Raw genomic sequence first — 114,787 nt, forward strand, 5'->3', positions numbered from 1 at the left:
GAAAAAAGGATTACACAAAATATGATACCTAAAGATTCAAACGCAAGGAACTTGTTATCCTAATTATATAAGGCTTCGGAAACTTTTTATGGGAATGTTCTTTAGAATTCATACCTTAGATTTCTTTTTTGTGAAATATATGTTGAAAATTATTATATTAGAAAATTATTACGACAATCAGTTTCCAAATTAACTTCAGTAAAAAAAAAAAAAAAAGTTTCCAAATTAACTAAAACCTAATCCTATACAAAGACAGCTAGAATTTTGAGTGTTAAGACTCCTTTGTATATACAGAAACTTCTAATACGCAACAAATATTTAGGTAAAAAATTCATTATTAGTCCTGCAATCTTTCTGAAAAGCTTTCGCTGCTTACTTATATTGGAAATTAATATATTAACAGAAAATAGATTAGTGCATTTTCTCGAGCTTTCTATAATTATATTACAATACTAGTGAATTTACTAGCGCTTCGTGCGATCCAAGAAAACGTTAATTTATGCATGATTCTTTTAATACCTATATATAAAAAATATTATAAAAATTACTTTTAATCTACAAATCCATGTAGATTAGACTTTAAATCATAATTAGCTTTATTATTAACACTTCTCGTTGTACTTTTTTTTTTCATTGTTCATCATCTAAGAGTTTTTTGTGTTAAAAAGACACTTGAGTTTTGTATAAACCATATATAACTATAATATATATATTTTATTTTATTTTGCGTGCAAAGAATTTTTCTTAAAACTAATTAGTCTCTTTATGTGTATATGTGCAATAAAATTTTAAATATGATTTTCCTTTATCCTTCTAATATATGTATATAAGTATTCATTTTTTTTAATTTTTTTTTTAAACAAAACTAAGGCGTGTTAGCACATAAGGTAGAGAATAGCACTTTCTTCTTTCCTTTGACAACTTGGGAGGATAATTTTTCCTTTCATTACTTTGTTAATTAATGGTGTAAACCAAAACCTTCATTTTTTCTTCTTCTTTTTTAATTTGTAATAATCACTCTCAATTAAAGTAGATGAATAAGAATTTATGAAGTTGAAAATTGTAATAAAATTGGAGAGGAAATTTAAGAGAAACAAATTAAGAGGATCCTAAATGATTGAAAAAAGACATTGGGAGCAAATTTAAGAACTGCTTTCGCAATTCTCTCCTCGGAAATTTAAAAATGAATCAAGCAATTACTCCCTCCATCTCATAATAAGTGTCACCTTAGTTAAAAACACGCAAATTAAGAAATCAATGATGAAGTGTGAAGTTTACCAAATTACCCTTATGCAAAAAAAAATCACTTTTTCCTCTTGATGATTATAACATGCACAAGTAATCCATTGAGAATCTAACCATCATCATTTAGAGTACTATTTCAAGGGAAAAGTTGGAAAAACTTGTCAATATATGCATTGATTTCCTAAGGTGACACTTATTATGGGACAAAAATATTTGGCTAAGGTGACACTTATTATGAGACGGAGGAAGTAGTTCTTTTCCAACTGCATGGTCACAAGGTTGTCTTAATTTTTAAGGTGCAGAAATGAAAGTAAAAATGAAAAAACTCATTTCAGTAGCACAAACTATTCTCATCTCCTTTCATTTCTTTCATTTCGGAACCTTTTATAGATGTCAATTTCTTAAGAATTTGTAGTCTTCATTGTCAAGAAGTCATGTAAATTTCAGCGCCAAATATATTAACAAAAACATGTACCAAAAAGGGCCAAAAATACCCCTAACCTATTGGATTTGGCTAAAAAAATACCCTCCTTGAATTACCAAATCCAATAGGTTAGGGGCATTTTTGGCCTTTTTCCGAAGCATGTATAATAAAAGAAAGTGTGTAGTTTTCAATTCAGGTCAATTCTTTCCCAACTAATCTTGTCATTCATTTCTAATATTAAGCATGACTCTGTTATCATTTATAAAAAATTTGCATTTCCTAAATTCTGCCAGGTAAACTTCAGTCACACCTTTATGATCAATCAAAAAGTAAAAACCAACAAATCAGATTATACTAAATAATATTTCCCAAACTCCATGAAAAATAATCCAAATTTATCGCAAGAACCGAATTAATATAACAGAAAAGATCAAAAATTAATAGTAGATAAAAACACACGGTACTGTAATATTTCTTTATTCATTTTGTTACTCTAATATTAACTTCATCAATATAACCCTCACAAGTAATAAACCAACACATACACAGAGACAAAGGGCAAAAGCTTCAATAAATGTAATATTCAAACAATTCAGAACCAAGTTAGTAAGTAGTAATTCATAAGAAAAATTAACTTAATTCTAAAGAATGATCGGACCAAAAAAAAAAAATTAGGAGAGTAAGGTAAAGAATATCCTCACCATATATGAATGAAGATGCTTGTTGGGTTAAAAGATTAAGATCTCTAACCTCCTTCCGTTGAGGTTTAATCTATATAATAAGTAGCCATTTGTGAAAATTATAACCAAGTTAGTAAGTAATTGGTAAGAAAAATTAACTCAATTCTAAAGACTAATGACACAAAAGAATTAGGAGAGAAAGATAAAGATAATTCTCACCTTACATGGATGAAGATGCTTGTGGGGAAAAAATATTATGATCTCAAACCACCATGGTAAGGTTTAATCTATATAACAATTAGTACCATTTAAGTGGAATTATTTGGACAATTAATGATGGGCTTTTAGGCTTCCTAAACTGAAAAATAAATGAGAATAAATAAGAGTAAAGAGGGAGGTGTAATTAAGAGGATTAAAGAAGTAATTTTCAGTTTTTTAAATATAACATATTTAACATAATTAAGAGAGTTATAGGAGTTTTTTTTAGCCTTTTAACACGGCACATAAATGAGAAAAAAATAGGAAAAAAAAGGAGAAAAAAGATAAATAATCCTTGGCCATAGAGAGGTGTCACATCACCTTGTTTATGCCTAGCTTTATTATATATATAGATACCTTGTTAATTAATTATCGATTTAGTAAAATAACACATAGAGCCCATTTGAATTAGCTGATTAGCATTACATGTTGAAATCTTATATATATAAAAGCAGGAATCCTATTTTTCTAATTTCTCAGAATTTCCAGATTTTTACACTAGTTTCCGTCTATTTATTTTCCGTAATTCTCGCCTAATATGTCTATTGGGATACCATTTATATATCCTTTCCGAAAATGCTCCATTTACCCCAGCAACGACGCCCCATTTCCTTTTTAAGGCTGCCTACAAAAATTACAGTATGTGGAAAAATAAAAATTTAATACTTATCAGGGTGGGCTTGGGAGACTCAACCGCCAAATCTTAGCACCATAATTATGATATGAATTGACAAAACGCCCCTGTTATTGGTCAAGAAGTAAATTCTTTTTCATTTGGTCCGATATTTATATGGAATGGTGTAGTGTGCGGATTTATTAGGAAGAGAAAATAAAAAGAAGAGTTTATCTTTGTGGAATGTAAATAAGCTAAAATTGATAAAAAGTAAAGATAAATATTTTTATTATTAGAATTATAACAATAATTATTTAATTATAATTTAATTTCTTATCACTAGTCAAAAATAAAGCAACAAAGAATAATGGAAAAAGGATGTAAATTTTAAAAGTGAAAAAAGTAAATTAAGGCACGAATCCAAAAGTTTCAGATTAGGACAAAAAGGAGAAGAAATGTACGTACTTTTTTCTTTTCTCTTGTTTTTTCTCTTCCCCGGCCCCAATCGTGGAGTACTATTCACGGTTTATTGATATAATAGTATTCTCAAGGATGAATGTTTCTTTCTTATATTCTTCAACCTCATTTAACTATTGAGGTCGGTACCTTGTTGTGTTATTTGTCAGATTGGATGATATCATATCTTTGACCGCCAAATGATATTATCACGATTAAACATTCAATTCGTTAGAAAAATGAACTATAAAGTAAACATTATATTTCATTTAAGACACGCAATTACAAATAAAAAACAACGTATAATTTCTTTTGCGTATTATTGTAATAAATATTGTTGTATCTTATGATATAATATTAGTTTCATGAATAACAAAATATATAAAAAATCAACACAAAGTTTAGTTTCAATTTTTATAATCTTTGTATCATCCTTCTTTTTCTCTTTTGTTTTATGGGTTTATAGGATTGAATTTCCAAAATAAGGCATAAGATGAAAGGGAAAATGAGATGAATATAACTTCTAAAATACTAAATAAAATTTGAGAAAATATCAATTTTGAAACTATGAAAACAAAAGTTCAACCCAAAATTTAGTTCTCTATGTACGTAATTATATTTTACCTTAAAATCTTAATTTCTAGAATATAAAATATAATCAATAACAAAAAATCAAGAAAGAAAATCAGAGAATGATGAAATAAACAATGGATATACCTATAATTTTTCGATCTTTGTGAATGTCTCATGTTCTCGAAAACAATTCATGTAATAACATCCTCAAATTAGACACCTGAATAAGCTTATATATCCAGTTATTGCTCTTCAACAGAAATATGGCATTCAATATTAGAAGGCCGAAATACACCTAATTTAAATTTTCAAGAAAACACAGTGTCATATCAAACATATCTATGTGACAGAGAAAATCATATTACATGTTGCAACTTCAAAATACAGAAAAAAAATTGAAAAAGAAAATTTACAGCAGTATCCTACCCTATGTTTAGGATTAAGAGAAGGTATGTTTAGGATTAAGAGAAGGATAGAATGTGTAAAAATGTGCCTTTATCTTCGTGAGGAAGAGGAGCCCTCACTATCCTCATTTCTATAATCCCTTTTACAAATTTTCATTATCCTCAATGATATTAATTTTATAGTTATAGGTGTATATTAAATTCTATTGTAACCCTATGAAAGCGTAATGCAATTTTAAAATCTCCTTCTCTTCCCTTATTTAAGATTCATAATTATAATTATGTATAGCAGAAAGTATTTTGATAATTGAGTAATTGTATTAAAATGAGGATTAAAATTTTAAAAAATGGAAAAAAGATAAATATAGACTTGCTTTAGATGCCACATTACCATTCTCATTTCAGAAATTATTTTCATTATTGATTATTGATTTTTTATTAAGAAAACATAAAACAAAAAACATTTGGAAAATTGACCTGCCATTTGAAAGGGACGAAGCATGAAAGAAGTTGAATACTGATTTGAGAACTTTTCCTTCCCTTTCATTGAAGACTCTGTACATGTCTTTATACAATTTTATTCTAGGGACTAAGGATCGAAAATGTAAATAAAATAAATGTGTAGCTAATTACAGCTATGTGTAACTGATTTTGTAACTTTGTATACCTATACATTCTAGAAGGAATTTACATAGGATCCTTTATTTCTATATCTGTATTTTCTATTTCTGCATTTGGCCTGCATATTCCATCATTGTATTTGGGCCACTTAAATATATCTCTGTGTATGCGGCTGGCCCATTCTCTTTTATTGCAGCTGGCCCATTCTTTACTCTTGATGTACTTAGTTGAAGCATATTCTTGTCCGACAAAACCAACGCTCCTAAATTCATGTCAGTCGTCTTTTTCAACTTTCCTTCTTCACTTGTGTCCATTAGATCTCCATTGTTGCTGTGTGAAGAAGAAACCCAAGAGAGGTTTCGAACATCCCCTCTCAAATTGGAGAGTGATGAAGAAAGCCCCAATTTGTCCATCAAACTTCGATGAGGTACCCCAGAAAGTGATTTTGTGAAGAGATCCGCTAGCTGGAGTTTAGATGAGAGATAAGAGAGTGAAATTAAACCCGATTATAGCTGCTGTCGAACGAAGTGACAGTCAAGCTCCACATGCTTGGTTCGTTCATGAAAAACGGGATTGCGAGCTATATGGATAGCTGCTTGGATGTCGGGATAAATAGGAACAGGTAGTGGTGAAGAAATTGAGAGATCATGAAGAAGTCGAATCAGCCAAGTGAGTTCTGCGGTAACACGCCTCATGGATCTATATTCTGCTTCGGCTGATGAAAGAGAGATGGAAGCTTGTTTTTTCGACTTCCATGAGATAGGGGCTTCGCCAAAAGTGATGAAAAACCCAGATACTAACTTGCGAGAGTCTGGGCAAGAAGCCCAATCGGCATCGCAATAAGCAATTAGAGAAAACGATGGGGAAGCTGATAGGAAAATACCTTGACCCGGGTCAAGGGAAAGATATTTGACAACTCTAAGGGCAGCTGAAAAATGGGATTTTGTTGGATTTTGCATAAATTGACTGAGCTTCAAAACAACAAAAGAAAGATCTGGCCTGGTATGTGTGAGGTAATTTAGTTTTCCAACTAAGTGTCGATAAATAGTAGGATTTGGTAATGGATCGTCATCTGATGCTGTTAACTTGTGTGCAGGATCAAGAGGAGATGATACTTTTGCAAGCTGGGAACAATCAAATTCCTGGAGTAAGTCCAAAGTAAACTTTCTTTGACAAATGATGTATCCCCGTTGTTCTCTTAGGACTTCCATGCCTAGAAAGTAATGAATTTCCCCCAAATCTTTGACTCTGAATTCTGAACTTAAAAATATCTTTAATTGAGAGATTTCTTGTGGATCATTGCCTGTGATCAAAATGCCATCCACATAAACTGCCAAGATAGAGATAAGGTCACCTGTTTTTTTGAAAAATAAAGAATAATCATTCAAAGAGGCTGAATATCCCTTAAAATTGAGTGCCCCTGCAAGCCTTGCATACCATGGCTTTGAGGCTTGTTTAAGACCATATAGGGATTTCCTTAATAAACAAACATGATTTGGTGTAGGAGGAGACAATCTTGCAGGAAACTTCATAAAAACTTCTTCCTGTAGATCCCCATGTAAAAATGCATTACTAACATCTAATTGAGAAACTTGCCATCCTTTTTTAATTGCCACACTTAGTAAGCATCTCACTGTGGTCATTTTCACCACAGGGGAAAATGTTTCTGTATAGTCAATCCCTTCTCTTTGGATATCCCCCCTCACCACCAACCTTGCTTTCAGCCTTTCTATGCTTCCATCTGAGTTGTGTTTAATTTTGTAGACCCATTTGCAAGGTAGAGCTTTCTTACCTTTAGGCAATTCAACCACATCCCATGTGTGGTTCAACATCAAAGCTTCTATTTCATTATCCATTGCTTGTTGCCAACTTGGATGAGAAGAAGCCTGAGAGAAACTGCTGGGTTCAGATATGGTAGAAAGAGACTGTAGGATTTGTTGATTATTTGTGGATAGTGCACTAAATGAAAATACAATTGGATTAAAGGGTGTAGATAGACAAGAGTCAGTTAGATCAGTAAGGAAAATGGCATTGCATATATAATCATCCAAATAGGTTGGTCTGTGATGAACTCTAGAACTATGTCTAACAGGTGGTGGAGATTGAAGTGGAACAGGTTGGTGTGAAAGAACAGGGGGACTGTTGTGATCAGAAATGTTATCAGGAGAATTAGGGGAGTGAACAGGTGAAGGAGGATTAGTAGAATTGGGAACTTGAGGGTTAGGTAACACGGGAGTTGTGATATCTGGTATATATGGAGTTGGAGGAAACATAGGATGAGATATATCTGTGAAAGTAGAGAAAGGAAAATGATGTTCATGAAATTGGACATCTCTAGAAACAAAGATTTTCCTAGACTGAATGTCCAACAGCTTGTATCCCTTTTGGCTTAGTGGATATCCCAAGAAAACACAAGCATTAGCCCTAGATGCAAACTTTCTCCTACCTTGGGATAATGTGGAAGCATAGCATAAACACCCAAACGATTTCAAAACATTGTAGTTTGGTTTCCTCCTAAATAGAAGTTGATATGGACTCTTTCCTTTAAGAACTTTAGAAGGAAGTCTGTTGATTAAGTGGGTGGTTGTCAAAATACACTCACCCCAATAACATATGGGAACACTTGATTGAAATAACAACCCTCTAGCTAGTTCCAAAAGATGTCTATGGTTTCTTTCCACTACCCCATTCTGTTGTGGGGTAGCAGTGCAACTTATTTGATGTAGAATACCTTGACTAGCTAGGAAAGCTGCCTCTTGTGATCCTCTACCCAACTCAAAAGCATTATCTGATCTTATGCACTTAACCTTTAGTTCAAACTGTCTTTCTACCAGAACCAAGAATTGTTTCAAAACATCAAAAGCATTACACTTGGTTGCCAGTAGAAAAGTCCATGTTCCTCTGCTATAGTCATCCACTATAGTAAGAAAAATACTTGTATCCATTATGTGTAGCATGTTTATATGGTCCCCAAATGTCTATATGTATGAGTTCAAACAAAGATTTAGTTCTGATTTCACTAATAGAAAAAGGATTCTTAGTTTGTCTAGCTTTAGGACATATGTCACACACATAGTCAAAACTGGAAGGAAAATGAATAAAACTGAATTTCTTCATTACTGAAAATGGCAAATGCCCAAGCCTTACATGCCAAAGCTTTACATCTGACATAGTTGAGGCAAAAATAGGAAAAGAAATGGGACTGTCTACTTGACTGGAATAATTTCCTTCTGGAAAACAAAAGACATCTTGACTAGATAAAAGTTTAGGACTAGAGACTTTAGGATGCATAAGGTAAAGACCTTCCTTGACCTCACCAAAAACTTGTACCTTCTTCAAAGAAAGTTCCTGCAATAGACACTTTGAAACTGTAAAAAATATGTAACAGTGCAACTGGACACAAAGCCTATTGACCGATAGCAAGTTATATTTGAAATTTGGGACATGAAGCACATTCTTAAGAGTAATATTGTGCTGAATAGGTACACTTCCTGTATGTGTGACACTCAATTTAAAAGAATTAGGTAAAGTTATGTGAATAGGAACAGGAAGTGCAATTAAAAAGGAAAATGAATTTGAATCAAAACACATATGTTCTAAAGCTTCTGAATCAATGATCCAGGTTTTTGTGCCATATACAGAGAAACAGGTTCCTGAGTATTTAGATACTGTACCTGCAATAGCATTTGCATTAATTTCTGAATTAGAAGGTCCTGTTTGTCTCATCTGCAACTGTTTGAAAATCTTTGCAATTTCTGTGCATTGTTCCTTGTTGATATGTGTATTTCCATTGCCTAGATCAGTGATTTCTTCAGTAACAGCTTGATCATTCTCTTCCCCTGCTACTGCATTTGCTTTCACCTGTCCTTGAGGTTCCCTTTGATTTGTAAAATCAAAATCCTCAGGACATCCTATTCGCCTATAACAATCTCTTTCGATATGCCCCACCTTGTGACAATTGGTGCAACTTACATTTGGGTTATACTTCGATTTCCTTCCTTTGAACTTCCTTGATGTAGTTACTTGCCTTTGAGGAAGATTATTAAACCTTTGGTTCTGATTTCCTCCCCTAGAATACTGATTATAGGAATAATGATTTTGAGAGTACTGATTAGAAGTGTGTGGATTTGGAAATCTCTGAATGTTTTTCCCTCTATTTGTAATCATGAATGAAGCAGAGTCAGTGGGAATTTGGACATTAGCATAAATTTCCCTCTGGCTTTCATCTTGTAAAAGTAGAGAGTAGGCATAGTCCATCTCAGGCAAAGGATTCATCATTATAATGTTTCCCCTTGCCTGAGCATAAGCATCATTTAAACCCATTAAAAATTGAATCAACCTTTGATCTTGAAAAGATTTTGCTAACTTTTTCTTCCCATCACAACTACAATCACAATTGCATACTATGTCAGAATTTAAAGAGTCCAATTCATCCCATATTCTCTTAATTTTTGTAAAATAAGTTGAAACATCTGAAGAACCTTGAACTAAGAGACTAAGTTCTTTTTGCAGGTGGAAAAGTTTTGCTCCATTTGACTTTCCAAACCTGTGCTCAAGACTATCCCAGAGTTCCTTAGTTGATTTTGAGAAAATCATACTATCCTTGATGTCTTTAGACAATGAGTTGAGCAGCCAAGCTGTGACCATATCGTTGCAACAACTCCATTGCTCATATTCAGTGGAGGATGGATTTGGAGACTTACATGTTCCATTGATAAAACCCAGCTTCTTCTTTGCTGAAAGTGATATTAGGACAGATCTCTTCCAAGCTGGGAAACCTCTTCCATCAAATATGGAACCTACCAGATTCATTCCTGGTGTATCAGAAGGATGAAGATGATAAGGGCTGCTTTGATCAACTGGTGTCATTGTTCCAGTTTGAGCAGCTGCTATAGCATCTGTTTGGTTAGCCATTTTGATGGATTAAGGAGGAAATAGTGATGTTGATGAAGGAAAAATCTGGATCGAGCTTATTGCTCTGATACCATGAAAGAAGTTGAATACTGATTTGAGAACTTTTCCTTCCCTTTCATTGAAGACTCTGTACATGTCTTTATACAATTTTATTCTAGGGACTAAGGATCGAAAATGTAAATAAAATAAATGCGTAGCTAATTACAGCTATGTGTAACCGATTTTGTAACTTTGTACACCTATACATTCTAGAAGGAATTTACATAGGATCCTTTATTTCTATTTCTGCATTTGGCCTGCATATTCTATCATTGTATTTGGGCCACTTAAATATATCTCTGTGTATGCGGCTGGCCCATTCTCTTTTATTGCAGCTGGCCCATTATTTACTCTTGATGTACTTAGTTGAAGCATATTCTTGTCCGACAAAACCAAAGCTCCTAAATTCATGTCAGTCGTCTTTTTCAACTTTCCTTCTTCACTTGTGTCCATTAGATCTCCATTGTTGTTGTGTGAAGAAGAAACCCAAGAGAGGTTTCCAACAAAGCATGAAGTAAACCATCAATCCTATTGGTGTCCTCGGAGTGTTGCAAAAAATAATACAGTGTTATTGACAAATTTGTCAAAACATGAAGAAAAAAAGAAAAGAAAAAAACACAAAACCAACACAGAGTAAGGGATTTCAATTTTTCTTTAGCCAAAGTGAAGTGCATACTTACATACAACTTCACTATTCTTTTGCTTCAATTACTTTTTATTTTCCTGAAAGAAGATTAATTTCAACTCAAGTAGTCATTCATAAATATATGTATAATTACTATTTGAACCAAAATACCTTGAACATTTAAAATGCCTAAGGCCTTTGGACCAATTGGACTATGAACGTTAAGTTGAGAAGATCAGAATTGTAACTGCTAATGTGCTAAAATTAAAGAGAATAATTTCATTACTGTCAATGGATACGTGTAGCCTCTGATTAGATGTAAAGGTAAATGTTTTGGTGAATTTGGAGTAGACCATGAAGTAATTATTAAGTAAAAGTAAAAGAAAAGAAAAAAAAACTCGAACTGAGAAATCGAAACAAATCATACTATTATGTGTTACCCTGGCATGTTAATCTTATTTGAGGGACCACGATTAATTTGCCCAATTCTGCAATCCATGTTCCGAAGAGATTCATGATTTAGACACTGCGGTGCACATATAATTTAAAGCTTGGTGCTTGCCAGAGACGAAATGAAGAGGTTTTGAAATGTTTTGTCTAATACTGAAGAAGTATAGAATAGAAAAGGAAGAAGAAAAATAAAAGTAAAACAAAATGGTTGGTGGAGCTTTGAAATGAAAATTCTTGAAAATTTACGTCTTTTTCATTATGTGTTTGTGTCTTTGTGGAGTAACTTACTACCGATTCAAATGATTTGGGCTAAATTACTAAATCACTGGACTTTTTGGCTTGTTGAAGTAAATCACGCAACATTAAAAATCTGTTTTTTAAATGAAAAATAAGGATTAAAATCCAAAAATTTGAGGAAAAACATAAATAAGTTTCCTTGCGTCTAAGAGTGCCACGCTATTGAGACTATGTCCCTGCTTTATATATGTATATAGATTTCTCATCTCTCTAAAATAAATAAATAAAAGTTTGAAAGAAACAAAGACAAATATCTTTTTTTTTGTTAATTACATAAGCAGTAAGGGAAGGAAAATGGGGGAGGGAATTACAATGTAGGGATTCGAACACTCACCAACAAGGTGAAAGTTCAGGTAGCCAACCAACTGAGCTCAAAGGCGAATATATTGTATGTACGAGTCCAGGGGCGGATAGATTGAACCCCAAACTTTTGATGCGGTGTATAAATTTATATGTAAAAATTTACTAAATTTACAATAAATAGTAGATATGAACCCATAACTTTAGAAATATAATGATTCAATGTTAAAAAATTTTAAAAGTTAAACTCTAAGAGCTTAAATCCTACATTCGCCTCTGTACGTGTCTCTATATATATGTGTAAGGTTGGTCAGATGATGTGACATATTTCGATCATCAAAAAATAGATTTGTATTTTTTCTCCTTTTTCCCCCTCACATTTTACGAAAAGAATCTTAATTGAATTTGTTATTTTTACTTCCCCTTGTTTAAAGACCTTTACTTAAGATATTTAATATGTGAAGATCAAGGGTCAGAAAATATGGATTACTTTAGTGGATTATTTCCTTTTCATCTTTGCTCAAATATCTCTAATTAGTTTGGTTTTTGCTATCTTCCCTTACCTAAAGTTCCCTAAATTAAAGTCACCTATGAGAGGCCTTTGAATTAGCAAATGTCTTTTGCTATTTTATTTTGAAGAAACACACGGCTTTTTGGGGCCAGCTTTCTAAATTTATTGTTATGATTTGATGAAGTGAAAAGCAATAAATAAACAGGAAAAGGGAAAAAATAAAATAAGGAAAATTGTGATAGAAATTACAGCTTAATTACATAGTTGAAAAGCAGTGCCGAAATTATTGTCATGCTCTCCCATTGTGTTATTTTCATATATGAAACTTTAACTACCTAATGAAGTTAATATCAAATTTAAACATAAAACAAGTCCAGGTAAAAATCACCTATTTATAAATGCAAGAAAAATGAAGTTTCCTAAAATGTATTTCCTCTTCTTTCCATTTTCAGAAAATCAACGAAATATATTTAAATTTGGATGCTATATTTCTATGTTTATAAATCTTAAAACTAAAAATGATTAAAATTTGTAAAAATGAGTGAAAAAGTAAAATAAAAAAATATGTGCCTAAAAAAGTTGTATGTCAAAGAATATATTTTTACTCGATTATTACTTGGAATGTAGATTTATATTTTGAGTGAAGTGTATCCATTATGAGATTGTCTTTATATGAATTACATCACTCAGACATAAAGATTGATTTAACTAAATAAACTTTCGTTTTAGTAACGAAGAAGCAAAAGAATAATTTTGTTGAATCAAATTAGTGATGATGCTTTAATGAAGAAGTACGATAACACATGGTGAATATAGAAATTTATATGGTGATTTAGAGATAATATCATTTTTTCTTGCAAAATACGTTTTTGACAAACGGCTTATATGGAAAGGGTTGGATCTAACCGATAAAATAACGTATAATAATTTATCCAATCCATAGAATTAAATTATAAAGAGAACCTTTTTAACCTTCATTTATCTATTTTTTGCACAGTAAATTCACTAGTTAATTTTATAAATTAGCAGTTAGGTGTTTGGATGAAAGTGTCGACACTAATAATAAAAACTTAATCAACATGTATTAGCCTTAGTTCAAGTGTTAAAATTAAAGTATCGAACAAAAGTTTAAGGAGTCGTTTATGTATTTAACCATTTTTTTATTAGTTTGTTCTAAAGAGAATGTTACATTTCTTTATTTGAAAATATTTTAATTATAAAGTCTCATTTTACTCGTAATGAGAATATTTTATAGTCACACAAATATCACAACATATTTAAAATCACAAATTTCAAAAGTCTCATAACTATACATATAAATTTAGAACAAGTTTAGGATCACAACTTCTAAAACCTTCTTTTCGTCTTTAAACTCCGCAACGAATCAAATTATGTCATATATATAAATGGGAGCATAAGAATACACTACTAGAAATAGAGATTTTTCCCACCGATATTCAGTGAAAAACTTATGTTATAAAACATGATTTTTGCACCTCATTTCTACCGAACAAGCTCACTGATAAAACACGTGGTGGAAAACAAGTTTCCATTAAAACGCTGAAAATCTTTTTAATTTTTTCGTGTGAAAATATTATTACTTAGTCCACCGACATTCAGTGAAAATTATCACTGAATATTTTTCCGTGAGAAATTCAATGAAAAAATAGTGATTTTTTATTTGTGATAGAGAGTAATATTTTTATGACGTCTTCTTGTAAAAGGGGTAGGCTCTTGTAGTCTTGTTGCAGACCCATTTGTTCAAGTCAGATGAAAGCTACAGAAAACGAATAGAAGCATGCGTTGAATTGGTTGGTTTGCGTTTCTGACATTAATTGAAGGGATAGAATTAAAATTCTATGGTGTCCTTTTTGTCAAATTTTGCTCTATTATTAGCTTTTTGGTGGTCATACATATACATCTTGGGCAGGTTTATACATCATGGTGGGCGCCCCAAGAAAATGTTAATGATAGACATTAATTTGTACCATAGTGATGTTCTTTTTCTTCCATTTGATGCTAGATACTCGCTTTTTGATCTTGATTAATTAATTGGGGGTTCGCACTACGTAAGGTTCATTAGAAGGGGGAAGAAGCTTGTTATCATGATTTTTTATATTCTTAGGCAAAGACAGCATTAGTATTTGAATTTAATGGATTCTAAATTCTAAGATAGTGACATTCAGGTGTTACTAACTGGTTCTGAATGTAAATTTTGTAGTATTTGTGAATTTCTTAATACAGATACATAGTTTCAACTAAAGTTATTACTGGTTCGGCCTACCTTGTACATCGACTTCTAGCTTGGTCTTTGTTCTCAAGGCTCGAACCAGAAACCTCTCGAAGGAATTAATCTATCCATTTAACACTACTTGATTAGTAATGTGCAGCTATAACAGATAAAGATGAGGCAATCATTGATGATGGATCCAAAATTATTGTCTATTCTACTTTAAGTTTTTGGCTATGACCCTTTGTTATTTTCAAGTAAAAGCCAAATATTTTTGCTGCAAGAATGACCTTTTATTTTGATTCAGTGATTGTCATATTCATGGCTAAGAAATACATGGCCGCCATAGTATTTCCTTTTGCATCCTGTGGTTTCACCAGGATCCTGACATTTAGAATTTGCAAACAAATCTCGTTTAATTCAAAAGATCATCACTAAGCCGGAAAATGACATATTCGATCATTTTTTAATTACGTGTCACCTGATTCTTTTTGCCAAAAATAAAAAACATTAAACCCATTTTGTTTTAATCAATATCCAATTCATAAAATTCCTTTATATGCTAAGCAAATGCCCGAATGTGACAACATTTCAAATCTCTAAACAATAGCCATCCCACGGGTTAGATACTTAGATTAACAGGTTATTTTAACAGCTAGATGTTAAACATAGAAGGAATAATAATTCTGATTTCCCTAAAATTGAAGGACTAATTAAGCTTACTAGATATAATCATCGTAAGTTCACAAGCTTAGATAAGCAAAAAATACACTCACGTGTAGTACTGATTATCATTAATTTATTAGTTTCTTATAACGACCTCACAGTGGCGGAGCCAGGATTTATGTCAAGGGGGTTCAAAAATATAAAGAAGCCATAAATGAAGAAGCTAAGGGGGTTCAACGTGTACTATATATACATAAAAAATAATTTTCACCTTATATATACAGTGTAATTTTTTGCCGAAGGGGGTTCGGATGAACCCCCTCGGCTCTATCTACGTCCGCCACTGCGACCTCAAGTTATTATATAATAATATTACAATTTACAAGCATATATTTATAAATACTTAGAGAATTCTTAGCACGTATACATAGTCTAGACAAAAGCTACCAATTTGAAACTCATATATCGTACTCTAATTCCGCCTCTGGCACTAATCAGCAGTTTTGCGTAGTTGTTAATTGTACATACGTTGGTAGCTAGTAGCAATCTTCCCTAACTTCTTTATATTTAGTATTTAGACAAATTTGACATTATCAATTTACAAATCGAAAACACCCCTTGTCTTGTACTATTATCTCGATACAAAAAAAGACTATTCACTTATCCATTTGCATATTCTTTAAGAAAATACTAACTCCTAAAAAAAAAGTAATTTGACTAACTGCCCTTAATTAAATGGGTATTGGGATTTGATCGCATAACACTTAATAAGGGCAAATTTGAAAAAATAAGATTAATTCTTTCTTAATTTGATAAGTGTACACTCTTTTTGACTCAAGAAAAAATAGCTAAGTGGACACCCTTTTTGATTTGGAGGGAGTATGTATCAAGACTTTTCTGAAATCATCATAGGATGAAAAATATTATAGTACCCCCTTTGTCCCAATTTATGTGACATATTTTTCTTTTTAATTTGTCCTAAAAATAATATCACCTTTCTATATTTTAGAAACACCTTAACTTTGATTCTCATTTTACCATTAATGAGATGAGTTATAGCCACAATAATTACTAAGACATGTTTTAAACCTTAAGTTTCAAAAAAAGGCTCGTTCTTTCTTAAACTATTTAATCAGTAGAAAGATGGCACATAAAGTGGGAACATATTATGACTCCAACTGTTTAAGTGGAGTCGGAATTTGAAGTTTGTGGGTTTGAAATTCTAATTCGTTTAAGTTACTGGGTTCTAAATAAATAATTTACACATATTCAATAAATTTTCCAAGACAAATACGAATTTGAACCAAAGTTATTGGATTCGACCGAACCCGCAAATTGTATGCTAGCTCCGCCACTAGTATCAAGAGAAGGCAAAAATAAACGAGATCACGTGAATAATACGTAATATTTGTCTATTACTGAAAATGATAGAGCATATTATTCCTATTACTCAATAATTGCTAATAATTCTGTAAGACATGAAAATAATGAGCATCATCCTTTTTTTTTTAATTTTTCTTTTTTGCCAAAGACGGGAAAATATTTATTAAACTAATGCTGCAGGCTGGAGATTCACTAATTAATAATCTTTCCTATAACATATTTTTTTATCAGTATATATACATCATTATGAAATTAATTAAGAAAATGAAATTAATTAAGAACTACCTATATGTTCAGGATCATCAATAACAATTGCTTGTTCTCTGAACTTCTTATAAATATCACCTTTGTAAAATTTCCTTGTTCTAATAACCAGAATTAAAGAAACAGCACAACTAATCAATGTAGCACCAGTAATTATAAGAAAAGCCAATTTGTAACACTCCACTCCAATGCATGTTAAATCTTGACCATCTTCCCTTTTTAGCCCCTTTGCTAACATTTGCTTTGTAGCCACTTTATCATATAAATGTCCAGCCACTCTAACATTGAGCAAGTATGCACCAACAGGGCTAGCACCAGCACCAAAATTGTACAATGTTGAGTAGTATTTCAACCCGAATAGCTCAGATATAATCGCGAAAATCAAAGGCCATTGAGCTCCGAAGCAAAACCCCATTAGTACAGACGCGACGTAGAGGGAATTAGGGACGCCAAGGGCGATGAGTAGATGGCCCGAACATGAGAGGAGGAGGACCAATGTGAGCATCATAGGGCGCGGGAATTTGTACTTTATTAAGAAGATTTCGGACACAAAGCCTGAGACAACTCGTCCGAGGTAGTTCCATATGCTTACAAGTGACACAAATGTAGTGATGCTTTTTTCCGGATAGCCTAAGGCCTTTCCGATTTGGCCTAAGTTGTCGATAGCTGTCAATGTCCCCCCCACGCCAAATGTTGTCGCGGTGAACAATATGATCATGTCTATGCTAAAAAGCGCTTGCAATATCGTATAATCCTCCCCTCTTTGTGGTGGATTAAACACATTGCTAAAACAAGAAGTTGGCTTTTCCTCATATTCACTATGAGCTAGCTTCTGGGATTGAGTCGGTTCTACTGAGGGCAAATTTTCCTCATATTCAGCCACAACTAGCTTCTGGGGTTGAGTCAGTTCTACTGAGGGCGGATTTTCACTAACAACTTTCAATTGAGGGTCATTCAAGGCTTGTTGCTTAATGTACCAAAGCTTAAGTTCTTCTTGAAACACAACGATTAACGGTGCAAAGAGCAAAATCAGTACAATGGCTGCACTTCCTGCATACTCTAGCCTCGCGAAATTGATTGTGTTTTGGATGATGATGACTAACATGATAAAACCGGCTAGGCCAAGCGAAATGTACAAGAGTTTGTAGAATATTTTGGTCTCGTTGGCCTGTCGAACGACCTTTAAAATCCGAACAGTTGGGAGAAAAATGCAAGAAACAACAGCAGGAAGCCAACCAATTAGCAAAATTAGAGACTTACCATTATTTCCATAAAAAGCATGGTATAATTGTGTGATAATTGCACCACTTAACCCAACAAATCCTTTTAATAGACCTAATAAACTTCCCCTGCTTTCTGGGAAATTTTTAACACAAGTGACTAATGCACCAGTATTAGCAAATGTTTGTGAATTTGCACCAATGCAAATGTACAAACACATTTGCCAAACAGGGGGTTTAGCTATGTGTCCTGTGACACATAGCCAAATCATGAAGTATCCAAAAAAATTCATGATTGCACCAATGAATAAAACTACCCATGGTGGAGTTACTTCATTGATTAAACCCGAAATAATCCCTACATTACCACCCAAATCTTTGAAGAAACTTAACAAATTTAACGTCGTTTGGTCATAGCCTAACGAAGTTTTGATTTCACCACTGTAGAGGCCGAACATGTAGGTTGCACCAGCCGTGGACATGATTAGAAGGGACGCGAATACCATGAACCATCGGCCTGTGAAAACATGGTGGCCAAAACTCGCCATGGAGTTGAGCCCACCATGTTTATTCATCAGCTTTGTGTTCACCATTTTTTTTTTTGGCTGATGATGATATGGAGATATATTTTGGTGCTTTGATCAGCTTGAATGTTTTGGTTGTGTAAATGCTGAGTGAACAATGGGGCGTATATATATATTTGTTTGGTAGTGTTAGGGACTTAGTTTTTTGGCTTTTCCATCTGCTGTTCGATAGTTGTTTTGGGGTCTGACTAACTGAATTCTCGCAGGTAAGATTTATTAAAAGGAAAGTGTCTATCAGGATTTTTTCCATTTCCAGTGTTGGGTACCCGCTTTAGGCCTGATTAATCCACATTCACGTCACATACGATCCATTAAAGAAAGAAATACTCCTTATTAGGAGTTTCCTTTCCCGAGGCTCAAACTCGAGAGCTTTGATTTAAAAGTAGAGTCCGGTGAAGTAATCATATCCCTCCCACCATGATAATGGGTGATAGTACTATGGACTTATTTGAGTTGTGTGTGATCTTAACTCAGGAATGGAATTTCACATTGACTTGCTAGTCGACCATCCCTTTTTTTTTTTTTTTTTAGCTTTTGCAAGTGGAGGGTGGGCCTTGTAATAATGAAAATGACAGCTTAAATTTTCTCTGCCTTAAACACGTAAATAGCATGTTGTACAAAATGAGACGATTCCATGGATCTTTTACGCGTGAATATTAGTTCTGGAGGGTCCTATAAGGCGAATTCAAAGTTTAATTTGACGAGGTCGACCTTATGATGTTCTTACCATTAAATCATTGTATTTTTTAAATTATGAGTTTAAAATTTACGCACCTTGTCAATAGTATTGGCCTTTTATAGGCTGCGTCCAATAGATCCTTGTGGTCCGGTCCTTCTTCCGACCCTGTGCATAGCGGGAGCTTAGTGCACCGAGCTGCCCTTTTATCAAAAGTATTGGCCTTAGTTGAACCTAGCGAACCAGACTTTATCCACCTCCCGATCAGTAGCAGAGCCACATCCCAATGCAATTTCAAACAAGACATTTTCTATGCACGGATAGGATATTCCAATTTTGGGTAAAATGGTTTTATGTTTTATTTTCTTGGCTTCAGACATTGTGTCATACGCATGAATTGCCACTGGAAATACACTTTTTAGCTGAGAGTATATTTGGTGTAATATATCAATAGTATAGTGGCTTTTGTGTTACAAATTAAAGAAAAATGACTTAATTTGTTAAATCATTTTCAATAATTGAGTGACTCGTCTGTTACAAAATAGAAAAAAAATGACTTTGTTACACAATTTTTAATAGTTGATATGAGTACCTACTATATAAGATTTAAATCTTAGGTGTAGCATTTTTGTATCCTCTTAAAGAATTCCTAGTTCTAAATATAAAATATAATGTTGTTGACGAGAATTGAACCTAAGATGGTAGAGACAATTTTGAACACCCTAGACCACTTGAGCTAACCTTTTACATTAATTCTGGTTGTTCAAAAGTTAATATATGTACATAGATACAGAAAATTGACCCTATATATACACTATAAGTTTTTGCTTAGGATGTTCGGGTGAACACCCTCAGCATCGTGTAAATCCGCCCCTGGTTGGGGGGTGGGGGTGGGGGGTGTTAGTGGGGTTACATAATAGGGAACGAAAATCTGGTATATCTCTTTTAGAATTTGACTAGACACTAGATTTGTCACATTTCTTCATTAAATTGTTCGAGTGGAACACTATGTGTCGTCTTTTACGAGTAACTAGATAGTAGTATTAGGCATTACACTTCTTTTTGTTCATTCTTTCTTCCCTATCACAAAATCAAAGATTCATTATATTTAGGAAAATTCCATACCTCACTTTCCTAATATGTGGGGTGGGTTTAACCAGGTAAGGCAAACCTACTTTAATTTGGAGTTTTCATGATCAATCATTTTCATTTTCCACTATTAAATGCTCTTGATGGGTGTATAAGAGTTTATATTGACCGACATATAGCATGTTCAAAGTTATGTTGTAGAGCTATATCAAGTTGCACCAAGTTGCACTCGCAACCACACAAAACATTAAGTTGTCATTTTTAGTCAGAGGTCTCGGGATCGAGCCTTGAAATTGGAGTCAAACTTATCGGCTGAATCCAAATTAGTCAGATTTCAAATTGGGTACTGGACATGGATGAGAAAGCAAAAAAAAAAAAAAAAAACTCGAACACCCACAATGATCAGAGGCAGAGCACAATACTCTATATGTTCCAATTTAAATGAAGGGGTTCGGAATACTATAGACAAAACATGATTTTGGGTGCGAATTCAGATATAGATTCATCGTGTTTTCTAAAATAAAATTTACTTATATACTAACTCCTTGAAAAATACTACACGTATCAATAAAACTAATGATCCTAAATATTTTAAAAGTTTGAGAAAATCATAGTAGAAAAACGGTTTGACCCCTGGAATACTAATACCTTCAAAAGAAATAGAACAGAGGAAAATTTCTAGATATAGCCTTTTCGTATTTCTTAAAATTCTTTATTAAAATTTCTGGCTCTATCACTCTCAGTCACGACTAATATCGGCTCGACCCATCTGAGCCCCTTGAGGTCCCCTCCCACTTAGCGCATCACGCATGCTAGTGTGAGGCTAACTCTAATTGACCAATTCACTTGGTTTTCAACTTCTGATAAGTTGCACCCAAAAATTTTAAAAAAAAAATTGTTAAGACAATCAAAACTGGGACCAGCAATAATGTTATATAGTACAATTAATGAATAATTTATCCAAAGGGTTTTGGTGGGGGTGAAAAAGATCCTTTTACATTTAATCAGAGTTTTCGGGTTTGAACTCTGAGTAAGAAAAATATCATATCATGGAGCACTTTCCCTTTAAACGAATCTTACGCAACATAAAATTTGAATTAATTGAGACTCTAATACAAATACCAGACACCAAAAGAAAAAAATGAACAATTTTGCCACCGAGCAGATCTTTGCATCACCATGACCTAAATCCTACCAAGCGGAATAGGCATATCAAATCAGCCGTTATGCGTGCTTTTAATTTTCAAAATTAGAGTTTGACCGAACTTATCTGATGGGAACTTTCACATGTTTTCGGTGAATGAAATTATGCCTGCATGATTTAATAATTTTCACTTCTTGAAGTGGCGTATTGAGCTTCAGCTGATAATGACCCAACACGCAATCAAGAGACTTTTCATCATATAAAATTATAAAATAAAGAATTGAAGATATGTATAAAATGACATTATTAAAGACAATGTTATCATAAGAGAAAAATATCATATTTTTTGTAGTTATCGTATTTTGAGAACAATTAATCATATTATCAATATTTCAAAATTCAGGGAATTATTTCAATACAATTAAAATGATCTCTATCATAACTAAACCAACTCAAATTGCGTGTATTCGCATGCAAAAATAAATTGAAACATATCACATATAGCAAGAGAATTCACTAATTGCAAATTTTAAATTCGCCTCTAAACTAGCTAATAAAGCTCCTCATGACTCTATAGCCACCACTTTCTATAATAACATTGCAGCTCATAATTTAGACAAGAGAATGATCATTTAAGCAAGAATTTAAGATTAATTATGTTCACATGCGACATGCATTGATATAAGCATGTTACTACATTTATTTTTCCTAGCTCTATTAGTTGAATTTGTTTGTAGAATTGAAACAGGCGACATGGCAATTAAACGAAAAAAAAATGTAAATAGAAAAATTTATTACTTATTAGACTGCTAGTCTAAGCCGGCCAATGTCTTTTCCTTGGTATTCTTCTTTTTCCTTCTTCTTCTTCTTCTTCTTCTTCTTCTTTTTCTTTTTTCCGTGTTTTTTAAGTAAAATCAGCTAAGCGTAGGAAGTCAAGTTACGACGTTGACTTTGCCAGGATGACGAAAAAAAAAAAATTCATGTCATTAGAAATATAGTAAAAAGAATGGAGGAGATCTGTATATGTTGTTCAGATCGCTCCCTGTCAAAGCACATTTTGTTAAGTGTTCTCCTGTTCACCATGCCGAAAGTAAAGAAGCTTTCATCTCCTTTCAGTCGAGCATGCTCGCTCAAACTAGTGACAAATATAGTATGGCCATAGCGAATTCGACAATACTTCCTGTCATAGACTTAAACTCAATATTGTATAGTTAAACAATTTTGAGAAATAATATACATTTACTAAATTGGCACCGTCGTTACAAAATAATACTAATTGAACTGGTACTCTACCCTCACTAATCTAAAATCCTGGACCCAGCTCTGCACAACGATACCACACCATAATGTTCAATCATTTTCCCTTGAAGTGGTAATGTTGCTAGCTTGTACTACTTGACTCTCTTCTTTAAATTTCTTGTATATATCACTTGCATAAAATTTTCTTGTTCTCAACACCAAAATCAATGAAACAATTGCTCCTGTAAATGTAGCACCTGTAATTATTAAAAATGCCTGTTTATAACACTTAACTCCAACACAATTCAAATCCTCTCCAATTTTTCTTGTGAATATACCCTTAGCTTGTAGTTGTTTCATTGCTTCTTTATCATATAAATGACCAGCAACTCTCACGTTGAGTATATATCCACCTATAGGACTAGCCACAGAACCAAAATTATACAATGTGGCATAGTACTTTAGGCCAAATAACTCCGAAATTATTGACAAAATCAAGGGCCATTGAGCTCCAAAACAGAACCCCATGAGAACAGAGGACGCGTATAGTGAATTCCAAACACCAAATGCAATGAGAACATGGCCAATGCAGGAAAGTAGGAGCACGGGTGTGAGCATCAAAGGGCGCGGGAAATTGTACTTGTTTAACAAGATTTCCGAGGAAAATCCCGAGGCTACTCTTCCGAGGTAATTCCATATGCTCACTAATGACACAAACGTACTGATGCTTGAATCGGGATAGCCTAAGGCCTTCCCGATTTGGCCTAAGTTATCGATTGATGTCAATGTCCCTCCAACACCAAATGTTGTGGCTACAAATAGAATTAACATGTCAATGTTGAAGAGTGCTTGTAAAATTGTGTGATCTTCACCTCTCTTTGGTGGATTAAATGCGCTCCTAAAGCACGAAGTCCAATTTGTTGTCGATGAAGGAGGATTTTCCATATCAATCGGCACGTTCAATTGTGAAATGTCACTAGGGAGTAGTCCTTTTTTGGTCTTCCAAATGTTAAGTTCTTCTCTAATGACTAAAATCAATGGAGAGAATATTAGAACTATAACAACAGCACCACTTAGAGCATACTCAACCCTTTTAAAGGTGAACTTTTTTTGTATGATGATCATAATCAAGAGAAAGCCAGCAAGTCCAAGTGAAACAAAAAGGAGATTATAGAACATTTTGCCATCATTTTCTTGCTGAATGACCTTCATAACCCGAATCGAAGGGAGAAATATACACGAGACAAGCATCGGGAGCCAGGAAATAAGTAAGATCAGAGACTCGCCCTCGTTGTCACCATAAAAAGCAAGGTACAATTGTGTCATGATCGCACCACTTAGGCTAACCGCACCCTTTAGTAGGCCTAACACGATGCCTCGGCTAGCAGGGAAGTTCTTGACGCAAGTGACAGTTCCTCCGGTATTTGCAAATGACTGAGAATTTGCACCAATGCATATGTACAAACACATTTGCCAGACATGGGGTTTCGAAATTCGCTCCGTTACAGCTAGCCATATCATGAAATAGCCAAAAAAGTTCAAGATTGCACCAATAGCCAAAACTGCCCATGGTGGTACAATTTCCATGATTAGACCAGAAATTATGGCTAAATTGCCACCCAAATCCTTGAAAAAACTAATCAAGTTTAGTGTTGTTTGATCATAGCCTAATGAGGATTTTATCTCCCCTGAATAAAGGCCAAATATGAAAGTTGCACCAGTCATAGATAGAATCATTAGAGAAGAAAATGCCATGAACCATCTGCTAGTGAGCAAATGGAGGCTAAAATTTGCTATTTCTTTTTTCACCTCTGGCATTGAAATTGCTTTTGCAAACTATTTCTGTGTGACAAATTGTATGGATTTTTGTTCCTGGAGTTTCGAATAACATAGACGCATATTATGAGGGATTTTGATTTTTAATAGCTGTTCGATTTTAGAAAATACAAAAACTTCGTTTTATTTACTTATTCTTTGTAGCAATTGGATGCTTGAGAATCTTATGCCGGCAGCTATATAATTGCTTGTTGACTATTTTGCGCAAACAAATTTTAAAACTTTTATCCTTAATCAGAGGACTCGAGTTCTAAACCTGAAATGGACTTGCCTTTGGTTGCGAGTGCTTTCCCTCAGAGTAGAAATTTCTTGTGCGAAATTGAATTAGTTGGGTCCCAAAGCAAGTACTAGAAACCTCACAGAAAACTGAAAAAACAAATTACTGGTATAAAACTTCTATTGTTCGGATTCTGAAAACCTACTTCTTTTTTTCTTTTTCTTGACATAGTTAGCAATGGAGTACGGAAAACTCTGTTTGAAATAGTCAACAAAAGATTACTGGAAAAGGGAGAAACCTCTTGGGATTAATTAATTAAGTTTTTTTTCTTCAATTCGAGAGTTTCATTGGAGGATTTAGGCATGACTCCAACCTTTATATTTACCAAAAATCACAATTACATAGAGGAGGACATAAACCTTAGCCTCGATAACTTTGCAGATGTTAGCTATGACCAACATATTACATATTTGTACACAAAAACTTACAAGTTAGATCAATATAGACATGGTTAGTCCTAGAGTTATTGATAGCATGTGAAGGCAGTGCTACGTAAAACTTTGTTACAATAAATAGAACATAGAAGGATTCAGCTGTCATTGATAACAAACTTATTCCTCTTCTGTCTGAATCTGAAGTTGGGGATGCCACCAAACTCTAACTTCATTGAAGTTCTGAATTTTTTATTGTTAAAGTGTTACGAACATGCCCATTACTGATTATTATTGGGCTAGAAGCTAAGGTATTTGGGTCAGTTGCTAAAACGAGGAAAGCCCAACGTATTTTGTGGGATCCAGTTGAGAAAAGCTATTAAAATACTGGTGGGCCCAAAGGAACATGATGGTTATAAATAGCAGTAGTGTGTAGTGGTCAGGTAGGATAGATCTTGGTATTTTTTTTCATTAGCTATTTTGTAATAGCAGACTTTATGGTCTTTGTTTACACTTGTTCTTATTTTCCATTTTTGTTCCTTGTTTACACTTGATGAATATGGATTCGTTACATAAAGCTAACTACAGCTAGAAAAATAATCAGTTTCATTGACGTAATAGTTACTAGTTATTAGCTCTAACATTAACCCTTTTCGTATGATGAAAACTGATACGATTAGAGAAAGTTGATTAAAACGTTAAACACTGCAAACCAAACAGGGTCATATTAATTACTGTGTCTTCCACTTATTGCTTTTCCCATTAAGCTTATTTACTAAGATCAAGACTCCTTTAGCATAAGTTCTGTAAATCTCCTAATTGAAGTAAACTTCTCAAATGGTTACTCAACTTGGTGAAATTGTGTAATAAAATCAATTATATTATTTTATATCAATAAAATCATTCAACTTATGTTTTGTTGTGAAACTCGCTTGTGATTTTAATTATTTTTTGGTGCATTGGAAAAGAGAAACTAATTGGTGAACGCCAACCAAGAAAAACGACTTGTGAAAGGCATTTGACTTTGTAAATGTTGGCCTAAATGAGATTAAGTGGTTAAAATGGAATTTTTTTTAGCTTGATCTAGTGAAAAGTGTTTCTCCTTGCTAGTATTATTGGGTATTACTATATGTTGTTAATTATATCGTTTCAATCAAAAGTTCCAATTAATCTTATCCGCAATATAACAAATTTTATGCAAGGGCTTTCACTAAGAGAGACATTATGTTTATCGGCGGAGCGAGAATTTTTAATTTATGAGTTTTGAATTACAATTATTTTTGTTTACTGTGTTTTGATATATTATCAAATAAGTTTTTTTTAACACAAATATAAGATTTGAGACAAAGCTACTGAGTATGCCGGACTCCGCCCCTGCTTACGACAAAATAAGACCTTTATTTATTTACAGGACTTTCTCTATTTTTTTTTCCGATAGAGATATTGTCTAGCGGCGTTTTATTAAAAATAAAAAAGGACCTCAATTGGGATAAGTACAAGCAAGGGGGGCTAGGTCTTACCTTACTAGTCCTAATGAGGTAGCAAACCTCTCCTAATTAACAAGCATGGAGAAAATAAGAGCTAGAGAGAACTAAGTAATCTATGATCATCACAGAGTTTGTAATGTACTCTATGATGATATTACAAATGAGGATACTTAAATAATGCAAAAATATAAAAATCAAGAAGAAATTTGAGTTATTAACCTCAATCTTTCTTTTACAAATGTATGAAATAAAAAGGGTAGATTGCCCGTCTATAGTAACTTGAAGTATTTTCCTCTCGTCTTCTTCAAATTTATCCAACAACACTTGATAGTTCATCACTTCTTGTTGAATTTATTGGATCTAGTTGAAGCTATTGACACTATCATATGATTTTGCTTTGCTAGTCGCATCGGTAGGTGCCTTGGAATAAACTCCCCAGTCACTTTACCATCCCAACTATGTTGTCTTCCATGTGTCTTCTTTTTGCTTTTGTTACTTCCACTTCTTTGTTGCCTAGGTGAAATATCTCCATCTCTAGCCACTTTATCAAAGCATATGTCCAACATATTATCTTCGTCATCCTCATCAGAAAAATCATCACCCAAATCAATAGCATGAGCATTAGTTGGATTAAGTCCAGACGCTAAAGCCCCTGACTCAATGATCACACTTTTAGGCACAAATACTGGAGCTTGTGGGCTTAATTTGCTATTCAAAGGAGGATGTGAAATCTGCTCTTCTTCATCAACCAAATCAGCCCACCTAGGAGTACTCCCCTTGTTTTTCTATCAAATTACATGACTTTCTCTTTCCATTGGTGAACTTAAGAAAAGGGGCCCTGCTTGGAATTTCTGAATTAACGCTATTGTAGCAAGTTGACCTAGCAATTAAAAGACAATGTTTTTATTGTTAATTAGCAAATTATTTTGTTTAATGACGTTGGGGACATTATATGGCCTGCAAAATCAACAAAATGTACATGTAAATTACACAAAAATCTTCATATTGAAAATGTGATGGAATTAATTAGCAGGTTATATAGCTACATACTTCGCAGCCAGAGTAGTCAATTTCTATCAATAAATAATGAGAAAATTCAACTTGACTTAATGATTCATTAATTTAATAATCATAAACATTAGAGAATCTTTCTGTGTTTTCGTGCCATTCGATTCATATATTTCTTAAATATAGATAATACAGTTGGAAAAACTTTTGGATTTAACTGCACTCTATCCCTATTAGACCGTTTAAAAAAATAATATATTTTTATATTTGAGAACAATTTAATTTTAAATTTTCCATTATATCCTTAATGACATGCTTTTAAGCCACAAAATGTTATATGATCACAACCCCTTTGTTTTGTCACTAGTCAAAATCCGCCACATAAATTGAAATAAATATAGTTTTTTTTAAAATAAAAAAAAAAAACTATACTTTTGATCACAATCCCATTGGTTTGCTTCTTTGGAAACTGTTTGAAATAACTTTGTAATAGATCAAAATCATGATAGATTTCCTTCTCAGATAAATTGGAAGAGTTGCAATGCTACCTTTTTTTATAGTCTCTTTAATTTGTTTTCTTCCATTTGACTCTTTTACCAACCAGTTATGAGCATGGCGATTAACGTAGTTGAAAGATTACCTAAGTTTTAATAAATGTTGCAAGGGCAGATAGATTCAATAACATAATACAAAATTAAGGTTTTTTAATTATAATTATACTATGATCCGTATGTGTTTGACCCACGTCCAAAAGCTGTCAAAGAGTTGAAAACTGTATAGGAGTATGGTTTAAAAATTAAAGAAGTATATATAATGTTATACATTCAATAATCCCATGGGATTGATTCAATTGTAAAGTAGTCAAATTTAACTGTATAGGCAAGATCATCATCCTTCTTGACCAATACATCGATCATATTACCGTTATAAGGATTTAACACTATCAGTACATTTTGACTTGTTACAATTTTATAATTAATAAATCATTTATTTTATTTTCTCTATTACCAATTAGACTTATTATCAAAAGTTACGTTTGTAAGTTTTTTTAACCTGATGCTGTAAGAAAAGTATACACTATCATGAGCACCTAAGTTGAGTTTTTAACGTCAATGAAGGATATCTTTTTCGGTACAGTGGAAAAACAAAGTAAATAAAGATCTTAAAATCGTTCATAAGAAACATGACTTGAGTCAATGGGAGAAAAAATTTCACGTCCTTAAATGCTTTACTTCATGGTTGTGTGATTCATTTGCTAGAAAATCGGCACATTGGCCTCTCTCCAGGCATGTCTAAGCATGACCTTGTTGACTTTCAACAAGTATTTATAATCTTCAATAATAGGTCATGTGGTGTGAATTGTTCTATACTAGCGTACATGTCAGTACCTCTTTCTATTATTCTTACTCAACTTATCTGAAAAGAATTAGTGAACCATGCGTGATATATATTTTTCAAAGCAAACAATTGTAGATTCTTTTTCTGTTTTCATTTAATTACTCCAGAGAAAGCTCTTGATTTATCTAATTCCAATTTCCTTGATGAATTATCAATAGAATTTAAAAACTCATTCAACATTGCCACTAGAAGGAAAAAAAAAAAAAACTTTTCTATATACCCGTCCAAATTAGACCTTACCAATTAATATGGCCTGCTTTGATTTTAGCCTTGTCCATTCTCCATCAATTTATCTATATAGTTTATTATTAGGGCTGCATTTTCATATATTATAAATTCATGCAAGACATTTGAAAAGTTAAAAAAAAGAGTGAAAGCTTTCAGTATGGAGGATCCCAAGAAGTTAGAGGAAGGATTTGGCAGTCAAAAGAAACATAATAGTGAAGAAGAAATTGATATTACTAGCCATCAAGGAAGCAAATTAGATAATAAAGTTGATAGTAATCAAGATTTGGTTAGCCATGAAAATGAGCAACAAATATTGGACGAGCCATTGGAACAAGAAAAAGAACAACCTCCTATTAAGCAGAAGAGCAAAAGGATTGCAACATTGGATGCATTTAGGGGCCTCACTATAGTGGTATGGATTTAATATGTAGACACTAACAACGTAAAATTACTTTCACATTATTGGTGCAATTTACAACACGTAACCTAACTTATTCTTCTAGATTACTTATTCTACTTTTTGTGACAGTTACATATATTTATCAAAGAAGGCAAACTGACCACTTTTCAGCCCTATCTTTGAAAAATAGTCATTGTCCTGGAGTTTCAACTTCCAATACTGAAATTTCATGACATTACTCTTAAGTTTCACTTGTAGAAGTTGAAGCTCTAACACTGTGACTATTTTCCGATTACAGGGCCGAAAAAAGGCTACTACTCTGAATTTTTACACATATTTATCTTGAGTTTATAAAACTTATACAGGTTTTAACTTAAACTCATTTATCTTTTCGATAGAGTGAAAATTCTTATATGTTGTCATTGTATAGAAGTTAAACTCGATAGAATTTTATAATTTTTCTCCTTACTGTTCTTTTCCATTACTAATTGTTGGCTTTTACTTAAAGTGATCGTTATTTGTAATACTAACTTCTCTTATTTAAATTGAATGGTAAACTACAGTTGATGATATTGGTAGATGATGCTGGAGGAGCATATGCACGTATTGATCATTCACCATGGAATGGTTGCACATTGGCTGATTTTGTAATGCCATTTTTTCTCTTTATTGTTGGTGTTGCAATTGCTCTTGCCTTAAAGGTAAATATCATCTCTTTGATATTTTTTTTTTCTTTTTGACTCACACTTATTGGTCTACCAATCTATGGTACTTTTGTCCAAAAATTGAGTGTCTTGATAAATTTGCTTGGAAAAAGGGGGAGGAAAATGAATTATTTTTGGAAAATGCATTTTTAGATAATTAAAAGTACAAAAGAAATACAAAGTGGTCTAACCCTTCACCTTTCAAAAATGCTCAAAAACATATAGGCAAGTTCCCTTTTTAAAAATTAAAAAAAAAAAAAAAATCCCTTACAACTTATGGACTTTTTAGACAACAGTGTAAAGATTCTTTTTGAGCAAACCGAAAATTCTATGGGAAAACGTTGGATCATAAAATTTTGTAATTTATTGTAAACGTTAGAAAATGGTTTAAAGTTTTGTAAGTTATTGTAAACGTTAGACAACAGTCTAATATTTTGACTGTAAGGTTGAGAAATATATGAACATTAGATCCGAGTCTTACATTATCTGAGAAGATAATTTTTCAAAGGTTATATTTGCCCGACTTTTTAAAATATAAATAAATTTTAAATGCTTGTCTGAAAAGGGACATTTGCCAGAATCCGCCATTTGAAACAAAACATTTACTAAAGGGAAAATTAGGCCATTAGGAGTCATTCAACATAATATTGGGCTACTTCTTAGGCCCACTTCTTTTTTGGGCATAGGCCAGCTCTGTCCCTTTCTTAGATGGATCTTGGTCCAACTTCAGATTTTGTAAAGTGTAATTTCAGTCTATCAGAGCAACTTTATGAATTTCTTATTTAATGGGGACTATTTTTTACAGAGAGTTCCAAAGGTTAGTGCTGCAATTAGAAAAGTAACACTAAGGACATTGAAGCTTCTCTTTTGGGGAATTATTTTACAAGGTATGACCAAAGCTATGAACTAGTATAAATGTTTTGATAACTTCCAAGACAAATATAAGAAATTTGCAAAAGTACATATATAAACTGAAATAATAGAAATTAATCATAAGCATGTATTAATGCAGGAGGATACTCCCATGCACCATATGATCTAGCTTATGGAGTGGACATGAAATTAATCAGATGGTGTGGTATTCTACAGGTCTCAACCACTTCCATTCTTTCACTCAGAAAATTTTTGAGTTAGGCCAAATGCAATGATACCAACACCCGGCTCGGTGCCTATGTTGCTCGGACTCTTCAAAAGTATTGTGAGATGTATATCGGATCCTCGAAAGATATGTATTTTTGGTGAATCTAACACAGGTGCGATAACATTTTTAAAGGGTCCGAGCAACATATCTTGACACTATTTTTCAATAGGTGTTCAATATGTCAGACCCCATGATGAGGTGTCTAAATGAAAAATAGTACTACCAATTTTAGGGGCCGGTCATTGGTCTTTTTGGCCTTTGAGCTAGACGACATGCATCGACAACCCCCTACTCATCGCTATTTTTAATAGGTGTTCAATATGTTAGACCCCACGATGAGGTGTCCAAATGAAAAATGGTGCCAATTGTTGATCTATTTGGCCTTTGTGCTAGGCCAAATGAATCAACTGGCCCCTACTTGACGCTAATTTTCAATAGGCGTTCAATATGTCAGACCACATGATGAGGTGTCTAAATGAAAAATGGTGACCAATTTGGGGGGCCAACCGTTAGATTTATTTGGCCTAGCTATTATATGGAAGTGAAAGTCTTGTTTTAATCTGATATAATATTCTTTTGTTATATGCAATTTTGCAGAGAATAGCCTTGGTGTACTTGATAGTGGCTCTAATAGAGATTTTAACTACCAAGCTGAGGCCAACAACTTTAACCCCTGGTCATTTCTCAATTTTCACTGCCTATAAATGGCAATGGTAAGCAAGCACAATATTCTCTTAGCTATAAACCATTACATTCATCATGTTAATTATTTCATTCTTGAAAATACTTATGTCTAGTTAGGAATTAGGATAAAGGTTGGATCTTACGTGTTTCGTATAAATTGAGACTTGTAGCTTGATCTGTACTCATCGGGATTGGGAACAGGGGCGGAGTTAGAGGGCCAGAAGGGGGTTCATCTGCCGGGAAATTACACTGTATATACAAGGTCAAAGAAGATAATTCATGTATATATAGTAGATATTGACTACAAAAAAAGGCGTAAATTGCGGGGGTTTGGGGAACCTCCATGATAGAAAATAGCGGAGGTTATAAACCTCCGCAAATTGCACTTTTGACCTCTGCTAATTGCACCTTTTTTTTTTGTATTGTGAACCCCCCCCCCCCCCCCCCCCGCCCTCCCCCCAAAAAACCCCAAACCCTCCCCGGTGAAAGTCCTACTTTCGACATTGCTGGGAAATATTGCTTAAAATGGTTCAATAATAATTCTTCGCAGTTCTTTCTCAATGGTATCCAACAATCAAGAAAATGTGATACTTTTTCTTTTCATAGAACTGAATATTATACTGCTGTAAAGTTGGCTAGCTCATTACTTTTATGTATGGTACCATAATGGATAGCGAATTAATAGAATGGAATCCACTATTATATGCATATTTCGTCAACAGTACCGTAACCGCCTAATAATTTTTGCTAAGATGAATGTCCGTGTTATGGCAATTCCTTGTGTTGTTTGCAGGCAGTGGTGTAGCCATATACAATGAAGGGTGGTTAGTCGAACACCCTTCGTCGGAAAATTATACATTGCATATAGAAAACTATACACTAAGTATATAGGTCAACATATTATACTTTTTGTGCATATATATCATATCTCGAACAACCTTAGCGAAATTCCTGACTTCAGTACTGTTGCAGGCTCGGAGGATTCGTCGCATTCGTTGTTTACATGACAACAATGTATGGTCTCTACGTTCCTGACTGGAATTTTCTGGTGCACCATGAAGATAGTTCAGAAAGATACACTGTAAACAGCATTTACAAAAATACTATTGAGTTAGAATAGCACTAATAATTACAGTTCTTAACTGACTGAATGTTAACTAAAATTTTCAGGTAAAATGTGGGACGAGAGGTCATTTAGGACCTGCCTGCAATGCAGTAGGCTATGTGGATCGGCAAGTATGGGGTATCAATCATCTCTATAATCAACCTGTTTGGGCGCGTTCGAAGGTCACAACATATCAGAGCTATAATTAAGCTTATTGTTTTAGTAATCTTATTTTGAAATTGCTCAATTATGGTGACTAATTGGTTGTTATTGATAATATATTTAGGCATGCACATTGAGTTATCCAGCTTCAGGTCCACTTCGTGACAATGCTCCCAGCTGGTGTCACGCTCCATTTGAACCTGAAGGTTTGCTGAGGTTTGTATATTTCGTGTTTGAATTGTATGCACTGAAAATGTAAAAGATATTTACACAATTAGGCCAGAAACTACTCAAAAAAATGAACTCAGAATTCATCTGGTGCATGATCCTTTGTTAAAATTGGATTCAGCTAAGCACATTTTTTTTGTTTCCTCTTTTGTTAGTTCAATTTCAGCTATCATGTCTGGAACCATTGGCATACATTATGGACATGTATTGATTCATTTTAAGGTAACATCGAGGCCTTTCAAGAAGTCACTCTATCAAGAGTTTAACTTCTATACACTGACAACATAAAACACAAGATTTGTAACCTGAAAAATAAAGCAGATTACTTGCAACCTATATTGCTCGAACTCTCCTAAAAATGTTGTCGCAACTATGTTGGATCCTCAAAAAATGCTTGACTTTTGGAGGATACGACGTGCACCCGTCAACATATTTGAAGAGCCCAAGCAATATAGGCGTGCTACAAAAGGTTAAAATTCACGTTAATGTAAATATTTGTTATACTGTCAGTTTATATATGTTAAAGCATTCGATTAATTATGCAATAGCAATTGAGTAAGAATGATGGAAATTGGACCAATTTTGTTTCAGGGTCATGGTGAGAGGCTAAAACAATGGGTTTCACTGGGATTTAGTTTACTCATCCTAGCCTTTATTCTTCATTTCACAGACGGTAAATTCATTGTTCCCCCGATAATTGATGAAAATGAAAATTTTCCTTTCTACTGATGTTCAAATTTAGTAAGTAGTATTTTTTAGACGTTTACTCTGTTTTTGTATTCTGTGTTTTTTTTCTTGCAGCAATTCCTCTAAACAAGCAATTATACAGTTTTAGCTATGTTTGTTTCACTGCTGGTGCTGCTGGAATTGTATTTTCCGGATTCTATATATTGGTATACAAATGCTGCAACTTTGAAAACTAAAAAGCCTATGTTGCTCGGACTCTTCAAAAATGCCGATGGTGCATGTCAGATCCTCCAAAAATAGTGTTTTTTTTTTTTTGAGGATCCAACACAGATGCAACAACATTTCTGAAAAGTCCAAGTAATATAGCTTAAAGCTAAGATATCAATTTCATAATAAAATTCTACTAATATTTTTTTGTTTTGGGAAATGAATACATAGATTGATGTTTTGGGACTGAGACTGCCATTCTTGTGGCTGGAATGGATTGGAATGAATGCAATGCTGATATTTGTGTTGGGAGCACAAGGCATCCTTGCTGGTTTCATTAATGGATGGTTTTTCAAGAATGAAGATAACAACCTTGTAAGTACCATAATCCCCTTATCCCACAACCTTGTTGAATCAAAAGAAGGAAAAAAACTTCATGTATTGTGTGTCTGAATTCTTGAACAAGAAGTCTCCAATCTAATGCCAAAAGTAGTGTCTAAGTCCAGTAGCGTGTGCAGAATTATGTGTTAGTGATGTCAGCTTATTGTTATAACTCAACTTGAACGTGAGTTTTTTGATTCGAGTTGTAGAGGTTCTAAGACTTTACTTCTTGTCCTCTTTGTGTGTCCGCATTTCTGAACAAGAAGTTACCAAGCTAGCACCAAAAGTAGTGTTAACCGGTGGTGTATGCAGAATTATTGTGTGAGTGATGTCAGCTTTTAGTCATAACTCGACTTGTACGCGAGAATTTTTGTTTTGAGTTGTAGAGATTCTAAGGCTTTATTTCTGGTCCTATTTTGTGTGTGAATTCGTGAACAAGAAGTCATCAAGCTAGCACTAAAAGTAGTGTCTAACCGGTTGTTTATGCAGACTTATTGTGTGAGTGATGTCAAGTTGTTATCATAACTCAACTTCAACGCGAGCTTTTGGTTTCGAGTTATAGAGGTTCTGAGATTATACTTCTTGCCTTATCTTTTCTATGTGAATTCTTGAACAAGAAGTCACCAAGCTTGAGCCAGCAGTAGTGTCACCAGTGGCGTACGTAGAATTATTGCGTGAGTAGTGTCAGTTATTATCATAACTCAACTTGCACGCAGTTTTTTGTTTCGAGTTGTAGAGGTTCTTGAGGCTTTACTTCTGTCCTATCTTTATGTATATTTTTCATGTTATTAAGTAATGTCATCTTTTTAAAAAAATTATATTACTAGTAATCATTTTTTTCCTTTTCCATTTTTCAGGTAAATTGGATTCAACATCATGTATTCTTTGATGTGTGGAAATCAGAAAGAGTGGGGACTTTATTGTATGTGATATTTGCTGAGATTACATTCTGGGCAGTGCTTGCTGGGATTTTGCATAGACTTGGTATCTATTGGAAACTATAAAGAATCACAACCACTAGATCAAAAAAAAAAAAAAAAAAAAAAAAAAAAAAGGCCAAATGGAAGCATGTTGTAGTTTCATAGTACGGTAAAGCAATGGCAGAGACTCGATTTTCATCCAAGAAGGTTTATCATATACTATATATTCATGAAAAAAAAATTGTCTTATGTATATAGTGTGATTATGTGGCGAAGGAAGCTCGGATGAACCCTTTCCCCCCTGCTGTAAAGTTTAATCAAAATCATTCTACCCCACCTCGTTGCTTATCTTTGTTCTTTTATTTATAATTTACCATGTCACTTCTTTTCTAATTTCACTCCATCTTGCAACTATTTTAAATTGTGTGAACTTTAGTTATTCTTCTGGTCTCAACATAACTGTAAGTCTATAATCCATATACATGGATAGTGTGACGAACTTTTACACTATCGATAATCAAAAATATAAAAAGGGATAGTATAGTGCACGAAGCATCCCACCGTTCCTGCATGGTTTGGGGATCAGCTGCATCCCAAGAGTGTAATGTAAGCAACTTACTTTGATGCGAGCATCAATGCATGGATACTTTTTGAATATTGCTTTAACATCAAATCATAATTCACAGGAAACAAAACATGCTAATAAAAAGACATAATCCTTAGGTAGATTGGATCTGATGTGACTTGATGTAATTGTGTAAAAGGACATATAGGCAGTCACCTTCAGTAATAAAGTGATGCAAAAATGCTTCCTAAAGTTGTTTTTTCTTTTTTGTTTTGAGGCCTTTTCCAATCATGAGATGGATAGATTGCACGAGCAGATATCAACATAATTATTGAAGTAGCTAATTGTTTGCATCTATTTAGAGAATTAATCATAATTAAAATGAATTTGAATAAATTCTCATAATTATTGTAAAGAACAGTTAGTCATAGAATTGTCTACCGGGCAAACTTTCGTACCAACACGAGTAGTTTAGCTCATCAATACTTTATAAGGATGTTGGACTAAAAATAACTTGCCACAACTTTCCTCCATTATCCGACAGGAAACAAATTATGCTTTAGGAAACTCAAGTAAATAGAATTAGTAGGGGATACCAATAACTAGCTGAAATTGCCCCACCTAATCATAATACATTATTTTAAAGAATTATGGTAGATTCAGCAAGCAGCAATACTATCCGATAAAACTTAGGAGCGGGATGAGTGATAATCTAGCGAGTGTTGATGAAGAACGCAAGCAAAGCTAGAGCTCAGGTATTGATATATTCAACCAAGAAGTGGAAAACACAACTTTTTGGAGCGATAAATCTTCCGTGCCCCCTCCCCCCAGTCTCTCTCTCTTTATAAAAGAGCCTGCGAGAAGCATGAAGAGCTAAGCCACTAATGTCGTGGCGAAGGTTAGACCTCATAAAGTCAGCAAAACTAAGGTTTCACACGTGTTATATCCTTTCACTCGAGCTAGAACTTATATATTGGCTCTTCTTGCTTAACTGTACACTATTATACCTGAAAAGAACTTCCAAATGACCAGTGTACCTGGAGCTATTACTTGGCGAAAAAGGCAAGTAAAATACATCTCAAGGTTACTACATCCTGTACACACAACTTCTATCAACACTATACAATAAAAGTCTTTTAACTTCTCGACATTTTCACATGATTCTACAAGATTAGTCTTGCAAAATCTTGACAGAACCTAGCTTTTTTACCTCTACATTATACACTTCTGTACATATGATGGTATCATCACTAGTAGAAGTTAATACTGCACGAGTCAAATGAGCCTTTTAGCAATGAACACGGAAACTGTACATTCAGTCGTCGTTACTACCAACCCATAAACATCTTCCAAACAGCTTCCTCAATCTTGTTCCTCGGGGGACCAGAACCGTTCCCTTCGTCCAGTAAGACCCGATAAATTTCCCATTCTCGATCACCAACCAGATATCTCCCTATTTCAGCCTGAAAATTGCGATAAGCAACAAGTTAAGATGACTACATTTAAAAACCTAAAACACACTAGCCAAATAGCATTGACACAAGCAGCATCTTTTCATCTTTCTAATTTTCATTCCATTTAAGTTTCCTGCCTCAGTGGCCAAATGAAGTAACAAATGGAGACACTCGGTTACAGTAAGAAAGGTTTGTATTATCCCTCATACAAGTTATGTTGCTCGGACTCTTGAAAATGCCGACGGGCTCGTGACAGATCCTCCAAAAAGCAGTGCACTTTTGGAGGATCCAACACAGGTGTGGCTCCACGGGTTTCGGACCTTGCTGCAGAAAAAAGCTTGGTATTTAAGCAGAAAAGGGTAGAGGAGCGGGCCCATTATCCACCAAGTTTCAAAATGTGTGCAACTGGACCTCGAGAATTTATCGGCCATCGAAAAAGAAAAAAGTTATGTGGCTCTATCAACGTCATGCCATTTTTACTCTAGCAAACCAGCTTTTAGCCTAGCGCACGATTATCTCCAAGGCATTCTCACTCTCAAAATTACCTAATAGTGATGAAGATAATAGTGAATCATAGAGTGATGCATCATGACTTACCGAAAAGATGCCAATATTGAGCATCTTGAGAGCCAGTGTAATGTCATAAAAGACAATTGGTCGACCCTTGCCCGATAACTCTACGGGGTTCGCTACCAGTAATTCTGCATCAGGACCTCGGTTCATCAACGCCACTCTGAGAGGGCGACATAGTTCCATTTGAAGACGCGAGCACAAAGCGTTCAGCTTGCTAGGGTCGACTATTTTCTTGCCATCAGCTTGCACTATGAACAAGTCGAGCTCACATACTGTTTTAGTTTTTGAAGTGAACCGTCCATATGATATCTGATATAACAATGAAGTAATTGGTGAGAAATAGCTTTTACTTTAGTTCGGTATCACTGTGGTTGCATGACGAGCAAACACAACAAAAAGAACAAAAAAAAAAATTATTACTCCCTCCGTATCAATTTGTTTGTCTTAGTTTGACTCGGCACGAAGTTTTTAAGGAAAATAAAGAAGACTTTTCAATCTTGTGGTCTTAAGCTAAAATGTGTGTAACGTACCAAAATTCCCTTTGAATCTTGTGATCTTAAATATACCATGTAGGATGTTGGGTGTAAAGAGTTATTCCCTCCGTCCCAATTTATGTGGCACCGTTTGACTCAACGCTAAGTTTAAGAAAGAAAGGAAAACTTGAATTTTGTGGTCTAAAACAAACCTTTAACATTTGTGTGGCTATAAAATCATCTCATAAGGATAAAAGGGGAATTTTAAAGTTAAGTTGTTTCTAATATAGAACGGTGGCACTCTTTTTGGTACCGACCAAAAAGTGCCACATAAATTGGGATGGAGGGAGTACTTAAGATACAAAGTGACATTCTTTTTGAAATGGATTAAAAAGGAAAGTAAGACCAACAAATTGAAATGGAGGGAGTATAACACGAAGTGTGCTTCTACAGCAAATTAAACATCATAATAACTTAAAATTGTTGATCAATATTCTGTTTGATGAAGAAACAAACTGGCAACAATCAGCCGATGAACTATATCGCACAAACAAAAACTACAAATATTCTATATATGTTAATCAAAAGTCCACATTTTAACTAAGAAGCCTTATTTCGCAAAGGGGATATTGGTGTTCACAATGTAGTATATGGTTATTGCGAGATTTTATTTACCTTGTGCAAATAACCACGAGACTTTTATCAAGACGATATTTTCGAGATATAAAATGATGTACCTGAATATTGTAATCTTTCAGTGTCCTCATTATGTCATACAGAAGACCTTTGTGATCTTGGCAAACAATCTGGATGAGAGTATGACCAGGGCTCAACAAATTATCCACGGTGATAGACGCTTTATTGCAAGCGAGAGATCTACTCTGGTGCTCATGAAGTATTTCGAAGCTAAACATGTCTTCGGCAATTTCTTGCGGAAGGAATGATGGCCCTTGAGAACGCCCGGTGATTTCGGAGCCGACCATTTCTATGTCGCAACTAATCATGGCGTCACCGAGAACGGATTTCAACTGGCAACGTGTATCGTCTTGTCTCTTCTTTGTATGTAGAAGTTCTCTGATTAAAAAGGATTTACACATAAGAAACTACAAATGACTGGCAGCAACTTTAAGAGCCCGAAAAATTCCGAACCTTGTGTCAGTGATGAAGAACAGGTCCATCACTTTTCCATCTGGAGTAGTGGATATCTTCACCTTCTTTATTGTAAGCTCCAGCTCGGAAAGTACCGCCGTCACATCTGCCATAATTTTTTTCTAAGAAAATTACTACAAGTATACCTGGATAACCTTGTGGGACAAGGTATTTACCCAGCCGGTACCACAACAATGAACCAGAGGCATAAATTGTTCCAGTAAGTAAACTAAACAGCTAAAAAAACAATTTTTAAGCACTGATAGTTCAGATAATTCAAATTTCTTGAGACTTGAGAGCTGAAACATAATGGTAAAAGTGAAGAAACAAGAATCAATACTAAAAAACCGTCAGTTATGAATAAGTCTAATTCAATTGAAAAGGTAACACATTCACAAGATTTATAGCCTGTTTGGCCAAGCTTTTGGGAAGCCAAAAGTGCTTATTTTAGAAAGTTGAGGTGTTTGCCAAGCTTTTAGAGAAAAAATAAGTGTTTTTGAGTAGTAGTAGAAAATGTTTTTAGAAGCTAAAAAAAAAATTCGCGAAATGCTTTTGGAACCTTTGCCGAGCACAAATTACTGCGCTAATATTGACAAAAGTGTTTTTCAAATTGGTTATCCAAACATAAATTGCTACTCTCGAGAACAACTTTTTCGCAACACACTTCTGACAAAAAGCACTTTTCAAAGTAAGCATATTTTGGAACCTTGGTCAAATAGGCTTTAGAGTTAAAAAAAAAAAAAAAAATGCATTGTGCAACAAGTTCACAAAACAAGCTTCAAATTAGTTACCATGCAAAAGGCCCCTTCGATCGTAGCAACAGAACGTCAAGAGGAATACATCAGGAGGCCCTGGCGACTGTAACTCAGCAAGATAATATGATATTCCAGAGGCAGAAGAACAAGACGGACAAGCTTCCACAAGTCTCTTCTTTAACAAATTCCACCTTGTGTTTGGTGTTCCCACCACCCAAAACACTACGTAACACCATATTCCATCGGTAGATACATCTTCAACAAAAGAATCAAAAGTGTAAGATGGCAAATTACAAAAATCTCCAGCATTTATCAATTATCACAGTATGTATTCAGATACAACAGATGTATTATCAACCAAACTGTCTGAATTATCTTCAACACACTCTTGAGACAAATTCAAAATTGACAGTCGAAACAAGTTCCACACACACATAGAAGCTAAACTTCATGCCACTGGAAAGAAAAAAACTCACATACCCCCAAAAGTAACCAGTAGGTGAAATTCTTCTTTGCAACAAAGAATCCCAATTTAAGAAAAACCATAAGCATTTCATTCACAAATTCAGTAAGGGAAGAAGTACTCCACTAATCCTCAAAACCAGCAGACTCTCAACCAACACTAGTAATTGATTATATCAAGATTACCACACACACACCCAAAAAAAAAAAAAAATCACAACAATCACTTTGTATGTTGATATTAGCAAACTTCCCTAAATTGGATGTATATGGAAGTGCAAGAATACAAAGGAGAGAGCTGAGAGCATACCAACTGTGAAAATAGAGAGACCAAAAAAAAGAATAAAGTATTCCACTAATCCTCAAAACCAGAAGACCCTCAATTTCATAAATTCAACAGTAGTACAATAACAACCACAAAAACATACTCAAGAAAGATTCAGTCTTTTCACTCTCTGCCACACACACAAAACTGATTATATCAAGTAAGACAATCTTTTCACTCTCTGTCACACACACATACAAAACCGATTATATCAAGAAAGATTCAATCTTTTCACTTTCTGTCACACACACACACACGCAATACTAATTATATCAAGAAAGATTCCATCTTTTTACATTCTATGCAGAACATACAATTGATTTTATCAACAAAGATTCAATCTTTTCACTCTCTGCCACACACACACACCCCACTGATTAGTGATTACAATCAAGAAGGCTCAATCATTTCACTCTCTGCCACACACACACATACAAAACCGATCATATCAAGAAAGATTCAATTTTTTTACTCTCTACCATACACTCACCCGCACAAAAATAACTGATTATATCAAGAAACTTCAATAGTTTCACTCTCTGCCATACACACACACACACACACATGCACATAAACAGCTGATTATATCAAGAAAGATTCAATTTTTTTACTCTCTACCATACACTCACACGCACAAAAAAAACTGATTATATCAAGAAACTTCAATAGTTTCACTCTCTGCCATACACACACACACACACACACACATAAACAGCTGATTATATCAAGAAAGATTCAATTTTTTTACTATCTACCCCACACACACACACACAAAAAAAAAAAAACCGATATATCAAGAAAATTCAATAGTTTCACTCTCTGCCATACACACACATATACACACAAACAGCTGATTATATCAAGAAAATTCAATCTTTTCACTATCTGCCCCACAGACACACACACACAAAATGTAAGCTTGACTATAATTACTAGTACTTTGCAAGAACAAAAAGGATAGAGAGGTAAGAAACATACCAACTCTAACAATAGTGAGACCAAAGAAGAGAATGATTCTACAAAGATCAGAGCCTAAACCAGTCTTATCAGGACAATTAACAGTAATCACATTTGGTTCACCTTCTCTTTCAGACTGCTTCAATAACACAACATCATCATACAAAATTCCCATTATATCCTTCTCCTCTTCCTCTCCTTCTTCCTCCAAATGGAGTTGAAGGGCTTCCCTTTTTTTTCAGTTTTTATTCACCAAATAAAAAAGAAATAAGTAGTAACAAAGATTCAATCTTTCTTCACAGAATATAAGAGAATCTTTCTTCTCTTCCTTAGCCTACACATCTGTTTTCTTAGCTTTGCAAAAGATTTTTTTTTACATATTAGGAATTTCTTGGTGGCTATTTGGTTTTATTTTTCCACGTTTATTTTATTTTTCTTCATTTATACTACTTCTGGTTCCAACTTAAGCGTTTTAGTTGGACCAGACACTAAGCCAAAGAAATAAAGAAAGATTTTTTTAATGTCGTGGTACTAAATTAAAGATTACATAAAATATATTTTCTTCGTTTATTTTTATTTGTCCACTTTGGATTTTTTATGCTGTTTAAAAAATAATAAATGGAGTACATAATTTATCAGTGTACTCATATTAATTGATGCATATTTTTATTGGATTTAAAAAATTATTTAAATGAGTAATTAATATTATGGGTAAAACAGAAAAAAAAATTGTGTTCTCTTGATACGCTAAAAGTGACAAGTAAGTGAAAATCTATTTTTAAAATACTAGACAAGTGAATAGAGGGGGTACTAAAATATCTTTAGAATCTTGTGGTCATAGACTTGCGGGGTAGAATATTTAAATTATCACTACTAAATATAAAAAAAAAAAACACTCTTTCTAAAATAGATTAAAAAAATAAGACACTTAAATTGAAATAAAGGGGCATATTTTTTTTGGGACTGGTAAGTGGTAAGGAGGAGAGTAATTTTCACTGACCAAACATGTGGGGGTAGAAAAGAAAGAAAGATAACATGTGGGGGTGAAGAAAGGTACAAACAAATAAGCTAGCTGGAATATCTAGGAATTAAAATTTCTTTTTCTTTGAGAATTTTTTGTATAAATAATTTTCTAAGTTTTTTGTCAATTGTTTTTTACGTACATTTAACTTCTTTTTTTGTTTTGGTCAAATCCTTTTCTATGTTCATCTCCTTTTTGTCCTTATAAATGTTCAGGAATTAAAGGAAGAAAGGTGATAAGTTTAGTATAACAATTAATGGGTTTAGTATAACAATTAATGCTAAGAATAAAATAGTAATTTTGTGATTAATTCTATCTGGATTTTTTAAATAAGCAAATATTTTAAAACGAATATTTAAAGTAGTGTGGGCAACTCGTATGGGACAGAGAGAGTTCAATTTACCATCTTTTGAGTTCTAAAATTACTAAAACTAGTTTTACTATCTTATCCAAATGAATCACCCTAAATAGAAAGCTACTTCTAGTCTTCTAGATGGATTTGGGTATTAAAATAATCAAAATTGTTATTTAAATAAATTCTAACTTTTTTCTTAATAGTCCATCAAAGTCCTTATTTTGAGAATGACTATAGTTTTTTGCAAGCTAATGTCTCTTTTTTTAAAAAAAAAAAATCTTTCTTTTTATCGTGCTAATTTTTTTCTTTTAAGTTGATTAAAAATAGTTGCAAATCCAAATATTCAAATATCCATTAAGGATAGCAAAGCACTGCAAAGCACTACAAAACCACACGTGGAACCAAAATGCCCCTAAAAAAATCATTTTGAACCAAAATACCCCAACAAAAAAATGTTACAAAAGTACCTTTAGCGCAGTAAAATATTGTGCTATAGCACTTCACGGAGATGGAGCCGTTAAGTGCTATAGCGTAGTATTTTACTGCGCTATACAAATATTTCTCTCACCTATAGCGCAGTATTTTACTGCGCTATAGGACTCATTCTCTCACCTATAGGGCAGTAAAATACTGCGCTATATGACCCAACTAAAACCCGTCGGGTTCCATTACTGGTCCCTCCAGTGGCAAAAAAAATTGAAAAACGCCATTGGAGGCGATACCAAGGTGATCCCCACATCAAAAAAATGTCGTTTTCTATTAAATTTCATTCGGAAAGTTTAGATTCTCGATATATTCAAGTCAAGGAGCAAGATTCTAAGTTCGAATTTTGGAAAAAAGTGGCGTACAACTCGATTAAAATAACTCTACAAAAAATCTTCGATTAAGGTTTTCTACTATGAACTTTTGTTATTATTTTGTTATATACATTATATTCTAAGCATGCATAACATTTAATCCTTGCTATTTTACAGAATAAAAAAAATCAATTTTTTTTTTTTTTGCTCTTGTTCGGACTGGGCAGTGGCTTTTGCCACTGTTCCGATTTTTTTTTTTTTGGTTTAATTCATTATTTGTTAAATGTTTATGAATTTTTAATTTGTTATATGTTTATGAGTTGTTAATTTGTTAATTATTTATGAATTGTTAATGAATTATTATTTTGTTAATTGATTATTTGTTAAATATTGATTATGAATTTATTAGTTGTTAAATATTGTTTATGAATTGAAAGAAGTTGATTGGTAATGAATTATTATATTGTTAACACTTTGTTTGGATGATTGTTATGTATTGTTTTGACATTTATCGTATTGTGTTGTATTGTATAGGACCAAATCAGTGGTTATATAAAATGGGACCTTTCGTCGTTACATAACAATAAAATTAAAGTAACAGTCAAAGCAAACATTTTATTTAAACTAGCAACATAATATAATACAATAGGTAACAACCATCCAAACAAGTTGTAAATGATTATGAAATGTTAATCTATATAATTTTAAGGGAAAATACATTAAAACCCCCCTAATGTATAGCCAGATTAATTATGACGCACCCAACCTTTGCGGGCGACCTATTACCCCTCAGTCTTAATTTTTCAGTATTTTAGTGACCTTTTTTGACTGACGTGGCAAAAAAAAATTGAAGCTCAGTTGCACAGTGGAGAGTGTTGCACACTCTCCGCCACATTGGTGCCACGTCACTGCCACTTTTCCTTTTTTTCATTTGATTTTTCTTTTATTAATTATTAATTATATTTACCACTGCTGTTGCGGTGTTGCTGCTGCTGTTGCGGTGTGGCGGTGGCGGTGGTTGCTGCCGCTGCTGCGTTGCTACTGCTGCTACTGCGTTGTTGTTGCTGCTGCTGCGGTGTGGCGGCGGCGGTGGTTGCTGCCGTTGCTGCGTTGCTGCTGCTGTGACTGCGGCGACGGCGGTTGAGAAGAAAGAAGAAGAAAGAGAAAAATAAATTGCATTTAACAATTGAAATGTGAAAGAGAGGAAGGGTGGGGGTGGGTGAGAGGATAAAATATAAATTAATTTTTATTAAAATATCTCGTTTGGACCATTTTCACTCGCCATATTTTTGTTTTTGCCACGTCAGTCGAAAATGTCACTAAAATACTGAAAAATTAAGACGGGGGGGGGGGGGGGGGGGGGGGGGGGGGGGGGGGGGGGGAGGGGGGAATAGGTCGCCCGCAAAGGTTGGGTGCGTCATAATTAATCTGGCTATACGTTGGGAGGGTTTTAATGTATTTTTCCTAATTTTAAAAGCGTGAATATATATGTTAAATAAAAAAAGATTATCTTAAAAAGAATAGTTAAAGTTCTTCTTTTCATAAATACATAAGCTAACGAAAAAAATGTAAAGTTTGTAGGAAAATATGTGGTCGATGAATATACTCTTTTAGTTTAATTTTATCGTAGTTGTGTTGGCTATTTGGTCAACTAAAAATATATCACATATTCAAAATAGAGTTCCAAACAAATATTACAGGAGCTACCCATTCAGGAGCATTCTCATCAACCTGCCGAGGCAGAGGTGTCTTCTCATGAGACTACCGAGGCGCATGTAAGTTTTTTACTTAAAACTAATTTTATTCAAATATTTATTTAATTTTTATAACCTTTACTTGGACTTCGAACAGCATCTCGTCCAGGAGACTACCTCATATTCACCACCACACCCATCTTAGGAGCCTACAGACCCATCTCAGGAGCCTACTCAGGCGCCCGTTGACACACAGGTTTGATTAAATAAATAACGTTAATGTATTCAATATAAATAAGAAATGGTACTAATATTTATATACTTTACAGGTTCATCCTTCGGCGCCTGCGGTGGCGACTCCCAACGAGGAAGAGGTCGAGTTTCCAGACCTAGCTCAGCCTGAGGTTCTGAGCGTGCCAGCGGGACTAGATCCCAAGAAGAAGCACATTCTAGTTAAGGGCGCAAAGGCTAGGGGAAGAGGAGATGATCATGACTTAGAGCACCCGGTTATTAAGAGGAAAAAGGGCGATGGAGACGATGGCGAGGGCGGTGGGGATGGTATGAGCCTTAGGCCTAGGGATAGTCTCCGGCATACTACATGTGGGACCCATCCTCGATAGTGTAAATACATTAGTGTTGTACAATTTATCGTAAATATTATCTATTTTTTACATACTTATAAATATTATCTTAGTCTTTATTATTGTTTATAGTTTCATATCCTAAATTGATAATAAAAAAAAACGTGACACATTCGAAATAAAGTTAAGCATTAATTTAAAAATAAAACAAAACCTAAAAGATAAATAACTTAAAACTAATGACTACAAGTCTTCGAACAAAAAAGGACTTCGAGCACTTTTCAACCACTAAAACGACAATCCAAAGTATTGCGTATTCTTGATGTGTTGAGCCTATTTTATTAATTGTACAAATATAACTAGAGTTCTATATAAAATATTAAAGTTCCGGAATCTCAAAGCATGATTAATATACGGCTAAACTACGTAAAAAAGATAAACTACGTAAAAAGGAGTGAAAATGTAATGCTTTGGAAAATGGCGGAGTCCTATAGCGCAGTAAAATACTGCGCTATAGCACTTAACGGCTCCGTCTCCGTGAAGTGCTATAGCGCAGTATTTTACTGCGCTAAAGGTACTTTTGTAACATTTTTTTTTTGTTGGGATATTTTGGTTCAAAATATTTTTTTTGGGGTATTTTGGTTCCGGACTCAATAGAAAGCTACTTCTAGTCTTCTAGATGGATTTGGGTATTAAAATAATCAAAATTGTTATTTAAATAAATTCTAACTTTTTTCTTAATAGTCCAGCAAAGTCCTTATTTTGAGAATGACTATAGTTTTTTGCAAGCTAATGTTCCTTTTTAAAAAAAAAAAAAATCGTGCTAATTTTTTTCTTTTAAGTTGATTAAAAATAGTTGGAAATCCAAATATTCAAATATCCAATAAGGATAGGAAGCAAAGCACTACAAAACCACACGTGGCTAATGACCACTGACAAGGATAGAAATGAAATTATATTATTTTATATATGTCGGTTTGACTATAGACTTTATTTGGTCAATGCATTTTTATTTTATGTTTGAAAAAATGCATTATTTTTTGTTAATCTCATTTGCGGATAATTTGGAACTAAAATATATCGTGATAAATTGGCTACATCATTTTCTCGTTAACACTTTATTTAGCCGCCGGTCACGTGTCTTATTTTCTGGGATGGTCCCTCTCAAGGTAGGCCTATCCATTCGGTTCGGTTTTGGCCATCATCGAGTTAAAATTTTAAATTTCGACTTTCTAAAATTCTCAATCAAACTCGATCCATTCTAGGTTCAATTTGATTCGTTTTTTATTATTTCGGTTCGGTTACACAAATCGATTTGTTCGATTTATTCGAAATTTAAACAAACAACTATTTCATTTCAGTTTTAGAGTAAACATAACAAAAAAATAATGAGATCCTAAACTTGCAGCCTTATAATCAACACATTAGCCAAGGAAAAACCATAAACTTGCAAGCATAATAGCATATAAATAGCAAAACAAGAGCTTGACAACTTGTGCAAGCATACAAATCCGCCAACACCACGTTACATATACCCAATTAGTCATATTAGTCACTAGTGGCATATAAATTCAGTCTGTTCGGATCGGTTCGGTTGATAATTGAAGCAAACCGTATTCGAATCGTTAAACCGTAATATTTTACAATTTCATTTGTATATCGAAATCGAATTGTATTATTCAAATTGAATTATCCGAATTATTTCAAATCGGTTCAGAAATTCGGCTTGAACCGATTTGTGCACAGGCCTACTCTCAAGTGCTTACAAGAAAATTGGAATATAAATATAAAATAAAAAATAAAACTTCAAAATAAAAAAATATAAAAAAGCGGGGGAAAAGCTAATCATCATTATAATTTTTCCACCCTAATGACTACTTTACTTTTTTTCGGTCATAAACTAAGGCCCGTTTGGCCATAAATATCAAAAAAATAATCATTTTTTTTGGAATTTTTGAAGTTGGAGCTGTGTTTGGCTATAGTTTTTGAAATTGTAGTTTTTGATGAAATGTAGTGTAAAAAGTGAAAAAAATTGAAATTTTTTGAAAAACAAGTTTTTCTTGTTTTCAGTATTCCGGAATATAACTCCGGAAAAAAGTGAATAATTTTTATGGCCAAACACTAAAAGTAAAAAAAGTGAAAAAAAATTCGAAAAAAAATGAATAATTTTTATGGCCAAACGCCCACTAACTATCCACCTTTTTGTTTCGGATTGTTTCAAAATAATGTTCATCTATCTAGAAAGAAAAAAATAGTTTATCGGAATTAATCATTTTTATATAGTTGTATTATCTGAAATTTTTATTAATAAAATAAAATATGTAAATATTTGAACCGATTTTATTTGAATAAAAAAAAATTAACTTTATCTTAGTATTTTGTTTGAACAAATCGGATGTTTTAAAGTGGACAAATTCTGTAGTATTTTTTTTAGGCCAATGAAGCTAACATTTGTTATTGTTAACCATAAAAGGAAAACGAATGTGATATCATTTTACTACTTTTGTTTTCTCCTTCTTCCTCATCTACTAAAAAGTTGATAAAAAGCTATGAGATTGGAATATATCCATTGGTAACAAAGCACCTAAAAAAGTATGAAAATTGCTTGCACTCTTTAACATTTAAACAAAAAAAAAAAAAAAGCGACGTGAAGTCATGGTGGATAACAGGATTATGTAATTAAATGTCAATAATTGAATTAATTATTGGATAAAAGTGTGAATGTGATCTTGATCTTGATAAAGTTGGAAAATAAAAAGTTGAGAATATTCAAGTGGAGGTTGGCCCAAATCCTATTTTAAGTAGTGGGCACTGAGCACCTTCTTTGTTCCTTCCTTCGTTGTTTTTCTTCCTTTAAAAAAAAAAGAAATTATCTGGTATTTAAATTTAGTAATCTGACTAATTCAACTTTGGATCGTGTAGGACCTATTTAAGATAGAAATGATTCTTATAAAAACTACTTGAACTTGAAACATTTGATTAAAAGTAGAAGAATCTCATTCATCTCATCGTACTTTTAGTGATTTATGTTGTTTTGACGTCCATGACGAAGGGCAGGCCAATGACAAGGGTCATAGAAAATGACGGATAGGCTTTTAAATTGGCAAGCTTCTATAGAAGGGGTACACATAATACTTTATACGAATTTTATATCGAAATGGGAGAAGAAATTAGTGAGGAATTTTTATTTATAACACAAATTACACATGTTTAACTTCGATAATAATTTTATGGAAGAGACAATCTATGAAGCTTATCGAACCAAAGCGTACAATACATATCATGATATCACGACGTTAAATCGTGGTATTTTCCAATACTCCGCATTGTGAGAAAATGAAACGACACATAAACGAAAGTGTGCATCGGATCTCTGTGATATTTGTATTCTTATGGTGGCTATTAAAAAAGAATTATTGTTTGACAAATGAGAGATTGAAATTTGGTATATTAAAAGCTCCCTTACAAGTGGGGTTTTGTACCATTGTTATTCACATTATAAAACAATAAAATAATATGCATGCTTTTAATTTAATGCTATATGTGGAAGTGGGAGGACTAGGATTAGATTCATATCCCTTTGACAATAAAGCAGACAAATCATCTAATATTTTATAGATGATGCATATTTTTTCATGATTCATAGATTTCCTTTTTCAAAAAATATATAAATATGGGAAAGTAGTACGGAAAATAGGAGAAGGAGTACATATGAACCTACGGTCAAATAATTTTATAACGATATTGTGTTTCAAATATTCTATTATCGAGAACATATAACATAGTATCACAAAAAAATAAATTTGCAAAAATCTTGATTGTTATTACAGATGATAAATGCAATAGAGATGTCTGACGATACAATCTTTTTTAACAACAAATCAGAAACCTACTTGGTTAACTGTAGTTAATAATTCATTCCACTTTTTCAAGTAAAAAAAGAAATATGCCTTATGAAACTCCAATATTTTTTCAAGTGAAATATATGTCCAAACATATATCAATCTTCAAATGTCTTTTTTTTTTTTTTTTTAACTTAACTTCAAATAATATTTGTTTAGTCAAATATTATCAAATTCATGTCCAAACGCCTATTAATAAATATACTCAGAACACCAAATTTACGATGCAGAATACGTTACTCAAATATTAATATGTATTCTCACTTTAGTTTCTAATTATGGAAGCTAAATTATTTAATTTGATATGCACTGAATATGTGAATATGTATATACTTTCCTGTTTGTTATGAGACCAATGAGGACGACATGGAGTATAATTTCACGACAGGATGTTTTTTTTAAGAATCAAGTCTAGTAATATATTGGTGAAAATGAAAGAGATTTCTCCCACCATTTAAATTTAAAAATAATAGAAATATGCATTTGGCCGTATACCATTCAAACATTGAATGCTACCTAGCTGAAAGTGATTTTTAATGACAGGGTTTGAGATTTAATTTGAAATCTTATCCAGTATAGTCCTTGATAAACACTTGTTAAACAGAATAAATTTAATCGTACTGAGTGTTTACACCAAATCGATAGATACATGACATGTGTTTGCATATTCATTTTATTACTTCATCTTGATAAATTAATCTGTATTATTAATTTATTAAATTATTTAATCACAATAAGTTAAATTTGTTTGCAGTAATTATCTAGTGCGGGAAAGTAATTACCCGTAGGGACTTTCCTCATGTATATATTAAAAATGAGAATTAATCTAAATAGTTCGTCAAACAATTTCTTAAATTAGAATAGTTGGCGCATGTTTAATAAACGTATAATTTATATATAACAATAAATTTGATCGACTCTTATGTAAAAATCTCTAATTAAAACTAGGAAATTGAAAATTTTCCTCGTCAGAGGTTGTTTTAAGATATTTCATGCCTCTAATTAAGGGCGCATACAATTCAAGAACAAACAAAACAGCTAGAGTTGGGGATAAACATAATCATTATGGTGAAAATGACTTATTTGTCTAACCCTTGTCAAAATAAAATGTCTTTTTTTTTAATTTATTTATACACAAAAAGAATAGTTTGGTTTTTAGTGAATTTTTCTTTCAACCTATTAATTCTTGTGATATTTAAATTATGTTCTTTATTGCTTTCATCTACATATTGCTTAAATAATACTTTTAGTTTGGCGAATCTCAATTAATGATACCGACATAATAAATTAATATTCCACTAAAACTACATAAAATAAACAAGTCTTCTCTTTTAAAAAGTATTAAAAACAGCGTTCTCTCTCTATGAAGTCGGCGCAAGTTAGCTAACTAACGCCGGTGAGGAATCCATGGCAAGAGGACGAGGAAAAGGAAAAGCAGGAGGTAAGGAAGCGGTACGGGGTCGAGGAAGGCCTCGAAAAATGCCACTAGAAACGTTTGTTAATTCTGTAGGGGCTCAAGCACCAACTACGCCGGTGGATCTGGGTAAGGTTAACAAGGCTGCACCACCAGTCTCAATTCAGAGAGGATTGAATGAGATAGGGTCGTCATCTAGCACAGCGGGGCCAACAAGAAAACTGCAGATGAGTAGTGGTGCTATGGAGTCACCAGATGTGAGTACTGTGTCAGCTGCCGCCACAGCCACAAGAGTTGTAAATGAGGGGCCGAGAAATGCACAAACAACAGTAGATTCTGGCAAATGAGAGGACAAGGGTAAGAAACCGGAGGTACCTTAGGTGAATTTGTTTGTAAAAAATAGATCTGTAGAAAATGGGTTATCTTTGCAGTACACCCCCCCCCCCCCCCCTCTCATGATTATAGATGGTGAGGTGGTGGTACAACTGGAGAAGGAGGATGTGGAAAGGGAGACGGAGAAATGGCGGTGTGCACTAATTGTTTACATAATAGGTGAGTGTCCTGGCTATAACACCATGAACAGATTTATCTCCCAAACTTGGAATAACATAACTGAACCTACTGTCTATCTACATGAGGAGGGATACTTTATTGTCAAATTCCAAACAATTGAGAAGATGCGTGAAATTTTGTATGCTGGACCTTACACCATCAATTACAGGCCATTGATTTTGAAACCCTGGACGCCGGATTTTAACTTCTCTGAGGAATTCCCTACTGAAATTCCTCTATGGGTCAAATTGCCACAATTGCCAATGAATTGTTGGGGTTCAAACTCACTTAGTCGAATTTCTAGCTCTATTGGAACACCTATCTATGCAGATGAGTGTACGGCAAAGCAGACAAGGGTCTCATTTGCACGAATGCTTATTGAAATAAACATCACCAAACCCTTACCTGATGAGATTAAAGTGCTCGATCCAAATGGGAAACTGTTTACCCAACCTGTGACATATGATTGGCGACCTCTATATTGCGAAGTGTGCCAGTCCATTGGGCATAAATGTTCACCAGTAACAGCTCCTGCTGCTCAAGCACGACCACGAAGGAGGGCTACTAGAAGGGGACCAAAGCTAATTCAGGCCTGGGTATCCAAAGAACCAAACCAAGCACAAGAAGGGCAGCAAGTAACAAACCCAAGGGACCAACCAACTCAGGTACTGCACTCATACCAGAGCAATCACTAGCTAAAGAACTGCCAGCTGCAATGGTAGACATTAGTATTGGGACTATGCCATGTGCAATAAAAAATCCCCTGAGCCCAGATCAAAACAAAGAGAGTGGGAAGAATGAGCAGGCGCTTAACACCCAAGAGCAAGGATGCCTCAATCCTGAATTGCATCTGTCAAACTTTCCTACATTAAGTTCAGCATCAGCAAAAAAAATGACTGGAGGAGCCCAGAGTTCAAGTGTAACGAAAACAGTGATATCCCCTGATAAAAGGAAACCTCTTACACAATGACTTGGCTAATTTGGAACGTGAGAGGAGTCAATAAGAGATATAAGCAGAAGGATGTGCGGAAGATACTAGTGAATAAACACATTAAACTAGAAGGTCTGATTGAAACAAGAGTAAAGCAACACAACACAACTAGAATAATGCAAAACATAGCTCCAGGATGGGGTAAGTGTGCTCATTATAATACAGCAACTAATGGTCGAATTTGGATGATATGGGACACTAGCATATACACAGTGACACTTATCAGAGAGGAGAATCAACTACTCTATTTCCTAGTCACAAATGGGGCTGAGATTAACTGCTATTTGACTGTGATATACGGATATAATAACACAGTTGAGCAAAGAAAATCTTTATGGGGATACTTGAAGGAATTGGCTCATGGGATTAACAGACCTTGGCTGATCAGTGGAGACTTTAATGCTCTTCTTTACCCCCAAGATAGATTGAGTAACAACCCTGTGTAGTATGCTGAAATAAGGGATTTTGCTGAATGTCTACAAGAGCTGCACTTAAATGAAATAGCCTGGAAAGGAGAATATTATACCTGGAGTAATAAACAACATGGTGACGAAAGGGTGTGCAGTAGACTGGACAGAGCCATTGGCAACCATGAATGGATGATGGCATGGGGACAGGTGGTACTAGAGTATGAATTGCCCAACATATCAGATCATGCCCCTATGGTACTGACTCTAACAAGTATACAGAGAAACATTAAAGTTCCTTTTAGATTCTTCAATATCTGGGCGGAGCATAACAAATTTCAAGACATTGTTTCTGCAGTTTGGGCTAAGAAGCTGTCTCGGGACAGAATGGGTAATATTTGGCTGAAGCTTAAAGCATCAAAGTTAGACTTGAAAAAACTGAACACAGAGGAGTTTAAGTATGTGGGACAGAATATAGAGCAAGCAAGACAATCTCTAGCTGAGATCCAAGTACAAATGAGGCGACAATGGACTGATGTATTGCAAGACCAGGAAAAGCAAACTATAATAAAACTAGAGAAATGGTCCCTCATAGAGGAAAGTGCTATTAAGCAGAAATCAAGAGCTAAGTGGATTCAGCTATGAGACTCAAATACTACGTATTTCTCGGCAATATTAAAGGAAAGAACTCAAAGGAAGCAGATAACCACACTCCCTTCTTTGGATGGGGATATATTGACTACTACAGAACTATCAAGGAAGAAATTGTGGCTTTTTATAAAGGACTGATGGGGACATCCACTGCTGCTCTACCTGCCGTTAACAGTAACGCTATGAAAAATGGGCCAACACTGACACAAGCACAGAGACTACAACTATGTGTACCTATTACTGAAAACGAAGTAACTGAGAGTCTAAAGGCTATAGGAGATGACAAAGCACCGGGACTAGATGGATACAATGCAGTGTTTTTAAAAAAATCTTGGGGCGTAATCAAGCAAGAAGTTGTGGGAGCTGTTATGGACTTCTTCAACCAAGGAAAAATGCACAAACCTGTAAACTGCACCTCTATCACTTTGGTACCTAAGAACTCTAACCCTGCATCCATTAGAGAGTATCGACCCATTGCTTGTTGCACAGTCCTCTATAAGTTTATTTCAAAAAATTTGGTGAATAGAATGCAAAAGGTCATGACAACTGTGATATGTGAAGCTCAAGCAGGATTTATACCGGGTAGAAAGATAGGTGATAACATTATTCTTGCCCATGAACTAGTCAAAGGTTATTGTAGGAAACATATATCCCCTAGATGCATGATTAAGATCGACCTACAAAAGACGTATGATTCAATAGAATGGAGCTACCTGGAGCAGGTGATGTATGAGGTGGGATTTCCTACTACATTTACTCAATGGGTCATGGAATGTGTAAGAACTGTGAGTTATAGCATTATGATTAATGGAGAGCCTGCTACTCCATTTGAGGCTGCTAGGGGATTAAGGAAGGGTGATCCTATGTCACCCTTCCTCTTTGCTATAGGGATGGAATATTTGAGTAGAATGTTGAATGGTTTCAAGATGATAAAGGAATTTCGCTACCACCCAAGATGCTCTAAACTTGGAATATGCCATCTATGTTTTGCTGATGACTTGCTCCTATTCTCTAGGGGTGACATAACTTCAGTGACTGTATTGCACCAGTGCTTCGACATGTTTTCCCAGGCATCCGGGTTATAAGCAAACCTGGGAAAAAGCTCAGTCTACTTCGGTGGAGTAGCCCAAGTTGCCCAGGCGAGCATCTTGAGAAAATTGAGATATTCTTATGGGGAGCTTTCCTTTAAATACTTAGGGATTCCACTAGAAACTCAAAAGATATCTCTTATCCAATGACAACCACTGATCTGCAAGATCACGGCTAAAATCTCATCCTGGACAGCTCGAAAACTCTCTTATGCTGGCAGGGCTCAACTTATTCAGACAGTACTATTTGGACTGCAAGCATTCTGGGCACAAATTTATATCATTCCTACTAAGGTCATGAAGATCATAGAAGCTCATTGCAGGAGCTACTTGTGGTCTGGGAGTAATGCTATAACCAAAAAAGCTTTAGTAGCATGGGATACTTTGTGCTCTCCTAAGAGTGTGGGAGGCTTGAACATTACTAACATGTACATCTGGAATAGGGAAGCAATTGCTAAGCACTGGTGGGATATTGAGCATAAACAGGATAAAATGTGGATCCGATGGATCCACACATACTATATCAAACAACAGGAAATGGAGAGTGTGCAGGTCCCTAAGCAAGCAAGCTGGTTAGTAAGGAAAATTTTTGAAGCTAGACACTTAATAAACCAGATGCCGATCCAACCTACTAGGCAGAGCTTGATTCGACAAATCTACTACCAGGCCATAACTGCTAGGACCACAGTGCCATGGAAGTGTATGATGTTCCAGAACGCAGCTAGACCAAAAGTTGTTTTTACTATTTGGCTGCAACTTTAGGGAAGGCTACTCACTGTTGAAAGATTAGCAAAGTGGGGAATAGAGGTGGAGCCCAAATGCTGTCTATGTCAAATGCATGATGAAACAAGGGAGCACTTATTTGTACAATGTGAGTTTACTAGAAAGGTGTGGAGGAGGGTCGGGTAATGGATGCAAATGCAGAACTATAACCCTGTCAACTGGGGCCAGCATCAACAGTGGCTCATCCACAACTCAAAAGGAAAATCCCGGAAAGCACAAATATTCAAGCTGGTCTGTACTGAAGCCACATATGCCATCTGGATTGAGAGAAATGCTAGAATATTTGAAAAACACAGTAGAACTTGGGAAGCTATAGCTAAGGAGATTATGTATGTTGCGTGTGTTAGAGCTACACCTAGAATCTACAATGACATTCATAGCTTTAGACTCTAGGTAGCGTGTGTACTGATCTGAGACGATTAGCATGCTGTGTATAGCTGCTACTGATATGTAAGGCTACCATTTGGTAATTAATAAAAAATCTTTTAATTACCAAAAAAAAAAAAACTACATAAAATATAAAATATCTCCCAATATATTACAATTCCAAAAAACAATTCTTCTTTTTTATAACCAACCCCCCCCCCCCCCCCCCTCCCCCTTTTTTTTTTTTTGGAGAATCTATCGTATTTCCACACTGCCGCTCATTACAAATCCAAATATATTATATATCGAGAGAGATATTTACGTACATACATACATACATATGACTCAACTAGTTGCATGAGGCCCGGGCTTATGACTCAACTAGTTGCATGAGGCCCGTGCTAAGCCCGGGCCAAAACTCATGATGAAAAAATAGTAAATTTAGTTATAAAAATATAATTTATATCACATTTTTTATTGTATAATTAATTTATTTTAGTGGCACGTTAATCATGTCTTGTTGGTAAGTCTTCATAATTATTAAAGTTTCTTAGTCATAATTGAATAATTTTTAAAGAACAAGTTATTTATGAGGAAGGAAGTTTTGAAGGAGAAGTAGCAAATACAAAGGGACACAATATTCTTTACACTAAAGAAGCAAAATTTTGGAGGTTTAAAACAAATAAAGGGTGTGTTTGCTATGGAGAAAAAAATTGGAGGCTTTTTAGAAAATGTTTTTCAATTTTTTCACGTTGGGCTGGTCAAAATTTTTGAAAAACATTTTCTGTAGGAAAATAAGATCATTAAAAATGAGGAAAATGACTTCATTAGTGGAAGTAGAAAAATTAAGTTCGACAAATGACATTCCACATTCATAGAGTCTTCCCTGCCCTCCAATACACCTCATCTTCAATACCCCACCCTCGTAGCCGCCATCACCACCACCCACCACATCCCCAACCCCACCCCACCTCCCATAGTACTTGTCTAGATTATATACAATTGATTTTAGGATAATATATTTTGCTTACATACGGAACACAAGAAAATAAGTAAGAATACACTTATTTTTCTGAAAAACATTTTAAAAATAATATTTTCCTTCACAAACACACCTAAAGAGTAGCAAATGGGGTACTAAGTAATAAGATCTAATACATGTTCTGATTGAAAATGAAACAGTGACTCCAAAGTTGTATAAATTTTAGAAAAAATTATAATAACAAATAATGTAAAAGGCACACTCTCGATTCTTTTTTACTTGGCACTTCCCTTAAGAAATTATTTATTAGGAGTAAAATATCCTAATTAAAATTTAAGTTTGACTACTAATACTCTATATAGTTACTTAATGATAACGGTAATATAGAAAGAATTATTAAATCTTTCATGATTTGCTAAAATAGACATGTAAAAATATGTTTTTAGTATGACATAAAAATGAATGGAATGAATAATTTAATAAGGGACAACAAGAGATTAAAAAAAAAAGGAAAAAAAAGAAGAAGATACATAGTCCAATTACAAAGGCCCAAGTGGGCATGGCTATGAAAGAGAGCAAAAGTAAAAATATCTAGGGTAAAATTCGTCACGTGGTGCAGCATTATAGGACAAAACATAATATGAGGACTACAAAAAGCCCCATATTGGCTCTTATATATAATAGTAATTAGGGGACTTTCTATATATTAACGATTATTAAAACTTAAACAATTAATGAGGAAAAGGAGACTACTTCTTCCATGAGGGTTCTGAAAAAAAGGTATTCTAGCTAAATTCAAAATATTTCACTGTTCTAGCTCGAGAGGGATTTGAAATGACCTGATAAATCTTGCACGATGTGTAACCCTCAAATTTGTCTTCTACCCATTTACCTTCAATGTAACTCTCTCATATAAGAACATGTCATGGATTTTCAAATATTACAAATATATAATTTGATTATAATTACAAAGTATATGCAGTTGATTTAGAGCCCGTTTGGATTGGCTTATAAGCTAGTTTAACAGCTTATAAGCCATTTCTAATTTATATTTAGCAAAAATAGAAAATAACTTAAATTAAATTAAAAAGTGTTTAAAATAAGTCAAAACTAAGAAGTTACTCAATCCCAATTTTTTTTTTTTTGCTTAAAAACCATTTTGGTTTGACTAATAACTTTTCCCTTTTATCCCTTATATTTTCTGTTAATTCCAATACTACCTTTACTTCTAAAAACTCTTTAAGCACTTTTATCCAAAATACTTATTTATAAAATAATTTTCAGCACTTAAAAGTACTTTAAGCATTTATATTTGAAAGCCACTTTTTTTTAGCTAATCCAAATGGGCTCTTAGAATTATTGCTATATGCCAAAAAAAGTAAAAAAAGAAAAAAAAAAAAAAAAAAAGCAATGAACAGCCTAATGTCCCATAAGAAAGTAGCAAATGCAACAAGCGACTTGGTACCACATAGCACATCAACTATAAATGATTATGGGAACTTAGTCAATTGAGCAATAAATCATGTGACTAACCACTGTAGACTACTGCAGTTTTATTTGTCCTAACATAATCAAAAGTCACGGATTTGATCCCTCATAATAATACCATTTTTAATCAAAGGGTCCGCAACAACAACAATAAATTTAATTTATTTCCATAAATGAGGTTTGAGGAAGATAGAAAAGTTGTTTCTGACTTACCCTCGGTTCAAATAAAGAAAAGAGAAGAAGAGAAAGAAAAATGAAAGAATTTTAAAGTAGTTTTTAAGTAAGAAAGTGAAGAATCCATCACACATCTAGTAAGAAAAGCATTTTACATAATTAAGAACAGTAACCACAAGTATAATACGATAATCAAAGTACAGAAAATAATAAATAATAACAGAAATTGAAGAACAAGAAATTATGATAATAATATTAATAATTCTTGTATGAAAGAAAATGTAAATACGGTGCTCCAAACTACCACGGTTGAGAGCCTACCCCACAAGGGAGTTTGAAAAATTACACTACATTCAAAGTCGTAATTATTTTTTTAATGTATCGATGTTGAATCTCATTTACTTGTTCGAGTATTTACTTTTTTATATTTTAATTTTTTTTATAAGTGAAAATGCTAGCTCAACAACTACCCTTAATACGGAATACTTTACCAATACGAATTTGATTAGTCAAATTTAAAGTGGATATCAATCATCGAGTAGAAAAATCAAAATAGAGATCACGTGCATTCAAGATAGAGACTTTTACGACATAAAATCACTCTGAATCTTTGGGCACAAATAAAGAAACATGTTTACTTTTACTCATTGGACAAATTGTCTACTCACATGTACTAAAGAAAATGAAAGATTAAGACTAGCCCACCTAAAATTAATGCTTTCACATTTCTCATCACCACTTTATTTTATCGTTACATACAAATGGGAAAATAATAAAAATATGACGCAATATTATGACGTTATATGTATTTATTGAAGTTTCCTTAATTGCCTAACAAAGTTCCGACATGGAGAATTTAGTATTTAAACATTTCATGTTGATACATATCTTTACTATGGATGTTGTCTACCTCATTTTTCTTTTATTTCTACTTTATAGAGGGGGAGGGTGGAATCTCGCTTTATGTGGAAAATAAAAATTCTAAAATGAAACAATTAGAACTGGACATTCTTAGATGCAACCCTTTCATGGCATTAATTTGTTTGAAAACTTGAAGCTGAACTTGAGAAAAAATGTTTTCAAAGTTGAAGTTTTTGGAAATTGAAGTTGAAAATTCCCAAACCGATTCTTCAAAAACTTGAACTTGCAGAGAAGGTTTTTTTTTTTTTTTTTTTTTTTTTGTGATAACCTCGATGTCAGGGCAAGCTTGCCGCTCTCCTCGACTAATTCCACGGAATATGGTCACCTCCCACCAAAAACAGGTACTAGGTAATCATGTCCACCAAGGCTAGAACAGATAGGAAGAAATCACTTAGTGTTTTTTATCGTGACCCCAGACCCCATGGTGCTCAATCCACTTCGTTGACCACTAGCCACAGCCCTGTGTGCTCCAAACAAGATTATTTTTGGAATTCTTTAACACATACTCTCACGTATATATAAGCTTGATTCCTTCATCTTTAATCAGATGTATCATATTAGAGTCTTTTTTTTTTTTTAATCAATTACCTCAGCTCTGAGTCGTGTTGTATTAGCAAAAAGAGGGGGGCTAGACCTGACCTCAATACAACACAGCCAAAGGTGATTAAATCACCCCAAGGAGACCAGAAGGCTTACAAAACAATATATTAGAGCGCCTTCTGGTATATCACTAATCAAACCAATTTAGCTAACAAAAAAATTGGCTTTGTCATATTTACACCTAAGACTGGGCAGTTGCCACTTATCTAACTGAAAAGAGCCTCTTGCTTGTCTAGGCAAATGAAGGAGAGACTTAGTGAGGAGATTCTGATTAGATGTGGAAGCAAATTTTGCTAAAAGATCTGCAACGTGGTTCCCTTCTCTGAAGCAGTGGCTCACTTGAATCCCAACTCTATTCTTGATACTTCGGATGGTGTCCAGGACTTGTTTTAGCTTCATGTTAGTGACAAGGTTGTTATCCAACATAGTAGCTATGACCTTAGAATCTAGTTCAAGGGTAAAATTCGTGTATCCATGTTGATAGCACCATTTTACCCCAAACTCTGCTACTAAAGCCTCCGCCATATTGTTGTTACAACAATTGACAGAAATGGAAAATGCCATAATCAGTTCACCCTGACTATTCCTTACAATTCCACCAATGCCTGCCCTGCCACTCTTATGTAAGTAACTACCATCTGTATTGATCTTGATGCTTCCAGGTTGAGGACAGATCCAGGTAACTTGCTTCACCATATGCACTGGCCTAAGTTTCTCTATTATAAGACAGAAAGTAGGCCAGTGGTTGATATCTTGCAATTTCTGAAAATACTTGGTCAAAGCAGCTTTGATATGACCAAAAGCTTGGTAAAACATCCTGCTATAAAGGAAATGTCTTTGGCCACCATGTTTGCAAGCACACCACTGCTTCCATAATTCCCAGCAGATGAAGTTAGGAGTGATCTTTAGTAGAATCTTGTGAACATTATTTTCAGATTTTCTACTCCACCAATTGTTGAAGATGTTGACAATAGGCTGATTTGCATGTTGTATTCCAAGGGGGTTTCCCATATTATTCCACATGTATCTTGCTGCATCTCCTTCTCCAAAAACATGATGCATAGTATCATTTTGTGTAATCCTGCAACAAAAACAATCAGTTTGTGAGTTAATATTAAATCTGATAATAATATCATTAAATGGAAACCTCCTTTTAAATATCCTCCATGCCAAAAAGGAAATTTTAAAAGGAACTCTGTTATGCCAAAGATTGTTAAGGAAATTATTTTTTGGCCTATGATTTCTAACAATTTGCCAGGCAGAATCATTTGTGAAAATCCCATTGTCAGAGTGATTCCATATGGGGTAGTCCGGTTCACTGTTATTACCAATTACAATATTGGAGATCCAATTCACAATGTGATTGGGTATAACAGTGTTTAATTTGTCAATATTCCAAGAATTATCATCAATAAAGGAATTGATAAGAACTTTAGGAGATTTACCTGGGCCTTGGCACAACTTGGCCAAGGCCCCTATACCTGTCCAGTTGTCCCACCAGAAGCTAGAGTTTCCTGCTTGAACTTTCCAGATGATATGAGGTTCTGCTTGTGCTTTAATTTTCATTAAACTTTTCCAAGTATGAGAATCAGCAGATATGGGAGCTTTGCTGCCGTACTTCTTGGTTAAAAATTCTGCCCACAAAGATGGTTGAGTCCTGAACCTCCACCATCTCTTAAGGATCAATAAATTAGTAATGTCATTCATGCTTCTTAAACCAATACCACCTTCAGCTTTTGGAATACAAAGATTTTCCCACTTACTCCAGTGGTATTTTTTCTTGCCATCGCTATTTCCCCAAAGGAAATTAGCAAAATGTTTCTCCATGAGATCAATGATGCCCTTGAGAGGATTGAGAGCAGACAGAGTGTAAATAGGTATGGATTGAAGGACATGCTTAATGAGGGTGAGCTTTTCCCCATAAGAAAGCATATTGCTTTGCCATCCATTAAACTTCTTAACAATTTTGGCAAGCATGCCATCAAAGTAACTAATATTTTTCCTGCCACTATATATTGGACAACCCAAATAAGTGAAAGGAAAACTTTTATCCATGTAGTCCGTCATCCTTCTCATTCTATTGATTCTATAGGGGGCAGTATTAGGAGCAGTAATGAAAAAACTCTTATCATTATTCACTTTCTGCCCAGAAGCTTTTTTATATCTCCTAATCTGATACTTAATGAGCTTGATGGACTTATTGTTGCCCCCACTGAATATCACACTGTCATCAGCATAAGCTAGATGGTTAATGATAGGACTATTGTGATTCATGCTGAAAGGGGTGAAGTTTTCATTGAAGTTGAGATAGTTTAGCATTCTAGACAACAATTCAGATCCAATAATGAATAAAGATGGGGAAAGGGGATCACCTTATTTTAGGCCATGAGAGGAACTAAAAAACCCAACTCTGGTGCCATTAACGAGAATAGAATACCAGACATTGGCAATAATTCTCCAAATCATGTCAAGCCAGATACCAGAAAATCCAAATTTTTTCATAACACACATTAGAAATTTCCAAGACATTTTATCATATGCCTTGGCCATGTCAAGCTTCATAATCAAGTTCCCACCTTTGTTGTATTGCTTAATGCTTTGAACAATTTCTTGAGCAAGAAGAACATTTTCAGTAATTAATCTACCTTTAATAAAGCCACTTTGATTTTCAGAAATTAATCTTCCCAATAGAGGGTTAAGCCTATTAGAAAGAATTTTGGAAATGATTTTACAGGTGAAATTACTCAAACTAATAGGCCTAAGTTCAGAGAAATTAGAGGGAGAATCAGTTTTAGGGATAAGAATCAGGCAAGAGTGAGAATAAAATTTAGTGAGTTTCTTCCCTCTAAAGAATTCCTGAACATAGTTCTTGATATCATCTTGGATAATATCCCAACATTTGTGAAAAAACATACTTGAGTAGCCATCGGGCCCTGCTGCACTGGAAACACTCATACTGAAAACTGCATCCTTAATCTCATCAACATTAGGGATTGCAATAAGTTTGTTGTTGTCTTCATCTGTAATACAAGGGTTAATATAATCCAAAATGTTAAAATCATTAAAATCATGAGGAGTGTTAAAGAGTTTTCCAAAGTGATGGATTGCAGCTTTTGCAATCTTGTCATTTCCTTGGACCCATCTGTTTTTGTGATTTTTGATTCTGTGGAGTTGAATTCTGTTTCTTCTTTGTCTGATGACACTATGGAAGTACTTAGTGTTGGAATCTCCCTCTTCAAACCATCTTGTTTGCGCTTTCTGTTTCAACATATTATCTTGAAGGTTCATCCATCTAATGTATTCTGCTTGGCCTTTATTAAGATCTTCCCTGCTCATGTCACTGCTATTTAGTAGATCAACTTCTTCCAAGTCGTGCATTTTGATCTCCCATTCATTCACATGATCATAAACATTACCCACCACATTCTTAGACCAGTGGCTGAGTTTCTTGCTGAGGAGCTTAAGTTTCTGCTGTAGGATCCATTGAGCATTTCCTGTGATGTTAGTGTTCTAGCTATTCTTCACCAGTTGCATGAAAGAAGGTTGATCAACCCAAAAATCCAAGAATTTAAAGTATTTGACACCTCTCTGGGAACTGTCATAACACTTAAGTAAAAGAGGTTTATGATCGGACCCGACTCTAGAAAGGTGTCTGACAGTATTAGTTTGAAATAAGGTAGCCCACTCGTCGTTGATGAAAACTCTGTCAAGTCTCTTCCAAATTCTCTTCCTTGGTGTCCTATTATTGCACCAAGTGAATTTGGGACCAATGTAACCCAAGTCTGAGACCTCACAAGCATCCATGCAACTACTAAAATCAAAACTTTTATACATTCTATGAGGTCTTCCTCCAAGTTTCTCATCAGGATATATGATGACATTAAAGTCTCCACTAATACACCATGGCCCCTGAATAAGATGGTGAACTCTTTCCAAATCCTCCCAAAGATCTTTCCTTTCCAATGCAGTACATTTAGCATATACTGCAGTAATGAAGATATCCTTGCTAGTGTTGGAGCTGTGCATCTTGATAGTGATCTGTTGATCAGTGTTGTCAATAACAGAGGTGTTGTAATTTCCAGCCCAAAAAATCTAAATTTGGCCATTCAAATTGGAGAGACTATGTTGAAAACCAAAGTATTTCATATATTTCTCAATTTTGCTCATATTCAAGAATGGTTCTAAAATAGCAACAAAATCAACTTTATGAATTTTGATAAGATTCTTAAGCCTGTGATTGGCTTTTTTGGTCCTTACTCCTCTAATGTTCCAAAAGATTGTATTAATCATGGAAATTAGACAGAGTTCTTCTTTGTTTCCTTTGCTTTAGTAGCATTGGTGTTGTCTTCTTTCTTTTTCTTACCCCCTTCTTGTTCCAGCTTTTTTTGTTGTTAACAGGAGAGAAATCAATAGTATCTTCCATATTTTGCTGTTCTTGTAGTTGCTCTTCAGGTATAACCACGACTACTCTATTTGGGGATGTAACCTCGATATAATCCAATCCTGGCATATTCTTGATCACAGAGGGGAGGCTATCAGGCTTCTCCATAGTATTGTCCACGTGTGTTTGTGAATCCACACTCTGGTTGATACTATCCTTTTTGTTAGCAGGTGCCTGATGTTTATCATTAGAAGAGCTACATGTATTACCATTGCTGATATTGATTGTATCATCGTCCTGCTTATCGTCCTGTTGATCTAAGCCATTTTGATCCAATTCTTCTTTACTACCTTCATTCGGTTCCTTCACTTTGTCATCATTTGGATTAACGGGAATACTGGAAGTAGCATCATCCTTGTCATTATTTGGATTTATAGGATCAGTTGTAGTATCCTCATGATTTTTGTTCTTCAGGGTAGGTTTAGTAAATATTTTCCTGTTCCTATATTTACCAACCTGTTGAACAATGTTGGGCTTGAGAAACACTTTGGATTTCTTTTTGGGAAGCTTCTTTTTTTTTTGGTTTTTTTCTTGTTGGTGTTGGTCCTATCCTTAATATTAGTTTCAACCACTCGATTAGTTTGGAACTCATTGCCTGGATGATCTTTCTTATCTGCACCATTCACTGTGTTCTTCATAATATCCATATTCACTTGATTCTTCTTGAATTCAACATTTCTAGCACTATTGCTGCTACTAGTTATTTCCTCCATGGCCTTAGCAAGTTCATCACCTTTGTCATTAGTAATATTGACCCCATTCTCAGTATCCATAGTTTGCATATCAACTTTTTGTTTTTCAGCAGCCTTTTTCTTTTCTAATACTCTGCAATCAGCCATCATATGTCCTAATTTTCGACAATGTCTGCAGTACTTAGGGATCCCTTCATATTCCAATTTTTGCATATAACCAGATTGTGGAGCGTTTTCATGAACCAAACCAATGTAAACAACCTCAGGTTGAGGCTTGAGAAGGTCTATTTCTACTCTCACTTTGGCCATGCTTGGCCTAGTTCTACCTTTAGTAGCCATATCCATTTCCAGCGGAGTACCAACAGAGCTAACAATTTGTTTAAGGTAATGCCAAGTGTGTAAGTGGAAGGGGAGTTTAGGAAGAAGAACCCATACCGGAGCAATAGGCAAATCTTCCTCGGGTTTGAAATTCGGTGACCATTTTTGTAGCCACATTTGTTGTCCCTCAATTTCAATCACCCTTCTGTACCAAACGACATTGAAGTCCTCCTCATTTGTGAAATCAAGAAAAACATTGAAGTTATCATAAACCCCAATCGTAGTTGTCCCCTTCGTTTTGATTAATTCCTTGAATTTTGAGCGAAGTTTGTCAACTTGGGGCCTAGGTTTAAGGAACCTGCCCACCATGGTTAATCTACACTCATTGGCCATGATTCCGTAATATTCAGAAGCCGTAAACATCACAGCTGGAGCACCATTGTGAGTAGTATGTATAGCTGTGACTGATTCCTTGAGTTGTCGAGCATCCATGGCTGTCGAGTGGGGGGAACTGATTGTAGCCACATATGAGATTTTTGGTGAAGTTGTTTCAGTAGATGGGCTCACCCCTTGAAGAGGAGCAGCTTCGCCGTCCAGACGCGCCTTTCCGGTTGCGTCCGGCGGGTCCATAGGGACGGCGCGTGGCAGTACTTGCTTATCTTGTATCCGTTGAGAGGAGGAGTTTAGAGAGAGAAAAAATAGATGATGGGTCGATTATTCCTCCACTTTTTCCCATATTAGAGTCTTGAGTATGTATAATAATCCTGATAGAGAATGTTTCCTCTTAAAAACACCTTTATGCAGAGTAAACCCGAATTAGTTAGGCTCTAATACGAACACCCAATAAATATCAAGTGAGAAAAAAATATACAAGCTTTTCATGCTTCCTAAAAGGCCAAAAACCCAGAAGTCATGCCAGTTTGTTCAGCTTTCTTAATCCCCTCCTTGTGATAATGAAATCTATCAACCTTTACATGATATATGGACAAAAATTTCTTAATCACGCATTTGTTGAAAAAAGAGCTATATTATCTTTCTAAGAAAAAAGAGGCCAAAAAAGAAATTAAAGCTTTTCTAATCTAATCTCTAATTTACACGTGGAACCACCATAACTTTAGGAAAAATTCTTGTGCTTTCAACGGATTTAAATTATTTAGGGACCACCCCTTTTAAATTAAAATTAACAAATATTTAGGACCCAATGTTGCCGGAGACTTTCCCTACTTAAAATAATTGTAATGTGTACCTAAGTATTTATAAAATTAATATATATCAAACCAAAGAAAAGAGATTTCGAGTTTGTTACTGATCAAGCGACATTCGAATTTGAAGTGGCAAAAAATGATTTGCAGTCTTCTGCATTATCACTCCGCCATGTCGCAAAATGTTATAACAATAAAATGGACCCAAAGCTTTTTTAACACAAAAAATATTTTTTAACCAAACTAACCCTTTAAAAAAATAAAAATAAAAAATAAAAACCAAACTAGGCTCGTGAAAGGACCAAACTGTAACTTTTTAAGTTTGGCCTTTCACGCACAGAATCTGTGCGTGAAAGAGGGTACCTCATTTTTTTTTCCTTTTTTTAAGCTATCAAAATCACTTTTTTTCCATACTTTGGGCAAAAATTAGTCATGTTTCAAAACCCCAAAATACCAATATTTTATATAGAACTTAATATATTTTTTTGCGTACAATAACGTCGGCTCATTACATCAAGTATACCTAAACGTTTGGATTGTCATTTTAGGGGTTATAAAGTGCCCCGAAGTAAGTTTTGTTTGCTTGGAAACTTGTCATTTTTAGATCTAAGTGCCATATTTTATAGGGTTTTAATTTAAGTGTTTTGACATAAAAATATTATATTAAAAAATAATTCATCCAATACGAGAGGTTCAATCAAGGTATAATATATCTCATTCAATGCTCCCACCAAAGTTTGATCCCATGTTGTTGGCATAAAAAAGAAGTAAGTCAAAAAGAGAGGCTAAACCACCAAGTCAAATTGGTGAAAGCAACAAAGTAGACACTTTTTATTTTTTATAATGTTCACTAATGCTATCTAACTCGTTTTCATAAATTAAATTTCGAATCTCGAAATTGACATTCAAAACATCATTACCACGGAATTAGCATCTCGAAATAGATTTTTTATCATTAGATTTTTACTAAAGAAGAATGAAATTTTTGCACAAATTTGGGGCAAAATTCAAATTGAATGGGATAACGGGCGTTTTTTGGAAAATCGGCTCTGCCAAACCGCCTTATGGCCGTTTGCCCTGCTAGATCTCGAAAAAATACTCAAAATAAAAAAAAATCGCGTAAATCGGACGTCCGAGCACAAAGTTATGACCGTTTAAAGTTTCAACAATTTACAACTAGTTTTCTACCTATGCTTCCGTCCTTATTTTTTATTTACGTGAGTGAAGAGACATATGTGTACCTGATGTAATGAGCCGATATTATTGTACGCTAAAAAAAATATTACTAAGCTTCGGTCAAAGTACGAAAAAAACTTAAAGATAACAAGTTTCCAAACTTACTTCGAGGCACTTTATAACCCCTAAAACGACGATCCAAACATATATGTATACTTGATGTAATGAGCCGACATTATTTTACGCTAAAAAAAAATATGAAGTTCTATATAAATATTTATATTCCGGTGTTTTGAAACGTGACTAATCTTCGGTCAAAGTACGGAAAAAAACTTAATTTTGAGTTTGATTTCCAAAGAACAAAGATGACAAGTTTCCAAGCAAACAAAACTTACTTCGGGGCACTTTACAACCCCTAAAACGACGATCTAAACGTTTAGGTATACTTGATGTAATGAGCCGACGTTATTGTACGCAAAAATATATATTAAGTTCTATATAAAATATTGATATTTCGCGGTTTTGAAACATGACTAATCTTTGCCCAAAGTATGGAAAAAACGTGATTTTGATAGCTTAAAAAAAAAAAAAAAAAAAAAACACAGAATCTGTGCGTGAAAGGCCAAACTTAAAAATTACAGTTTGGTCCTTTCACGCATAGATTCTGTGCGTGAAGCCTAGTTTGCTTTTTTTTTTTAAAAAAAAAGGTTAGTTTGGTTTCAAAAGTTATTTTTTGGGTTAAAAAAGTTTCGGGCTCCAATAAAATAGATAAAAACTTTCTCAATAACAATAAAATAGATAAAAAAAAATCTCAGATTACTTAACTATTTTTTTGTTATACATGCACCTTGAGTTATATTTTCTTTAATTTTTTTCATGTCTGAAACTTTAAATGACTGAAATTCGGGTATTTTTGCCTTACATTCAGACAAAAATAGCTAAGATTTCAACTATACATTGATGAACTTCACGCAAAAATGACTAAAGTTTTCCGAAGCACCTTTCCACTTGTTACGACTCATTCAAATAAACCACCCACTTCAAAAGGACCACACAATATAGGTGAATAGACTAAAATTAGTTTTCTAAAATTGGCCAACTCATTTTGAGCTCACAACATTTTTGGCCCCAGTATGGAATTTGGCTTCTCATGAAAATTAATAAGGACAACTTTCTATTATATGGTGGTAAAATAATTATTTATATATAGAGAACAAACATTGAGTAATGAATTTCGATTATTATTAAGTTTATCGTATTAAGATATCCATTTGTACTGTATTGTTTCTCGTTTGCAACTTTACTATAATTATTTATCTAAAGCTTAATTTTAGACAGTACATACATCCAAGTAAGAACAAAAGAAAATACCTGGAAAAATCCTGGCTTCTTCATCTGATTATTTAATTACCCCCATCACTTCACCGTAGTCTTGAAAACAATACCAACTAGCTTTTCATCTTAAGGAACATTAAAATATTATAGTAGTTTATAAGGTGGCAAACTTTGTTTTAAAAGCAATGTCACAGACCTTTCTTTAAAGCCTTTTCTCAACAAATATCCACCTAAATTTCAACCAAGATCTTGTACACTGAAATATTTTGACCAATAGCTCACCAACCCAATTTTTTCAACTACTTTGTGAATACGCATGCAGTTTATGGCCACTATGTTAACAATATAATTATACTTTACAGACTTATTAGAAGGCACCAGCCACCATTTACTCATGGTGCCAGCTAGTGCACTAATAGGCACCAGCCACCACTTACTCATGCTGTCAGCTAGTGTATTAATTACGGGTTCGTTAGAGCTCAATAACTTTAATTCAAATCTCGTATATGCGCTACAAATTCATTAAACTAGCATAAAAATAGATTTCAAACATGTAAATCAAATGGATATATAGTAGAATTTTGCACTCAAACAAGTGAAGTTCAGATTTTAGATTTGCATATGTGTCACTTCAATTGTTCGATTGGATATATACTACCTCTCATCAGCCCACATACCGAATAATTCTTTCAGTATTGGTCGTTTAATTGTTCTCTCTCATTAAAGTGATGTATGAACACAAAGATACTGCATACTAGTCCCAATATTGGATCAAAGTCATCCTCAAGAATCAAGAGTTTGCACCATGGAGAAAGAGACAGGTAAAAAGGTGCTAAAACTTCACATGCAGCGGTGGAGCTAAGGGCACAAGGGGTACATTTGAATCTTTAATTAGTTCGAAAAATTATACTGTATGTATAAGGTTGAAGATACATTTTACGTATATATAGTAAATGTTGAATTCCCTTACTTCTTCACGCGTATACTTTTTATATTCTACATCTCGCTAATGAAAAGTTTGGCTCCATCACAGCAGTAAAAATGGCCTAACCTGAAACTTGTCCTCCTAAAAATCCATCATAAACTTGATAACAAACTTAAAATTATCATAATAAAGAAGACTCGAGCCTATCCCTTTCACCTTTTGGGAAAAGATAACATTTTTCCTAAGGTGAATCTTGTTAAATCAATTGAATAAATAGCACATGATGTCCATAATTTTAAAAGTCACGGGCAAGAAAAAAACGAAATATACATCAAATTCAACAAAATGGTCCCTAAAATTAACTGCAGGTACAAGCATGCCAGTTGTAAATGATCCCACAAAATCTTCAATTTTTTATGGTAGATTTTTTGCCAGTTATGCAAGAAAAGGATACCCAATACAAATGAAAATAAGATCTTCCTTTGCAGGAATCCTAAATTAAATTAAAATCCGAGTCACGTGGACAATGGCGAAGTCGAGAAATTCGCTAAAGGTGTTTAAATTTCACTATATATGTATAAAAAGCAATATCTGACAAGTGACATATATAAACAACATAAATTTTCCAATGAAGAGTGTTCAACTAATCATCTTTCGGTGAATGTAGCTCAGCCCTGCACATGGACCTTACTCTAGCCATGTTTGAGAGCTAAAAGTTTATGTTAGTTGTAGCATATTTTTCTTCAACTATTTCCTTTCTTTCTACAACAGTAGTGCCCGACTCAACCTGCATGTAATTTTCCAAGCAGCCTAGTACTAGCTATTTTATTTTTCTTTTGATAACGGTAGCTTCCGACATAATTTGCATGTGACTGAAGCAGATGATTAAATCTTTTAGTTGACTTGGAGGGTGCCTTTCTTCTTCTATTTCCTTTCTTTCTAGTGTCCGACTCAACTTACATGTAATTTATGAGGCAAACTATTTAAAATCCAGAAGTTTAGCTGGAATTCGAATTTGGAAACTCCAAATCGCACTTCTATGACCCGGTTAAGAATACCACTTATCCCCCAGGGCATGCTCACTTGGCAAAGGTTGAGGAATTTGTGGCTCAGGCCACAAGTTCGAGCCCTATGCCTAGCTAACTAAGCCTAGTATTTAAGTAGAGCAGTGTAGATGAGCGAGCCCATCATTCCCGAGTTTTGAAGGCTACAACTTGTCCTAGGATTGGCTCCCGTTAGATTTCTCGGTATAAAAGAAAAAGAAAAAATACCACTTATCCATGTAAAAGGTTCACTACTTTTTTTTTTCTCTGAGCTCGGGTTCTGGAGGAAGACGAAATTTTCGTTAATACAGAGAGGACACTCAGAGCAAGGACAGTTAAAAGTCACTTGAATTTACCCCGCTTACTATCTCATACATCGATGTAGTTACAGTTCAAAAACTCAAGACCAACAGTATAGGAGACAGGAGGCGTTAAGCGCGCTACTGACATCAATTTAAGCATCATTTTCTGTAATTTAACATAAGAATGACACTTTCACAACATAGCACAACTGAAGAAATATTATTAAGTTGGAGATACAATTCAGATGTCATGTGTGCTTTGAAACATAGATGTACAAGTTACCAAGAAAAATGTAAACAGGTTCAGTTGCATATTATCCAAATCTCCACAAACTAAATTAACCAAGATGATCTTCGTAGGACACATCATTTTGCCAATATAGGTGAACCTGCATTGTCTCAAGGAGGAAGTAACCGATATTTGCTTTTGCTGAATACAGTTAAAAGTTTCAAACTTCCAAAGTTAGTCCTGCTTGGTATCATCCGCTCCAACTGCCTTAGGTATAGGATGGGGGGCGCCAGAACCTGGTTCTTCTCCTGTAACCTGTCAAACATGATGCCATCTGTTATACTGAGCTATTGGTTAACACAATAAATAAGCTAAACAAGAGGACGTAACTTTAGTTCAAATGGCACAAAGACAAGTATAGCCACCATCCTTTAGAAGTTACTAATAGATTTTTTTTTTTTTGATTAAGCACCGGGTGTCCGGGTCTCTTTGAGCCCCGACTAATCCCGGGGGTGCACAGGCCCTCGGCAAGGAGTTTCCCGCAAGTGCACCACGGTTAATTCAGGGTTTTACCCCAGTCCGATGGCCCTCAGAAATTGTTTGCACCCAGTGGGTTTCGAACTTGAGACCTTGAAGGGGAGCACCCCAAGGCTCAAGCCAATTACCACCAGGCCAACCCCTGAGGGTTGAAGTTACTAATAGATTTATGGAGTCCATTTTGTGTTTCTTTGATAATAAATGCAAGAAACCGTTCATTTCCTTCCACTTTTTCTTCTTAATAATTCAAACAGGCCATAGATTGATGATTTTGAAGCTCAGACTACAAGTACTGCAACTAACTATTTAGCAAATGGCAAATTTAATGGGATGTCCCCGAAAAATACCGTTCACCTTTATTATGAAATAGTATCTCTTCTTTTTATTCCATAATTTAGTGACAGCGTATGTCTATAGATTCAACTCTACACAATAAAAATGTCATTCAATATCGTTCTTCGTAACACACACTCCCCCCCCCCCCCCCCCCCCCATATTCAACTCTATCCAATAAAAATGTTATTCAATATCGTTCTTCGTAACACACACACTCCCCCCCCCCCCCCCCCTCCTCTCTCTCTTTTAGTGGATTAGTATAAACTTCGTGAATCTACCATTTTAAACATTTCTTCACCTGTAACTTGAAAAAACATTATACATACTATTTTAGTTGCAAATTCTAAAAGTTCATGGATCAAATAGTCCAGCTCCAGAGAAGCCTATCCTAACAAATACAATATCTATTCTAGTGCCATATATGGAAGTCATCTACATAGTATGTCAAATAGTTATGAAAACAAAAGTAGAGGTGAGAGCTTTGAGGTTTTGACTAGCAAGCAATATGTAGTAAAAGCATATCTAGAAACTCAGCTAGCTTTGCCTCTAGCTACCATAAAAAAGCTGCTCTCCATAAACTTGAATTCATATTTGAACAAATATATTCTCTTTTAGCATATTTATGTAAAGTTATTTAGCAAGTTATGAAGACCCATTTATTCCTCACTTGATATCATATGCTCATAATACCTTGGAATAAAACAACTTTAGGCATAAAGATGTGCCAATATTTTTTTTTGATGAAAGATGAAGATGCGCCAATATGCACCCGCAAGGGTGGCCGAGTTGGTTGAGTAGGGATCTCCCAAATGGGAGGTCTCAGACTCTCAGGTTCGAAACCCCTGCATGCTTTCTCGGTCGAGCTCGTCGCGCGGTGATGCAAATCGAGGTACCAAGGTCAATATCAAGAGTGAGGGCGTGGGCTACCTTGAATATGAAAACTTTCAATCAGCCATGATGAGCTCAAAGTGCTATGGAAGAGTCATTAAAAGAGCTTTTGAAGTCCACAACATGCTCAAGTGGATTCACAAAGGAAGTGGTGAAAACCAAGGTCGTCATCAAGGGCTTTGGACCATTCTTCCAACCGTCATGAGTTTGGGACTTTCACATTAGGGCTAGTTAGTTTTTGAATGAACGCTTGGATAAAGCTCCTTTGTGAGTTTTGGGGAAATTCTCTTATCTCTCCAAGTTGAACCTTCTTGATTACTTGTATGAGTTCAATTTCTCTTCCCCCTTGGTTTAAATCTAATGATTATCACATTTTAATTGTTAGATTATTCTATCTTTTCTTCTAAAGTTTATTCTCCCTCCTTTATATTTCTTAATCATATTGTTGTATCTTATCTTGCTTGCGTGATTGTGGTTCAATTTATCATTCTCGCATCTAGAATCACATCATGCGGGGCTTGCCTAGTGCGGGTTACCTCTCCTATGTGGTTTGCGTGCTATTATACAGGAGTGGGGTTTTACCCTGTGCGTTCCCAAAGGGTAGCGGCTGCAGGTTCCCATGTTATCAAAAAAAAAAAAAGATGTGCCAATATGCACATTTTGATTTTTTTTGTTTTTTGTTTTTTTTGATCAATTATGCAATGAACATAAATTACTACCAGTGTGTCAAAACCCCCAAGAAAATTAGATGTGGCATAAACTAATATTGTGATGTGTCAAGATAGTATAAAGCATAATATATGAATTAGGGAAAGAAAATTTAAAGTCAGGGAGTGGCTCCATTTCAATCCAGAAATAAACAGGCGAAAGAAGATTTGAACTCTAACCAGTGTAGGAAACAAACTTATAAGCAAGGTCGTTGCAGTGAAGAGTCTCAAATGAACTTATAAGTTGCGGAAGTTATTTTTCATTTCAATCGACAAATAAACAGGAGCAAAAAAATCGAGGTCTAACATGTCTTGGGAGGCCGTGAAACAAAATGCAGGACTTTTTGAAGTTTTTAATTAACAGAGTAGTTCTACAATGTCTCCTCAGAGAAATATTTCAATCACGTTGAGGGTCATATCAGGGGCGGATTTAGAGGGTGGTGAGGGTGTTCACCCGAACACTTATATTATAGATATATGGTAGATTCTATGTGTTATGTACATATATTAACTTTTGAATACCCTGAGCAAATGCACAAAAGGTAAGCTCAAGCAGTCCAAGGTGTTCAAAATTGTCTCTAGTGTCCTATAGGTTTGATTCCCAAGAACAACATTATTTTTTATATTTAGCTTTTGTTGTTTTTTCCGAACCCCTGAGTGTAAATCTTGGATCCGCCACTGGGTCATATCTAAAACTTATTTTCATAAGAACCGAACACTTAAACCTCATGAAACGCATTTCCAAGTACTGTACAAAAGCTTGAACTCAAATGACAGATCATTGGAGAAGAGTGTTCCCTTCCATTATGAATCTCAGGCAATCAGGAAATTTTGTATAGAAAATTTTCATCATTCTGGAAAGAGCTGATTGGATAAGAAACAAGTCAACAACGACACAGATTTTCTTTCCAAGTACAACGCATGTTTCTTTCTTTTTGTCTATCATTAAAATTAGAAAAATGAAGCAAAAACTATAATCAAGATCATGTGCGTCAAATGTCCTCAAAGATTTAGCACATTGATTCTTCAACCCATACTTCACATATGTACATTCATCTTCAGAAAAATATAATGTTCTAAATTGTTATCATCAAAAATACTGTCTGGGTATTCAAACAGTCACTCTCCACTTTTTCAATGCTTCCCCAAATAAAAGGGTATTACAGGCACAACGAGGTCACTAACTCCAACAAAAACAACTCTTTCCTGAAGAAAGCTAAATGATTTTGCATTTCCTATATCCAAATTTCAAACAACCTGATCACCGCATTACCAAACAAAAGATATATCCAACCACCCAAAACACACACACACGCGCGCGAGAGTTTATATGAATCAACTAGTATCAATCCAAGTAGTTCGGTTGGCTATACGAATCCATTCCGCTTATTTAGGCATGTAGTGGTAACATATACACGCAGGTGGGACCTCTGAATTTCAAGCAAACACTAAGCAGTTTGTTAAGGTCTATGTGTATACATACAGACAGACGCACACCAATGAATTTCAATCACACACGCTAAGCAAGATCATCTAGCTCATTTATTTCCCAAGATCAAATTTTTCCAAGCAAGTCAACAAGTTGAAACAAAATATCATGGCCTAATCAAAGACGGAGCCAGTATTTGAAACTTTATGGGTTCTGGATTCTAGGACATGACCTCAAGTGTTCGTAACTGGGTTCTGAATTTAATTTTTGTACATATTTGATTATTTTTAGCACATATACAGAGTTTAGAACAAAGCTACTAGGTTCTATCGAACCCACATTTCATATACTACCACTTACATTCCTTGCATACCCAGTGAGATCCTACAAGGTGGGGTGTATGCAGACCTTACAACCCCCCCCCCCCCCCCCCACCAAAAAAAAAATAAAAAATTGTGGGGTAGAGAGGCTGTTTTGGGGCTATATACTACCACTACTTACAGAAGCCCTAATAATCAAACCACTTACAGAATGTTTTTCAAGCAAGTCAGCATGCATAAATAAAAGATCACGCCTTTATTAATAAACAACTTACAGACTTATTGGGTTCTAGTAGCTTACAAATTTTTCAAGCAAGTCAAGTGAAACAAAAAATCACGTCTTTACAATCAAACAGCAAAGAGAATTATTGGATTCTAGTAGCTTACAAATTTTCAAGCTAGTGAACACTTTGAAACACAAGACATGCCTTTCCAATCAAACAACTTACCAAAATATTGGGGGTTTATCCACTTACAAATTTTTTCAAGCAAGTCAACACTTAGAAACAAAAAATCAGTCCTTTACAGTTAAACAACTTACATAATTATTAGGTTCTAGTAGCTTACAAGTTTTTCAAGCAAGTCAACACTTTTAAAAACCTTTACAATCAACATACACACACACACACACACGACACATATATGAATCAACTAGTATCAATCCCAAGTAGTTCGGTTGGCTATACAAATCCACTCCGCTAATTCTGTATGCATGTGTATACAAATACAAACACGGGGCACCAATGAATTTCAATCAAACACTCTAAGCAAGATTCTCTAGCTCATATATTCCCAACAAGAAAAATTTTGCAACCATTTCAACAAGTTGAAACAGAAGATCACGCCCTAATTATCAACGACCTACCTAATTATTGGGTTTAGTAGTTTAAAAGTTTGTCAAGCAAGTCAACACATCTAAGCAAAAGATCACGCCTTTACAATCAAACAACTTACAGAATTATTAGGTTTATTATCTAACAAGTTTTTCAAGCAAGTCAACACAATAAAGATCATGCCTTTACAATCAAACAACTTACAGAATTATTAGGTTTATTAGCTTACAAGTTTTCAAGCAAGTCAACACAATAAAGATCACGCCTTTACAATCAAACAACTTACAGAATTATTAGGTTTATTAGCTAACAAGTTTTCAAGCAAGTTAACATGTATAAACAAAAAAATCACGCCTTTATAATTGAAAAAACTTACAGAATTATTGGGTTTATTAGCTTACGACTTACATAAGTGGGGTCTGGCTAGTCTCCTCCGCCCTTTTCCTTATTTAGTAGTATTAGTTAGTATTCGTGTAGTAGCTTATTCTTCAATTTGTTCTGTTCATCTTGTTATTCTGCTGTCATTATTTTTTCTCAATCCTGCTTTAATTTCACTTGTTTCGAGCCGAGGTCTATCAGAAACAACCTAAGGTCTACGTTGTTATTCTGCTGTCATTATTTGCTTACAAATATTTTAAGCAAGTCAACACTTCAAAACAAAAAATCGCGCCTTTACAATCAAACAACTTACAGAATTATTGTGTTTATTAGCTTACAAATCTTCCAAGAAAGTCAATAAAGATCACGCCTTTAATCAAACATCTTACAGAATCATTGGGTTTATCAGCTCACAAATTTTCAAAGCAAGTCACAACTTTGAACTTAAAATCACGCCTTTATAAGCACCCAAGGGTGTGTCCTAGTGTTCAATGAAGTGGTTTGAGAATCATGAGCTCTCAGGTTTAAATCCCAACAGAGATTTTTTTATTTTTTATTTTAAAAAAAACACTAGGGTGATTTCTTCTCATCTGTCCAAGCGTTAGTGGACAGAGTTACTGGGCACCTAATACAGAGGCGTATGGTTATGGGTTCAATTAAACCCCTAACTTTCAACGCGAAGCATAAATTTATCTGTAAAAATTTACTAAAATTTCAATAAATAGTAGATATGAGCCCATAACTTTAAAAATATAATGAGTTCAATGCTAATAATTTTAGAATTGAACCCATCGACTTTAAATCCAGGTATACTGTGGAATTAGTCAAGGTGCGTGTAACCTGGCCAGTTATAAAAAAAAATAAAAAAAAAAAGATCACGCCTTTATAATAGAAAAAAAAAAACTTACAGAATTATTGGATTTAGTAGCTGATGGTTTAATAGGACAAGCAGGAGGTGCTCTTTCTGGTCGCTGATACTCCTTCCCCATAATTCTATAAATCTTCGACTAAAACAATTCCACAAAAAAAAAGGGAAAATTAAAACTATAAAAACCATTATTTAAAAGATTAATTTAGTGTGTTAAGGATCTTACCATGAGAATATGAAAGAGAACAGGTAATAAATTAACGATCGGAACGAGGAACAGTGGTATTAAGCACATTACACAGACCTATAATAATAAAAAAAAATGAAAAATCAGAAACTGATATAATTGATTAGTGGAAATTGAATTAAGAATATATTTGATTCTTACCATTTTTTCGATTTGTTTGAGAATGTTTTTTTGGTTTCTTGATTTCTCGTTTGTTGTACAGAGAAGAAGATGATTTTTTGTTGTTTTTTTTGATGATACAATGGACTGTGTCTACTTTCGGGTCAAAGAGTGGACTTTTGAATGAGATCCGAAATTTAGCTTATGGGCTACTCAAGAGAAGAAAGCCCAAGCCCATGTTCAACAACAAATTTTATGGGGTTGCCAGCAGTATAAAAAAAAAAATTCACAAAGTAGAATTTCATAGCAAATTAGGGATATTTGGGCAAAAATAAGGCCCAATTTCTGTAGAATCCTAGAGGAAAATAAAAATATAAGGCAACTTATGCCTTAAGACATAGTTTCTATATAGAAGTTATATCTTTTACCCATTGTCCGGTATAGCTTTTGTCTTAGGCAGAAATTAGAACTACAGAAGTTATGTCTTATAAGGCCTAACTTAAGGCCTAACTTTCGCGAAACCTTGCCTTGGGATTTACTTTTTTTTTACTGAGCCGAAGTTCGAACTCAAAACTTTGGAATATTTTCGACCACTTTTTTAGGGCAAGAGAAAAAATTAAAGACCAGCAATTTGAGGGGCGCGTTTGAAGGCCAGCAAAAAAAATTGCTTCACTAATCCAAATGTCATGATTAATATATTTTTTTTACTCTTTTTAAAGTCTATCTGATAAATAAAAATAAATTAATAAGATTTGATCTTACTCGACCCAACCCAAAATTTAAACCGGCGGCACAGTTGATCAAATTTAAATGAGATCGTTTTTATAAAAACAAAAAAATTAGGGTAAAATTTGAAAAGAACAATGAAAAGGTGAGATAGAAAAAAGTGAAAACAGGTTTTGAGGTGTTTTTTAAATTTCAATTTGGAATTTTAATGAGAAAACATTGATTTTCAAATTATAAAAATTATGAAAAGAAATAATAATTCTCGTGGCCGACTCGTAAATACTCCCTCCGTTCCATATTACTTGTTCACTTTTCCTTTTACGCATCCTTTAAAAACTTACAATAAAAATGTGTTTTTACAACATTATCCTTATCTTTCTACAATAAATTTGTACTCTAATCAATACAATTAATTTAAAAATAATTAATGTTAAGGTCATAGGAAATGTCTTGTTACTGCTTGAACTTAGAGCATTTTCCCTGCATTTTGCTTTCATTGGACTATGTCTTGTTACTGCTTGAACTTAGAGCAGATAGTTATGAGTATAATTCTTGCATTATGTTGAGTAGATAGTTATGAGTATAATTCTTGCATTATGTTGAGCAGATAGTTATGAGTATAATTCTTGCATTATGACTTGCTTCCGTTTGATGATGATGACATATTTGGTTTCAGTTTTATTGAAAGAAGTTGACATTAGTTGGTTCATCTAATGGGTTCATTTGTTTGTTGAATGGCGCGACGCATAATGAATATCATTCCGTTTGTACTAGTAATCCTCTTTTGGGTGAGTATTTGAAGGTTAATTTGCCCGAATGGGAGAAAAGGGTTCGTCGTGTTGTTTATGGATTTTGCTTTAGCGAGGCTTCTGGACCGTATAAAGTATTGAGATTAGTAACCAGAAAGTTTCGTGGTCGTCCAGAAGTATCTGAATTTGAGATTTATACTCTTGGATTTGATGATAACAAGTGGAGAAATGCAGGGCAAAGCTCCGATACCTTTATGGAGAAAACTAAGGAATGTTAATGTCGATGGTTCTCTTCATTGGATGGATGATGAAAACAAAAGTGCCAGCATTTACTCCTTTAATATCGGGACAGAAAAAGTGAAGCCCCTACCAACTCCACCTGGTTTGGAAACTCCATCTGTGTGGTTGATGCTAGCGGAGTTGGGGAATTGTCTATGTTTGTCTGTTAATAGCTCTTTTCAGCATACTGATATATGGTGGATGAAAGATATGGAATAGCTGAATCTTGGACTAAAGATCGCATTTTGAAGGAATTTATTCAGCTAGATATCCGTCATGATAGATTTATACCAATAATAATTTGGAACGACGGGTAAATCTTGATGCAAAGCGAACGTGGCACACAGCTAGTTTCTTACAACCCAAAAGAGAAGAAGTTTAGGAAGGTCAATTTTTGTGGTAGTGGCATTGTAGCGACTAGATACATTCCAAGCTTTTACTCGCTCAAGACTATCATGGGCGACAACTTTGAAGTCTCAAATGTTTATCATAAGACTCGGAGAGTTTAGTATTTGTTTTGTCTTACTTCCTCCAAGATATGATGTTTTGCTTCTGTAATTCTGGTATAATGTAGTTGAAAATCTGGCAACATTTATTGTTTTGTTCTGGTAGAACAACTCTGCCACTATAAGTATAAGTTGTCCATTTTAACATCCCAATTTACTTTCATTGCAAAGTTTTCAAGGTTGCATTTCTTTATTCATTTCACTCTGCACTTGTTTGAATTGAACGAACTACAAAGGGACAAAACGCTGGCGTATCAGTCAAGCATTTTGATTGAAAAAGGTACTTTGGTGGCCTTGTTTGGGGTAAACGGGACATTAACTTTTGGGTAAAGTTAATGGGGTGCTTCGATTGGGAGTGACATTTTGATTGTGTCCTGATTATTCAGATAGTTTGTCTTAGGCTTTTATTCAAGCTAGCCATTTTCATACTACCTACTAACCTTCGAATGAGCAAGTAATTTATTTTCATATGTACATTTTAATTGAGCACGAATCTGTTTAGTTTTAGCGTGATGCTCTGTCCTATTCTATTCTTGCCTTGCTTTTGAGTCAAACTTCCATTCCATGGGTATCTTTACTGCCTTTAATCTACATATAAGCAGTATGAGAGGTGACTTTTGTAATCCTTACATGTTGATATTACTCTGATATTTTTATTGCTATGAAATGCTTATTGGAGTACCCTTCGGCTTTTTTGTCAAATTCTGAACATTTCTGTTGCCATTGTCGTATCATGCTTTTTGTTGATAGCGATGTGTTTTTACTCTCTTGAAGTATCATATCTGGTGGTATCTACAATAAGTGAAAATTATATAAGTTTCAGCTATCATGCATACTATCATTTTCTTTTGTTTCATATTTTCTCTTCTAGGCTGTGGTACAATCTCTCATTGTCTCATTCTTTGGACTGTGAAGTGGACTATATGAGCTTTCTTAACGAAGAACAGTTCAGAATTTCATTGTTGCTTATCGAGAACTTTATATATCTTCCTTGTGTTGGTGCAAGTTTATCATTCAGCATCTTTTATCGAATTCAAATATATATTTGAAAGGTTAGAAAACTTTTGGCCATTTTCATTTCAGTGTTTGATCCAGGGTCCTTGTATTGTCCATATTTGTGCATTTTTTCTTAATCTCAAAAGATCATCCTATTTCTGAATTTGGGCTATTGCTGTGAAATCTGATGCCTAGTTGATGGACCAAATCCAAAACCAAGTTTCTTCATTGGAATCTATTAGATTTTGGTAGAACAACATACTAGATAATTAATATTGAACGATTCACGGTGAAGGGAAACTTCAACTAAACAAATCAATCCTTTGCAATAGCATCTATTATCCATTTTTCTTGCTACCTAGTAATCTTCCATTGAGCAAATTATTTCCTTGATTTTTCTTTTATACATTGCATGTGACTTATGAGCACAAACCAGCTTGGTTTAGCTTGGAGCTCTCTCCAGTTTGTTTCTTGGCTTGCTATTGAAACAAACTTCAATTTCCATGGCAGTCCGTACCGCCTTTAATTTTATTAGCTACTTGCTTTCATGATCAATTGATACATTAACTCCTTTTTTTTCTTATAACTGTGGTGTTGGGGTCAGCTTGCGCGCAGGGGCGAGTTACAGTATAACAAGGGGTTCGGCTGAACCCAGTAGCTTTTGCATAGACCATGTATTTGTATTAGAAATTCCAGTAAATGTATATATCTATCTCAGTGCAAACCCACTTACAAAAGTAAGCTGGTGATCCAGTGGCAAGGAAGAAGGGATAAAGCCTTCCGCGTCCAAGCTGTGGGTTTGAATCCCGCTTCCAACATACTTTTTCCCTTTTGAGAAGCACATAATAATATGTATATACACTTTTGCCCTTTGCTACACGATTTTGCCCTTTCTCTCATATAAGCTTTTTTTTTTTTAACAAAAAAAAGGTTTATTTTTAAAAACATAAGATTGACAATTAAAAATGCAAAAAGAACGTTCTACTCTAAAACAAAAGAGGCTCTCCGTTTCTATCACAAACATCAAACCAAAAATCAGATTTCTACAAAGACCCAAAACCTATTTGGTCTTTTTCTTCTTCAAAACTACAAAAGTTTTTGCCCACCAGCCACCCATCGTCTGTCGGAGTCCAAAAACCCAACTGGTGACTGGCACGTACAAGAACTCTTTCAGTTTATCCCTTTTTTTAAATATATTAAATACTGGTACTTGTTCATTAGCTTGGGGGTTATTATACATTAGCTTGAGGTCGTTGTCATGTCTTAAAATTCCGAACCCCCAAACCTCAAATCCTAACTCCGCCTCTGCTTGCGCGCACCTCGAATAACTCCACGAGGTACGTGCTACTTCTCACGGAAGAGCTATCGGGTAACTCTGTCCATCAAGGCTTGGACAAATAGGGCGAAATCACCTAATGTTTTTGCGAAAGATTAACTTCTTTTTTTCCTGTTAAAGGTGAGGGAACTTGAATTGGTTGCACCTCTCTAATTACGGCAAGTTACCTCCGGTATAAATTAAGGAATAAGGTTAGAAGCAGGATGAGAGGTGTTTTCTTAAACTTTACAGGGTAATCACATTATTATGTGTCTCTTTTCTTGTCAAGCTTTCTACTGATAGCACTTTTCTTATCCCTAAAAAAAATTGGCACATTTTATTCATCTTTCAAAACAAAAAAGAGTACAAAACTACAAGCCTTGTATGTCTTAATCATGGATCAATATCAAACTCAATATGTGGCAATCTCAATAACCCATCTTATTATAGAACCCAACTGGTGCAATATATTTGTTGAAAAGTTGTCATAGCATGCATTTCCATCCATGTCGCAACTGATGCAATAAGCTACGTGTCCAGTGCACGGAGAACTGCCTTCGGTAAGATGAAAGGATCAAAAGTTGTGCATAGCAAATGTGTCTTATTTATCTAAGTATTTAGTGAGAGCAGTACACATTTCTTAAATCAGAGGCTACCGGAGATTGAAAAAGGGTTTTGGGGACCGTGGAAACTTCAAACATGTACGTTTTGGAGGCTGCCTCATAAATGTCCGAAGTTTAAACTGCACAAGCAATGCCAACTTCAGATTTATATATTCGAAATTTTTGAAATTACTAATCTTACAAAAAATTATAAACTCGGCTTGCCACATAACAACCATATAAATTGGACTAACCTTTCAAATTATTATTTTGGTTTCAAATGGAATATTATATACTTTTATTTTCAATCATCAATTTGACTAATTTGTAATGAGTTCTTTTTCGAGTTTTACGTACTCCTGCATCAAAAATTATTACCATATCTAAAACATAAATAAATCAAACTTTTTAGAAATCAAATCAGGAGAATTAGTTAACTCTCAAAATATGAAACGATACATTAAATATGAGATTAACGGATTGGAGCATATAAGATGGATACAGTAATAATTAATCCTATATCTGATACATTCGGAGTCAAGATTTTCGACAAGGGGATTCAAAAATGTAAATAGATTGTCTCTAGCGAGACTCAAACCCACAACAATGGGCTAAACATTATGCCCTTTGACCGCTGAGTTGAAGTTCATATTTTGTTAAAGGGAATCAAAACTTAATATTTATACATAAATAAACAAATTGACCTTATATATATAGTGTAATTTTTCGACAAAAGGGATTCAACTTTGAAACCCCTTGCACTCCCATATACAATTAAACAAAAGTGACACTACTATAAAAAGAAGTCGAAACAACCTTTTTATTTATTTTCAAAGTGAAATTAATTACAATATGAAAGGATGTAACTTAATTGTCCCAAAGTTGGGATAAATTAAAAGTTCATAAACCTCACCTTTATAAAGGCTATTAGGGATAAATATGACAACATATAAAAGAATTAGGGGTGAACTGTAATGCACAACTAAGTTCTAACACGTATATAAAAGAAGAAAAAAACTGCTCAAAAGCAAATCTTCTGAGAAGTAGAACTGAAATTGAAGTTTCAAATCCTTTCTCCACTTTCAGTAACTCTTCTTTAAATTTCAGATTTCAAATTATCTATTTTTTTTAATTGTACAAGATTAATACTTGTAATTTGTTATCACTGTAAATATCATAACCTTTAGGGCACATTGGATAAATAGTCCCGAGATTAAATTTGAGATGAGTTTATCCACGTTTGGTTGGAAAATCACAGTATAACTAATCCAGGATTAGTTATCTCGGGTTGTAGTGTTATTTTATCCTGAAGGTGAAATAACTAATTCCGGGATAACTGGGATCCTAGGATATACGTGTTTTTGAGGGTTGTGTTAAATTTATCTTGTCATTCCCTTATGTAAATTGCAAATATATGTCCATGCATCTGGGTATAGGATACCCTTTGGAGATTACCAACTATTATTACAAATAGGTTTAATACATCAACATCGCCTTAAACTTTTCAGTAAATTTTATTTAGACACTCAAACTACGGCTTGTTCTAATCAAGCACCTTACTCTGTCTCAATCCGAGCTAGTTGGAGACTTGGAGTTGGAGCTAGCTATATGAATCCTCACTGATTGTGTCGTTCGATTTGAGATAATATAAGTCGTGCTTATAACAAAGGAAAAGTATTTACAGCTTGTCAAGATTCTGTATATTTTAAAACCGATAAAAGTGGGCATGATGTAATAGGAGTGGCAAACGGGTGGATCAGGTCGGATATGGGCTGGTTGAAAACGGGTTAAACAAAAAGCAGAAAAAATATCCGACCCGCCCATACTTAACACGGATAAAAAATGGGTTAACCGACGGATTCACGGCCAGGTGAGAACACAAGCTAAAAGTCAAAATAAGCCTAGACTCCCAAAAAGCAAGATATCATGAAAAATAACAAGAAGACAAATGCTTATTGATAATATGGATATCCATTTTTTGGTAGATAATATCCATATTTGATCAATTTTTAAATGGTGAGTTATCCAACCCATATATATGGGTCCGCATGTATGGTTACTGGTTTCTTTTGACCATTTTGCTAGCCTTAGGCATAAATAATATATGTGTAGTATGCATTATTTGTGCACCTTAACTTACTGATGTACCACAGACAGATTTTCAGTTTGAAAATATGACATGTACTCAATGGTTGCATATTAAGCTTATCAATACCCAATAGTGTGCTTCCTTACAGTTCTTGTTATTCTGGCTGAAGAGCTCAACGTTGTTTTTTGAATCTTCTAACAGAAATGTCTGCATATGATAATGTGGCTGGCGGGAAGTTGAAACTAAAGGGAAAGGCATTGGATGTAAAATCAGCTGGAATGAAGAAAAAGAAAAAGAAACAAAAGAAGGACTATGAGAGTTGGTGATATATTGAAATTTATAAATTCTTGCATTTTAGTATTACTGTTCCGCTGTACAGATTCCTCTGTCCCTCCCCCCACATTCAAGTTGGAGTACAATGAAACTTTATGGATGATAGCGAGTCCATGATGAGCTGAACAATTTATTCTTCTGATACAAACTAATAGTCCTAAACTCCACATTTTTCAATCATCAAATGCGCGGTAGAGTTTAGTGGAGTTTATTGCTTAAATAGTCACTGCACTATTAGAAATATTTGTTTGTATCAGAAAAGTCACTTACCTTTTGTTATCTCACTCAAATGTATATATGACCATTTTTTTAGTGAAGTTCATTGCTTAAACCGTCATTGGACTATTAAATCTGTTTTAGTGAAATAGCAAAAGATAAGTGACTTTTCTGATACAAAAGAAATAAAAGTGACTTTGTTCACCTATTTATAATAATTCAGTGACCATTTAAGCAATAAACTCGAGTTTAGTGATCTGATAGGTATGGTTAGAAGGTGTCATTTTGTTAGCATAATGGACAGATTGTAGAATATCTACATTAAGATATTCTCGATATGGTGAATATGAAGAGATACTATGAATATATGAAATATTATTAAGGATATTCTACATTTAGTGTAGAATATTATGTAACATTAGTGGAAAAATATTTTGTAGGATTTACATTTAGTGTAGGATATTTTACTTCCTTTCCTCTCTTATTTCTCTTGTATATAAATACCAATGTATTCTGATGTAAGGGAATCAAGTAATTGAGATAGTCATTCTTCAATTTCTCTTTTGTTTTCTCTGTTCTTGACATGGTATCAAAGCCTTCTTCTCATTATTTTGATTCATAGTGTCTTTCATTTGTGGTTCTTTAAAAAAAAAAATTGAAAGTTTAGTTCTCTTGACTGTTCGTCAACAAGCAGTCCTAAGAATCTAGGGCTCTTGGTTTTGGTTTTGGTCTTGGTTATTCTAGCTATTTTTTTGTGTCATTGTGTTTTTGATTTTCTCTATTCAGAAACATGACTTCACATCAATTTGAGTCTTTCAGTGTTCGTTTCACTGAAAAAAATTATTCAGCTTGGGAAATTCAGTTTCAACTTTTTGTCACGGGAAAAGAATTATGGGGCCATATAGATGGAAGTGATCCTGCTCCTAATGATCCTACAAAGTTAGGTCAGTGGAAGGTCAAGGATGCTCGAGTGATGACATGGATTTTAGGGTCAATTGACCCTCTTACTGTTCTTAATCTCAGGCCGTACAAGACTGCAAAGGCCATGTGGGATTATTTACAAAAGGTTTACAATCAAGACAATAGCGCTAGAAGATTTCAGCTAGAGCATGAAATTGCTAATTACTCCCAAGGAGGTCTCTCTATTCAGGATTATTATTCTGGATTTCAGAATTTATGGGCTGAATTTACTGATATTGTTTATGCTAAAATACCTGCTGAATCTATCTCTATAATTCAAGCAGTTCATGAGCAAAGCAAGCGAGACCAATTTTTGATGAAATTGCGATACGATTTTGAGAGTGTTCGCTTTAACTTGATGAATCGTGACCCGTCTCCCTCTTTGGATGTTTGTTTTAGGGAATTACTTCGTGAAGAGCAGCGTCTTGTCACACAAAATGCTTTCAAGCAAGCAAATGATGTCACTGTTGCATTTGCTGCTCAAGGAAAAGGAAAGGGCAGAGATATGACTAGAACTCAATGCTATAGCTGCAAGCAATATGGTCATATTGCTAGCAATTGTGGCAAGAAGTTTTGTAACTACTGTAAATAACATGGACGTATTATCAAAGAGTGTCCCACACGCCCTCAAAATCGTAGGGTCAATGCTTTTCAAGCTGAGGTAAATGGTTCCACAACTGACAACTCATCTTCTGCAGGACAAATTCTTACTCCTGAAATGGTCCAACAAATGATCGTGTCAGCCTTTTCGGCTTTGGGATTACAAGGTAATGATGTTGTATCTAACTTTTGGCTTGTTGATTCTGGTGCTTCCAATCATATGACCAACTTAACAAGTATACTAAAAAATGTTTGTAAGTATCACGGTCCATCACAAATTCAGGTTGCCAATGGTAGTAATTTACCCATTACCAAGGTTGGGGACATTACTCCAACTTTCAAGAATGTTTTTGTGTCACCAAAACTCTCAACTAGTCTTATTTCAGTTGGACAATTGGTAGAAAATAATTGTGATGTGAATATTTCTCGTAATGGTTGTCTTGTGCAGGATCAGGTGTCGGGGACGGTAATCGCGAAGGGGCCTAAAGTTGGAAGATTGTTTTCTATACATTTTTCCATTCCTCTTGTTCTATATTTTGCTTTTACTTCTGCTGCTAGTAAGATTGAGGTTTGGCATAAGCGTCTAGGACATCCAAATTCTATTGTGTTGTCTCATTTATCGAATTTTGGTTTATTGGGAAATAAAAATCAATTTTCAGCTGCTTTATTTAATTGTTCAACTTGTAAATTAGGCAAAAGTAAAACTCTTCCTTTTCCTAATTTTGGTAGTCGTGCTACAAAATGTTTTGATGTCATTCATAGTGATGTTTGAGGCATTTCACCAATTACTTCTCATGCTCATTTCAAATACTTTGTGACATTTATAGATGGTTTACATGGGTATATTTTCTCCGTTTCAAATCTGAGGTATTTTCCATATTCAAGACATTTTTGGCTTATATTGAGAATTAATTTTCTACATGCATCAAAATATTAAGATCTGATTCTGGTGGAGAATATATGTCTCATGAATTCAATAATTTCTTACTTGAGAAAGGAATTGTCTCACAACACTCTTGCCCATATACGCCACAACAAAATGGGGTTGCTGAGGGTAAAAATCGCCATCTCTTAGATGTCACTCGTACTTTATTGATTGAGTCTTTTGTCCCATCCAAATACCGGGTGGAAGCTTTGTCTACTGCTGTCTATTTAATAAATAGGCTGCCATCTAAAGTGTTAAATCTCGAGTCTTCATATTATCGCCTTTATCATCATAATCCTAGTTATCATAATTTTCATACATTTGGTTGTGTTTATTTTGTACATCTGCCTCCTTCTCGATGCAATAAAATTTCTGCTCAATCTACTAAATGTGCTTTTATGGGTTATAGTACTTCTCAGAAAGGGTTTATTTGCTATGATCCAAGTTCTAACGAATTTCGTATTTCTAGAAATGTTGTTTTCTTTGAGAATCAGTATTTATTTCCTACTCATGTTGAGTCATCTTCTGTTTCTCCTATTCTTCCTACTTTTGAGGATTTGTCATCTTCTTCTAAGCGGTTCAAACCTGGATTTGTGTATGAACGACGTCGGCCAGCTTTACCCCCTCCCAATACTGATCCACCACCTGAGACTGCTCCACAACTAGAATTTGAGATTTCTTCAAGGCCTACTTCTCTTGAGCCTACTCGGCGATCTACTAGACTGCGACGTACTCCTAATTGGTATGTTGTTTCCTCTACTTTATCCACCATTTATGTTCCAACTTGTTACTCACAAGCTTCCAAGCATGAATGTTGGCAGAAAGCAATGGAGGAAGAACTTTTGGCTTTTAAAGAAAATGACACATAGGACATTGTTTCATGTCCTTCAAATGTCCGGCCAATTGGATATAAATGGGCTTATTCAATTAAATTTCATTCTGATGGAACTCTTGATAGGTACAAAGCTCGCTTGGTTGTCCTTGGTAACAAACAAGAGTATGGTGTGGATTATGAGGAGACTTTTGCACCAGTAGCAAAAATGACTACGGTGCGAACTATTATTGCCATTGCTGCATCACAGAACTGGCCTCTTCATCAAATGGACGTAAAAAATGCTTTTCTCCATGGTGATCTGAAAGAAGATATTTATATGAAACCTCCACCTGGTTTGTTTTCATCACCCACATCAGATGTTTGCAAGTTGAAGCGATCTTTGTATGGATTAAAATAAGCTCCCAGAGCTTGGTTTGACAAGTTTCGATCTACTTTGCTTCAATTCTCTTTTGAACAAAGTAAATATGACTCATATTTGTTTATTCGGAAAACATCTACAGGTTGTGTTCTTCTTTTGGTATATGTAGATGACATCATTATCACAGGAACTGATTCTTCATTAATCACTAGCCTCCAGCAGCAACTTAAGGATTCTTTTCATATGAAAGATCTTGGTACTCTAACATATTTCTTGGGGTTGGAAGTTCATTATAATTTTTTAGGTGTTTTCTTAAACCAGCACAAATATACTCAGGATTTGATTGCTTTGGATGGTCTTCAAGAATCACCTTCTGTTGATACTCCATTAGAATTGAATGTAAAGTATCGCCGTGATGAAGGAGATCTTATTCCTAATCCAACTTTGTTTCGACAATTAGTTGGGAGCCTAAATTATCTTACTATTACTAGGCCTGATATCTCTTTTGCAGTTCAACAAGTCAGTCAATTTATGCAGACTCCCCGTCATCTATATTTAGTGGTTGTTCGTCGCATCATTCGATATCTCTCAGGAACATCTACTCGTGGATTATTTTTTCCTAGTGGTTCTCCTATTCAGCTTAAAACGTTTAGTGATTCTGATTGGGCTGGATGTTCTGATACTCGCCGCTCCGTCATGGGATGGTGCATGTTTCTCGGAGATTCTTTGATATCTTGGAAGAGCAAGAAGCAAGATCGTGTTTCAAAATCTTCAACGGAGGATAAATATCGAGCAATGTCTACTGCTTGTTCCGAGATTATTTGGCTTCGTGGTTTACTTGCAAAAATAGGATTTCTTCAATCTAGTCCTACTCCTCTCCATGCTGACAACACAAGTGCCATTCAGATTGCAACCAATCCAGTTTATCATGAAAGAACCAAGCATATTGAAGTGGACTGTCATTTTATCAGAGCAGTTGTAGATAGAAGAGTTATTACTCTTCCACATGTATCCAGTGATCTTCAGATAGCTGATGTGTTTACAAAATCAATGGAACGACAACGTCATCGGTTTCTAGTACGCAAATTGATGCTTGTTGATCCACTGGCATCAATTTGAGGGGGGATGTTAGCACAATGGACAGATTGTAGAATATCTACATTAAGATATTCTCGATATGGTGAATATGAAGAGATACTATGAATATATGAAATATTATTAAGGATATTCTACATTTAGTGTAGAATATTATGTAACATTAGTGGAAGAATATTTTGTAGGATTTACATTTAGTGTAGGATATTTTACTTCCTTTCCTCTCTTATTTCTCTTGTATATAAATACCAATGTATTATGATGTAAGGGAATCAAGTAATTGAGATAGCCATTCTTCAATTTCTCTTTTGTTTTCTCTGTTCTTGACACATTTAACAACTCTTACCACATTAACCTTGAACATTGAGGAACTACAATGTTTGATGCTTTCCAGCAGTTGAACTTCATTTAATAGCTATATCTTATTCTCATTGTTTCCAAACACTATTGGATGAGTATCTGTGCTATACTCCATGGTTTCGGCTAATGACAGAGCCACCTTTGTTGAAGGGATGTCAACTGACACCCTTGAAAAATTTACACTGTGTAGATAGGTAAATTTCTTATTATGTATATATACTACTCCTTCTGTCCCAATTCACGTGGCACTGTTTGGTTAGGCATAACATTTAAGAAAGAAAGAAATACTTTTGAAATTTGTGGTCTAAAACAAACCTTAGACTTTGTGTGACTACAAATCATTTCACTAAGGTTAAAGTAGAATTTTAAAGTTAAGTTGCTTCTAATTATAGCAAGGTGACATTTTTTTTTTGGACAAACTAAAAAGGAAAGTGTGCCACATAAATTGGGACGGAAGCAGTATTTGTTGAATCCATTGACTTCTTTATGTGTTTACTTCTTTTTATTTTGGCTCCCTTTAGTGAAAATCCTAGCTCCATCACTGGTTCCAACCTAGATAGCGGAACAAAAACATTTCGTCTTGTATGCTTGTGATAGATGATATTTGGTTTCTCTTGTCTGCCCACTTAACTAAATGTTTCTGACCGGATGTTATAGATGGTGGTAGTGGATCTATAGATGATCCTAGCAAGGAAGAGATCACAAATGCTACTAAATCCGTTGGTGAGGAAAATGCTGGTCGCTGGGATGATAATCTAACCCTTGCAGAGAGGCGATACATCGAACAAAGAGAGAAGATTGACCTACATGACATGGCCAAGATTGCTAATTAATCACATCGTGACCTAATCGAAGATTTCAATCAGTACTTGGCGAACACGAGCGAGCACTATGACATTCCTAAAGTCGGCCCTGGATGATCAGCACCAAATCAGGAATTCGCCGAACATGAGTGTCTGTTTTATGGTGTTATAAAGGGTGTATTGTACAGATTTTAGGTACTTATATAGTGACATAACTTGTACCAGTTTGAATTTAGTGAAATATATTCTTCTTAATTGCTTAATTTTTGAATATAGTATTGCTAGATCATTAATTGTTATGAGAGATTTTGGATGTCCCTATTCTTTTTTGTCTAGTCTAAAAAATTCATTAAGTGGGAATCGACCATTGGTCCTCTTGGTAAATAACTAAGTTTTTAAGGTATTAAGTGGGAATTGTTCCTATTCTACTCATATAGTCTGTGAAAGAGTATTCATGGAGTGTGCTAGATTTTTTTCCCAAGTAGCGTGGACTTTCAAATTGATCAAATATCCGAACATAACAAAAGTAGTAGAGATTAGTTCGTGTGACGGTGTTTTTTTTTTGTCACCCGTTGTTCGATATTCGTTTTGGGGTTCAAGCTTCTGAATAATTCCAAAGGGATGTTTCAAACTAACTCCAAGTATTCTTCCTCTCCCCATATGATTCCTTTTTTTATTGGGGAGAAAGGATCATACCCATCACCAAAGGTTGTAATAGGATAGGTAGGATCGCTTAATTTTTAACTAGAGGTCTCAAGTTTGATGATTGAGAATGATTTTTTTTGGTTGGAAACAATTCCCTTTTAATAGAGTTTATTCGGGACGAATCCAAGTTAATTAGAGTCACGAATTGCTTTCAAATTCCCTCAGCTTTCATTCAGATCGAGGGGCAGTCTTAACAACAATTAAAGATAAGAGTAATAGAGGCAATTCTTAAAACTTTTTTGATCCTGAAAGCAACACTCGACCTAGGAATTCTTGTTCGAACCACTAAGACATTTGAGGAAATAAAAGCCCTTTCAAAAGAAACTATACAAGAACAAATAGACTGTTTGATTCAGAAACAAGCATAAGAAGATTAATTAAGTTGAAAACTTTGATTTAGTTTTTGGATTTTTAAATTATTATAGTACTTTTTAAATAAATGTGATAAAAATAATAATTTAATTCGTTCGTTTGATATGTCAGTAAATTATTACATAAGATAACATTAACAAGTGATTTGGATGACTTAATGACCCGCGACGCCAATTTTTTTTATGTTAGGGCTTGAGAGTCTAGATCTAACCTCTATGTGATTTCTCTAAAAGCTAACGTGTCAAATGTTGGACAAATTATGAACTTATCTTGTCAAAAGATACTTTCTTTCAATACATAATTACTGAATTACCGTACTGAAGTTTTATTTTGCCGTACCGGACCGAACTATGAAAATTCGATATTTGATATCTATTTGCAATTATCAATCACCGAAATAAACTTTAAAAATACCAAACTAAATATCGAACACCCACCGCTAAACACAACACACAACACATCTTGAAAAGCCAAATTTTTCTGTTCAAATTTATAAATGGCCATAAAAAACCATTCCCCTCGTCTCTGCCAAGTAATTTTGTTAAAATGGTCACTTAAAAATTTTGAGACGTTACAATTTCCCTCAACTTTAACGCTGGCAACGTATTTCGCGCACTCTATTAAAAAGAAAGCATTTTCCCTACCATTTTTTTTCAAGGCCAAAGGCGCTTTTGTACCCAAAATTTGCTCACAAAATTGAGAGTGGAGAGACTAGTGCATGTTCATCAGTCATATCGGATTAGATTTTGCACATTTCGGATTCTGAATTTTGTAAAATGCAATCCGAATTTAATCCAAATTAACCTCGGATCGGATCAGATCGGATTTTTTATCTTTGTTTCGGTAAACATTTTGGATTGGATGTTGCAACACGCCAACATTCCAACACCTAGTTCATAATCTTTATCAACCCATGTATAATAAAGTTTATTAAACAAAATCATTAACAAATTGAACTGCATTAATCATCAACAAAGTAAACTGAAATTCCAAACAAATGTCCAATAACCTAAAATGAAAGTTTAAACTGATCCGTATATTCGAAATTTTAGAAAATCTAATCAATGTCCGGCCCAAATATTCAAAGTCGGAAATCCGACCATCCGAACAGCGTGAATCGATTCTAATTCTCAGATATATCTGAACTGTGCTAGCCAAATCTAAAGGCCAAAACTTATCCCCACCGGGTGTTTACACCAAACCAATAGATACATGATATGTGTTTGAATATATACTATCACTTAACCATGTTTGGGGTAAACACCATTGTGGTTAAGTTTTTAGCCAATATAAGGCAAAAGAGTCAAAAACTCTTTACTTTCATTTATTAGTGAGCTTGGTCCTTTGTTACAAGTTAGAGCTATTTATACCTCTGCTGTTATGAAAGTTAACAAAAATATTCCTCAATTTAATGATTTTCCCCAAATCAACCTTAATTCCCCAATTTCATTTAAAATTACCCAATCTTTCTTTTAACCCGGTCCGACCCACCTCTTAAAATAACCCAATAAATAGAGGTGGGTCGGGTCGGGTTAAAAGGGAAATTGAGTAATTTTAAGTGAAAGAATTTAGATTGAATTGGGCGAGTACGTTAAAATAGAGGGATATTTTTGTTAACTTTTTAATGACAGGAGTATAAATAACCCAACTCAACTTGTAACGGATGACAAAACTAGCTACTCTTGCGTCTCAATTTATGTGATACACTTTCCTTTTTACTCTGTCACAAAAAGAATGATACATTTCTATATTTAGAAATAATTTAACTTAAAACTTTCCTATTACCCCTTAATGAAATGATTTACAGCCACACAAATACTATGACTTGTTTTAGACCATAAGTTCCGAAAGTTTACTCTCTCAGTGTCCACTTATCAAATCAATAAAGAATTAATCTTATTTTTTCAGATTTGCCCCTATCAAGTGTTATATGATCAAGTCTCAATACCTTTTAATTAGAGACAGTTTAGTTAAATTGCCTATTTTACTACTATTTAGAAGCACGGGTGGATCGTCGTCCGTCCTTCTATATAATAGCTGGGGGGCATTGTTGTCATTGTTGACACCCAATTTTGTCCCACCTTTCCTCCAAAATACCTATTTTTCGCTTCTAATATTTTGGCAACTTTAAAAAATAATTACTTGCATTTTTACTATAATTAGCTTTTATTAATACCGACATTTCATTATCCTGTCATTATCTTTTACTACCGTCATTACTACCATTATTATTATTATTACTATTATTATTATTATTACTATTATTATTATTATTATTTTGTTACTATTTACTAGTATTATCATAATTATCATTTCAGCATTTTTTACCGTCTTACGCACACGCACCACATTTATCTTCGCATAATTAAATAACAACATTTACTTACTGTTGAATTTCAAATATTATTGCACTGCTATTATGACGGCATATAATTTATTATTCGAGTATTAATAATTGCACATTTTATATTAAGTAATTTAAATTGGTCTTTTATTTAAATGTAGTAGCCCAATCAACTCATAAACATTTTTTGCCCAGCCAAACATTTTAAAATAACCAGCCCATTGTTTAAACCATACCCGACCCAGTACCCATTTGACCCGACCCGTTTCATGGTTTCCTTCATTTTTCCTCAATCCGCCGCACACCCCATTCCCTTTCCTCCTTCTTCGCTCCTCCTCTCTGTCGCCTTTTCTCCGCTCCCCCCCACTTGTTCCTGTTCCCCACTCATCTGCCACATCCACTTCGCCCTGCTCCCCACGCTTCTGCCACCTTCACTTCCCTTTGTTCCCCCGCTCTTCTCTCTCTCCCGCTCCTCCTTATCTCTTTCTTCAACACAAAGCAAAACCCTATAAATAGGGGCGGATTGAATCGTTTGTGGACAGTTTTTTGAAGGCCCTGGAATCGCAAAAATACCTTACAAAACCAGAGCTTGAATCGCAAAATCCCCCCCTGAAATTAAGTTCTGAAACGTTTTTTTTTTTAGTCATGAAATTCCCCAAGAACTAGGGCTTGAGTAGCTGAAATCCCCCCTAAAACTAAAATTCTGAAACAAGTTTTTGAAACCTTGAAAATCTCTAAAAATATAAGTCTTTTAGTCGCCTATAATTCCCTTAAATACGAATTTTGTTGGCAGTTATAATCTCGTTTTATTGTCGAGTCAAAACACTAAATCAATTTTGTTTCGTTCGCCTTTGGTGTTGCTGTGAATCCGAGCATCGCAAGCTCGGATTTGGTAGTGTTCGAGTGTGTATCGAAGGCTTCGCACCAACTTCGCTGCACCCGAAGCAGGTAATTCCCCTTTTCCATTTATTTTTGCATTTTTTTCGTTTCTTTAGTTGCTATGTGTTAGCTTAAATTTGTCATTTTTTTTGTGATTAAGAATGTTCATGTGATGAGTTAATTAGCTAAATAATGTTTTTTTTTTCTGTGTTAGTTCATTTTACTGTTTCTGTGTGATTTGTGTACGTAGTCTAAACATATGTATATGTGTTAGAACAGTTGGTCCGTGTTGAATCATATTCGTGTTCAATCTTGATTTTAGATTGAAAAGGAATAAAGATTACATGAATCAATTTAACTAGTAATTTAATTAGTGATTATGTGAACTAATTTAATAGTGGTGATTAGTTTGCCGTTGCATTCATTAGAAAGTATACTATGTTTAGTCTGCTCATATAAACATGCTTTAGAAGTCATTTGGTCTAGGCTGTTTATGCTAAGTATGCATCATATATTGGTTGTGTTCTAGTTAATCATGATTTACAGGTTGTTTTGTTAGAATTGATTAAGTAGGCAGATTTAGATGTTGCTTGATCAAGCGAGCTAGTAAGGATTTTAATATGTTGTATTAAATGTTCTGGATGTCTGGCATAATACCATGATTTCTTAAAGTTGATTATGTCATAGTTGCTGTGCTGCTTGTTATTTCCCTTTAGATAGGAGTTGATGGTATATTGTGTACCAAAGAGTCTGTTCATTTGTATCTAATTAATCTGTTACTTTTTCTTAGAACAATAATAGCTTTTGTCACAATTGGATGCTAATCTTTATCTCTTTTCCCCTTTCTTTTACATGTACACATCGGAGCAAACGGAGTCTTAATTCGAGACTTTATCAAAACAAAGTCTCAAGATGAGACTCGGCACACCCATCCATAGAGTCATCTCGTTCCGCAATTCTTAGATCACATCGGGCAGGCGAAACTTGTTAAAGGCCGCCTGTAACATTTTTTTTTCTTTTTTTTTCTTCCTTATCATTCATTTTCTTTCATCTATTTTTATGATTGCTAATTTGTCTGCGTTTTGGATTGTGTGTGGCTTAAAATTAGGTGGAGAACCTATGATTCATGTAGGATTAGAAAGGGGTAGATTCTATCATTTAGGATTACCGCTCTGAACATTAAGTACTTATTTTCACCATATAGAGTGCATCATTCATATAATAATATTTTAAACTTTGTTAGCTATAAGTTATTTTTTTTTCTCAAAAGCTATTTTCTTAAATTTTAAACCTCAATTAATTAACCTAAGATTGGCCGGATAACCGTAGTTAACGGATTCTAAAGGATGCCTAACTCCTTCCCTTTAGGATAATATAGAACCCTTACCTAGAATCACACTGATTAAGCAGACTATTAACGGAGGTTTAGTTAGCTTTACCTTAGTTAATAATTAGGTGCCCTAATTCACCTTAAAATCAATTAGGTGGCGACTCCTAAAAATAAAACAAATAGGAATCACCAATACGTTGTACTCCGCTTCAACCCGGTTAAAATGGGGTATAACAGTCATTTAGCGTCATTTAGCATCTTGAAATATTACATTTTATGGTGGGCCCACAATTTGTTCTTTTTCATTTCATTCCCCTAAGTTGCTGATGTCACTGTAATGACAGTGCATATCTCTTCTTTTTTAACTTCTCAAACCAAAGTACTAACTGTATATTCCCAAAAATTAATAAAAACTCATGAAAAAAAAATAGATTAAAGAAACAAACTCATTTACAACATTCAAGGTAGACAGCTCAGAAATAGATTACAAATTAAATTATTCAAAAAATCAGATTAACCCAATTTTTAAAAAATCTTTATCACACATTATTCAAAAGCAACTAATAAATTGAATGGATTATTAAGCTGTTGTTGTTCTGGATAATATTTTCATTAATGTTAATAATATTTATCAGATATTTTTTTGATTCTTAATGACATGATTTAATAGCACACAAATATATAACTTATTTTAGAACATAAGTTTTTTTGGATAATATTTTCACCAATGTTAATAATATTTATCAGATATTTGTTGATTCTTAATGACATGATTTAATAGCACACAAATATATAACTTATTTTAGAACATAAATTTTAAAATCATTTAATTAACTCCACTTAAAAAAATTGGCTTCCATTTGGCCATAGATTTTGAATTTGAAATTTGAAATTGAAAAATTTGAGTTTTTGAAGTTGTGTTTTTAAAACTTTAAGTTGTGTAAACATGCATTTTACTTGGAAAATTTTGAAGTCTGTGAGCGGAGACTAGTTTTTGGGACTTAGAGCCCGTTTGGATTGACTTATAAGTTGCTTATAAGCTGTTTTCAGCTTTTTTGAGTGTTTGACTGGCCAGCTTAAAGCCATTTTATGCTTAAAATAAGCCCAAAAAATTAATTGGACCCGTTTGGCTTAGCTTATCTAAAACAGCTTATAAGCTAGAAACAACTTATAAGCTGCTTTTTTTAAGCCCATCCAAACAGGCTCTTAAAATTCTTTTGAAGACAAGATTTTCAAAATTTAATCTAAAATTTATGATCAAACAAATATTTAAAGATATATTTTTAAAATCTGATCCAAAATTTATAGCCAAATACTACCTTAAATTTATAGCCAAATACTAGCTTAAATTTATGAACACCTGGCAGGATCGTCAACATGCTTGCTTGGCAATTTTGAGGGGCATCACAGTCACAAGAATTCATGCATTGTACACTTGTGCTTATAAGCTTCAAAGCTTGGACATAAATTCTTTATGACAAAAAACCCAAGCCTCTTTGTGATTTGTTTTTAAGTGAATAGACTTAGCTATATATAAAAGTGATAAATGAAGTGGGCCAAGCCCACATGTATGTAAGCTAATGGAAGGATGCCTATTTTACTTTCTTTGTTTTCCAATTTGATTTTGATATCTTTTCTTGAAAATTGATTAGGTAGCAATGGAAATGCTGTTAACACGTTGCTATGGAAATGTCTACATAAATTCTTAATGTTCCTTCATAATTAAGGAGTTGATATTATAAGTTAAGTGATGGAGGTTTGGTCCTCTTAAATGCTTTGTGTCATTGTTGATTATATTCATTTCTTTTTCATTTTTTAATGAGGTGATATTTTGTCTTATTGAAATGAAATGTACATAGAGAAATTAGAATTAACTGTTATTTGCACATGTAATTACCATACAAAATAGTTATTGTAATAGAATAATAAACAAGATACTAATAAATACTTAAAAGATATTCACCTGTCCGCATCATTTAAAAAATATAAAATGAGATTTATAATATTAAAATAAGGTAGATTACGCACAATAAATAAATAAAATTTGATAGTGAAAAACTTCTTTACACTAACAATGTATATATTGTTTGTTCCATTCTTCCATGAATAATTTTCAACTATTAGTAAAATGTCTTAAAAAATTTCTTTGTCATTTTTATTATTTTATTATGAAAATTAACATATGATACATCTATATAAATAAAAATTATTATCTTGTCTCCTTAAAATACATTATTTTATTTACTTGTACCTATATACTATATTTGGCAAATAAGATTATACATTTTTTTTTATTGAAAAAAGCTTTATTATACATATAATTTATGTAGAATAGTACTCAAATATTTATTATTATAACCAATTAATTTCACTTTAAATGGTTGTATAATTTTAATTAACTCATTTAATTACTACAATTTATATTACGTTTTGTTAGCACCTTTTGGTTCTTTTTTGAGGTAGCACATTGTCTCATCGTGAATGCAAATCTCTTTGGAATCTCTCTTTGCTTACTATACTAAATAATATATATATATATATATGCATAAAAACAATGCAAACTTATGTATGTTTATTAGCAATATAAAATATATATATTATCACTACCCAATGCATAAATCTTTACAATTGTACACAACTACATACACATAGATACATTATAATCCAAAGTGTTTGCACGGGCATACGCCATCTAGTTTATATAGAAATCAGCATTTTTTAATATGAAAGTAGAGTGTTTATTTATGACCTTTTTTCCCCAATCTAAATGTCCAAAAAGTAAATAGCTAGTTGAAAAAGTTAAAGACGTTACAATTTGTGTTTTGTGTATTTGGTCCTCACCCTATTTCCCTTACTTTTGTAAATATAAAAGTGCGCGTTGTGTTCCCTCCCATTTTTGTTTTGCACAAAATTGAAGGACAAAAGGGCATGGCAACTGGATGAGAGATTCCTTAGCGCAATTGGCGTTATGGATTTCAGTAGTGATGATTCTCAATTAAACGACGACATCCTTCTCTTACCAGACGAAGCAGCAGCAGCAGCAGAGTACGAGGTAGAAGAAGAAGAAGAAGATGAATCCGAAGAAGAAGAGGATGAAGAAGAAGAAGAAGACGAAGAGGATGAAGAAGAATCGGGTAAATTTATTATGCATATTTTTAGTATAGTCTCTTTTGTTTCTCATTTATCTTGAATTCAAGGTTTTTAATGGTAAACTTTCCGTATGACGCCCTGTTATTTCGATCGATCCCAACAGGAAGGACAACGTTGCGTAGGGTTTTATACGGAAATCGTAGCGGTGTTTCAACGAGTTCATCTCGAGAGCAAGCGATTAGACACGAGAATTTGGCTGTGGATAGTGGAGATGCTGCTATGAGGAGGACGAAAGGAGGGGAAACAGCGTCGCAAGATGTTGATGAGGAAGGAGGGGGAAGTGAAGGAGGAGGAGAGTGGAATCGAAGTGAGATTGATGGTTTGTTTTGCTCTATTTGTATGGAAGCTTGGACTAACGAAGGCGACCACCAAATCTGGTAATTTATACTCCCTCTCTCCATTTTTACTTGTCTATCTCCACTTTTATGTGTCTAGTTGGAAAACGGATGTATGCAGATCTTACCTTTACCTTTGTGAGGTAGATAGGCTGTTTCCGGTAGACCCTCTGCTCAGAAAAAGTACCCGGCACAATAATGTTAGAAAAGAGATAGCAAAATAACAAGATACAACAACAAATAGTAATACATAGCAAGGAATAAGAAACTACGTGATATTGATATACTACTACTAAAAGGAAAAGAGAAGAGGAGGAGAGCCGCCCCTTCTCTCCGCACACAGAAGTCGATAATACTTAGCTACCTTCTAACTTTCTACCCTACCTCCATTCCTTCCTATCTTGGGTCATGTCCTCAGTCATATGAAGTTGTGTCATGACCTGTCTAATCATCTCCCCCAGTTCTTCTTCACCTCCCCTAGTTCTTCTTCAGCCTACATGTACCTCTCCTAACTCCTGCTACCGTCAACCTCTCGCACCTCCTTACTGGTGCATTCTCGCACCTCCTTTTCACATGCCCGAATCACCTCAGCCTCGCTTCCCTCATCTAATGCCACTCCCACTTTATCCCGTATAACTTCGTTCCTAATCAAATCTCTCCAAGTATGCCCAAACATCCATCTGAGCATCCTCATCTCAGCTACCTTCATCTTCTGAGCATGAGCATTCTTGACCGGCCAACACTCTGCCATACAACAATGCTGGTCTAACCATCACTCCGTAGAACTTTCCTTTAAGGTTTGGCAACACCTTCTTATTGCGCTATACCCCAGAGGCAAGCCTCTGTTTCACTCACCCAGCTCCAATGCGATGTGTGACATCATCATCAATCTCCCGGTCTCCCTAAATTACAGACCCAAGATACTTGAAGCTTCCTCTCTTGAATATGGCTTGTTCCTCTATCTTCACTTCTACCTACGTCTCATGCGCTACGCCACTGAACTTGCATTCTAGGTACTCCGTTTTAGTCCCTGCTTAACCTGAAACCTTTAGACTCTAATTATTGAGTTGGAAACTTTAAGGAATTGTTAGTGGCTGCACAACTTTTAAAGTATGTTTGATTGATTTCAATCATGACTTAGTAATAATTAAGGGGTGATATTGTGAAATTATCATTCTATTTATGGCTCCTTAATGGGTGTGACAAGTCAATACAGGACAAGTAAAAATGGATGGAGGGAGTATTTGTTTCTCAAGAGTCAATTTCACTAATCTTCAGAGCTGAATCACACTCCCTCCGTTTCAATTTGTTTGTCTGGTTTTGACTTGGCACGTAGTTTAAGAAAATAAAGAAGACTTTTGAATCTTGTGGTCTTAAACTAATTATATGTAGAATGTAATAAAATGCCCTTTAATCTTGTGGTCTTACACATGCCATATGGAAAGTTGAAAGTAAAGAGTTGCCAAAAAGGGAAAGAAACATTATTTTTTAAACAAACGAAAAAGGAAAGTAAGACAAACAAATTGAAACGGAGGGAGTATTAGATTAATTCGATGTTTTAGAATTGAATTTTAGATATTTGAAAACTATAAGAAAAAGTACTATAAGTTGCAATTTTTCTCATATCAATATGGTGTAAAAAATACTATCTAAAATGTTAGTCAAAGTTCATGTAGTTTGAATCTCGAGAAACACAAAAGTGACAAGTATTTGGGGATGGATGGGTACTAATTATGATGATGTCAGTAGCATACAACCTCAGCAACAAACTAGGTTAATAACTGGTTGGATCAACTATATAAATTCTTTGTATGTGTTCCCCCATTTGGAACTGTGACAATTTTGAAAGAAGTTGGGTATATCATAAAATGTATGCATAGCTAAGTCTTGTAGATTACAGTTTATAATAGTAATATTGAGTTTCGGCTTAGCATAACTGAATGTGTTATACCTGTGAATGTTAGAATCATCTACATTCAACCTTATAAAAAAAAGGAATTATCTACATCAATAGCGAGACAGATAAATGTAGCCTCGGGGGAATGATATAGCACAATGAATGTTTTTCATGCTATAGTAATCTCTGTTTCTGTTCTATTTTTTATTTGTTGTGAAGATCTTCATTAATCTCCTTTAGAAACCTTTACCTTTCCATAAAAAAAAAACAGCTTAATTCAACATGTAAAAGGGAATAAGATTTGTAAAAACTTCTTTTATGACAACTTAAGTACAATGACGTAACTTGAAAACAAAAATTCTGTAGAAGACCTCTAATTTTTTTTATACTAAATCTAGAGGGTCTGTGGCTTGTGTATTTTAAAAGTTTGTTTCAATTGGCTTGATAAGTGACAGCTGACAGGTCACGATTCACATCCAACAAACGGTGCAATAAACATACAGGATGAAATGATGGAAGGTGGTTGATATTGTTTGTGGATGTTCTATATAGCCATTGAAATGCACTGCTTATAGGTGCCAAATTATAACTATTTAAGGTGTTAGGAGGAGATGAAGTAGACCGAAAATACATGGAGAGCAGTTGTTAGTGAAGTCTTATCATCTCTTGAAATCAATGTGGACGTAGCTAACACTATAATACAATGCAAGTAAAAGACTCATACAAGCAATATCAACTAATTGGAATTATGGTTAGGGACTTACATGTCACCGTAGGGATAACTTTACCTTATCAAAAAAAAAAAAAAATGTCACCGTAAGGATAAGCTTGGTATTTACAGAGTCCCTAGTTTTAGAGACAGATTTACCGCGAAACATAACTTATTTAGTTATGGAATGACATTGACCCAAATAAAGTTGAATGTATATTGATAATTCATGCAGTCAACCAAACTAGTGGAGTTGAGGTTTAGCTAATTGATTGATAAATATACAACTGATCACGAAAAATATGATTTTCAACTGTTAATACTTCTTTCGTCTTCCATCTTTTAATCTTTTGCAGCTGTCTTCCTTGTGGGCATATATATGGTTTGTCATGTATCAAAAAGTGGTTGCAACAAAAAGGAAGTTCAGGAAAGGTATTTCTTATAATAATTTGGTCCTTGTTTTATACAATATTAAGATCCTTTTTCAGTTCATCCCTCACAATCTTTCTTTTGTTCTTTTGTAGTGCCCTCAATGTAATAAGAAATGCACAGTGAAGGGTATCCGAGTACTTTATGCTTCTCGACTTCATGCTGTCGATGAAGAGCTTCAAAAGGTCTTAATTTGACGCTTATATATATTGAAGGTTGCTCCATGAGATAGTGATTTAACCCCTTCCTCTTTTGCAGAAATTCCGGTCTCTTGAAGCTAGATGTTTTTCTCTTGAAAAAGAGGTAAGGAAAAAATGAAGGTTTTAGTTTTAGTCAGTGCGACCTCCTGATAGAACTGAGGTCTGACGTCTAAATGAAGAATCACAGTGGAGACCTTCAAGGTTTTCCATGTAGCCAACGCAAAGTACTTGAGGAAAACGTATCAGACTGACCTAATCCACCCACCCCTTCAAAAAAAAGGAAAAAAAAAATAGGACGATTGAAAGATGGTTATCTTTTTGTGTCTTAGGCTGGGGTTTTCCTTTGCTCGATTAAGGAATGGTGCAGCTTAAAAAAATTGTTAGTTTTCAAATGGACAAAGTCTCTCAAGATATTAAAAACTTGACGTATGTTTGTGGAAACCTCTGAAATAGTTGTTATAGGTAAGGGAAGTGTCTCTCATTTTTTAGACGGAACACAAGGAGAAAGACGAGTAGTTGAAGAGGTTGCATTAGCTTTTTCAATCATCTAAAATTAAACAGAAATAAGTAAGATAAACATAGTTCCTTCCCTTATAACATTTAAGCTATACCCAAAGGGAAAAATAAAACGCCTTGAATTGGAGAAGAAAACCAAAACCTTCCCTTCCCTTCCCCTCCTTTGTACCCTTATTCACTACGTACAGCCAAAATTGTTTGCTTTTAACAGCTTGCTTGTTTTCTCTCTGTAAGGGTCTTCAAGTCACCTGTCACCTTATCCTTGGTCGGGCAGCAAATTGACCCTGGGTTGGCTGCAATAATGATACTTCTGCTTTAACTGACTTTTGAAAACAATTTTCTCACCTCTCTGGAGGTGCTAAATCACATCTTTCTTTACATGTTCTTATGGTGATTATAAGATTAAATATGTGCAGTGTACAGACTGGTGTAAGAAAGAAATTGAGTGGAGGAGGAGAGAAGCTGAGTTGCATAAGCAAGTGGAGCACCTCAAAGAGGTATGTCTCGTTTTGTGTAGTATATTACTTTTTCTGTGATATGGTTGTTACTACCAAAACACCCACTGTAAATTTTGTTTAAACTTTATCTAGGGTTTGCAAAACTATCTGATTATGCCTGCTTCATCAGTATTTTACTTATTGCCTTTCCCTTGTTTGAAAACTCCAATGTTATATTCTCTTTGCCCTTTGTCAAGTTAGTTGCATGCCTCTTCCTGAGGACCAAATTGACTTTGGTGCATTTTCTTTAATACATATTATGGAACTCTTTTTCCTGCCAGCATTCCCTTTTAACCTTCTTCAGAATTTGACATTTTTCGGCGCCTTTTAGGTTAAACCAGGTACTTGTTTTGCTTTCTAAGAAATATTCTCGAATGTGTATATTCCCCTTTCCTAGTTTATTCTTGCCCTTTCTTTCGGATTTTTGATTTATGCTGTAGCTTTTTTGGCTTGAGAAAATTTGGATAACAAGTTTCAATGCAATAGTATAGATATCTCTGTTAATCTTTGTTCATCAAAGCTGCATATTACTTACTGTATATCTATTCTTCGTAGAGAACAACTGAGGGCTCGCCAAGTGAGATGCAAAACAGGTCATCTGGAAGCATTTTTGGTAAGCAGTCCATGAGAAATCCTTGCTTAGGGGTATTGATACTATTGGGTATGTTGTATCATCATTTCACGCTGAAGTTCCAGTACCTATCTATGTCGTGCAGGACGCAATAATGTCTCCAAATCTGCAAGACGTGAATATGTGAATGGTTTTGCTTTTCAGGTTTGCCATCTCCTCTGCTCTTGTCAAATGTGAAAGTTGAGCTATAGGAATTCTGTTCTTTTTAAGTTTGATTTCTTATCAGTAGCAATTGAGAAATCATTACTCCTTTATCCATTGTTGTTCCAAATTTATTGCAACTTGTGTACCAAGATGCACTGGAAATATACTCACCTTTAGGTTAGCACTTACGTAGCATCAATAGTCTGAATGAGACTGGGAACATAGTACAGGCTGGTCAGTTCCCTTCCTGCTTATTTGCCCAAAACATGACCTTTATTTTCTCTCTTAACTCATTTTTCTTACTGGCTTTATATTGAGAATGAACTAGCATACCCCCGTTGACTGAGGTTTAGTAACATTATGTTTTATCCGTTTGTAGAAAGAGTTTCAGATTGATGGTGCTCGCCTATTTGATGTGGACAGCAATGGTGAGAATTTGATGATTGCCAGAAGGCTGTCTGGAATGGGAGGACAGCATATGCTTACCAAAGTAAATTTCATAGGTCGCCTTATTGGAATTCTCTAATGGTTTGTGGTCTGCGTACATTCTTCAACTTTTTCTACTTTTGCATTTTGCAGATCAGTCTGTTACCTCCGCATGAAAGAGAAGACATTCTGCTTCCTCTGAGCATGAAAACTATCAAGGACTTGCATGTTTCTCCTCGTGAAAGACTCATACTCTTGGCTTCTTTAGGAAAGAAGTTGTCAGTTCTTAGGTTGATAACCTCCCTCCGCTTTCTGCCAAATAATTGCTGTATAACAGCAAAATATACTTAATTGAAAAATATGTGTTAGTTTCCGTTTTGTGCTTCCCTCCTGGTAAGCATCTTATTTATTTTGTTCTCTTTCTTTTGCAGTGCTGAAAACAACCATATTGTTCTGACATACGACTTACCGGTAATAACTCTAGGTCTTCTTTTATAGTTGTCTTTTTGCTTTCACTGGTTAAGTTTGTGTAAAGCTAAAATTGCTCGCAGAGTTATTGGGTAATGTATTAGATATTTTATTTTGGTTGATAAGCTCTCTGGATGAGAAACTTTCTGTTTGAATGTTTGTCGATTAGAGTTCTTGTGGAGTAATTATTCTGTACGCTGTATACACTTTATGGTAACTGGTAGGCCTCATAGGTCCCTTATTTTCACAGTTAAATTTACCGAGCGACTACTAGATTGGGGTGGACCTTCACTATCAGCATCAGAAGCCAATCTTAGGAAGTGCTACTTTTTATTGACAACTTGAGACTTGACAAAATGCAATTTTCTTTAAAATAGCAATTAGCTTTGGTTCTACCCTACCCTCCTAATACATAGATCACAAATCTCAGTCGTACTTTTTTGCTGCAGAAGATTATGTGCAAAGTGCTGATTATTGCTTGTCTTATTTCTGTTGAAGTTTCTGTTTTTTTTCCATCTTATCTTTGTTGTTGATTGTAATACTAAAGCCTGTTGAATTTTTCAAAGTTATATATTTCCTGCCTGCTTGATAATTTGTCTGGATGGCGAGGTTGCATTTTCTCCCTGTCATCTAGATGTTGATGGGCCACGGACAGTTTACTTGGAAAAATAGTAAGAAATTTCTGTTTTTGTCAAAAAAATAGTAAAACATTTTTGCATAATTTCCCAAGTCTCATTGGCAGGTTAGGAGTTTGTCAAGTCCAAGGCTGCTTTAAGTTATATTTAAATCTCTGTAAGTTGTCAAAGTAATTGAAAGAAGTTTTAGGAGCCTGTGGGGAATTTCATAAATCATCAAAGACAATTCCATGTTTAAAACTTTAAAAGGAATGCTCTTTTTAAAATATTGAGGCGGTTCTTTTGGACATTCAAAAAAAGAGATGGAATTTCTAACAGATTTACAAGGTAAAAGATGCATCTCCTGAGCTGCAAAAAGCACTGCCTTTATAACATGCCTCCGAATGCCTTGCTGCTATGATTGTCTAGATTCAATTGCTGCATCGTCAACTTTTACACTCTCAGTAGTGTGCTTCCTGATAATAATCCTTTTGTTACTATTGTTATTTTTCTAATTCTGTTACTGTTGTTGACTTCTCTATAGGATGGGTTTGTTGCTAATGGATAGAGTATCACTTTTGTCCTAGACTTCTAATGCCATTGGCCAAAGTTAATTTGATTCTTCCTTTTTTTAATCTATTCGGACTGTGCAGGCTGTTCCTTGGTCATGTTCGTGGGATCTCAACATGTCGCATAGCATGTATGCTGGATTACAGGTCCTAACACATAATCCATCTGTTGGAAAATAGTTCCACTTTTTGTTTTTTGCGAGTCCAACAAAATAATCTTCAACTAATAATTCTGAATCTATTCTCTCATTATTTTGACATGGCAGAAAATTACAACTTATAGTCTTTTTATGTAGTTTATAAGTATCTGTTGTTCAAAAAATGAGTGAATATATACCTAAGTTAGCTCGGAAAATTTGTCAAGTTGACCATCATAGAATCTGAAGTGACAAGCAAGTTGGTATTGTCGGAACATTTTTTTTTTCATTAGTTAGTCTCTCTTTCAAGTCTAGCAACGCCATTGTTATTTATCGAAAAGAAAACAGTTACTATCTCTCTTCTTCTTTTTCCTCCTGAGTAATGTGTCATATTTTTAATTTCGTGTTTGCAGAATGGCATGGTTTTGCAGTTTGATCGGCGTCAAACTACTGTTCCAGTGGAATCTTTGACTGGGTTAACTGGAAATCCTGTTCATACTCTGTGTTCCCTTTTTGCTGATCCTACACTTGGTGCCGGTATTAGAAGTGTTCTTTCTGCATCTTCAGTAGGCTTGTGCCACTGGAACTTTGGTAGCGGTAACGAAAGGTGAGTTCTGGTATGTTTACTACTCTAAATTTCACTTAGTTGTTGGTTCTTGAGGTGAACAAGTTTTTCTTACTGTCTACTATCTTTTGAGTTGCAGCATCCATTACTGTAGCTTTAGAACTGTTAGGATCCCGATGAGTCTTTGCTGAGTAACTGACTCAAGAATATTTGCACTTTGGAATATCTCTCAATAGATTATTCCTGTAACCTGACAGTTGTAATCATTAACTAATTGCAAATTTAGATCTTAGGAATTTTCTTAAAGGGGCCTAACTGAAAATTTAGATTGTAGGAATATTCTTAAAGGAGCCTGCATTTTCTGGTCTCTGAATACGTTTTAGGTGCTCATTCATCCTGTACAAAAGACAGATGAAGAAAAACTAGTGGGTTATATGAAAAAAAAAATGTTTGAGGCATTTAGTTGGCCATTTTTCCAGTTTTTGCAGAAAGAGATATTGCTTAAATGGGGGCAGACTATACTCATTATCTCTGTTTATAATAGCTTACATGCTGTGATGGGATTAAGAGTGATTGTGTTCAATGCAAATTGTGGCTCACTAAATAGTCCAGCTGGCTATTGAGTTATGGGTTCTTGAGAATGTAAGCTTTTTGTTATGGTAAAACAGTTAAGTTGCTAGTACGATATGGTGATCAAATATCTCAAAAGATAGGTTAGAAATGATATTATCTTCAGACAGCGTCACAACGATGATACATGGGAGGTGATTGATTACATTTTGTTCCTTGAAGTTGTTTGTTATCGCATTTCGCCTTTTCCTGATAGATTTTAACTCTAAAAGATACTCTTAATTGGAATAACAAGGTTATCAGGTAATGTCAAGGATTTAACTTGGTCATTGAACTTGGTCATTAGAAAGGGGAGCCTTGGCGTAACTGGTAAAGTTGCTGCCATGTGACCAGGAGGTCACGGGTTCGAGCCGTGGAAACAGACTCTTGCAGAAATGCAAGGTAAGGCTGCGTACAATAGACCCTTGTGGTCCGGCCCTTCCCCGGACCCCGCGCATAGCGGGAGCTTAGTGCACCGGGATGCCCTTTTTTTTATTGAACTTGGTCATTGATTTCTTATTGACTTAGTTTATTGTGGAGACAACATGAATTTGTGTCTTGATAGTCCCACAATCTGAAGCCATGGCAAGGCTTTACGCCTGAAGTGTTAAGGTTTGCCAGGAAGGATCTTTTTTCTTTGATTTGTGAAGTTCCCTGTGGACCATTCGACGGACGGTTGGAAATTCATTGGATAAATAAGCCCCCCCTCCTTCCCTCTCTACCCCTCTTCACTTAAATGCTACAGTTTTGTATCCGGAAAGGTTCGAACTCGTGAAATGTGATTAACCCACACATCATGAGCTATGAAGAATCTTGAAATTATTGCAAAGAACTTTCACTGCTTGAGTTGTCAAAAGTACAATCTTACCTTTTATTTTGGAGGATTTAACCTTGTTAATGTATTTAGGTCCTTCCTCGTTCACAGTTCAATCTACTATTTCTACAAATATCTACGGGTATATAAAGCTTCTTAGAGGCAAAGTTTATTGCTTTTTTATGCAGAACTTTTTTGCTCGTATGCCAACCGTTTTCTGATTTTCGATGTGCTAGCCCTAGTAGTAAGAACAATTTCTCTGAATATGCATGGCTGTGTCTAGAATCATGTTAAGAGGAGTTGGTGGATAGGTCGCCGGCAGTTGTGGCGTTCAAGTGATAAGAGCATCTCTTACATGGATGTAGACCGAGTTTGCTTTTAAAGCTGGTCTGAGAGATTGTTTATCGTGAAGGTCTACTTTATTGTCCACTAATGATTTTAAGTGATAAGAATCAGAGGCGGATTCAGGATTTAAGCTTTATAGGTTCAACTTTTACGGTATTTTGGTTGAACCATTATATTCTTTAAGTTATGGGTTCATATCTACTACTTGTTGCAATTTTTGTAATTTTTTTACACATTAAGTACTGGGTTCAAATGAACCCGGTACCAATACTCTACATCCATTTCTGATAAGAGCTTGTAAATGATAGTTGATGTAGATCGTAGCAGGACTTATTACGTGACTTTTCATGCTGGTCTAAAAGAGAGCCTTTCTTGAAGTTCTGTCTTATTCCCTCGTAGTAGACAAGATTGCTTTCAAAAATAAATTGTTTAAATGTTTGACTATGCCCAGAATCTATGAATTCCATATTAATAATAGAGTTTCATTTATCACTGAAGGCCGTGCTTGGTCCCTGAGTCGGAGAATCAAGGAATCTGTATATCTCTCGCTTATGGAGATAGAAATGATGATGTAGTTGCCTCTTTCCGTCCTAAACTGGAGAGCTCTGGTGACATGGCTGCTTCTCAAGTATTGCCTACTCCAGTTTCTACAATGGAGCAAGCAGTAGACGGTTCTCATGTTCTTTACAGGAGAATGGGTACCAGATACCAGAAGTTAGGATCGTCTTGTGCCAAAGTGAATGGCATCCGACTTCCAAAATCTGCTATAATTGATAGAGGGAAGAACCCCATGTTTGCTTCTGGTGATGAATCAACAATGGAACTGGTCTTACAAGATTTGCCATCTTTAAATGTGGCTCAGCGCATTAAATCTCTCGACGGACCTATTCGTGACGTGAGGTATGCACGCCTCCGAAATTCAGGATGGCTCGGTTGTTTGAGTGAGGATACATTGCAGCTTTACTCAACTAAGCTCCAATGAAGAAAGGTAACTTTTCATAGCTTGTTTGCCGTCTTTGATTGCTTTAGCTATGTTTATGTTTACAGTCCAAAAATGCCTTTCTGTTCTTTCTGCTCGACTCCTTTAAAGTGTATTTGGATGCACTAAAGTTTTGCCTTGTTTATCAGAATTCCAAATTATAGACTCTTGCTAATTTGGTACTAGAGTTAGTCGCCTCCTCTTATAGCCTGGCCGAGCTAAAGTGTTCATTTTTTTTAAATTTAAACAGCCAAGATTTTAGGGGAAAAAAAGTGCTTGTGAGTATTAGCAGAAGTTTTTCCAGAAGCTGAAAAAAATAGTTTTTCCCCAGAAGCACTTTTGGAACCTTGACCAAGCACAAAATACTTTATAATATTGCAAAGTGATTTTTCAAATTAATTCGCCAAAAACAAATTGCTAGTCTCTAAATGTTCTTTTTCCAAAAAGAATTTCTGACAAAAAGCATTTTTCAAAATAAGCATGTTTTGGAAGCTTGACCAAACATGATATTAGCCTCTCAGCGATAGAACGGTTTCATATATGCATGTTTGATACCCATTGTGTGTACTGCAAGCATTTTGCCAAGTCTAGTCTTCTGGTCTTGAATTTGGAGTTATGCCTGTTGTCAATAATGTGATTTATGTAGATGCAGAATAATTAGTTTCTACTGCCTATGCTGTTTACTAAATGATGATACCGTCTCCAGTCAGTTTGATTTTGATTTTCTTATTGCAGGTGGCTTCGAAGACTCCTTAAATCACCAGTATGTTGGATGCTTCATGTGACCGATTTTGACTGTATAGTTTTGCATCTAATGTGTAGAAATAGCATCTTTTTTGTAGCTTTTTGGGGTCAGAGAGCTTAGTCAGGTTGTAGAAACGATAATTTAATGGTGTTAAGTTAAACACCCGTGTATAATTTAACATAAGGTAAAATTGACCTGCGATGACAGGTAATTCTTTTTATCAAATTCGGTATGGTAACTTGAAAAATTAGAGTAAAGATTTGCTATAACTAGTTAAATTGCAGTGTAAGAACTCTCTAATAAATTATTTATTGGTGAAACGGAAGAGCTGATGTATAAGAAAGACACCTTATTTGACATCTATAAATGAGTTTTAGAGGAACCTAGCTCTTTTTTTCTTTTCTTAAATTTGTAAAACAATCCGGTTTTCAGAATAAATTGATATGATTAATTTAGATTCGCATCGTAATAACCTCTTAATCTTTTAAATCAGAAAGTGGTTGAGATTTGTGATTTTGCACCATACAAGGACAGACGTGCGCAAACTTCCATTCAAAGATTAAATTCCAATATCTTTAGACTTTTGGGTGTTTCGTGGCACAACTCAAGTTTATGACAAATATTGTCCGTTTTAGCTCTGCAGACCTTCTAGATTTGTCTCTTCGTCTACGTCATTATCGAATCCAAAAGCCCGTCTAACGTGTATCATGTAAATTT

At 34.5% G+C, this 114,787-nt stretch overlaps 9 protein-coding genes and 1 pseudogene across 9 annotated transcripts; 4 read left to right on the top strand and 6 right to left on the bottom strand.

Annotated features, from left to right (window-relative positions):
• Positions 1 to 16,877: 16,877 nt before the first annotated feature.
• Positions 16,878 to 19,173, bottom strand: LOC132629987 (uncharacterized membrane protein YMR155W-like). Its single transcript, XM_060345468.1, has one exon. It carries the CDS (start codon positions 18,764 to 18,766, stop codon positions 16,964 to 16,966), a length of 1,803 nt encoding a protein of 600 aa, XP_060201451.1. The 5' UTR covers positions 18,767 to 19,173; the 3' UTR covers positions 16,878 to 16,963.
• Positions 19,174 to 22,878: 3,705 nt separating this feature from the next.
• On the bottom strand, positions 22,879 to 24,888 carry LOC132633669 (protein NUCLEAR FUSION DEFECTIVE 4-like). Its single transcript, XM_060350194.1, has one exon. The coding sequence runs from the start codon at positions 24,721 to 24,723 to the stop codon at positions 23,017 to 23,019; it is 1,707 nt and encodes a 568-aa protein (XP_060206177.1). The 5' UTR covers positions 24,724 to 24,888; the 3' UTR covers positions 22,879 to 23,016.
• Positions 24,889 to 29,667: 4,779 nt separating this feature from the next.
• Positions 29,668 to 36,490, top strand: LOC132629782 (uncharacterized). The gene is made up of 13 exons (XM_060345132.1): positions 29,668 to 29,922; positions 30,474 to 30,611; positions 31,420 to 31,501; positions 31,627 to 31,703; positions 32,353 to 32,468; positions 33,412 to 33,520; positions 33,610 to 33,726; positions 33,831 to 33,922; positions 34,090 to 34,156; positions 34,526 to 34,607; positions 34,736 to 34,827; positions 35,060 to 35,203; positions 36,067 to 36,490. Exons 1-13 carry the CDS (start codon positions 29,668 to 29,670, stop codon positions 36,211 to 36,213), a joined length of 1,518 nt encoding a protein of 505 aa, XP_060201115.1. The 3' UTR covers positions 36,214 to 36,490.
• Positions 36,491 to 37,674: 1,184 nt separating this feature from the next.
• LOC132629988 (ACT domain-containing protein ACR10) lies at positions 37,675 to 43,255 on the bottom strand. Its single transcript, XM_060345469.1, has 6 exons — positions 42,864 to 43,255; positions 41,135 to 41,353; positions 40,344 to 40,449; positions 39,932 to 40,268; positions 38,746 to 39,030; positions 37,675 to 38,157 (listed from the first exon to the last, which is right to left on the bottom strand). The coding sequence occupies exons 1-6, from the start codon at positions 43,015 to 43,017 to the stop codon at positions 38,023 to 38,025; spliced, it is 1,236 nt and encodes a 411-aa protein (XP_060201452.1). The 5' UTR covers positions 43,018 to 43,255; the 3' UTR covers positions 37,675 to 38,022.
• A 9,806-nt stretch (positions 43,256 to 53,061) lies between these two features.
• LOC132629783 (uncharacterized) lies at positions 53,062 to 53,853 on the top strand. The gene has a single exon (XM_060345133.1). The coding sequence runs from the start codon at positions 53,062 to 53,064 to the stop codon at positions 53,851 to 53,853; it is 792 nt and encodes a 263-aa protein (XP_060201116.1).
• Positions 53,854 to 60,874: 7,021 nt separating this feature from the next.
• On the bottom strand, positions 60,875 to 70,946 carry LOC132629989 (uncharacterized). Its single transcript, XM_060345470.1, has 2 exons — positions 70,810 to 70,946; positions 60,875 to 62,690 (listed from the first exon to the last, which is right to left on the bottom strand). The coding sequence occupies exon 2, from the start codon at positions 62,669 to 62,671 to the stop codon at positions 61,754 to 61,756; it is 918 nt and encodes a 305-aa protein (XP_060201453.1). The 5' UTR covers positions 62,672 to 62,690; positions 70,810 to 70,946; the 3' UTR covers positions 60,875 to 61,753.
• LOC132629784 (uncharacterized) lies at positions 62,676 to 67,690 on the bottom strand. Its single transcript, XM_060345135.1, has 6 exons — positions 66,620 to 67,690; positions 65,973 to 66,506; positions 65,194 to 65,701; positions 64,014 to 65,103; positions 62,858 to 63,929; positions 62,676 to 62,690 (listed from the first exon to the last, which is right to left on the bottom strand). Exons 1-6 carry the CDS (start codon positions 67,688 to 67,690, stop codon positions 62,676 to 62,678), a joined length of 4,290 nt encoding a protein of 1,429 aa, XP_060201118.1.
• Positions 70,947 to 73,244: 2,298 nt separating the features above from the next.
• LOC132629990 (uncharacterized) lies at positions 73,245 to 80,098 on the bottom strand. The gene is made up of 4 exons (XM_060345471.1): positions 79,957 to 80,098; positions 79,795 to 79,872; positions 79,609 to 79,707; positions 73,245 to 73,587 (listed from the first exon to the last, which is right to left on the bottom strand). The coding sequence occupies exons 1-4, from the start codon at positions 79,957 to 79,959 to the stop codon at positions 73,507 to 73,509; spliced, it is 261 nt and encodes an 86-aa protein (XP_060201454.1). The 5' UTR covers positions 79,960 to 80,098; the 3' UTR covers positions 73,245 to 73,506.
• A 7,281-nt stretch (positions 80,099 to 87,379) lies between these two features.
• LOC132633670 (uncharacterized) lies at positions 87,380 to 93,778 on the top strand (annotated as a pseudogene).
• An 8,341-nt stretch (positions 93,779 to 102,119) lies between these two features.
• Positions 102,120 to 114,317, top strand: LOC132629991 (uncharacterized). The gene is made up of 15 exons (XM_060345472.1): positions 102,120 to 102,425; positions 102,545 to 102,818; positions 105,739 to 105,814; positions 105,907 to 105,996; positions 106,070 to 106,114; positions 106,944 to 107,024; positions 107,580 to 107,637; positions 107,741 to 107,799; positions 108,179 to 108,289; positions 108,379 to 108,515; positions 108,657 to 108,696; positions 109,961 to 110,023; positions 110,427 to 110,620; positions 112,845 to 113,334; positions 114,061 to 114,317. Exons 1-14 carry the CDS (start codon positions 102,260 to 102,262, stop codon positions 113,326 to 113,328), a joined length of 1,878 nt encoding a protein of 625 aa, XP_060201455.1. The 5' UTR covers positions 102,120 to 102,259; the 3' UTR covers positions 113,329 to 113,334; positions 114,061 to 114,317.
• The last annotated feature ends 470 nt before the right edge of the window (positions 114,318 to 114,787 follow it).

This window comes from Lycium barbarum, chromosome 3, assembly GCF_019175385.1.
Source record: "Lycium barbarum isolate Lr01 chromosome 3, ASM1917538v2, whole genome shotgun sequence".
In the NCBI taxonomy this organism is placed as follows: Eukaryota; Viridiplantae; Streptophyta; class Magnoliopsida; order Solanales; family Solanaceae; genus Lycium; species Lycium barbarum.

What these genes read in the sequence shown, in the direction of transcription:
- LOC132629987 (XM_060345468.1), bottom strand. Translation starts at nt 18,766, where the DNA reads ATGGTGAACACAAAGCTGATGAATAAACATGGTGGGCTCAACTCCATG.
- LOC132633669 (XM_060350194.1), bottom strand. Translation starts at nt 24,723, where the DNA reads ATGCCAGAGGTGAAAAAAGAAATAGCAAATTTTAGCCTCCATTTGCTC.
- LOC132629782 (XM_060345132.1), top strand. Translation starts at nt 29,668, where the DNA reads ATGGAGGATCCCAAGAAGTTAGAGGAAGGATTTGGCAGTCAAAAGAAA. An exon ending in TTTCCGGATTCTATATATTG is followed by an intron (nt 34,828 to 35,059) that starts GTATACAAATGC and finishes ATGAATACATAG; the next exon opens with ATTGATGTTTTGGGACTGAG. An exon ending in AGAATGAAGATAACAACCTT is followed by an intron (nt 35,204 to 36,066) that starts GTAAGTACCATA and finishes TCCATTTTTCAG; the next exon opens with GTAAATTGGATTCAACATCA.
- LOC132629988 (XM_060345469.1), bottom strand. Translation starts at nt 43,017, where the DNA reads ATGGGAATTTTGTATGATGATGTTGTGTTATTGAAGCAGTCTGAAAGA. An exon ending in TCTCACTATTGTTAGAGTTG is followed by an intron (nt 41,354 to 42,863) that starts GTATGTTTCTTA and finishes CTTTTGTTGAAG; the next exon opens with ATGTATCTACCGATGGAATA. An exon ending in TTCTTCATCACTGACACAAG is followed by an intron (nt 40,269 to 40,343) that starts GTTCGGAATTTT and finishes CTTTTTAATCAG; the next exon opens with AGAACTTCTACATACAAAGA.
- LOC132629783 (XM_060345133.1), top strand. Translation starts at nt 53,062, where the DNA reads ATGATTATAGATGGTGAGGTGGTGGTACAACTGGAGAAGGAGGATGTG.
- LOC132629989 (XM_060345470.1), bottom strand. Translation starts at nt 62,671, where the DNA reads ATGCATCATGTTTTTGGAGAAGGAGATGCAGCAAGATACATGTGGAAT.
- LOC132629784 (XM_060345135.1), bottom strand. Translation starts at nt 67,690, where the DNA reads ATGGACCCGCCGGACGCAACCGGAAAGGCGCGTCTGGACGGCGAAGCT. An exon ending in AAAGCTGGAACAAGAAGGGG is followed by an intron (nt 65,702 to 65,972) that starts GTAAGAAAAAGA and finishes GGCCAAATTTAG; the next exon opens with ATTTTTTGGGCTGGAAATTA. An exon ending in GTTAATGGCACCAGAGTTGG is followed by an intron (nt 63,930 to 64,013) that starts GTTTTTTAGTTC and finishes ATTGTTGTCTAG; the next exon opens with AATGCTAAACTATCTCAACT.
- LOC132629990 (XM_060345471.1), bottom strand. An exon ending in TTCTCTTTCATATTCTCATG is followed by an intron (nt 79,708 to 79,794) that starts GTAAGATCCTTA and finishes GAATTGTTTTAG; the next exon opens with TCGAAGATTTATAGAATTAT. An exon ending in CTACTAAATCCAATAATTCT is followed by an intron (nt 73,588 to 79,608) that starts GTAAGTTTTTTT and finishes CATGTTTGACAG; the next exon opens with GTTACAGGAGAAGAACCAGG.
- LOC132629991 (XM_060345472.1), top strand. Translation starts at nt 102,260, where the DNA reads ATGGATTTCAGTAGTGATGATTCTCAATTAAACGACGACATCCTTCTC. An exon ending in GACAGCATATGCTTACCAAA is followed by an intron (nt 108,290 to 108,378) that starts GTAAATTTCATA and finishes TGCATTTTGCAG; the next exon opens with ATCAGTCTGTTACCTCCGCA. An exon ending in AAGAAGTTGTCAGTTCTTAG is followed by an intron (nt 108,516 to 108,656) that starts GTTGATAACCTC and finishes TTTCTTTTGCAG; the next exon opens with TGCTGAAAACAACCATATTG.